General features: G+C 38.6%; 2 protein-coding genes across 5 annotated transcripts in view; one reads left to right on the forward strand and one right to left on the reverse strand.

The window, feature by feature from the left end:
• Window positions 1–21451, reverse strand: part of MIB1 (MIB E3 ubiquitin protein ligase 1) — a 140059-nt gene extending 118608 nt beyond the window's left edge. For both annotated transcript variants that reach the window (XR_013486236.1, XM_078153468.1), the window contains exon 1: window positions 21220–21451. Coding sequence is in view for 1 of the 2 variants with exons in the window: in XM_078153468.1 (XP_078009594.1) it covers window positions 21220–21448 (229 nt within the window). In the remaining variant the exon portion in view is untranslated. The remainder of the gene's footprint in view (window positions 1–21219) is intronic.
• A 39506-nt stretch (window positions 21452–60957) lies between these two features.
• ABHD3 (abhydrolase domain containing 3, phospholipase) lies at window positions 60958–97800 on the forward strand. Of its 3 annotated transcripts, XM_020970702.2 has the most exons (9): window positions 60961–61353; window positions 62061–62224; window positions 63420–63602; window positions 73541–73586; window positions 81479–81591; window positions 86478–86651; window positions 88117–88165; window positions 88248–88413; window positions 96931–97800. In XM_020970702.2, exons 1-9 carry the CDS (start codon window positions 61207–61209, stop codon window positions 97098–97100), a joined length of 1212 nt encoding a protein of 403 aa, XP_020826361.2. In that variant the 5' UTR covers window positions 60961–61206; the 3' UTR covers window positions 97101–97800. The 3 variants fall into 3 exon arrangements, with proteins under 3 accessions (XP_078009595.1, XP_020826361.2, XP_078009596.1); XM_078153470.1 differs by lacking the exon at window positions 86478–86651; XM_078153469.1 differs by lacking the exons at window positions 73541–73586; window positions 81479–81591 and having other exon boundaries at window positions 60958–61353.
• The last annotated feature ends 24096 nt before the right edge of the window (window positions 97801–121896 follow it).

Here is a 121896-nt window from a genome sequence, read left to right on the forward strand (position 1 = left end):
TTTTAAAAGTATCATACATCAAGTATCATACATCAATTTAAAAATATTCACTGCTCTGCAATCTCTTCTGTGACACTCATCTTACCTCTTATAACAAAAAAAGCACTAGACTTGGCGGTGGAATATAAGCCTTTTATTTCTACCTCTGCCACTTACTGTGGCTACTACCTTAGGAAGATGGGATGACCTCTCTGTGCCTCAGTTCTTTTTCAATTGTTTGTTGTTGTCATTTTTCAGCATGGACAACTCTTCATAACCCCATTTGGGGTTTTCTTGGCTAAGATACTGGAGTGGTTTCTCATTTCCTTCTCTAGCTCATTTTATAGATGAGGAAACTGAGACAAATAAGGTTAAGTGACCTGCCCATGGCCACACAGCCAGTAAGAGTCTGAGACCAGATTTGAACTAAGGAAGAGAAGTCTTCCTCATTCCAAGCCCAGTGATCTATGGCACAGTGCTGACTAGCTTACTCATATATAAATTATGTACTGTACCCTACCTCAAAACATCATATAACATTATATTAAGTTGAAAAACTGTATACAATCCTTCCATTTACAAGTGTAAAGCATTATTATTATCATGCCAAAATCTTTAAACCTAGTCTTAATGATACTTAAGCCTCTATCTGTACTAAGCATGAAAACTAAAATTTAAGTGGCTTGATAGCAGCTGTGCCATTATAAAGCATCTAATACTAAATTAACTGTGCCTGCCTCTGAGCTTGCCAGTTGACAGGTGAAAAGCATAAGAAAGTAAAACTTAAAAATCATTTATTCAAAAACCTTCATCCAAAAGTGTTTTCCACAAATCTATTTAAATATTTTGGTCTCCACACTTTATTCTTCGAGTTCAAACTGAAAGGATGATAAAATTCATGAACTCAAATGCCCAAACTTCCTTTAAAAGCAGCTATTTAAAAAAAACACAAAGACAACTGGTAAAATCTTCCATAATTCATGGTTTCAAAGTATACTTCAGGAAAGCAATATATATACAATCACATTCAAACCCAGTTTTGCTCCCACAACTCAAATGCCAACAAAGCTACTCAACAGCTGTGAAACTGACTAATGCTGACTACTGGAAAGAGTAACAAAGCAACCCATTCAGCTACCAAAATCAACACTACAGAATATAAAACAAGAATACAATTAATTAGCTCTTAAAAGAAAATTTGCCTATTTGATGGTATCATAAAACACAATATTAGGGAAAGGATGGTTTAAATATTTCCACTTTTTCCCCCTTTATCCCCTATCACACACATCAATTTCATTCCCATTTACTGTCTTCAGTCCCACTCTGATCCCCTGTGGCCCTGCAAGAATTGTTCCTTACAAAGTATGCCCAAAGGGCTACAAAAATGTGCATACCCTTTGATCCAGCAATAGCACTTCTAGGGCTATATCTCAAAGAGATCAAACAAATGGGAAAAGGACCCACATGTACAAAAATATTCATAGCAGCTCTTTTTGTGGTGGCAAAGAATTGGAAACTGAGAGGATGCCCATCAATTGGGGAATGGCTGAGCAAGTTGTGGTATATGAATGTAATGGAATACTATTGTGCTATAAGAAATGATGAAAAGGCTGACTTCAGAAAAACCTGGAAAGACTTATATGGTCTGATGCTGAGTGAAGTCAGCAGAACCAAGAGGGTCTTTGTGCACAATAACAGCCACGTTATGTGATGACTAACATTGTTAAACTGAACCTTTCTCAGCATTACAAGGATCTAAGACATCTCCAGAGGCCTCGGGATGGAAAATGCTGTCCACATCCAAAGAAAGAACTATGGAAGTCAAATCGCTGTCACTCATTTTTACCTTCTGTTGAGTTTTGTTTCATCTTTCTGATGCTTCCTCCTACTGGTTTTAATTTTTACTTACAACTTCACGAATGTGAAAATATGTTTAATGGGTATGTAAATGTAAAGCCTATATCAGATTGTGTGCTGTCTGGGGGGGGGGAAGAGGGAGAAAAATTTTCAACTCAAAAGCATATGGAAGTGATTGTTGATAAATCAAAATAAATTAATAAAATCTTAAAAAAAAAGAATTGTTCCTTACAAATTTTACATTTCATACTAGCTGACTGCATCCCTTCTCTTTGACCTAAATTTATCAGCTTTCCTCATTGCCAAAGCTTCCTGTAAATTCTATGATCCCTGGAGGATTTTTGTGCTCTTTCTTTTTGTTCAGTTTTATGACCACATCTGCCATCTACTTTTCATTGACAAATGAATCACCTACGACAACAGCTTTTGACTCATTCTATTACTACTCAAATCACCATCTGTCCTATACTTTTGGTGTTCTCCTAAGCTAAACAATAATTTAAAGAATCTATATATTTGAAGATGTGAGTGAAAAATTCGCAATAGATTAGTAATACATGCTAGTGAGATAACAAGCAATAAGTTCACAAATAGAATAAATTCAATAAACAAAATAATAGTTAATAAATAAATTTCTTCAATAAATAGAGAAAAAAATTTAAAGTAAAAGGGCAGAACTCAGATGGTTAGGAAGAAGAATCAATTTCTGCCTCCATGAACTAGAGAATTGTATTATTGTTATCTAACCTTTCAGCGACCTCCATGGATGTCACCATCTCAAAAGTTATAAACTTGGACAAACGATCCTAGGTAAAGATTTAAATCGTTAAAAGGACTTATTTATGTACTCTTTCTTAACTAAGGCTTTTTTTTTAAATTCTGTGTGCACTATTGTAACTGTTTCTAAGACAGTTTCAAAGTTAATTAAATTTTTTAGTAAGGGCAAGGCCTTGGTGACCTGCCAGCTGGTTAATACATTCCACATTCATTACTCTTGACTTACAAAAATATGGTGAACATCAAGACTTTTTCCTTAGCTCAGATCAAATGTGGTTGCCAGTTATGTGTTAGAGGAGTTTCATGCTAACTATTCTGGTCCTCTCAAATCTACACATTTATAAATTGTGTCAAAAATCAAATTCTCCATATAAAAAGGGGATGTGAAGTGTTATGTTTTCTTTTAAAGAACATTTCAGAGGAGAGAAGTAGAGATAAAATAAACATTCTTTTTACATAATGTTAATACTTCAGACTTTTAAAATACTTTCAAACTGCCTATCTTTACAGTACTCTGCCTCACCCCTAAATCTGTTACTTATACATAGATTTAAAATCCAAGTCACCCTGCTCTCTTATTCCATCACCCTTTTTTCTGGCTTCACTTTCTTCACTTTGCAACCTTATTTTTACAGTTAATAAACTCATCTATACACTGTTCTCTCTCCTCAAATCTCTTGCTCCCTCCCCACCCCCTTCCCACCCTGCTCCTCCTTGTTTGATATGTCAATCAAGGGTCAGACTCACCACCTGTCTCTCCTTCACTTTCACTCTCAGAGGCTGAATGCTGCTAGAGAAAGCTACATAACCCATGCCCAATTGTGTCCACTACAGATGTATTACATAATTTTTATGTGGGTTCTCACTGGCAATCCACTTGTTAGATCAAGTTGATTCTCTTTCACCCTCCTCAAGGCAGCTATTGCAAACATTCCTTTCTCTCTCAAAACATCCCCAACAACTGCCCTCCAACTTCCTTGGCTTCATTCAAGACTACTCAAATCCCACTTTCTGCAGGAGAACTTCCCAGGCACTCTCCCCACATACACAGACTTCCAGTGTTTTCTCTTTGATATTATCTTCCACTTACATTGTATTCCACTTGTATGTACATAGTTGATTGAATTTGTTATGTCTCTTAGTAGAATGTGAGCTCCTTGTGGGCAGGGACAATGTTTTGTTTGTTTGTTTGTTTTTTGGCTAGGCAATGGAGTTAAGTGACTTGCCCAGGGTCACACAGTGTCAAATGTCTGAGGCCAGATTTGAACTCAGGTCCTCCTGACTCCAGGGCCAGTGTTCTATCCACTGCACCACCTAGCTGCCCCAGGGACAATGTTTTGGCCACCTATTTTAAATTCCTATTTTGAGTCTCTCCTCTTCAAATCCATCTTCCACAGAGCTGCCAAATACAAAAAAAAAAAACTATCTAAAACACATGCCTGACCATATCACTCCCTGCTCAAGAATCTTTCATGCAGCACAAAGACATACTTGGTATTTAAAGTCTGAGGCTTCAACTTTTCTTTTTTTCATTTTTTTTCAACTTTCTAATCTTATTTTACATTAAAACCCTTCATGAACTTTATGTTCAACTAAACTTCCCACACCCGACATTTCATCTCCACCTATGTGACTTTGCACAAGGCTGTCACCAAGCCTGGAATATACTCCCTTCCCACATTCACCTCTTACAAACTTTAGCTTCTTTTAAAAGACTCATCTCAGGTGCCACATTCAAAGAGAAGCCCTTCCTGACTGACCTAGTTGTTAGTGCTCTTTTCCTCCTAAAATTATCCCGTATATACTAAACCAAGTTGTGTACCCTCCCAGTAGAATGTAATCTTCTCCAGGGTAAAGACTAGTCACCTTTTGTATATACAGAACTGAAGCATCTGAAGACTTGCACATAGGCATGAAGACTAGATCTGTGATTTTATCAGTAAAGTGAAATCTCAGATGAGGAAACTCTCTTAAAGAGTTTCTTGGAACACAAAAGGTTAAGTGAATTACAAAGGCAATTCTGTCAGAGGTAGGATTTGAAACCAGATCCTCTTGGCTTCAAGGCCAATTCTCTGTCCACTACACCACACAGCCTTGAACTTGGGAGATGACCAATAAAGGCTTGCTGAATTCAGTTCTTATTTTAAAAATGTGACAATACATTTTTTATTTTAAACTAAAAACTACAAAAATGAATGAATTATCACTTTTATAGGCTATTTTGCCTTGATGAGAGGGCTGAGTTAACATTTCATTACGAGTATTTTAGAGTTTCATATGGAGTATCAAAACAAAATTTATCAATTAAAAATGAAAACTATGTCTGCATAATTATTTTTATTTGTATGATTATTACTACCTCCCAAAGCAACCTGACAATCAATCAAGAATTTATTAACTACTTACTGTGTACTAGGCACTGGGTTAAGTGCTAGGGATGCAAAGAAAAAGCAAAAACAGACCCTACTCTTGAGAAGCTTACATTCTAATGGGTGAGATGACATATGTATGAAATATATAGAGTAATTGAAGGAAGTCATGGAGGGAAAAGCACTAGCAGCCAAAGAAACCTGGAAAGGTCTCCTGCAAAAGGTGGAATTTGAACGGAGTCTTTTTTTTTGGGGGGGTGAGGCAATCAGAGTTAAATGACTTGCCCAGGGTTACACAGCTAGTAAGTGTCAAGTGTCTGAGGCGTATTTGAACTCAGGTCCTCCTGACTCCAAGGCCAGAGCTCTATCCAAATTTGAATTGAGTCTTGAAGAAAGCCAGGGATTCTAGGTGATAGAAGTTAGGAGGAAAAACATGGGAGGAGTGCCAGTACAAAGGCACAGAGAAAGGAGATGGAAGGAGAACAGAGTATCATGTAACAGGAACAGTAAGTAGTCAAGAAAGTTCTACTTTCAGAAGAGAGTTGCAAAAACCATTAGTTTTTCCCTTACTAATATAAGAAGATGTTGATTAAGGAAGAGGTAAGATTTCTGTAATTACACAAGCAAGAAATTGTTTGGCAGCTAAGGCAGGCATTACCAAGCATAAACGGTTTAGTCAGGGGTAAAGTTAAGTAGAGCTTTCAGCAGAAGGGCTTAACACACACAGGAGGAACACTGTGAGATAAAAGAAGGTTGTCAAATAACACCTAAACAGAATTTCTGAGATAAGCAGAGACTTTAAACTTAATTTACACAGTATATATTTTGTGAAGTGTTATACAGCCATATACCAAGATAAGGTCAAAATGGGTACATGATTTAGAAATAAGGGGTAACATCATAAGCAAATATTACCAGAGCACAGAATATCTTACCTTCCAGAACACAATGCAAATTAAAATTTAATTTAAATTTTGCAAGTACAAATGAAAACTGAGTACCACCTCACACCTATCAGACTGGCTAATATGACAGAAAAAGGAAATGACAAATGTTGGAGGGGATGTGAGAAAATTGGGACACTAATGTACTGTTAATGGAATTGTGAAATGATCCAACCATTCTGGAGAACAATCTGGAACTATAACCAAAAAGCTATCAAACTGTGCATACTCTTTGACCCAGCAATACAACTACTAAGTCTGTATCCCAAAGAGATCCCTTCCCAAAAAAGGAGGACCTATACATACAAAAATATTTATAGCAGCTCTTTTTGTGGTGGCAATGAATTGGAAATTAAAGAAAAATGGCAGAACAAGTTGTAGTATGATTGTGATGAAATACTATTATGCTATAAGAAATGTCAAATAACAAGGTTTCAGAAAAAAGTTATATAAACTGATGCAAAGTAAAGTGAGCAGAATCAAGAAAACATTGTACACAGTAACAGCAATACTGTATGATAATCAAATGTTAATAACATATATTCTCAGCAATACAATGATCCATTTCTGAAGGACTTATGATGAAAAATGCTATCCATCTCCAGAGAAAGAAGTGATAAGAGTCTGAATGCAGACTGAAGCATATTTTTTTTAAATTTTATTTTACTTGGGGTTTTTTGGGGGGGGTTAGTCTGCGCTGCCTTTCACAACATGGCTAATCTGGAAATGTTTTACATGACTGCACAAGTATAGTCTATATCAAATTGTTTACCTTCTCAAAAAGGGGGGAGATGAGGAAGAGAATTTGGCACTCATAATTTTTAAAAATGAATATTAGAAATCATTTTTACAGGTAATCAAAAAATAAAATACAAAATTTTAAAAAATTAAGAAACTAAAAAAAATATAGAAAAGTGTTATAGAGCTGAAGTAAACAATACAAATAATGGTAGGGCGTGATCAAAAGGTATGGAACAAGAGCAATCTCTCTCTCTCTCTCTCTCTCTCTCTCACACACACACACATACACACAAAATTGTTTGTACTGGCCTTCCAGAAATATGCCTGAGACAGTGATTTACATCTTAAGGGGAAATCAATTTAAAAAAATTAAATCCAAATGACTTGCTACAAATATTGCTATAAATATTAACTCTTCTGGTCCTCACAATAACCCTGGGAGGTATGTACTATGATTATCCACGTTTTACAGCTGAGGAAACTGGGGCAAATGAGGTTAAGTGACTTTACCAAGGTCACACAGGTAGGAAATATCTGAGGCCAAATTTGAATTTAGGTCTTCCTGAGTCCAGTCTCAGAGCTCTATCCTTTGCACATCTATGTATTCAAGAAAGGGAGGTAGAAAAAAAAACAAAAGTCAAAGTCAAAATTTAATTCTCAGTAGTCTCCTTTGTTTCCTGGATTATCCTGCAAGAAAACAACCTAGAATGAAACAACTGAGGGGGAAATTTTTGAGGCTGAGGTCTTCTGAATCTGATATCAGTAGGCAAACAGCCTAGGATTCTTCCCCAAAACCCTAGCATATAACTAAGTCCTGAGAAACTGGTCTTACCACCACTGAAACTCACCTCCACTAAGCAGCCTAAGGAAAGACCTGAACCTTACACTTTTAACTTCTGATCTCAGAGAAATATGACTGCACTTGCACTGACCTCCTTTCTCTTCCCACCATGACAAACCTTAAGGGAAGAACTTGAAATTATTAGTGGCATTCCTTTTTCTTTCAGGGTCCCTAGCAGGTCCTATATAATAGTCTGGAAACCTGAGGTTAAGATGAAAAACTGAGAGAAAAAGAAAAGAGATCACAAAATGTGGAAAAATCACCAACACTACTGAACCACGTTTCTGAAATGCCTAAAAGGGGAAAAAAGGCATTGTGACAAAGGGGACAACTTTGAAAGTAATAAATTAAACTTATTACATACTTAAAAAAAGAAACAAGATTTTTTTTGCAAACAAAATTTGTAGCTTCATGAAAACCCTCTCTGTTATACTAGTGTAGGGTACTGAGAAAGCAAATGCTACGTAAATGTTGGTTATGAATATTATTATTATTAAGCAAGATTATCAGCTAGTTCTCATTTTCCTCCTCAAAACAAGAATTTTAAGTCAGTCAAGATCTTCTCTAGGTGAGTGAGATAACAATAAAAGGTATTTACGGAATTAAGTCTATCTTTGGTTTAAAAAGGAAAAAAAAACCCTAGCTGTGGTATGACAGAGAGAATACTGCTTTTGAAGTCAGAAGACCCTGTTACTGGGTGACTATTACAAAGATGGGGACAGAAAAAGACAATAAAAATTATAGTTCAAAAAGCAAGAAACAAGAGTCTAAAGATTTGTCCACTACTCAGAAGTCTCACATTTGTCCATCATAAATATAATATTCAGGGCGAGTCAAAAGACAGAGAGGTGGTGAACACTCAAATGCAATCACTGAAAAAAAAATGAAGTCTATTATTTTTTAAAAGATGTTTTGTTTATGCTTTTTCTTTTCTCTTTAAAATTTAACTTTTCCAATTAATAAAAATTATTTGCTCTCCCTTTCATTTTTCCCAAGGAAGGAAAAAAAACACCTTATAAGAAATAAAATATGTGGTTAAGCAAAACAAATTGCTACACTGGTCAAATCCAAAAAAAAAAGTCTCATTGAACACCCTCAACCCACTACCTCTTTGTCAACAGGTGAGTGTCATCATCAGTTCTCTGAAACATAGTAGACCACTGTTCTTGACTATATCTTAACAGACAGGAAATGACTAAGTACAGACATAGCATTCAATGACAGCATTCATTTCATATTAAGCTTTTCTATTTGAAATGAAGGATAGACTTCAGTACCAAATTAGAAGAAAAAAAGGAGGGGAGATGAAATCGCAGTAGTAAAGGCTGAAAATACAGTAGTTCAAACCTGACCTGCTTAAACAAGCTGTTGACTACTAAAAGTACAGACACAGACTATCACTGTTTCTCTGAAGTTTAACCAATGCAAAGAATGGTTGAAAAGAGCTCACAAACCACTTCATCAAGCACTTGATCTTGCCAAGGGGAAAAACATGGCAGCCAAGAGAAACATCAGTTAGGAGCACAGACTCATTTGTTGTTTTTTCTCCACAAGCTCATTTGTAAGAAGGAGGAAGGTAATCAATTAGCACTTATTAAATGATTATTATGTGCCAGGCACAGTGCTACACTGGGATACAAAGACAAAAGGAAAATGAATCTCTGACCTTGAGAAGTTTACATTCTAACAGGAGACTGCGTGAACATATAAATACATACATAATGCATACAAAATAAATATAAAGTAGGGTGAGGGTGAGATGGAAGAGCAGAAAACATTCGAGGGAAAAATGCTTTGGAGACCTTGGCGTGAGATTCAATTAAATCATATTAACCCAAGAGCATTTGTAGATGAAGCTGAAAGAGAGATAAAATAAAAATGACATGAGATGGAACAGATGTCCTAATGTTTCTATAGTCATTTATTCGCACTAACAATGTCAGTAGAATCACACAGCTGGACTCTTATCATTCCAGTACCAGAGTATCATGAGAAAAATGCCAATGAAACTTAAGATATGAAAGAGCAGTTATACCTGACCAAACACACATGAAATAAAAATCATGCTAGAAAAAAATAATTTTAAAATATTGTTATCATCTATAAATAATATTTAGTACTTTAAAGTTGTACAGCTCCTTCACATACATTATGTACGTGAACCTAACCACCCTGTAAAGTAAGTACAATGTCTATTATTATACATCTTTTCAGAAGAAACTGAGGCTCAGATTAAACAATTCATCTAAGGTCATGGCCTAGTAAGCATCAGAAGCAATATCTGAAACTGGCCTTCCTAACTCTTAGGTCTGGCACTCTGTCCATTATAACATATTGCCTCTCCTCTCCTTAATTCAAGGATCAATTTTAAGAATCTACAAATCGGAAAAAATAAACAGTATAAAAAAAATGACCAAGAAGACATCAGCCACTACTGAGATATATGCCTGCTTTTATCATCTCTCTATAAAATCTTTGTGGCAATGGTGCATTAATTCACTAAGGATCTCCTCACTCAAAACTCTGAAAAGGGAGAAAGCATGCTTTTGCAAGTCTTCATTTCTTTTCAAGGTTGCCTAGGGACTTTCTCTACCATACTCCAGAAACCTCTTCAACTTGGAAGTTCACTCCAGCCCACGAATTCACACATAGGAAGTAACCCTTGGGCCCTGCAGCATCTCCCTCTAACTAGATGGCTCTTCCTAGAACCTCCATTAAATTAAAGAGTCCAGGCCAGCCAAATTTTCATACCTCCCCAGACTCCACTCCAACTTTTTTTTTTTGGTTAAGTAATTGGACTGTTCAATGATCAACTATGACAGACTTAGCTCTTCTCAGCAATACAATGATCTGAGACAATTCCAAATGACTCATGATGAAAAATGGTATGCACATCCAATGAAAGAACTGATGGAATCTGAATGCATATTGAAGCATGTTGTTTTCACTTTTTTTGTATTTTTTTCCTTTTGTTCTGTTTCCTCTTTCACAACATAGAATTAGTATGGAAATGTTCTACATGATTGCACATATATAACCTATATTTAATTGCTTACCATCTTATGGAGGAAGGAGAGGGAGGGAGAAAATCTGGAATTCAAAATTTTGTTACAAAATGAATGTTAGGCAGAGCCAAGATGTCAGAGTAAGAGCAGTGACTTGCTTGAGCTCTCCCTCAAACTCCTCCAAGTACCTGTAAAAAATGGCTCTAAGCAAATTCTAGAGCAGCAGAACCCATAAAAAAGACCAAGTGAAACAAATATCCAGCCCAAGACAACCTGGATGGTCGATTGGAAAGGTCTGTTGCGACAGGCTGGGACAGGCTGGGAGAGGAGCACAGTTCAGCATGAGATCAGGCCTCAGCAAACCCAGAGTAGGCTTTAGGGGACTGAATCACTAGCAGCCATAGAGGTTTCCAGACTTCTCAATCCACAAAAGCCAAAGACAACTTAGAAGGTCAGTAGGAAAGATCTGTTGGACCTTGGTGAGAAAGAAGCAAGGTCCAGCCTCAGTCCTGGTGGAGCCCCGGGCCAGCTGCTTTGAAAGCTGTGGGGGAGAGGGGGGGTTGAGTGGCTGATTGTAGGGATCTCTTTGTTGGGTAGAGGCAGGATTCTCTTGCTTTTTTGCCCATGCTTGGATCTGGGTCACAGTTCTGGGTGGTAGTCCTGGGGCGAGAAGAAATGCTAGTGTGATAGAGCCAGTGGTGGTGATGCGGAGAGAATCCTCATCACAGTTCAAAGGCAGAAAAGAGTGCTTGTGGTCACTCACAGACCAGAGTACAGACCAGGAAAGGAGTAAACACCTCACCTTTGATCACACCACCTTGGAAGAACTGAAAATTTACAAGTCCCTAGAAGTATCTCTGAAAACAGCTGCACAAAACCCCTGAAGCTTGGGACAGTACACCCTCTACACTGTAAGCAGAGTCCTACCTTAACAAAGAGTTTAAAAGTCAAGTAATAGGCTGGGAACATGAACAAACAGCATAAAAAAAATCTGACAGAGTCAGGTGAGGAGGGAAAGCATTCCAGGCCTGGAAGAAAGCCTGTACAAAGGCACAAACACAGGAAATACAGTGTTGGGTGCAAGAAACAGCCAGTAGGCTAGTATACCTGGAACACAGAGTATGTGGATTAAATAGTTCCAGACCACATCTTCATAGCCACAACACTGAGGTAAGTGGTATAGAGAATATATAACCTCCTCTTGAAATTTATTATTTATTATTTAAAAAGTATTTGACACTGTGAAACAGAAATACCATCTTGAAGGCTTTCCTCAAACAGATCCTTTACTAAGGTGTCTAATATGCATATATTAAGGTCATATAAGATTTCATGACAGATATTAAAATGGTATATAACTTTCTTCAATAATCTGAATATCAATGTCAAGAAAAGCACAGTACAGGGACACTTGTTTACTTAAGGTGCATTCACCTGTATCATAGACAATGTCCAAAGCAGAATCAAAATAGAATTATCTAAATATTTTCAAAATATCTAATATATAATAGCAAGATTTTCCAAGTTCTGAGGGAATTGTGCTAATTTCACCGAGCCTGAAATGTTACAAAACATTCAGTCCTTCAAAAGTCTTTCAAAAGAGACTGACCTAACCAACTACATGTGGAAACAAAGATAAAAAATTGCAGATGGATTAATACCTGCAAATGAACAAGCAGTTGGTCTATGTATTTATCGTGGATAGATACTGCAGATGGACAATAAGCAGGGCCCAGAAACTAATAGCAGAAACAGTCTGCATTGGACTGCTTTTGAGAAAATAAGTCATACTTTCAACAACCTCAGACTACTGGCTGCAAAACCCCCCCGAATTTTTTAAACACCAATATTCCCCAAGTGATTCTATACAGATTGAAGTCACAGAAAAGTCTTAGAAAAATCAAATTGCAAGTGACACAAAACGTCAATGGGAAGATAAATTGCAAATATAGCAAGGCTGCAACTCATTACCAATGACGACATATATAAGAAGTTGTGTAAAAGACATTATCAAGGAAGTATGATGGGAAAAGGAAGTGAACTGATTACATAGCAAACATGAGAGAAAACAAATAAATAGTCCAAGTGTTGCAAAGGCAACCCAAAAAAAAGGTTAAAAGAAATTAAGGAAGGCATCTAGAATGCTGAGGAGATTCTTTATTAGCGATCATCAGAAAGACATGAACAAGAATCACATGGAATAAGAATGCCTGGAAAGGCTAACATCTGAACCAACAGAAGAAGTACTTACACAGTAAGTTTACAAATTCGGTGAAATATTAATATTTAAGAGATACACAACACTACATGTGGTCTGAAGGTTTCATGGAGAAAATGGTTTCTGAGCTGGATTTCAAAGTATCAGCAGTCTTTCAAAAGAGAGATGGAGGAAGAAGAATGCATTCCAAGCACAGGAATAAATGGGAAGAGAGTTGTAGAACCACCTCGGAAGAGAGGAGGCAGGGTAAGAATGTGAACATTCAAGAAGTATCTCCTATTTCCTGCAATTTGGGTAGCATGATGGGCAGTATCCAGAGTATACCTTAAGTCCTCAGAACCACATTCCACAAACAAAATATAGAAGAAAGAGCGTTGAATTTACAGTCCGAGAATCTGGGTTGAAATCCCAATCCTTCTCGGCTTAGTGGACACTACTAAAGTCAAACTCTTTAATAGTTCAAATCCTGCCTCAGACATTTAGTAGCTCTGTGATCTTGAACAAGTTGTTTAACCTTTCAGATCCTCAATTTCTGCATCAATAAAATTGGGATAATACCTATGAAACAGTTACTGTTTTGGGTCAGGTCTAAATCAGGCTGGTCCAGTAGTTTAAGACTGGAATTGGAAGGAAATGAGGCCCTCACAGAACATCTAACACTTAACACAAAAGAAATTTACCTAATAGCACAGAAAAAAATATTCAGAAAGCATACAGCATTGACTCAACTGGGCACAGCTCTCCAGCCTTTGAGTTAACCACAGTATTGGCATCTAGTCAGCAGTATGTGGTGACAACTGAGGAGTCCCAACTTCTCCTGCACTAGGCTTTTATATTGTTATCAACCAGGAAGCTACATACACCTTTTGGGCCTAAGTCCTCTGAACCAATTAAATCTCCAGGACAGTTTCACTGTCTTTTAGGGAAAAACTAGCTCAGTCTATATGGCAAGGACTTTTCTTTTAAAGATCTTGTTCCTACCACAGTTGTGATGAGGAAACAGCTTTCCAAACATTAAATTGTTACATAAACATGAGTTATTATTACCTTTGTGAAGTGGAGCCAATTTAGGCTTCTGGTTTTTATCTCTAAAATTTGTAAGTTGGACTATATCATTTCTGAGGTGCCTCTTGATCCTGTGACCTTTAGACACAAGAAAAAGCTGGTTTCCTGCTCTTTTGTACTGTTGGAAACAAACAGCTGTCTCCTCTTGAATTGCTTTCTGCTCTAGGGCTTCACAGTTCTGGGACCTCATCTTTTATTTCTGGATAGTTCCCCCACACTCTTCCCTACCCTTCACTGACCAGACTCAATGCTTTGGCAATTTTCTTACCTGCATATAGCCTTCATACAGTAATAAGAGTAACTGACATGTAAGGTTTATGCATATTCTCATTTGATACTCATAACAATGCTCTGATCCAGGTGCTATTATTGGCCCTATTTTGAGACAAAGAAACAGGCTTAGAAAAGTTAGAGTCTTCCTCAGAGTCAGTTAGCAAGCGTCTGAGGCAGGATTCTACCCACTAAACCAAGCAGGGCTGAAATTTTAGTGCAGGTTCTCGACTACAAATTCACCATTCTTTCACTGGTGAACACACTCTTCTACTTGCCGAATTGCAAAATTGGATAGAATCCAAGAAAACAGGAGATTTCTCTTGAAAGCTCATGTTCTCAGTCAGCTGTTCCCTAGCTCCCCCAACGCATACAAGAGAAATGAAATATTGGCAATTCTCTTTTAACTGTCCCAAGCTATCTCTCTGCTAAAGGTGCTATGTTGGTGTTGCTCAATCATTTCAGTTTTGTCCAATTCTTTGTGACCCCATTTGGGATTTTCATGGCAAAGACACTGGAGTGGTTTGTCATTTCTTTCTCCAACTCATTTTACAGATGAGGAAACTGAGACAAACAAGGTTAAATAACTTTCCCAAGACCAAACTGCTAGTAAGTGTCTGAGGCCAGATTCAACTCAGGTCTTTTAACTCCAGGTCTGGTGCTCTACTCCAGGTCTGGTGCTCTATCCATTTTGCCACCCTACCTACCCCACTAAAGGTGCCACAGAACAGCAAAATTATTAAAAGCTAAGAAGCTGGGGTGTGTGGGGGAGACAAAGGGAAAAATATCCACACAACTATCTTGTTCTAAATAATCAACTATACTTGACTTAGATTTTTGTTTTCAATATTTTCATTATCGGCAAACTCAGCGAAAGTTCTTCATGGAAAAGATTTCTTTTTTAATAATACTCATTTATACCACTAATTTGTACCTAGTGTATCCCATCTGAAAATTACATTGCCCTGAAGAGTCAACATAGTGGAGTAGCAAAAAAATGTAGAGTAGCTGGCCCACCAAACCTCCTCACATGACTGAATTCAGATAAGGAAACCCAAGAAAAAGTCACAGTGAGTCATTTTTCCAGCCCAGGGAGGCTTGGGGAGACAGAGAGTTCTGCACATACTAGGGATAAGGTGCAGCCAGAAGCATGCTTAGAAATGAAAGACCAGGAAGTGAAAGAGAGCTGAGCCTAGTCAACAGGGCAGGAAGCAATGGGGTAGAAAGCAATCTAAGGGCATTGCTAAACTAGCACAGGGAGCAGGAACAGGTGCCATTGGGCAGCTTTGTCACCCCCTAAACAGTTTCAGGTCACAGGTCCAGAGCAGAGAGACGTGATCTGGGACAGAGAGGATTAGTCCAAGGCTCTAGCAGAGTACTAAACAAGGAACAATTTCAAGAATCAAACAATAGCTGTGTGGCTCTGAAACCAGGAGCAGGAACTTGTTTCTAGCCAATACCTCAGGACAGAAGCACACAATAAAACAAGGAGGACAAAAATCTCAGACCAGAGAAGCCTGCAGTTCAATCACTCTGAACCTGCAAAGCCTCTTAGCAGGCTAATGGCTGATTCCAGAGGCAGTCTACTGAAACTCCCAAAGATTATACACTGTAACCAGGCTGGATATATACCAGGAATGCAGGGCTGGTTGAATACTAGGAAAACAATAAACATAATTGACCATATTACTAACAAAACCAACAAATAATCAAAAAAATCACATGGTTATATTAATGGGTACAGAAAAAAGCTTTTGACAAGATACAACACCCATTCCTGTTAAAAATACTAGAAAGATTAGGAATAATTTTCCTTAAAATGATAAGTAGTATCTATCTAAAACCAAGACCCACCATTATCCTTAATGGAGATAATGGAAAGGCCTTTCTAATAAGATGAGGTAAAGCAAAGATGGCCATTATCATCAATACCATTCAATATAGTGCTAGAAATGCTAGCTATAGAAATAAGAAAGAAAAATAAATTGAAAAAATAAGCATAGACAAAGAGAAAACAAAATGATCACTTTTTGCAGATATGAGTTTTTTAGTTGACTCAGGTTCTCTAAGTAAACTAACTGAAAGAGTAACTTTATCACTTAACCCCAATTGCCCTCACAAAAAAAAAGTAACTTTTGTAAAGTTACAAGATATAAAATAAGCCCCACACAAATCAGCATTTCTGTGTATTACAAACAAAATCTAGCAGAAGAGATGGAGAAATTCCATTTAAAATAATTACCAACAGCATCAAATATTTGTAAGTCTAAATGCCAAGATACACACAGGAACTATATGAACACAACAGAACACTCTTTACACAAATAAAAGCAGATCTAAATAACTGGAGAAATATCAGTTGTTTAAAAGTAAGCCTAGCAAATATAATAAAAATGACAATGCAACCTAAATTAATCTACTTATTAAGTAACATATTAATCAAACTACCAACGGATTACTTTAGAGAGCTAGAAAAATAATTTTTAAAGCAAGCAAAGGTCAAGAATATCAAGGAAATTAAGTGGGAAAAAGGGAGAAAAGCGGGGGCGGCTGGCAATACTAGATCACAAACTATACTACAAAGCCACAATCATTTAAAAAAATTGGTACTGGGTAAGAGACAGATTAATCAGCGAAACAAATTAGGTACACATTGTAGAGGCAAATCGGCATAGTAACTTAGTGTTTGAAAAACCCAAAGATGCCAGTTACTGGGGCAAGAACTATCTGACAAAAACTGCCGGGAAAACTAGAAAGCAGTATAGCAAAAACCTGGTATAGACCAACATCTCACAACATACATACCAATCTAAGCCAAATGATAACATGCTATAAACAAAAGGGTGACATCATAAACAAATCAAAGAAGCAATGAAGAAAGTGCCTGTTACATCTATGGATGAGGAAGACTTCATGACCTTCAAATGAACAATTGTGATTACATAAAATTAAAAAGGTTTTAGACAAACAAAACCAATGCAACTGAAGTTGGACAAGAAGCGGGAAATTGTGGAGTGAAAAAATCTTTGTAGCAAGTTTCTCTGATAAAGTTCTTATTTCTATTCTATAACTGATTAAAATTTATAAGAGCCATTCCCCAAGTGATAAAGGGTCAAAGGATATATAGATAGATAGATAGATAGATATAGATAGATAGATAGATAGATAGATATAGATAGATAGATAGATAGAAAGTTTTCAGATGAAAAGTCCAAGTATCAATAGTCATATTAAAAAAGTTATAAATCACCAATAATTAGAGAAATACAAATTAAAACAATTCTGAAGTACCACCTCCCACATTCACCCAGATTGGCTAAGTTGATAAAAAAGGAAAATGACTAATACTGGAAGGGCTATCAGAAAGGAGGTACATTAATGCACTATAGGTGGAGCTATTAACTGATCTAGCCATTCTAGAAAGCAATTTGGAACTACAGTATGTCCAAAAAGCTACTGAATTGTACATAGCCTTTGACCCATCAATACCACTACTAGGTCTTTACCCCAAAGAGATCAATGAAAGGTCTCATATGGACAAAAATATTTATAGAAATTCTTTTCATGGTGGTAAAGAATTGGAAACTGAGAGGGTATTGGAGAATAGCTGAACAAGTTGTAGTTTATGTACATGATGGAACTGTGCTATAAGAAATGGTAAAAACCATTTTAGAAAAACCTGAAGACTTGTATGACCTGATGCAAAGTAAAATGAGTACAGAACCAGAACAATTTATACAATACAACAAACAACTCTGAAAGACTTGGATCCTCTGATCAACAAAATGGAAGCAACCATAGTTCCCAAGGACCCATGATGAAATCTGCTAACCACCTCCACATGGAGAGGTGATATACTCAGGGTGTAAAATGAAGCAGGTTTTTTTTTTGACATATTTAATGTGGGAGCTGTTTTGTTTTGTTACATATAAGCATATGTAACTGGTTTTGTTTTACTTATCTTCTAAATAGAGGGGGGGATGAGAGAGGGAGATAATTCAGAATTAAAAATAAAATAAAACTGAATTTTTAAAAATTAAGGTAGTCCGCTTACAAATTATGGAGAAGAAATACAACTCCTAAGCAAGGAGCAAATAAGCAATTAATAAAATAGAATTCCAAAGAAGATACATAGTGGCACCTATTCATAGGAGCATCCTACAAAAATGCAAACCAGCAGTCTGAGGTTGCACAGTGGATAGAGTGATGAAGTCAAGAAGACTCATTTTCCTGAGTTCAAATCCAGCCTCAGACACTTACTAAGCTTTGTGACTCTAGGCAAGTCACTTAACCCTGTTTGCCTCAGTTCCTCATCTGTAAAAATGATCTGGAGAAATAGCAAAACACTCCAGTTTCTTTGCCGAGAAAACCCCAAAAGGGGTCTCAAAGTCAAACACGACTGAAAAATGACTAAACATACAAACAAAACATATGGAAAAATGCAAAATATGGGCAATCTTATATATAAAATTCAAAGAACACACTTCAAAGTCTACAGCTTTGTGTGAGCAAGGGAAAAATTAATGAGTCACCATAAGCAACTTTAGTTTTACATCTAGTAGATCTGTTGCCTCCCACTTCTACAGCTGAAAATGATTTCTAAAGGATCCACCACTAATGAAGAATGATTATAAGAAGAGTGGGTAATCAACATCGGGCTTTTCTATTACCTGCCTATCTTGAATCACTTTTCTGTCTTTCTCCTCATCTTATTATACTGATACAAGTATGTCTGTCTCACAAGATAAGGTAGGCATATAAAGACTGTGATCTGTAATGACAGAGGGTGTAATCACAGAAATGAAATGACAGCACAGATCCTCAAAGGATGACTGTCATAAAATACTGCAAAATATTTAAAATTATTTTGTGTGTGTTTTTGCCCCCAGAAAGAAGTATTAACATCCTCTGAAATCTTATAGCACATATGTGTAACCCTCTGACACTTACATTCTCATTTGTACATACAGTTTATCTCCCCTAGACTGTAAGATCCTGGAGCTCCAAGGATTATTTATCTTTATCTTTCACCCAACAGCCTAGGTGCCCAACAAAATTTTATTGAATCATTAATTCACCTCCAAGATATTATCATATAAATGAATGTCAAATAGGATGACAAGCTCTTTGAAGGCAGGACTGTACACCTCACGACTTACAATAAAATGTCAATAGTCTCTGATGCCAGTTTACTTTTCACAGATTTATTTCACATTACTCCCTTCCAGCACTCTCCACTGCAGTTAAAGTCTTTTACTTGCTGTTCCCCAAGACCAGCATTCTATCTCAAATCCTCAAATTATCAGGTATTTTACTTAGGTGGTTACATGTTACACACACCAGTAGAACACTTATTCCTGGAGCGCAGTGTTTTGTTACTTCTTTTTATGTTGGGGGGTAAAGAGGGGAGGTATTCCCAACACCTTGGACAGTTCCTTGCATTCAGTAGGCACTTAGTAACTTATTTTTTAAATCAAATTAAAAAGACACTATGTGTGTATAAAAAGTGCTCTGACTTGCCAAAATTCTCACATTTTCAAGCAAAACTAGGGAGTAAAGGTTTGTAATTTCTGTATTTAAAAAAGAAAAATCCCTGAACACTGATACAATAATAAAAGGAATGGATGGGGTGAATGGGATCAGTTGCAGAAAATAATACTGAATTATATGTAAAATTAGTCTGCAAATCAAATGAACCACAAAATCCAAAAAAATCAGGTAAGGTTGTATCTGAACACTTGTTTTCAGGCAGATGTAATTATAATAACCAATATATGTACAGACTACAAAATGTACTACACATAATCTTTATAGTTTAGAAAAGCACATCAATACATGATATTTTAATGATATTGCATTAAGCTGTTATTTAATTTTCCTACAAACCTACAATTATAGCTACATCCCAGTGTCTCTCCAAATGGCTGAGCTGTGGTAAGGACACAGATTTCAGCTACCCTCAAAATATAATTTCATTTTGTATTTCCTCAAAATTAGTTTATCTTAATAATTCAAAAATTTTAAAATATCTATTCCTTGCTGATCACAATCTATCACCCACTTCAAGATTCCAAACTATACCCCTACCTTCCTTGAAGTCTCAGCTAAAATCCAACCTTCTGCAGAAAAAGATGACTTTCCCAGTCCCTTTTAAGGTTGATGTTTTCCCTCTGAGATCACCTCCAATTTACCCTATATTCAGTACATCTCCTTCACACATAGTAGTTTGCTTGTTGTCTCCCCCATTAGAATGTGAGTTCCTTAATGACAATTCTATTTTATTTCTTTGGTTTAGTGCCTGGGACATAGTAAGCGCTTGTTGTATGACTTTTAATAAAACTTAAGCATTGCAATTTAGAACAATCTCATTATTTAGTAAAACTTAAACATAATTTAGAACAATCTCATTTGAAAAATAGTGGGGAAAAATTTCTCAAAATTTGAAAAAAATTTCAAATCCTTGAAAAACAAGTGTAAATTTTATTTTTTTTTTTTACTACTAGAGAACAGGCTGGCAAGGCTATAGCAGACGATGAAAAGAGAACGGCTATTAGTTTAAGTAAGCTCTCACTTTCTAAATATTATGTTAACTATTAAAATCCTGTGAGCATAATACATTCTCATATGAAAGGTGGTTGTGCTAAGTACAGAAACTCCATAACTTTTTCAATTCCCACTTCCCCACCCACCCTACCCCGTCCCAGCATCTCTTGAGATACCAAACACTGCATGTACACAATTCTACAACCTTTCAATAACTATTCATCCATGAAGCCATCCCTCGAGATGAAGCGGAAAAAACCTCTATTATCCCAACAAATTCAGGGTCTCAGCCTACTCCCTCTTCAGCAAGACTAATAGAAACTAGCCTGCCATATGGCAAAGCAACGCCCCCCCTTCCACACACTCACATATCAGTGAGTTATCACTGATTAATTTCAAAAGCTTATTTGCATTAGACTGCCTGCTCCTCACCCTCCAGCCCCTTCCCGGGGGAAGGAGGGGGAAATCACGGGCCACCTGTCTTCCCAGGAGCTTTGTGTGGTCCGAGTCTGGACGCAGCCCGGCGGACGGGGGTACTCCCGGCCCCCGTGTGGCTCCCGACCCCTCCCCCAACCTCGCAGGGCCCCGCCGCCGCTCTCGGGCTCACCTGTGGGGGCACTGTCCAGGATGCGGAGATCGTAGGCCCCGGAGCAGCGGTAGTTGGCGGCGGTGCCATTGTCCCACACCACCACCACCTCTTCGGGGCTCTCGAAGCTGCGCACTGTGCCCACATGGCCCTCGCCGCCGTCCTGCTTCCCCCACTTCCAGTCCGGGCCCCGGACCACCCGAGCCCCGACCCCTTCCACCATCACCCGGTTGTTCCGGGAGTTACTCATCGGGGCCCGGGCGGGGGGCTCCGCTGCTGCAGCCGGGGGGCCCGTGAGGGAGCCGGGCCGAGGCCGGACGCTCGGCGGCGGCGGCGCCGGCGGCGGCTGCAGCAGCGAAGCCCGGGGGAGGCGGGGGTTGCTCAGCGGGGCGGTGGCGCGGTCACCTCGGCGAACGCACCCGCTCCCCAGCCGCCGCCGCGGCCGCTGCCACCGCCGCCCCGGCCCCCGCTCGGGCCTGAGCCCAGCTCCCGGCTCGGCGGCTGGGGGCTGCGAGAGGGAAGGGGGGCGTGGGCGGAGACTCCCCCGCTTCCTCCGGGCTCCGGAGCCAGGCTACAGCGACAGCCGCCAAGAGACAACGCTATCCCCCGGCCGGGAGCGCGGGGGGCGGGCGACCGAGGGGGAGCCTTCGCCCACAGAGGAGACGGGAGCGGCGGAGGGGAAACTTTGCGGCTGGGCTCGCCTCTCCCCAGCCCCGTCGCACCAGGGCCGGCTCCTAACAGCCACAGCCGCCGCCGCCGCCGCCGCCGCCGCCGCCGCCTCCGGCTCCTCCCTCGCGAACGACGGGGGCGGTGGAACCTCCCAGCGTCGAGTGAGCGCCTGCGGCCAACGCGCCCCCGCTCCCAGCCCCCGCGCGTACGGCGCCGCGCTCCGCCCCGCCGCGGCCTCCCCGCCGTGAGCTGCAGCGGAGGGACGGCTGCTCCACATCCGGGGACTGACGCACCGAACGCAGTCGCCGCTGCTTTTCCTGAGGGGTGAAGGAAGGGGGAGGAGACGAGGGGAAGCTTCCAGCGAGGTTCAAAGAAACCGGTGGGAGGTGCGAAGAAGAAAAGAGGAATTAAATCGATCAATTAAAAAAACTCTCAGCGGAGAATGATCACACATGCGCGCTGGACCGCTGGGTTTCGCCACAGGATTTGCAGGGGGCTTGCTTCTGGCAGCGCCCGGGTTGGGGCCTTGAGAAGCACCACCGAACAGCAGGCTGGCTCTGCAGCGCCTATTGGCTGTGAGCGCAAGAGGGCGGGGCTGTAGACGTGTCCTGATTTTTTAATGGGCTCAGTGGTAGACAGTCACGAGGTGAAGGGATAGAGTGACCATTTTTCAAAACCGGGAGCAGGACGTATGGTCTGGCAGAGCCCTTGTTGAAAATACATTTTATAAAAAACAAAAAAAATACATTTTTTTTCTTGAAACCAGAAAGTTCCAGAAAACATGGGAGTACTTTGGGGCATATAACTCGAGGAAATTAAAGACAGGGTACTAGATAGATGGAGAATTCCATATATATAAACATTTATTTGTAGCAGTGTTTTTTATATCTATAGCAGAGCACTTGGCACTGTATGGTTATTTGAGTATACATAAGGTTATATGTATAAAGCACTTCGCAAACCTTAGTTTGTGCAAAAAAACCCCTAATAATAAACCAAAAGTGTTTATTTTGACCTTTTAAAAACATCTGAAATCTCATTTAAAGCATTAAGTAGGTATGCTCTGTGTCTCTCTGTTTTAATGGTATATTAATGTATCAAATCGCCATGATCTGACGTATGATAAAGTTATATTTACTCTTTGCAGTCTGGGAAAACCTCCATCACTGGCCCTATCTCTGTTTTTCAGTGCTTAGTCTTTGAAATTGAGCTCCTCACACGACGTCCTGCATTTCTCTTGGGTGCATTTATCGTTCCTGTATCCATCCAGGCCACAGCTGTAACAAGATAATTTTGCTTCTTTGCTTCTGTTTTCCTGGTGGTTATTTTGCATCAGACTGTTGTAATCTCAGTTCTCTTGATTTTTCCTCTGTACAAATAGAACTGTTTTGTTCACAGTTCCATATTTCAACAGATTCTCAGTAAATTTTTGTCCTTACATTTTTATTAATAACCTGTGTGACTAACTTGCTATGCTATAGAAGAGGCTCCTTTAGAGTTAGTCTATATTGGACATCGTTCCCATTGGGAATCCCACTCTGCAACTCTATACCTGGCATCTTAAGTACTATGCTCATCGAGTGGTAGAAATGTAGTAGTATCCACTGTATTTCAAGAACAGAAAATGCTGCTCCTGTCCTATCTGTATGCTATACATCTCTTCCTAGAAGCTAACCATATCTTCATCCTCAGGTGCCCCAGCTTCCCTGCAAATCAATCTCTGTAACCTGGCATCTGCCCAAATCACCAACTCTGTTGACTTTTCCCCTTTCCCATGAATTGTAGGATTGCTGAATATAGCATGTGTTTCCCATGGTGTCTCACCAACTTAACTCAGCTTTGCAGGCACTTACTATGTGATATCAGGCTTTTTATCCCTGTCCAGCTCATTTTCCCCTGAACATATTCCCCTTCTCCATGGTAGACACCTACCAAGTTTACAATGACTTGGTTACAGGGATGACCCAAATTTCCCATGGTGCTTTCCCAAATGGACGTGGTTTATTTAAAGGGGTGTGCAGATAAATGTTGAACAACCAGCTCTCCAAATACACACACATAAATCACTTTTAGGTTTACTTTCTATTACTGACATTTTCTCCATTTTCTTAAGCCTGGACAATCAACAGAAAAATAAATCAAAGTCTAATTTGTAGCATTTGCCCTATTTCCAAAACATAAATGCTCACATTGAAGGTTTAACGATTAGGTTCTCATAAGATAGTTTGAGCTGGCTCCATCACACCACCGATTGTTTTCCAAAAAGACTACCAAGTTGAATTTATGATATCCCTATACAAGACTATAGCTACACGTAGTCTATCCCACAGGGCACTTTCCTGTTTAACTTTGGGGTTCTAGCTCTTGCCTCACACACAGGTAGCTTATCTCTTTCTGCTTTGGGTGGCTTAGCTGTGACCCTTCTCCCAGACAAATTGTCACTTTCTGATTTAAAAATTCTTTTCAATCTCCTTATTGTCAGTCCTCCTTTTCTCATTATAGCCTCTACTCTCCTAACTAAATAATCCTTTTTCTCAGAAGGAGGGTATGTAAATCATTCTCTCCTGCTATCTCCTCACTGCATCCAGCATTTTTGCATGATGCAGTAAGTAATTAGTAATAATAATAGCTAACATTTATATAGCACCTACTATGTTCCAGGCACTTGCTAAGCACTTTACAATTATTGTCGAATTTAATCCTCAAGACAAACATGGGAGGTGGTGTTTTATTATCCTCATTTTACAAGGAAGGAAACTGAGGCAACAAGGGTAAAATGACTTGCCCTGGGTCACACTGCTAGTAAGTGTCAGGGGCTAGTTTCAAATTTAATACTCCTGAATCCAGGCCTGGCACTCTACCTACTGTGCCACCTCGCTGTCCCAAGCCTTGAGGGCTCTCCAGCCCTCACCATACTCTGAAATTCAAGACTGGAGAGTCCACTCATTAATATTCTGTGAATTATCTCAGCTACTAGATCATGCAGAAATACTGGATTGCAGACTAGACCCTGCAGTCTTCCAGTCCTTTGACCTTTCATTTCAATATTCTTTTAATGTCCTTATTTTTATTCTCTAGGAATTCCCATTTAATAATAATAACTAGGAATCTCCATTTAAAAAATAACATTTATTAAACATGGTCTCCATTTAAAAAGTAGTGATCATATAAAATTTAAATTTAGGAAACTAATAATGCTAAATTAATCATTAGACAGTCAACATATACAATAATAAGCAAAAGATACAATTAATATATATCACATATAAAACAGTAAAACAGGCAATTTAATCTTATTAACCCACAGCAGCTCTGTCTGTCACTGCATTTATTATTCTATTAGAAAATATGAGAGGCAGCTAGGTGGCACAGTGGATAGAGTGCTGGGCCTGGAGTTAGGAGGACCTGAGTTCAAATATGACCTCAGACACTTGATACTTACTAGCTGTGTGACCCTGGGTGAGTCATTTAACCCCATTCCCTGGGAGGGGGGAGAGGGGAGAAAATACTTATGAGAAAGAAAGGATTACAATATACCTTCTAAAAATCCTAAACACAAGTCTCTCACAATTAGGAAGGTTTGGGAGTTGACCACACACTTTCTGATAGCCTACATGGGATGGTTACCCTTGAGCAGGCCACTTGATTAGTTTTCATAGTAATTCTCATCATCCAGGGGTCTACAGTAATCTGGAAGTATGTTCAAATATTTCCTTATTATTACTAAAATTTTAATATGCCATTAATTAGCTCAAATCCAGTTTGCTAAATATTATTTATTTAACAAATTGGAGAAACCCCTTTTCCCAAAAGCATTTACACATCTCTATCAAACTTCCTAATCTCCCAAGCTTAAATAAAAAGGAAGATTTTATGAGCAGGAATATGACATGGTCAGAACTGTCAAGTGAAGAATATTTTGGTAGCTGTGTGGATGATCACTTGAAGAGGAGTTACTGGAAGCAGGGAAATCAATAGATTGATTTCCAATAGTCCAAGCAACAGGACTAATGTACTAGTTCTAGTTCAGAGATCCTGACCTAGGATAGTTACTTTATGAATGGAGGAAAAAAGAATAGGTGCAAGAAATGTGGGGTTATAATCATTAAGATAGGGGCAGCTGATTGGATATGGAGGATGAGGAAGATAGAAGATGTGGGAATGATTGAAGTTTGTGAATCTGGGTTATTGAAGGGATGGTGATGCCACACCAGAGACAGGGGATCTGAAGGAAGTGTAAACTGTTTTCAGTTTCTCCCCTGTCCAATCTATTCTCTGCACTCCTACTAAATTAATCTTCCTAAGACATCACTCTGAGCATGTTACTCAAGATAATAAGCTCCAAACTGGCCTTTCTGAGTTTGAGATGACAATTATCCAGGTGAAGATGGCGATCTGTCATTCATTGGACTGGTGTCCAAGATAGAAGTTAGTGCTCTATACATGAATTTGGGGAAAATCCATATAGAGATGCTCCCGTGGGAGCTAATGGGATCATCAAGAAACATATAGAGAAGCAGGCCGATCACAGAGACTTGAAGTACAACCATGTTGAAGGGTAGGAGACGGAATGATGATCTAGCAAAGGAGACTGGGAAAAGGAGTTACTTAGAAGGAGAATCAGAAGAGAATAGTGTCATGAAAGTCTAGTAAATATCTAAGGAGTGAGTGGCTGATAGTATCAAAAGCTATGAAGAAGTCAAGTAGGATGAGAACTAAAAAGAGATTGTTGGAACCAGCTGTTAAGATAACCTTAGAAAGTACAATTGCTGTAGAATTATTGGTCAGACAGAAGGGAGGGTATAACGTGCCTGAGTCAAAATGAGGGGAAAGTGATCCCTGTGGAAGAGCCAGCAGGGGAATTGGAGAGAGGGTTCCATTAACGAATGTTCCTGTGAGTCAAGAGAGATGTTCTGTGAAGGGATGGAGACCATATACTGGATGTTATCTGCTGGGATTTGGTGCTTGAAAATTTGGTACTTGCCCTGCCTTGAGAAAAGGGGAGTTGGAACTCCTAAGGGCTACTGGCACCTGAGGGGGAAGGAAGACATGGACCAATGGAGGAAAATTTGAGGCAAATGAGGAAGGAATATGACCAAGGGAGTGTATAGGTAAGAGGTGTACAGCATAACATACAAAAAGACAGAAACAAAAGACACAGGCTCAAACGGAGACTTAACAATGGAATCCTAAATAATGAGTGAGACAAAGAACAAATCATAGAAACACTAATTATGTGAGAGGAAATGATAATGATGAAATAACATACTAAAGTTTCTGAGATGCATCTAAATCAGTCCTCAGGAGAAAAAAAAATCGTATCCCTACAAGCATACATTAAGAAAATAAAAAAGGGGGGCTTAATGAACTGAAAACACATTTTCAAAATTAGAAAGCCAACAAATAAACCTAAAATGGGCACAAAGGAGATATTAAAAATTACAGCTGAGGAGCAGCTAGGTGGTGCAGTGTATAGAGCACCAGACCCGAAAGTCAGGAGGACCTGAGTTCAAATCTGACCTCAGACCAAACACTTGACACTTACTAGCTGTGTTGACCCTGGGCAAGTCACTTAACCCCAATTGCCTAAAAATTTTTTTTAAAAAATTACAGGTGAAATAGATAAACTTGAGCCCCCCCAAAAAAATAGGAAAATTAACAAAACTAAAGCTAGTTCTTTTTAGAGAACAAATACAATTGATAAATCTATAGCTAATCTGATCAAAATGAAGGCATAAAACCAAATTTAAAAAATAGCAAATGAGGAATATTAAAATCACAACAAAACCAGAAGAAATAAAAATAGCAGAATATATTATGTACATTTATATGCTAACAAAATTAAGAACATAAAAGATAAAAAGGAATACTTTCAAAAATATAAAATACTCAAACTATCAGAAGACCAGATAGAGGTCTAAAACAACCTAATCTCAGAAAATAAAATTGAACCAGCTGTAAAGGAACTACCAAAAAGGGGGGGGAAATGAACAAATAAAAACCTCTGGTCCTGACGCATTCACAGAAGAATTCTACCAAACTTTTAAAGAACAATTAGTACTCATACTTCACAAATTATTCTCAAAAATTGAGAAAGAAAGCACCCTACCAGAATCCTTTTATATGACAAGTACAGTTCTAATACTTAAACCAGGGAAGGATAAAATATAGAAGGGAAACTATATGCCAATATTATCAATGAATAGTTACTCAAAAATTTTAAACAAAATTCTGGCAAACAGACTAAAACAATTTATCCAAGAAATAATTCATAATGATCAAGTAGGTTATATGCCAGGGGTGTAAGGATGGTTGCATTAGGAAAACAATCAACACAATCATCCAAAAACCAAAACATTCAAAACCACATGATTATCTCAATAGATGCGAAGGAAGCCTTTGACAAAGTACAACACCCATTTATGCTAAGGAATTAAATTAAATTACAATAACTTTTAAAATAGGCATAGAAGGACTTAGAATTTTTTTCTTACATGTAAAAACAATTTTAACATAAGTTTTTTTAAAAATTTTGAATACCAAATTCTCTCCTTCCCTCTCCTCTCCCCTTTGAGAAGGCAAGCAATTTGATATAGATTATAAATGTGCAGTCACATAAAACATTTCCATATTAGCCATGTTGAAAAAGGAAACAACAACAAAAGAAAAATAAAGTTTTTAAAAAGTATGCTTTAATCTGCATTCAGACTCTATCAGTCTTTTCTCTGCAGGTGGAGAGAATTTTTCATCATAAGTTCTTCAGATTTGTCTTGGATCATTATTTTGCTGAGAATAGCTAAGCCATGCACAGCTGATCATTGTACAATATTGCTATTACTACATGAAACAGTCTCCTGGTTCTGCTCACTTCACTTTGCGTCAGTTCCATATAAGTCTTTTCAAGTTTTTCTAAAAGTATCCTGCTCATAATTTCTTATGCCACAATAGTATTCCATCATAATCATATACCACAATGTGTTCAGCTATTCCCCAATTGATGGGCATCCCCTCAATTTCCAATTTTTACCACTATGAAAAGCATGTTATAAATATGTTGTACATATAAGTCCTTTTCTTTTTTCTTTGATCTCTTTGGGATACAGACCTAGTAGTGGTGTTGCTGGTCAGAAGGTAGGCATAGTTTTATAGCCCTTTGGGAACAGTTGCAAATTGTTCTCCAGAATGGTTGAATCAGTTCACAACTCTACAAATAGTACATTAGTGTCCCAATTTTCTCACATCACCTCCAATATTTGTCACTTACCTTTTCTGTCATATTAGCCAAGCTGATAAGTGTGAGGAGGTACCTCAGAGATGTTTTAATTTGAATTTCTCTAATCCATAGTGATTTAGGGCATTTTTTTCATATAACTATAGATAGCTTTAATTTCTTCTTCTGCAAACTGCCTGTTTATATGTATCCCTTGGCCATTTAACAATTGGGGAATGACTTACATTCTTACAAATTTGACTCAGTTCTCTATATATTTGAGAAAGAAGGCCTTTATCAGAGAAATTTGCTATAAAATTTTTTTCCTGCTTTCCTTCTAATCTTGGCTACATTGGTTTTGTTTCTGCCAAACCTTTTTAATTTAATGTAATCAAAATTATCCATTTTACATCCCATACTCTATCTCTTGTTGGTCATAAATTCTTCCCTTACCCACAGATCTAAAAGGTAAAATATTCCATGTTCCCCTAATTTGCTTATGATATCACCCTTTAAGTCCAAATCATCTACCCCTTTTGACCTTATCTTGTTATATGATATATGGTGTAAGATATTGGTCTATACATAGTTTCTGTCAAACTGCTTTTCAGTTTTCCCAGCTATTTTTGTCAAATAGTGAATTCTTGTTGAAAAACAAGATTTTGGGTTTTATTAAACACTAGATTACTACGATCATTTGCTATTGTGTATTGTGTACCTAATCTATTCCACTGGTCCACTACTCTATTTCTTAGCCAGTACCAGATTGTTTTAACAATTACTGCATTGTGATATAGTTTGAGAAGTGATACTGCTAGGCCACCTTCCTTCAATTTTTTTTCATTGATTCCCTTGATATTCTTGATCTTCTGGTCTTCTTGATGAATTTTGTTATTATTTTTCCTAGCTCTATAGAATAATTTTTGTAGTTTGATTGGTATGGCACTGAATAAGTAAATTTATTTAGGTAGAATTGTCATTTTTATTATATTGGCTTAGTTTTAGTTGAAGGAAGTGGAAATGTTTAACTTAGAGAAAATAAGATTTCAGGGGATATAATAACTATCTTCAATTATTTGAAGGTCAATCAGTTGGAGATAGCATCAGACTTGTTCTTTTCTCTAATGGTCCAAAGGAGGACCACGGAGTAGAAGCTGCAAAACCCCTGCAAATTTAGGTTTGATGCAAGAAAAAACTTTCTAACAATTAGAGCTGTCCAGAAGTGGAATAGACTGCCTCCGGATGTAATGTGTTCTTCCTCATTGGATCTCCAAGGAAAGGCTGGATAATCACTTGTCCAGCATCCTTAAGTTGGCATGCTCCTGCACCTCTGACTTGGAACTGAAGCTACTACTGTAGGACTCAGAGTTTCTGATTGGTGAGTATTCACTCTTGTCTTGCCCTGACAATCCCCACCAGCACCACTGCCACCTGCAAAATCGGCCCTGACAGTTTCTTTCCCACCTCCTCTGCCCTTAGCCAACATGGTGTAGGCCTAGGGATGGGGTGGGAAACCTGCTGCCTCGACACCGAACATTCCCCACCCCACCACATGGTGTTTGGGTCTCTAAGACTGGGTAGATCTCTGAAGTCCAGGAGAGTGACCTTATCCTGTCCTGCTGACTAGATGCATTTCCATCTGGAGACAATAGGGACTGAGTCCAGAAGAGCTGAACGAGAGCCAAAGTGATTTGGGTTAAAGTCAAGGTCCTTAAGAAAAAAATCTAGCACATAAACCCTAAGATAGCTTGCCAGGTTTCAGCGATCAAAATTTACATTCCTTTGAGCAGAGCGCTATCAGGTAAAGGTATGATACCCTATGTGGACACAAGGAAGGGAAAGGAAGGAAGGGAGAGAGAAAGAGAGACATTGACCAACTGGCCAATTCCAGTAGGGCAGCTCCTACTACCACTCACAGAGATTTTTGTTTGTCCTTCGTTCTCAAAGAGGACCACGACATCAGGGAGGTGATGCTACAACATGCAAGTGAATTGGATTTAAGCAAGGGAGAGATGTGCAAAGTCACCAGCCTCACTTTATCCTCTGGAGCCATCTAGGTCCAGTGGCAAGATACAGATTAGGACAAGTGGAGATGGCCCCAGAGGCAGTAGGAGACCTTGGCCTCTTTAAGCTAAGGTCTTTAACAGGTCTTATTTTGACCGAGGCAAAACCCAATCCGTGATTAAGGCTAGGTAAGGAATGAGGCAGAGAATGGCTTTTGCTACTTAGTGAAAAAAAAAAAGTGCCACTGTATCCCAGTTTCCTACCCTTGCTGTGTTAGGACAAAATAAATCTCTGTGTGTTAAATGTTCAATGGGTTAGCAGTGCCTCATTTCATCCCAATATCAAACCAGAACAAAGAGATTACTGGCCTTACGGCTGCCTCTAAACAGTAGGAACTCACTTATTTGTACTTGTATCCTCCTATCATATCATCCTCCCAAGGGTACTTCTTACCATTCTGAGAAAGAAAAGCCGGGAGGGGAAAGGGAAGGCAATGCCATGATGGTACCATTGCCAGACAGAAGCCAAATAGACTTACTTCCTACTATTACTTTCCACCAACTCACCTACTTGCCTGCTTATCCATTTGTCATGAAAACAAAAGGAAGCACCCCAATCAGAGATCATAACATCTAAAATATGAAATTTATACTTAGAAAAGCTCTCTTTGAATGTAATATTACATCTAAAGGTTTCCATTAGTTTTAGAATTAGTGTAAAACATGGGGCAGCTAGGTGGTGCAGTGGATGAGTACTGGCCCTGAAGCCAGGAAGACCTGGCCTCAGACCAAATACTTGATACTTACTAGCTGTGTGACCCTGGGCAAGTCACTTAGCCCCAACTGCCTAAAAAAAAGAATTAGTGTAAAACATTATTTTTATGCTCAAGGGTTCTCAAACAAACCAGAGCAAAGGGCTAAAAAAACCTCTCAGAATGACCGAAACAAAAGATAACCAAGAATGGGGTGATTTAAAAGTTTCACAGACTAATTTTGGTTTTAGGCTGAAATTTTGGAGATAATTTCAAATAACCAGTTCTTTACTCTCTTTGCCTGTCAGACATATCCTTTAAATGCATTCTTAAAGAAAAAAGAGTTTTCATCAAAGGACTTAATATTTTTTATCTCCTCCTAGTTTTCCATGTATTACAAACATAGAAACTGATCATTAAGGAAATCTTGTTTAATGCGGTTTTCCTAATAATTGAAAACTGAGTCAGAATGGCCACTCTGAACCAAAGAAATACATGTTGTTAACTTAAATAGGTTGTCTTTATTACTGTTATGATTTTTTAATTTACTATACATTTACCTGGGGGCAGCGAGGTGGCACAGTTAAGAGAGTGCTAAGCCTTAAGTCAGGAAGGCTCATCTTCCTGAATTCAAATCTGGCTTCAGATACTTACTAGCTGTGTGACCCTGGGCAAGTCACTTAACCTTCTTTACCTCAGTTCTTCATCTGCAAAATGAGCTGGAAAAGGAAACAGCAAATTACTCTAGTTTCTTTCCCAAGAAAACCCCAAATGGGATCCTAAAGAGTCAAACATGACTGAACAACAACAACAGATATATTTACCCAGGTCTATAAGCCAACTTCATCTGGTATTTTAGGAAAGGAGACACTGCTCACACTCAGGGAATTTATCCCACTACAATTCACAGAGTCAAAGGATTAAAAACTGGGAGGAACCTTAATGATCATCTAATCCAACCTCTCATTTTACACATGAGGAAACTGAGAAGGGAAGTCACACAGGCAATATCTGGCAGAATTGAGATTTGAACCAGGTATTATGACTCCCAAACCAGTATCCTTTCCATTACACTCTGCTGCCTCCTGTCTCTATTTATTTGGATCCATATATCACAGCAAATTTTTGTGCCTTTCTAATTTTATGAATGATACATTAAAATACTGGTAAAAATTATAAAGTATAACTAAACATCTAGAAAACAGCTATTAAGGTCCTCACAAATAAAAATAGTCAAAAGAAGACAGAAACACCTTTTTTAATGATGTGGGAAAAGAAGAAAAAAAAAACTTAATGAAATTCAGAGATGATACTAAATTGAGAAGCATTAGAAACAAGAACAGAATGAACATACCAAAAAGTTGTAGATTAAAGTTAATTATGTGAAATAAGAAAATTAAACTTTGCTTTTAAAAGAGTACTAATGATCAATATGGAAAAGAAAATTAAAAGCCTAAATTGGTAAATGCAAGGAAAATGTGAAAATTACATTAAATCTAAAACTAGTTTGGAAATAACAGTGAATGGCAAATTAGGTCATGGCAGTTGTTTGAAGAAAGAAAATGTGATAAAGGGTTGCAAGACTAGGGAAAACATAGGTTAACTTAATAGGTTAATATAATCTTAACTCTGCCATTAAATAGATATGAGACCTTGGGCAAAATGCTTTTTCTACTTCTCTTTCCTCTGTTTCTCTCTTCTTTCTCCCCCACACTTAGCACAGTGCCTGGCACATAGTAAGCACTTCATAAATGCTTTTGGATTGAAAATTGACTAAATGATCTCTAAGCTCAATCACCCCTCCCCACCCCTCACCCCAGGCACTATAATGCTATGATTCCTAGTGAATGTGCCAACAAATCTTCTATCTGGTCCTTTTACTTTGGCTGCATGATAATAATATCTAAATAGCATTTATAATAATGTAGGTCTGTACATATATTATCTTATTTGATCCTCACAACAACCCTGTTTTACAGATGAGGAAACTGAAACTAAGAAAGGTTACAAGACTTTCCTAAGCCACACAGCTAGTAAGTGGCTAAGGTAGGATTTGAACTCAGGTGTAGTGCTCTTACCCTGTGAGCCACCTGGCTCCTGAGATCATCTGTTGCAGCATCTATTAATGTGTAAAAATTAGGACTTCTGAGACTATGACTGGTAAGTTTTATTTTTGAAGCAGTTACCCTTTTCAGTTGTGTTTATTTTGTTGTTGTTCAGTCATTTTAGTTGTGTCCTACTCTTTGTGAACCCATTTGGGGTTTTCTTGGCACAGATACTGGAGTGGTTTGCCATTTCCTTTTCCAGTTCATTTTACAGATGAAGAAACTGAGGCAAACAGGGTTCAGTGACTTGCCTTGGGTCACACAGCTAGTAAGTGTCTGAGGACAGACTTGAACTCAGGAAGATGAGTTTTGTTCACTCTGGGCATAGTCTACCCACGGTGCCACCTAGCTGCCTTGTGTTTACTTAGGTGGCCCCAAATTTTTTTTTCCTTTTCCTTGTTTCTTGACATGTGTTATGCTATTCATGAAAAGAAAATACAGGGTAATCAAACAACAGGTTATATCTACCTGAGGATATCCTTGAAGGTAATTTTTTTAAAGCTCCTAGTGACTTTTCAGAATAGGCTTTAAGAATTCTCTCTTTTTCATAGCATATCCTATCATTTTAATAATGTGGCATACATTTGTGACATGAGGTCACCTGAGATATTGGCTCATACATACTGTCGCATAGGTAAAAAATCCAGTCGCGGGGTTTGAATTAACTCAGCATGCTGTATCCGAGTTAGCCACCAGGAGAGACTCATATTCTATAAGATGTTTCTCCCATCAAGCGAAGGTGTTGCTTTGCCCAGGTTGCTAAAAACTCTTCAGCAAGCTGTAATATCTCTTCTTGTCACTAGAGGACCCTTGAAACCATCAACTATCTGAGCTGCTCCCCTCTCCCCTCAAATAGCAGCCGTTCAGAATGTCATTTTGCCCCTTGCTTTCTTGGGTCTGTCATGGTAAAGAGCTCAGCTTGGTATTTTTGAGAACAGATCAGCAGAAGCTTTTATTCAGGAGTACAGAAACACATACTCCTGTAGTACTAAAAGGACTCTTGGGAAAAAAATATCCTTTGAACAGAGCTTTAGGGGAACTATTTATACATTCAGAAATATATCTTCTTTCTGCCTTAGCTTTGTAGGCTGGCCTGTGTCCATCTAGAATTTATCACTTTGTGTAACATTGATACAGGATTATGATTATCTATTTATCAGCCTTGTAGGAGAAACAGATGTGGTACAAATTTGAATAAAGAGTAGAAAAAAAGGTATCTGACTTCATGTTTTGAAATGGAGGCCATTTTCCAAGGAAGGAAAGAGAGATGAAGTAGGGAGAAGGGAACAGAGAGAGAGAGAGAATATCCATGACCCCTTTCTCTTTGTCTCCCCAAGTTCTAATTTAGGTGATAAGATGCAATATTAAAATGTGAAATGTAATTATATTTTAGCTCTGTCGTCCACCCCTTGAAATGGCTCGCTCTTGCAGTATCTTACCTTTGTATCAAAATGGTTGGTTCAGACACTCAGTAAGCGCATTCACTGCAGCTTTATTAACACTAACTTTAAATGAAGAAAAAACAGGGAATACTTTACTTCACCAGAACAGATAGTAAGCACTATCTTCCCACCACACCTGCAAGTACACCTGCAGTTCATAAAGGAGAAATGGGAGAAGAGGGAGAGGGGAAATGTACTTCCTCTTCCTATTCCAGGAACAACAAAATTCAGGAGTAGCTTTTCTCAGCTAAACTGTATAATCCAAATAGAATTCATTAGTAGTTGCTGCTCCTTGCAGACTCTTGGTGGAGAAGAACTCCCCACAGCCCAAATCAACAGGCCACTCCAGGGTCCCTGGGTGACACTTGCTCAGGGTGATGATCTGGGTCTCTAAAACCCCTAGCCCTGCAATACTTCCAGAAGTCCTGACAAGTTGCTGATTCCTTTAATAATGTTATATGGCTCCAGCTCTGTTTGCACTCCTTACTAGACCCAATCCCCACTATGGGGAAGAGGGAAGACCATTTTATTCCCAGTAAGAAGTCCTCAGAATTGCTCCTGACTTCCTCTTGAACCTGCTGGCTCATGCTGGAACTGCCTCACTGGCCAGCCTTCCTCTACCTTCAACAGCCTCCTCGATGGACCACACTCCATGGAATAGTCCTCTACAAGGCCTGCCCCCCTTTCTCAAAATGTTTGAATTTCTCCTGGATTCTAGATTTTGTGAAGAGGCTAAGGCTAGCCCGCTTTCATTGTTCTGTGGGCCTTGTTTCTTACTACCTCTGGACTTCAAAACTATTTCTTCCTTCTTTCTTTCCTTCCTTCACTGAGGCCCATTCTGTGAATGACCTTGAACCAACTTTCCTTCCTTCCTTCCTTCCTTCCTTCCTTCCTTCCTTCCTTCCTTCCTACCTTCCTACCTTCCTTCCTCCCTCCCTCCCTATTCCCCTCTCTCCACTGAGCCCCATTCTAGGAATGATCTTGGACCTTTAGAATCTTTACAGAGGCAGAAAAACAAGTAAGATTCTCCAGTGCTACAATGAATTTCTTTTAAATTCAATGTGCTGTAGAGGTCAGGTAGAGGAAGGCCCTGCCAATGTGTAGAGGTGTGATTGCAACCTATTTATGCATCCCGTTCTTAGCCTTACCAAGAGCAGAGAGAAAGGATATATTCTCCAGGCAGAGTGCAAAAGAAGTTCTCTTTTCAGTCCATCCCAAAGGCAGATCCTACATAGAGAGCTGGCAGTTTTAAAGCTTCTTTTTCTGGAACTCCGGGGAGTACAGGATCCCTAATGAACATCCCTTTGCCATAGAAAGGTTATTAGAGTGCCTGTTCCTCTATTTTGGAGGTCTTCCATCCTTTAGCATTTTAGACATAAGAAAAGGGTAAATTACAAAAATAAGACTTGGGCATCTGGAGAGGTAGCCTCTTTCTTTAGTCTCCCTCTATCCCACCCCATCTATACATATTCATGATATTAAGGACTCAAAATATGAAGGGCTTAAATCTAGGCTCTGCTTGCTTCCCTGCCCCAGTGTTACCCTGTCTCCTGGACACCTCTGTCTGTCTGTGCAGCTGCATTGTTGCCCCTTGGCAAACACTACTTCTGCCATAAGTAGAAGATTTTCTAAGAGAATCCTTTTCTTTATCTTCCTACACACGCACCAGCTTTTCCCCATCCTCTTTCAGCAATAAGGGAAATGATTGTCCCAAACCTTTTGGAACTATTTAGTTCCTTTTGGTCTTGGACCTATAATATCATGGAAAGATTAGCTAAATCTTTTTGGTACCTGTCTGCCGCACTCATAAGAGCTTTCCTCCCATACTGTGGAAGCAGGTGTAGAAAATAGATAACCTTTCATCAATATATTTTATATCCCAAGTAAAAATTATTCTCAAGACTCTGAATAATTCTTTTAACTGGGAATTCTTAGTATGTTTATGGACCATACACACCATCTGCTCACCAGCAGGTTCTATCATTTCTACTTGTTTCCTAACTGCAATAAGTGGCATTGCTTCAGATCTGATTTTGGCACGTGTTTCCAATATTTCATATAACTTCCCTGGGTTTGTCTACTCTGAGTTCACAGACTACAAAACAGACCATGATTTGGGAATTCAAAGGGAGGAGTGTTTTCAGAAGATATCGAGGTAGTATATGCATCCTGGAGTTCTGATTAGTATACTTTTAGGAGCCAAAAATATCTTTCTTTCCCCTACATCCAATCAGAAAACTGCATCTTTAAATGAAGTTTTTAAAAAGTAGCAGGAGGAGGGGAAGGAAAAAAGGCAGAGGATGAGGGTAAATAGACCTAGTCTACATAATCTTAATATAAAAAGTCATGTCATAAAAAAATTGGAGAAGAAAATATCACAGATTTAGAGATTGAAGGGACCTCCACGGTCATGTAGTTCAACCCCCTCACTTTACAGATGAGCTGCCCTGCAGCCATGTGACTACATGGCTTCCAGGTCTCCTTTTGTGTTTGTTCTTTCCTGATCTTAGGTTAGTGATTATCCCAAGATGGAATGGCCAGGAGACTTAGTGAGTTCCAAGAGGTCAAAAGAGCCTGTGAGGTGGCAGCTTTGATGTTACCAGAGGGGCAGTGACTGACAAATGAAACTCTGAATTGAGAATGGAAAGACACACCAAGGACTAGTACATGTAAAGATATAGTCACTTGAGTAAAGGCAGCTTCAAGAAGTACGGCCCATCATGGCAAAAAAAAAAAAGTTCCAGCTATGTACTCAAGAAAGGTACAACACCTTGGAGACCAGTTAAAAAAGCTGTCTGCCCACCAGAAAGACCAATCAAGGGAAGCTACTTCAGGTTCTTTGAAGGAAGAAAAGGACTTCCAGGACCAGGAGTTATAAGGCACCCCTTTGCTCAATGGGCCCCCCATATGTGTGCATCATCACCATTGTAGTTATGTGTGAGCCCACTCTCCCCCATGGACCTATATCAATTCTTCTTAACATATAACTCCTTAGTAAACGCCTTTGCTAAAATCAGATTGTTGGCTATGCTTGGCCACTAAGCAGTGGGTAACCAGGTCTCTGGCGAGCCAGGAGCCAACATTGTCCTCCATGTGTGAGAGATAGCAAATAAGTGAGAGCTGAGAGGGATCGAGAGCTTCAGGTACAAAGGAGCCTGGCAAATGGCCCTGCCTTGTCCCCAGTGCCTCTCCAGGAGGGTCATGAGCTCAGTCCCATGATTGTACCCCCTGACTACAGCCATAATCATTGCTAGCTCAGGCTAAGAGTAGTTGAAGTACCAGTCAGTCCTGGGCCTCCCACCTAGCCTGGTCCAACCTAGCCTCTCCATCCTGGCCTAGGGGCTCCAATCATATTGCACGTGACAATATGCACCTTAGCCTGAGGAAAAGACACAATATCCAAATAACATTCTTAAAAAACTGTGAAGTCAAGCCCAGGAAATCATTCAGTCATCATGGCACAGGTTCTGTGACATGGAACTTCATCCCCTTCTTGCTGAAAATAAGAATTCTTCTTCTTCTTCCTCATCTTCTAAAGCTGACATGGCAGACAGGATTTGGTTCATCTGGCATAACTAAAGTATGGTCTATGGTCAGAGGTGTCAAACATGCAACCTTTGGGCCTCAACACTCCCCAGTGTGGCCAGAATCAGATTAAAATGTTGGGAAATATTTAACAAAATAAGTAAAAACACAATAGAACATAGATAATGTTCATATATAGTTTTCTAAGTCAACATGTAGCTCACAAAGATCTTTATGGACAGTGTAGTGGCCTTCATTTCTCTTTGAGTTTGATACCACTGATCTACATAGTCATGGCAGACTTTGTTGCAATCTTTGTCATGCTGCTACTTTTCAAAGATTTTTGGTACTGTAAGATTAACAACTTTGTTTTTAACTGCTTAGCAGTTTTAGTCTGTCATCTCATCTGTTGTCGTTTCAGTCATCTCTGACTCTTCATGACCCCATTTGGGTTTTTTTGGCAAAGATACTGGAGTAGTTTGCCATTTCCTTCTCCAGCTCATTTTGCAGATGAGGAAACTGAGGCAAATAAGGTTAACTGACTTGTCCAGGGTCATGCAGCTAGTACTTGACTCCAGGTCTGGCAATCTATCAACTGCCTATCATCTCATCTGAGAACTATGCAAATTCACCCTGGGTTATACTAAATGCTACTAAAGAATATGTGGACAGTTTCCAGCTAAAACCTGGTGAAGTAAGCTACAAGGTACCCCAAGTGTTGTCATATCAAGCCTGAATGTTCACACCCCTACAATATTTTTAAGTGATGTATTTGAAAAATGGATCACCACTGCCCATGGATGAACAATTGAGTGGGAGAAAAAAAAATCAGAGCATTTGTGCTCTTTCCCTCCCAACCCTGTTTCTGACTTTCTGGACTTTGAAATCATGCCTCTATTCCTGTCTCATCCTAGAACTTCCCTGAGCACCTGGGCCTCCCCTCAACCTGGAGCATCCCTTTATTCCTGCAACCTGCATGGGATACCCTTCCCCAAGGCCCAACCCCCTTTTTCCCATTGGTGAGTTCCTCCTGAAACCCCCATTACCTTCATCCTCCTCCCCCTCCTTTTCAGCTCATGTTAGTGTGTTATTCTACTAACAGGTATTCTCCTTGAGGGCAAGTCTTCTTTTTGCTTATATTTGTATACTTAACCGTGCTTAACACAGTGTCTGGCACATATGAGTACTTAATAAGTGCTTCCTTCCTTTTTTCTTTCCTTCCTTCCTTTCTCCCTTCCTTCCTTCCATAAATATATATACATATATATATGTATACATATATATATATATATAAACCCTGTCTTCAGCTCAGCTTTTATTCTATGTAGATTTATGTGTGTGTGTGTGTGTGTGTGTGTGTGTGTGTGTGTGTTTTCCTATGTCTGAGGGCAGTGGAACTGAATGCAGTGATTTTTCTCTGCTACTGTAATTCTATTGATTTTCTTATGTCTTGAGGACCTTCTGTTTCTCACTTTCACACAGTTATATTTGGCACCTAGAATCATTCACTATGCAATGAGTGGAATAGGAAATTGAAAGGCTGAAAAGTGAAAAACCCATTTCAGGAATGAAGGCTCTGATGGGAAGAGCTGAAATCCTATGGAGGAAAATTTTCATAGGATTTCAAATCAGGAGATCCCTACTGAAATCAAAGATAAGTGGTCCATTGGTCCAGTGTGTGATACCTATTTTCCCACAGTAGAATTTGCAAATGCATTCTATGATCTTTATTTGGGGTTTGAAAGCCTATCATCACAGAATCTGGACTCACGAGGAATGAACCAACTTAAAACAGTTGTTTGTATCAAGCGAATGTAAGGTTGCTGTGAGCTGTTTTGCACATCTCCTTTATTTGTGTCTATATGAGTCATCTAGATGTGGCTTGAAGGGAGGAATGAATAGATAGCTCTAAAGTTTTTTCCACCTATCCTTCTCCAAGGACAATTTTGATTCCTGCCAGGAGAGGAAGCAAGCAGTCTGAGCCAGAGGCTGGCTACTCTGTTCTCAGAGAAAGGCTACTGGGCTAGAATGATATCCATTTGTTCTCCACCACCATCACACACACAATATTATTAGTCTTTTTTTAGGTTCAGCCTGAGTTCCTTATTGCTTGGGAGTGCCCCAAGTTATGTATCCAAACTGTGACTATCTTCCCACCAAATGCCAGTTCCACCGTGAACACACATTGCAAATAGCCAATAAACCTATTTATTCACACTGAGAGAAAACAGAAATCAAATATAGATGAGAATATACCAGAAAATACACAAAGTGAATGATCCCATTGAGATAATAGCTCAACTGACAGAGAAAGAGAGAGAGAGAGAGAGAGAGAGAGAGAGAGAGAGAAGAGAGAGAGAGAGAGAGAGAGAGAGAGAGAAACCTGGATTTCACCCAAAGGGGAAATTCTCTGAAGTCTATAGAGTAGTAGGCTGAGAATAGGGACATGATTGAGATGCCAGCTCCTCTACTTCTTCACAGTCTTTCTCTCCCTTCAGGTCTTTGAAAAGAGGCTGGAACCACAAACCTTCTTTCTTGGCACTGGAAGCCAAAAGACTTCTCTCTTAAGCTCTTGCCAACTCTGACCCTGACCCAGCCACAGAGCTTGAGTAATAAATCTCCACCGACAAGGAGAGTTCCATACAAATGGACTTTCAGCAGCAGACTTTTTATTTTAAAGAAATAAATACTTGTACTATCAGTTACTTTTTTTGTGTGGCTGTTAGAAGAAAGTAGAACACATGTTTGTAACTATCCTAGTAATAAACAGAAATTAAACTGAACTACCAGAAAACCTATAGAAAAATTGATTAAAAAAACAAGAACCTTGCTGCACTATAATTTTTGCCTTTGTGCCATGACTACACAATCAATTATTATTTTAAAGGTTCTCCTGTCTTCAAAAGGGATATGAGAGATAGAATTATATCTATCACAAATTAGATATTTGAAGTCTAGAGGTATGGAGCTTTTTGGGGGTTTGGAGTAAAAGCCACCTTCCCAGGTCACTCCAGGCTGGAAGGGTAACAGCTTAATTACAGTTTAGCTCCCCTCCTACCAAACAATTATTACACACTAGACAATCACAGGTATCAAGAGAAAATATTTATCAAAGCAAGCAGCAAAATGGTAATTGGAGAAGTTATACAGATTACGCTAGGTATTGGGAAACACAAGAGTCATGGGACTATGCACTTCAGGAGCAAGGTGAAGTCTCAGCTCAACCAAGGAAAGAACACTCTCACCCAAGAAGTTTGCTCTTAGCAATCTCTGTGAGTACAGGGACTAAAAAGCAAAGGGTGCAGGCTTTCCCCCCATGCCTATGGCAACCAAGGAGGACTCCCATCTACCAAAGTCCATGCCTTGCCAACTTACCTCCTTGCATCTGTTTCATCTCCCTTAGCATCTCTCTCAAACTCTACTTCTCTTTTCTCTAAAAATTCTCCACCAATCAGGAATTATATCTCCTTCCACATATTTAACACACAGAGTTACAGGGTTAACCTTAAGGGCATCACCAAGCTTACCTAACTGTCAAAGGATCGGGGATGAGGCTACAGACTGATGAAGAGCTGAGGCCCCAAGAGGTTAAGTGATTTGTCCATGGACACATAGGTCATATGGAGCAGTACCATGATTCAAACCAGGTCCTCTAATTTCAAATCCAATGTTCTTTCCATTGTGGAGAGGGACTGTCACTGTAAGTGCCTTCTGTCACAGAGGAGATCACAGAGATGGAAGGAGGTTGGCAGAAGCAGAGTCCCTTTGGTCCCCTGCCAAATGTCATACAAGTAAAGTCTTAACATCACAACTGCATTGTCAAAAAAAAAAAGAACAAACAACATACACCAAGGTCAGGACTCACTGATTCTGAGTCATTACAAAAGACCAAAGGTCTTCCATGAATCTCAGTAATTTCTAACCCCCTCCCCCAATTATCCAACACTTGGACCAGTCTCCTTAGGAAACTTCTTTCTCCTTGACCTCAATTTTCTGCCATCTGGAACTACTCCAAGCATTAAAAACATCAGTACACCTCCGAAACTGACTAACAAACAAGAATATGCCTCCCTGTACTACTAGATAACGTAAGGAAGTATTGCATTTATATGAATTCTTCCTGCAGAAGTGGAGAAAGGTGTATTTTCAGTTTGCTATTCCCCCTTAAATCCTGGCAACCACAATTATAATCCAGAGCAGTAATCAGTGGAAGAATACGATAAATATATAAGAATTCCTATAGCTCCTCTATATTCTTAAAAATAGTGATAGCAGATGGAGCAGACCAGGACAAGGTGAGAGCAGCTGAGAGTATAAGGATAATTTTGTACTGAAAGTGAATATGCACCCTAGAATCCAAATAGGTGTTATTTTGATGTCTGATTTGGTGGGGTAGGAACTGAATGTTTTGAGGAACTGACTTAAACTCATGAAGAACAGAAGCCAAGTGGTAATTTCCCCCCCAGATTATATGTAATCTGCTTCTCCCTTGAAGCCTTATTGTGAGTACCTTATCATGTTGTGGAGATGACCCTGCATTCCCAAAGGCTACAGTAGTGGGAATCAATCAATGATCTATTATGCACCAAAGCAAAGACAAAAAATGAAATAATCCCTGCCCTAAAGGGGCTTATCTTCTATCAAGAAATAGCATGTGTACACATAAGTATATAGAAGATATTTACAAAATACATGCAAGTTAAAGCAGAAGGTAAAGGGATATAATTCAGGCCTTTAATAAACTAGAAATGTCTGAACATGGAATGGATGCTTTGTAAGATAGTGAGATCTCTGTCACTTGAAATACTTAAGCAGAAGCTGATTGACCAATTCTTAGATATACTATAAAAAGGATCCATAGAAATAATAAAGGCTTATATTTATGTAACTATCTCAGTCCTTATGGAGTATCCCAGCAATTAAGAGACTTAAATAATGGGACGGGATGGATTACAAAAGGATTGGACAGACCAATATTTCTGCCTAAAGTAATAAACCTTTTATTACAGTATACTTGAATACACATAGGGTAGGCTAAAGGCCAAAATGCCAGGGGGCAGGTAGGTGGAGAAACCAGTACAACGAGAAGGACAGTATCAGGTCAGTTGGAACCTTGAGAATGTTGGCCTTCAGACCAGTACGTGAAGAGCAAGAGGAATCTGCTGTCCATTTGTAAAATCTCCTCTTGAATTCAGCATCCTCAGCTTGGTCAAACTAGTTGTTCACTTCTCCTAGTGGGCATGCAAGCTACCTGGCTTCACTCAGGGGTCTCCCATTAAGCATAAATGATAGCCATGGGCTTATAGGGAGGGGGGCTTTTGGTTACTTATTTGACTTATTTCTCATCTCTTATATTATAAATAGAGAAACATGAAGTAATGGATAATTCAGTTAGGTGGTTCAGTGGCTAGATCGGTGGACCTGCAGTCAAGGAGGACTGAGTTCAAATCTTGCCTTTAACATTTAAAGCAATATGACTCTAGACAAGTCACTTGACCTTTTTTCAGCCTCAGTTTCCTCATCTTTAGATAGAGATAATAATAGCATGTACTTCACAGGATTGTCATGAGGCTATGATGAGAAAACATATGGAATATACTTTACAAACCTTAAAGTGCTATATAAATGCTATAGCTAGCTATTATGTGAGAGAACTCACTGAATCAAATAGGAAGTACAAGCATAGGATATGGGAAATATCCAGAAAATGACAAGGCAGGGGTGTTAGGAAGGAGGATGTAGCATATTCTGAGTATAGACAGCTTGCTACAAATGAGCCTTATGAGTCTAACACAGGCCCATAGGCTCTAGGGTTTTTTGATTTTCACTTATAATTTCCATCTGAAGAAGTTTCTGTATCAGCCAGCAACTATTATTTTTCCCTTAAATTTTTATGGGTTGCTTTGGTGCCAGGGAGGACTCTGGGCATGTAATATAAATAGAGTTGCCTAAAGACAGTCCAACTGGCATGATATATGTGGGACACTGAAAAAGAGTCACCATACTTTCAGGCCACAAGAAATATAACGGAGATGCCTAAGGTCAGCAAGAAAAAATGGCAATGGGTTGTAGGCACTTAGATTCCTGCGGGGTAGCTGATTCATCGTGTGAGGAGATGCAGAAAAAGAATCTGGCCATATTCCCTACACTGACTACCTGAGTTACCCAAGAGTTGGCTTAGCTAGTGGGTGGCTAGCCGTTGAGAGCAGTTATCATGAAACTGGGAGTCAGAAGGTTTTGCCTAGTTTGCTGGCCAGGAGTGGCACTATGAGGGTAGTAAAATAATTATTCCTTCCATTGTCACTTTGAAATGTGTGAGTAAAAAAAATACTTGAGTTCCTGCTTCCTAAGAACTTTGAGTACACCTGTGGTGTTCTCAGGCACAAAATGTGTTGAGGAAGCTGGAAAGTTTAGACTCTATAGTTTAGACACTACAGCAGTGGCTATGGCTTACTCAAGTCATAGTGGCTTTTAACATTGTACCCCTTAATTTTCTTGTCTTTTTTTCTTGCATTATGGTGTTCAGAGTTTTTTCACTTGTCATGTTCTTTTGGAACAGCTATGATCCTTAAGTTGTCTCTACAAATTCTATCATTGAGATCTCTATGTTTTATTTGTATAGAAATCACATATTCTTTATCAGTACTGTTTTTTGCTTTCCTTCCAGATTGTCCTTCATGTCTATATATTTGTATCCCTATTTGGTTGTTCTCTCTTTTGTTTCTTTGGGGAGATTTCCCACCATAGATTCAAGTTTTTCTATTCTTTGTATTATTTCTACTGTGCAGACTCTAAATTCTGCTTTCTTATCTTTCTTATCTTTCCACCAAAATCTTTCCTCTTCCTAACTATTACTATTAGGGTACCACCATTATCCTAGTCACCCAGGCTTACACATCATTCTCAACTCTGCATTCTCTTTCCACTCCCCACCCACCCCCACCCCATAGCCAATCTGTTGCCAAGGTCTGTTAATTTAAAAGATCTCTTGATGCCCTCTTCTTTCCTCTGACACTGCCACCACCCTGATGCAGCCCCTCATCACCTCATACCTGGATTGTTGCAATAGCCTACTGGCTGGCCTATTGCCACTGCATTCCATCATCCTCCTAAAACATAGATCTAACAATGTCATTCCCCTACTCAAACTCCAAAGGATTCACTTTTCACTGGCCTTAGTGCCTGCTTCAAGTGATTTCTGTGGGGACAGAACAGGTCCCAGCTGGATGCTAGTCTCCTTTCCTTCAGGACCGGTTCATCCCATACACATGCTGGTATCCTGCCCTCGTCCCCACTTTTCTTCAGGTTTCTGGCTGAGTACTGCTGCCATGCAGTATGCTGCCATCCTAGGTAGAACAGGCTACCATCCTCTATATTCCACTTTCTACTTAGTATTCTGCTGTTTATTGCTACAGAATAGTGAAATGAGGGCAAGTGCAGGATGCACTGGCAGAATGCAGCAGCAAGAGGGAATTGCTGAGTGGATTCCAAAACATAAGTCTATGTGTCAGGTTGGGCCACCCTGCCAGAGCATCTGGGTGATCAGAGGAGGGGTTTCTGAGTTAGTACATTAGGAATTAACAATTAGCCTTCTCTGGTGTTAATTCATCAGATTGTTACCTCATTAGGCTTCTTGGTTTCTTGGCTCATGGAGACAGCTGCAATTATTTTACCTCTTGCATATAATTCTTATTTTGGGAATTCTGAGAATTTGGAAGGATCAAAGAAAATTCTAGTCCTCATTCTTGTTGGCCATATGACTGACTACCCCTTGATTTTTAATTTTGCTGCAGAAAATGTACTTAAGCTATTTGTAAGTACATAATCCTTTCTGGATAATGCTGGCATAGGATAGAGATTAAACTCAATCAACAAACATTTATTAAGTACCTACTATATACCAGGCACTGTGCTAGGCACTGGGGATATAACACAAAAATGGAGTCCCTGACCTCAAGGAACTTACATTCTATGTAAGATCGTATGAGAATAAGGGATAGATCCATTTGATAAGTTATGAAGTACTGTTGGGAATTAGTCATACCCTTAGAAAAGAGAAAAACATATAAAAGGCACTAGGAGAAAAAGGCTAAAAGACACAGGGAGAGTGGTCTTGCTGATGCATGTGTACAATGAGTGAGCTTGAATACCAGGGTTTTGTCCATGCATCCAAACTTACTTAAGCTAGTAACTCAGGGCTTGGAATGCTACTTGTTGGCTTGCCCAAGTATAGCACCACAAGGAGCTAGTCTAATCACACCTCCCTTAGTGCCTACCTAGGGCAGTTGTCTTTGTGTTTGTTAGAACACACCCTTTAAATATAATCATGTTTTAGGGTTTACAAAGCATTCCCCCCCTCCCCCACAATCATTCTGTGAGGTAGGTAGTGCAGGTATTATTATCTACATTTTATAGGTAAAGAAAATGAGTTTCAGTGAGGGTAAATGACTAATTGAAGGTCCTACAACTATTAAAAATCATACCTAGGATTAAAATCCTGGTCTGACTCCAAGTTCAATGCTCCTTCCAAAAGACCACCCCTAGATGTTTTCTATGACCCCTTTGAACTCTAAGATTCAGACTTTCATCAGAGCAGTTTCATAAAAAGATTTTTCTCCAGGTTATGACTTTTCTTTTTGCTCTAGCTGCACTTACTTTATTTGTGGAAAAAGCTTGTATATTCATTTACTTGAAATAGTCTATTTTGAAGGCAGCGTGACATAGGAGATAGAGTGCTAAGCTTGAAGTTATGAAGATAAGGGCTTAAATCCTGTCCCTGACACCTACTAGCTGTATGACCTGAAGAAAGTCATTTATACTTCAAGGAGCTCCTTAGGATTTCTTTAGCAAGTCATAGATATGTTGTGAGCTGGGATTTCCCTAGAATGATGAAATTACAGATCACTCATGTACTCACATATTTTGTCTTTATAATATGTAGAGTCTACATTATGACTAATTACAAATTCAACCACTATCCATACTTATGAAAGATAAAACTTTTGGCTCTCCTTAACTTTTTGTTTTGTTTTTTGGGGTGAAGCAACCAAAGTTAAGTGACTTGCCCAGGGTCACACAGCTAGTAAGTATTATGTGTCTGAGGTTGGATTTGAACTCAGGTCCTCCTGACTTCAAGGCCAATGCTCTATCCACTGTGCCACCTAGCTGCCTCTCTTAACTTTTTAATGGTATGACTTTTAGTATTTCACTTGTTTATTAATTGGGAATTTATTGTGGTATAGAAAATAAGATTCTCTTCCAAATACACTTCCCAACAAACTGCTCTGTGGAATTTAACAAAATGTGGGAAGACATAAACTGACAAAAAGTGAAGTAAACCACACCAACAAAACAATATCTATAATAACTTCTGCTGGAAGAGGAGAAATTCATTCCATTAAGCACCAATCTTCTGCCTTCGGGGGTACAGAGAGAAAACACTATTCTATAGCACCAAATCTCCAGCCTAGTCTCCAGCTTCCCTTGGGAAGAGGAGAGAAACATAGTTACATAGTTCCAGTTCTCCTGCCTGGTGTCTGGCCTTCTCCCTCACACACTAGTCTTTTTCCGTTGTTTTAGGGGAGGGGAAGAGAAGTTGCATTTATATAGCACCTACTGTGAGCCAGGCACTGTGCCAAACACTTTTACAAATATCTCATTTGATCCTATCTGATCTGAAGTGAAGAAAACACCATTCAATTGGGCAGATCTCCTGCCTGGACTCCCTCTGAAGAGGAAAAAACTATTCTATCTTCTCCTTTCCAGGGAAAAGGAGAAAGGCTATTCCACCAAGTCTCCAGCCTTGTCTCCTGCCTTTAGAGGAGAGTAACACCATTCCTTCAGCTCCAAGCACCAGTTCCCTCCCCTGAACTGCCTAAGTCCCTGAAAAGACTGCACCCTAAAGTCAAACTCCCTGGACAATGAAGATCAACCTAAACTCATTCCTCAATAATGAACAAATTCCAACTTGATCATACCCTCCCTCCTTGGTGATTCTGAACCTTCATCAGTCATCATTTAAACCACATTCCCATCTCCTCAGTAAGATCCTTTATTCCTGTTCACCTCAACCCAATCCCCCCAATGCCCTACCCAAAAGCTACTCACTCCTTCTACTGTGCTCTCCTCCTTTAGCTGTCTTACTTGAGGATGTATCCCTTTTCCATCCCATCTTCTCCAACAGATTGCCTCTTCTGTAATCCCCTCCTCTCTTCTGTTTAATTTCTCCCTGTCTAATGACTACTGCCCTACTACCTACACATATACCCACGTCTCCCCCATCCTCAAAAAAACCCCTTACTTGATCCATTCATCCCCGCTAGCTACCATTCCTATCCTTCTCCTCTGTGGTAAAACTCCTTGAGAAGACCATCTACAAAAGGTGCCTCTATTTTCTTTCCTCATCTTTTTCTTCCTTTCCCTTCCTTTTCCACTTTCTCCTTAACTTTATAGTCTGGCTTTGGCCTTCATCATTCAATTGAAACTGCTCTCTCCAAAGTTACTAACAATCTCTTAATTAACAAATATTTTGGCCTTTGTCTCAGTCCTCATCTTTCACCTCTGGGCAGTGTTTGACACTATTGATCACTGTCTTCTCCTTGATACTCTCTTTTCTCTAGGTTTTCAACCACTCCCTCTCAGTTTCCTTGGCTGGATCTTTATCCAAGTCTTGACCACTAACTGTGGTTGTCTCTCAGGGCTCTGAGCTGGGCCCTCTTCTCTTCGCCCTCTATACTATTTCATTTGGTGATTTCATCAGTTCCTGTGGATTCAATTATCATCTCTTTGCTGATGAATCTCAGTCTCTTTATCTAGCTCTAACCTCTCTGCGGACCTCCAGTTTCATACCTCCAATTGCCTATAGGGCATCTTAAACTGTATGTCCCATAGACATCTTAAATTCAACAAGTCCAAAACTGAACGCATTATCTTTCCCCCTAACATTCCCACACTCCTTCCAAACTTGCCTACTACTGTTGAGGACACCCATCCTCCCAGTCACTAAAACTTGCTACCTTGGTGTTGTCCTGAACTTCTCACTCTCTCTTACTTCCCATATATAATCAATTTTACCTGTTATAACATCTCTCACATGTGCCTCCTTCTCTTCTCTGACACTGTCACCACCTTGGTACTGGCCTTCATCATCTCATGGCTGGACCATTGTAATAATCTGCTGGTTGGTTTCCCTGCATCAAGTTTCTCCCACTTCAGTTCATCCTCTACTCACCTGTCACAACCATCTTCCTAAAGAAAAGGTCTGGCCATGTCATCCTCCCCTACCCCCACTCAATTAACTCTAGTGGCTCCCAATCACCTCCAGGATCAAATATAAAATCCTCTATTAGTCAGTCAATAAACATATTAAGTGCCAGGCACTGTGCTAAATGCTGAGATCATAAAGAAAGACAAAAGACAATCCCTGCCCTCAAGGAGCTCACAGGCTAATGTTTCATACTCAAAGCCCTTCATAACCTGCCCCCCAACCTTTCCAGTCTTTTTACGCTTTCCCTCCCCCGACATATTCTTTGATTCAGAGACACTGCCTCCTTTCTGTTCCTCAAACAAGACACTCCGTCTGCTGACTCCAGGCATTTTCACTGGCTGACCCTCATGCCTGGAAGCCTCTCCCTCCTCCTCTCTACCTCTTGGCTTCCCTGGCTTCCTTCAAGTTCTAGCTAAAACCCCACCCTACAGGAAGTCTTTCCTTATCTCTCTTAATTCTAGTGCCTTCCCTCTGTTTAGTATTTCTGATTTATCTTATCTATAACTCTTTTTTTTTTTAGTGAGGCAGTTGGGGTTAAGTGACTTGCCCAGAGTCACACAGCTAATGACTGTTATGTATCTGAGGCCGTATTTGAACTCAGGTACTCCTGACTTCAGGGCCGGTGATCTATCCACTGTGCCACCTAGCTGCCCCTCTATAACTCATTTGTAGATAGTTATTTGCATATTGTCTCCCTCTTTAGACTGTGAGCTCCTTGAGAGCAAGGACTGTCTTTTACCTTTCTTTGTATTTCCAGCACTTAGCACAGTGCCTGGAATATATTAGGTGCTTCATAAATGTTTATTGACTGTCTGGCTGGGATTCATGGAACAGTACAGGCTCCAGAGAATTTGAAATTAATATTATTCAGAGGATAAAAGAGAGTTGTATAGTGGAGGCAAACAAGCTATAGTATATAACAAATAAGGAAATAAAAACAAAAGTAAAGAATGTCATCAAACAAATATATGATCAGAAAAGAAAATGGGTTGGTCATATCTTGAGAACCAGAGGTGCCCAGTGGACAATCTATGTGCTCTTCTTGTATCCTTGAATTGTTAGGAGAAATATAGGGGTGGGGGAAGTTGGGTGAATCCACTGTGATGAACTTTTACACAAAAGTTGCATAGAATCAGTATGGTGTGATTTGGGCTATATTTTAAATCACTGGAGATAACGCAATGAAATCACTGTTGTACCCAGATATCTGAGTAGGTCTTTTACATGAATTAGACCTTCTGGAAGCCAAGCGCTTTACCCCCTCTTTTTTCCCATTCATCTATTTGTGAAATTTCAGATCTTGCCTATTTCTTACTAATCTTTAAAAAAATGTTGTTTGTTTTTGAGAGGCCGTCTTCTGATGAGATTGGCTCCTAGAAATATTGATTGATCAATCAAGCAATCAGTATTTATTAAGCATTTACTAGTGTCAGGCATGTGCTAGGCACTGGCTGAATAAGTAGTGGTATGGTAGAAATTTCTCTAAAAAAATAGACTTTTAACTGCAACAATCTATAGGGCTTTTAATAAAGGTCAAGGAGGCAGGAGATATATATATATATATGTATGAATAGCTAAAAGTTAAGTTATGGTACAAGAAGAACATAGGAAAGAGCTTAGGGTCACACAGCTCATAAGTGTCTGAGGCCAGATTTGAACTCAGGAAGATGAGTCTTCCTGACTCCAGGCCCAGCACTCTATCCATCGAGCCAAATAATTCTATTGTTGAATTAAATAAAGAAATCTCTCCTCCACAATTGACATAAATATATCACTTTAGTTTCTTCTATTTTCTTTTAGCATTCACTTTTTTATGTTTAATTCTGGAATTCATTGAATTATGTGGCATAGGATATATATCTAGAATCTGCATTGTATTTGTACAACTTTTAAAAAATTTTTATGTAATCAGAATTGTCCTTTATATCTTCAGTGATGTTATATATCCCTTGTTTTTCTTCTTTTTAAAAAATTATTTATTTTTCATTTTCAACATTCACTTCTTTAAGATTTTGAGTTCTAAATTTTTCCCCCTTCCTCCCCCCCTCCCCAAGATGGTATGCAATCTGATATAGGCCATACATGCACATTCATATTAAACCTATTTTCGAATTAGTCATGTTGTAAAGAATTAGGACCAATGTGAGAAACCACAAGAAAGAAGAAACAGAAGAGAGAGAGAGAGAGAGAGAGAGAGATTGAGACAGCAAATAGTATGCTTCCATCTGCATTCAGACTCCATAGTTCTTTTTCTGGATGTGGATAGTATCATGAGTCTCTTGGAGGTGTCTTAGATCCTTGCATTGCTGAAAAGAGCTAAGTCTATCAAAGTTAGTGCTCAAACATTGTTGCTGTTACTGTGTACAATGTTCTTCTGGTTCTGTATATCCCTTGTTTAATCATGAACTGTTGTGAAATGTAATTTCTTCTTTGTTCCTACAATTTGTTTACAATTTGACCTTTTCTTTCTAGGTCATGCATACATTCAGAGTTATCTCAGTACGAAGTATGAAGTATGAAGTGGTGTTCTAAATCTAATTTTTGCCATGTTACTGTCCAGTTTTCCTGAGAGTTTTTGTTAAATAGTGAGTCCTTACCTCAGTAGCTGGAGTCTTTAGGTTTATTAAATACTAGTCTATTAGTTTTGGTTGCTTTTGTATGGTATATAACTAATCTGTTCCACTGATGGAGCTCTGTTTTTTTAATCAGTACCACTCTACAGTCTTGTTTGGTGTCTGGTACTGCTAAGCTCCCTTCCTTTCTACCAGCCTCCTTTTGCTGAGGGCATCTTCTGTTGCTGTGGACATCTGTTATTGTGGATATCTCCTGTCTGACCTCCAGCCTCCCACAAAGGAGATGTGCTATTTCATCAAACTAGCCACCTGCTACTGTGGCGAGAGGAGAAGGTGCCTTTCCATAAAGTCTCCAGCTTAGTCTCCTACCTGGGACAGGGAATGGAAGGTGGGGAAAGAGAATAACACCATTCCTTCTGCTCCAAGTACTTGCTCTCAGCCTGAACTAAGGTTCTGAAAGGCCTCCACACTGAGGCCAAAACCCTATTGACTTAAAAAATCTAAAATCTTCCCTTAATGATTAACTCTCTCCTGATTAAACCTTCTCATGTTAGTGATGCCAAACCCCTGTCAGTCATCACCCAAACTGCATTCCCTCTCCCCCCCTGCCAGATCCCTCAAATGCTACCCTGCCATGTCCCCTCTCAAAGTTATTACCTCTTCCACTGTGTGTTCTCTGGAATGCCTGGTCCATAGGCAACAAACTTGTTTTCACCTTTAATCTTTTCCTTTCCCATTCTCTCCATCTTCTAGTTCTCACTGAGACTTGGCTACCTCCTGATAATATACATAGCCTCCCTGGTTGCCATTTCCAGTACTGGTTGTACTATAATTCCTTCCCCCCAACTCACTGGTTGAGGTGGGAGAGTGGGGAACATTCCTTGCTCTCTGTTACTACTTCCAGGTTCTCCCTCTACCCCATCACTCACTAAACTCTCCTCCTTTGAGGTTCACTCAATCCACATCTATTGCCCAATCAAAATTCTGGTAACTGTCTTCTACTGACCTTTAGGACACTCCCTATCTTTCCTCAAAGAATTTCAGTGCTTGACTTTCATTTTTTTCTCTACTCCTCAACTCCTGTCTTCATAATAGAGGAGTTCTATATAAATGCTGATATATTTCCTCAACACCCTAACTTTATAGTTCCTTAACTTGCTCATTTCCCATGACCCACTCCATCCCACACCCAAAAATGGCCATATTCTTGATCTTTCCATAACTCACAATTGAACCATTTTCATCCTCATGAACTCTGAAATTCCTTTATTTGATAACAATCAGATACGGCATTGGCATTCTACATTTCCCCAAACACTATTTTTTGTCCACACTCTGACCTCCATGTTATGATAACTATGTCCCTTGATCTCAGTTCTCTCCCCAGACATTACCCCTGCACTAGCTATACTCTTTACCTTTCTCCATCTTGACCCTTTGGTGAACCAGTTAAACTAGATTCCTTTTTCCCTGGGTCCCTTCTGTCCTTATCATACCATTGATTTTACCCTGCCAAACCCTAGCCTCAGATCATTCCCACCATCTGCTGCTTTCACTCCTATACATGTGCTGCTGAATGAAGGTGAAGAAAATCGCAAAATGTGCTGACTGGGTCGACTACAAATTTATATTACATAACCTCAACTGAGTCCTCATTGCTGCTAGACAATCTTTTCACACCTCCCTAATTAACTCACTATCTCACCCACCACAGTGGCCCTTCCTAACCTTTTCATCTCTCCTTAAAACTCCTATAGCTCCTTGTCTCCCTCTAGCCTTCTGGGTCAAAACTCTTTGAGAACGCCATCTATAATAAGTGCCTCCATCTTTTTTTCCTCCTACTCTCTTCTTAACTCTCTCTACAATTTAGCTTCTAACCTTATCATTCAGCTGAAACTACTCTCCTGAAAGTTACTAATGATCTCACCAAAACGACTGGCCTTTACTCAGTCCTCAACCTTGTTCTCTTTGATGCCTTTGACACTGTTGATCACCCTTGTTTTGATACTCTGTTCTCTCTAGTTTTTCAGGACACTGTTCTTTCTTGGTGTCCTTCATACTTATAGGAACACTTCTTCTCAGTTGCTTTTGCTGGATCTTATTTAGGTCTTGCCCACTAACTGTGCATATCTCACAGGGCTCTGTCCTGGGCCCTCTTCTCCACCCCTCGCTGTATTATTTCACTTAGAGATCTCAGCAGCTTCAATTTCCTCTCTATGCTGATGGTTCTTAAATATACTTATCTAGTTCTAACCTTTGCTGACCTCCAGTGTTACATCTCCAACTGCCTATTAGACATCTCGAACTGCATAGCTTATAGATGTCTTAGACTCGTTGTGTCCAAAACTGAACTCATTATCCCCTCTTCCTTTTTCCAAACCCACCCCTCTTCAAAACTTAGCTGTTACTTTTGAGGGTACCATCATTCTGCCGGTCCCCCAGGCTTGCTACCTTGATGTCATCCTCAATGCCCCACTATCACCGTCCTTATCCAATCTATTGCCATGGCCTGTTGATTTTACCTTCATGTCTCTCTCTCCTCTACTGTCACCACCTTGGTATTGGTCCTTATCATCTCATGGCTGGACCACTGTAATAATCTGCTGGTTGGTTTCCCTGCATCAAGTTTCTCCCACTTCAGTTCATCCTCTACTCACCTGTCACAACCATCTTCCTAAAGAAAAGGTCTGGCCATGTCATCCTCCCCTACCCCCACTCAATTAACTCTAGTGGCTCCCAATCAACTCCAGGATCAAATATAAAATCCTCTATTAGTCAGTCAATAAAAATATTAAGTGCCAGGCACTGTGCTAAATGCTGAGATCATAAAGAAAGACAAAAGACAATCCTTGCCCTCGAGGAGCTCACAATCTAATATTTCATACTCAAAGCCCTTCATAACCTGCCCCCCAACCTTTCCAGTCTTTTTATACATTCCCCCCCCCCCCACTCTTTGATTCAGTGACACTGGCCTCCTTTCTGTTCCTCAAACAAGACACTCCGTCTGCTGACTCTAGGCATTTTTGCTGGCTGACCCTCATGCCTAGAAGCCTCTCCCTCCTCATTTCTACCTCCTGGCTTCTCTGGCTTCCTTCAAGTTCCAACTAAAACACCACCTTCTACAAGAAATCTTTCCTGATCTTCTCTCTATTTAGTATTTCTGATTTATCCTGTATATAGCTTATTTGTACATAGTTATGATAGAATCCTCGTAAAGCTGCCCCCAGTCCCAATATTCTAACTTCCTTATATGCCCCACTAAACTGCAGGCCCACTGCCCCTAACTAGCCACTGTCCCCTGCCCTCCCCCAACTCAATATCCTAACTTCTTCATATATGCCTCACTGCTCACTAGAACAACAGGTGTGTCCATGAACTCATATTTTTCACAGAAACAACAGGCATGTCCATGTGATGGGATCCCAGCCACTGCCTCTAGCTAGCCACTGCCCCCAGACCCATTCCTCATATTTCCCACAGAAACAGCAGATGTGTCCATGCACTCAACCACAACCTCATCCATCTAGTCTTAGGACCACAACACTTAGCCAATCAGAAAGCAGCACCACCAGGATGCCCAAAGAGGATGTGGACCTCAAAACAATAGAAGGCACTTTCCCTAAGTAGGCACCTTCACAGTAATAGCAAAAGCTGTCCTTTAGGTGAACTTATGGTGCAAAGAGGCTTATTATAATATTATCATACATACATACCCCCCATGGGATATCTGTATGCATTGTGGGAAATCTGAATGTGCAGTTCCACTGAGGCTGGGACCCCTCCCCCATTACCTAATCCCTTAACAAACTCTTCCTGCCTTTTTAATATTCATAATTTCTGTTACGTAATTGCATCTTTACCCTATCAAAAATCCGGTCTTGCTTTCACTAAAGTTGCTGGTTCTTCTTGCAACTTAGCCCGCTTCATGAGAAGCTTCAATCTCAATAAATTCCTTTACTTGGATTAGAGGTGGTCTGATTCTGAATTCTTTGAGACGGTTCCACCACAATACATTACGAAACCGCAACAGTTTTTTGCAAGTTATCTCCCCATTGGACTTCAAGCTCCTTGACAGCAAGAACTGTCTTTTACCTTTCTTTGTGTTCCCAGCACTTAACACAGTGCCTGGCACATATTAGGCAATTCTTGACCTTTCACTTCTCTAGATTAATTTTGTTATTTTTTTCTAGTTTTATAAATTAATCCTTTGGAAGTTTGATTGGTATTGCACTGAGTAAGAAAATTCATCTAGGCAGCTTTGTCATTTTTATTATATTAGCTCAACCTACCCATGAGCCATGAATATATCTCCAGTTATTTAGGTTAACTTTTTTTTTCCCTCTAAAGCATATTTTATTGGCAGCTGAGTAGCATAGTGGATAGAGGGCTGGGGGCTGGAGTAAGGAAAACCTGGATCAAATCTAGCCTCACATACTTACCAGCTCTGTGATCCTGAACAAGTCTCTTAACCCTGCTTGCCTCAGTTTACTTATCTGTAAAATGAACTGGAGAAGGAAATGGCAAACCCCTCCAGTATCTTTGCCAAGAAAATACCAAATGAGGTCACAAAGAGTTGGACCCACCTGAACAGCAACAACAATTCATGTAATTCTGGTATACATCTTGGTAAGTAAACTCCTAGGCATTTTATACATCCTATAGTTCAAAAGAAGTGTTTAGGAATTGCTTTTTGAGAGGAGGAGGAGAAAAGGAAACAGGAGGGACAACATTTCCATTTTCTTTTTTTTGGACAAACTTTTTTTTCTGCTTATGCTATCATTCATAGATTCCACCACTTGAAAAGTAAAGTCAAACAATATCTATTTGCTCTAGCTCTGAACCTCTTGCTTCTCCTATATTTGCGTAATATTCTACTTTGTGTTTTGACCATGTAGTTTTGCTTATGACTAGGCTGCAACCTTTGACCTTTGGCTTCCAACTCTACCCTCACATTTCTTGGACTCTTAACTGAACACCTTTTGGTTTCTTTTGTCTCTGCGTCTGACTTTCTGGACTGAAATCTCATCCTGCAGCTTCCTTCAGACCTGGGGCCTCCTCACCCTGAAATATTCTTTGGTCTTTGTTATCTTCTCACCTTGGATCATCCCTCTACTAGCCCCACCTACTCCCAATGGTAAATTCCCTCCAGGTACTTCCATTTTGGCAGCTAGGTGGTGAAGTGGATAGAGTACTAGGCCTGATGTCAGGAAGACTCAACTTTCTGAGTTCAAATCTGGCCTCAAACATTACTAGCTGTGTGACCCTGGGCATGTCACTTAACCCTGTTTGCCTCAGTTTCTCATCTGTAAAAAATGAGAAGAAAATGGTAAACCACTACAATATCTTTGCCAAGAAAATCCCAAATGGGGTCAGTCAGACATGAGTAAACAAAAAGAACAAAACTTCCATTTTGGGGGGCCCAGGCCAGCCAACTTTTATTTCCCAATAGGTTCTGCTTCTGACCCTGACTTTTGTCTCCTACTCACAGCTTTTTAGCCTCCTTTATTGTGTTGTATTCCCCCATTAGAATGCAAACCCCTTGATGGCAGGCACTGTCTTACTTTTCCTCATAATGCTTAATGAATTCTAGTCAATTTGCCTTACCTTTTTTCCTGGCAGATCTCATTCTCATGACCTCATTTTTTCCCCCTTCACTCATTTGACTTCTTGACCGCCAGTCTTATGAATGATATTGTTCTTGATTTACCCTAGATCTTATCTCTGCTTTGGCCTCAAAGTTAACATGCTTATATGTATCTACTTTTTTCTACCCACCACATCATTTTCATCCCCAAACTAGGAACATAGGTGGTTAGAAGGTAAAGGGGAACATTATTGGATCATATTAGTTCTGGAACTTTACTAGGTTTTTTTTTGGGGGGAAAACTTTTAAGTAGGAGACATAATTGAAGCACCAGTGCAGGTATGCCAATATACTTGTGAAATTGACACAGGAAGAAATGGAGAGGGATCAGATGTCCAGATGATTTGCAAGAATAGCCAATTAGGTAAGTAGTATTGCACAAAGCAGAGAGAGGTCATAGCCAAGTATTGAACAGAATGGTGTCAGTTAATTTTCTTCTCGATGGCCAAGGTTTAGCCAGCCAAGCACCTAACTTTTTCCTCTTTTCTCCTGTTCACCATTAAGTCGTTTCATTACTTGTTACCAGAGTTAGGACAAAGCATTTGTATGCCTTAGGTAAGCTTTCAAAATTCATTAAGTATCACTGTGCTCTGGAGGCCTCAAGTCTTCATTAGGCTAGGACATATGTCTTAGCATCATCAAATACATACCTATGTACTATGCAAAATTTGATTTTCTGAAATTAAAAATGTGTGTTTAAATAAAGTAGCATTAAAAAAAACCAGCCCTCATTGTTACCCCTTTGTATACCCCTAGTCCCAGCCCTGCTTGTTCTCATTAGACTGGAGAACAGAGTTTTTATAACTGAAATATAGCATAAGTAGTAATGAGGGGAGGGAGAGGTAAGGAGACATTAAATTGATGCTTAAGTTCACAATATATGTGTGTGTACATATACATATATATCCATACAGATATGTATTGTCTGTCTATATCTTTAATCTAGACTCTCTAACCTTACACTGATATGAATGATTAAGGGTGGATATTCTTAAGATCTTTTTCCCTTTACAAATGGAAGAATACATTAAGGAACATCTCTATCATCCCCGAGGCCTGAAGGTGAAGTTTTTGCTCTACTGTGTTCACTTTTAAAACTGGGCTAGGAAGCAGCTAGGTGGAAGCTAAGTGGCAGCTAGGTGGCAGCTAGGTGGCTCAGTGGATCGAGCACTGGCCCTGGATGCAGGAGGACATGAGTTCAAATGTGACCTCAGACACATAACACTTACTAGCTGTGTGACTCTGGGCAAGTCACTTAACCCCATCGCCTAGCCCCCCAAAAAAAACTGAGCTAGGATGTTTATCACAGATATTTTGGTACTTATCTGATACAAAATACACTATAAATATTCTTTCCCTTAAAGAATATGTTAATTAGTTAAGTTTATACTGACATTTGAGATTGGGACTAAAAGTGACACATTAAAAAGAAAATACCTGAACTCAAAAAACTGTTTAGACAAACTAAAAATGCTCATACCTAAAGCAAACATCCTGCCATTTTCAAGAGTTATCTGTTGTTTCATCTAACCCAGATTTTTAAAAAAATTTCATGTTTTTTCGTTTAAAAATTGTCTAAGGATTATTTTACAAGGTGTTATAAAATGTAAGTGCAGTTTTAGGCTTTGATAGCTTTTGGTACAGCCCGTACAGAATTTTCCTCAGAACAACTACAGATTTACAGGTAGATTTACATATAGTCCAGCATATCTGGTTAATCACCTAAATATGGAGACAATTCATAATGCAGAATTCTAATCCCTCCCTCTGAGCCTTTTGAAATGCCTAATCAAATTTCCTGGCTTTTTTCTTGTTGCTATAAATAAACTTAGGAAAATCTACATCCTAAACCTTTTCCTGTGTCCTGGTATCAGATGACCAGCCTCATTACAAAACGACGACGATATACTCAGTTTCGATACCGAACCCTGAGTGCCCAAGAGACTTAGATTTTGGAGGCCGTTTTCGTTTTGACCCATTTCATCTATTTAGGGGAACATGTCAGGAACTAACTTCTGATCCATGCGTGTGATGTAGAACATGTAAGCGTTTAAACACGGCTGTGTGCTCATTTTTCTATTGAGAGGACCATTTCTTGCCTCTTCCTCCGCTCCCTCCCTGCCCCCCTCCGCTTTTGTTGTTCTTTGCAGGCCACAGCGTGAGTGTCTTTCTCTTCACTTTGCGCATCGGCTTTCCTAACACTTTCTTCCCCTCACCCCCTCACCCCTGCTCGGTCCTGGACCTGCCCCCTAGGCTCCTTAAGCCTTTCCCGGGCAGGGTTAACCCACTCCCGGCAGGAGGTGCTCAAGGTCACAGCCCCGTATCATTGTCCAGAGGCCGGCGGGGGGGGGGGCTGTCGCCGGACTTTTTTTATTATTGAGCAGTGACCCCAAGTTGACTCCCTTCTCAGGAGGGTTTTAAATAGGGTCGTTTTGTGCTGTTCCCTGCCTCCTTTCTCCAGGCCACTCCTCCCGCCGCTCAGGTCAGCCCTAGGCTCCGGCCGGCGCCTCTGGAACGTTCCTTAGTGGCAGGCGGGGGCGGCTCCCCGTAAAGCCGGGGAGGAGCCGGCGGCGCCTGCAGCCCGGGCGGGCGGTGACGGGTGGCCCCAGTTACGTCTCGTCCTGGGCTCTGCCCGCCCCGCTTCTGGAGGCGGAAACGGCCCCTCTCCTCGGTAGGAGCCTCTAGAGAGGAGCGCCGGCCGCCGGCCCCGTTGCTGCTCCGCGCCTTCCTGCTTCAGCGGCGAGGGGCTCCGATCCTCTCCATCCTCCCGGGGCCGGCGCACCCTTGGCAGGCGGCGCACCGTGCAGCCGCGGCTGGCCATGGACCTGGAGATGCTGTCCCGGGAGTTTTCCCTCTATCTGGAACACCAAGTCCGGGTCGGGTTCCTGGGCTCGGGCGTGGGCTTGTCTTTGGTCCTGGGCTTCAGCGTTGCCTACGCCTGCTACTACCTGAGCAGCATTGCCAAGGTGAGGTGGGGGTGGGGGACGGAGAAGCCCCAGCGCGCCGGGGCGGGGGGAGGGGGAAACGGAGGGAGAGGGACCGGGGCTGGGAGGGAAACGAGGTGCATTTGTACTTAGCGAGGCCGAGGAAACTTGAACGTTGCCACGCCGGGCTGCAGGTGACTCTAGCGGGAGGCACCTGGTTTGAAAAAGAATGGAAGGATGACTGCTTTCTGCAAACTGCCGGCATGCAAGCTGTGCCCAAAGTAAATGTTTTTAGCAGGAAGACGCAGGAAACCCACCCTTCTCCCCGTGCCGCATCTCCTAAGCTGCCCGTATTCTTTCCCTTCTGGCGCTAAGGAGCAGCAACCCAGGTCTCTTCCCCAAGAAATGCCCTAGACCCCGGCTGACCGCAGAGCACACCCAGCCAGTGTGCGTGTCGTGCTGCCACTGCGTTCCTTTATTATTGATGGAATATGACCCAGTTCTGTGTGTGTCTGCGAAACTTTTGGGAGTTTTTGGTGTGGCTTCCGTAGCTCATCCTACACTACCCCCGGGCCGTTTCAGAAATAAAACTTGCAAGCGTTAGTGCCAATTCATTTTGAGTTTTTTGCCATAGGCCTCATAGCAAATGTAGAAAAAGAGAATGAACGTGTGTGAGCACTTACTGGAATACTAACACTGGGTTGGTTTTGGTTTTTTTTCAACCTTTAACCGATATCGGCCTTTCCCAGAAACCCCAACTGGTGACAGGGGGTGAGAGTCTGAGCCGCTTCCTTCAGGACCATTGTCCTGTAGTGACAGAAACCTACTATCCCACCATTTGGTGCTGGGAGAGCCGGGGGCAGACTTTACTGAGACCTTTCATCACTTCTAAGCCCCAGGTGCAGTACAGAAAGTAAGTACATTTACTGTTGTTTTTTTTCCTCCATAGCCATCCTTCCTGCTTTTCAGGAAGGGAACTCACCACCATCCAATGCCAGGGCATTAGTACTTCTGTTTAGTAAATATAGTATGTGCACTAAATATAGTATGTGCACTAAAGGTGTGTGAATGAAAGGCATCCAGGCCCAGAAATAGGTAAAGTAATTCAAGTGGAATAGTGATGTTCTCAATTATTGCCGTGCTATTAAAATTTTGACTTTATACTTAAAAACTATTTCTAGAATTAAAGCAGTGTTTTTGTACCTGTTTTCCAAGAAGTGATTCAGCTGTCCCAGAGTCTAAGTCCTTTTGTGATGTGCACCAAAGAAGCAGAAAGATAGTTAATGGTGCAAAAAAAAAATGCGAAAGATGCTATTCTCTGTGAGCTTTGACATATGAACTTAAGTACTGAGATCAGTTTATATTGGTGAATGAATTGATTCTGATAGTAATGACCTTCAGGCACTAAAGACAGTCCACAATGTAGCAGTAACTAGGAGACAGAGATGGTGCCCATTATTAATTTCCCTGAGTCATCTAGTCCTTCTGGAGTTCCTTTTGTTGACTGGAACTTGAACTGTTTGGGAACATAGAGTGAATGAATTGATGCTTTCTGATGGATACTTTAAAATATTTTAAAAGTGGCATCTGTTTACTTGATACTGATAGGAGATAACAAGGTTTAGCTGGAAGCATAAGGTTGAATTATATTTATTTCTAATTCACTGATCTCCTGCATGAACTTAAGCAACTTGGAAATAATACTGGCTATTCATCCATTTCATAATGATGGGAAAATATGAAAGAATTTGGACTTCTTTCAGGCACTGGGAAAATGTTAGTTATTATAATAATCATTACATAGCATCTTTTTTATTCAGGCTGCTGAAGATAACTCAAACCCAAATGTTATTAATAATCATAATAACCTTGTATTGAAAGAAAGTGGTTTTTATATGGCTTCTCAGAAGCATGAAGAAATGTAGAAAAGCATAACCATTTTTAAATGAACTTGTAATGTAGATCTTATGATTCATAAAATTAAGATTAACAATAATAATAAAATTAAGATTCATCAAAGAGGTGATAGTTATCCAGTTATAGTTATTAAGATAGTTATCAAGGCTACAAAAGAGAATCATTTTTGTGTTTTGAATTTTTTTTTAAAGTGAGCTTATTAAAACAACAGATGGAGGACAGATATCACTGGACTGGTTTGATAATAATGAGAGTACGTGTTATCTGGATGCTAGCACCCGACCTACTGTCTTACTGCTACCTGGCCTCACAGGAACAAGCAAAGAATCTTACATCCTTCATATGGTCCAATTCAGTGAAGAATTGGGATACAGGTATCATTGAGTGTTTTATTCTAGCTAAATTAAATAGATGAAATACATGATTATGATGATGATGATAGATGCATTTTTCATATACTGGCATAATTAAAACATCCCTTTATACAGGATGCTTTACTCCCTGCCTCTAATGCTATTTACTTTAGAGTTGATTGACAGAGCAGCAGGAGTAGATGGTGACCTAGTTGACACTATGGGGAACCTCACTTCAACCCTTTAAGAGCACAGTTGCATTCCTAATGTTTCACTAAGTGCTTGATTTAGGAAGGCCATATCCCAAGTATGTAAAAACACTTAAAACCTGAGAGTTTGTTCCAAGGTCATTCTTATCATTTCAGAGATGATTCACCTCTCTTATGTCTGACCAAAGGTTGTGGCCTTATGATAGGCAAGTGCTATTGTTTTTGGTGGCTATGCTTAGCCCAGTTTCCAGGCATGATTTTATTTTGCACAGGTACCTTAGCAACAGTAAATTTTAAGTCCTGTTTCTATTTATCTCTGCATCCTAAAGCAAAAATATTGGTGGAATTAAGTTGAAAGGGACTTTTGCATGTGTGGTTAAGTCATTTCAACACATTCAGACTCATAAATAGTAATCCCTGTTAAGGCTAACTTTGAAGAGGAAGGACATGGACATTTTGTATGAGGAGCATTTAAAGTTGAGTAATGCTTTTATCCAACTCAGAACAATTATATTAGGGGAAGTGGAGGATGAACTTGTCAATAAAAATCCCCATACATCTTTATTCATATACTAGGGAAAGGAAATTTTCACTAAAGTTGTATCAACTGGTTGACTGACCTTTTTGTATAGAGATAGGGACTAAACCTGTGATTTCATTGATTTAGAGTACTCCTGGGTAAGGAAACCCCCCTCTGCCAATGCAGGTTAGTCCTTTCTCTGCTACTCATAGTATTAGAGCATTGCCTGGAAAACTAAGACGTTAAATGAGTTGCCAAGGGTTATGTAGCCAGTGTGTAAGGGGGTTAGGGGCAGGAAGGTGGTAAAATGGATAGAGTGCTGGGCCTTGGAGTCAGGAAAACTCATTTTCCTGAGTTCAAATCTGGCCTCAGACTTACTAGCTGTATGACCCTGGGCAAGTCACTTAACCCTGCTTGCCTCAGTTTCCTCATCTGTAAAATGAGCTGGAGAAGGAAATGGCAAACCACTCCAGTATTTTTGCCAAGAAAACCTCAAAAAGGGGTCATAAAGAGACAAGACTGAACAACAGCAACAACAGTGGGGCTTAGAAGAAGCGCTTAACCCAGCTTTCTGGCTCCAAGATCAGCTTTGTGTTCACTATGCTTATGCTACCTTGTACCTTTTTGATATATAAAATGTATCTTGTGCACCAGATAACACTCTTAGAATTTGTATTAGTTTTAAATACCAGAACTGTAGTGGAAGGGAAATCTTTAGGCATGATTTCAGCATCCATTTATGTTTAAAGTCTTTAGTCAGTCAGGCTGAGCTGTAATGGCAGATTTAAGTCTTTGTTAAACATTAGACTTGGACAGAAAGCATTAATAAGGCTTTTTGTAAATGATGAAATTGTTACCTCTAGGCTTGGCCTGAATCATTTTCAAAGCTATTTTTAAAAAAGTGTCTTCGGACTGGACATAAGCCCTAAGTTACCCATAGGCAAAGCTTCCTTCTGTCACCTGAAAAGACTAAAAATTTTGCCCTGGGTTTCCAAGGAGTAGGAAAGAGCCTAGCTTGCTTATATCTCCAGTGTTAATGCTATGATCCAGTCACCAAATATTTATTGAGCACTTTAGTATATGCAGCTCTCTGTGCTAGGTACTGGGGGAAATTGAAATATACAAATATATAAGAAATAGCCCCAGGTCTTAAGAAGCTTATACTTTGGCATATGGAATAGGAGGGATTAGACTAGACCAGACTCTATTGCCTCCAGATCCAGCCTATCTAGAAGCTATTTTTGCATTGAGACTTTGGATCCAAGACCAAGCTTGAAAGTAGCAGAATGAGCGAATAGACCTGGATCATCATGTCTACTCACTAGTCTTTAGTTGTAACCTCACCTATTATCTCTGAGGAGTCTTAGAATCCATGTCAAGGCCAGGTAAATAATAGAAAGAAATGCTACCTGGGTTTCAAAGGTCACTGAGTTAAAAATAGCCTGGAGGTTTGGGAGATGGTAAACTCAGGCTCTTAAATAATAATAATAATAATAATAATAATAATAATAATAATAATAATAATAATAGTGCTTTAAATTTTTAAACCATTTCATTTGATCCTCACGACAACCATGTAATATAGGTGCTGTTATTATCCACATTTTACTGATGAGGAACCTGAGGCTGAGAGACGTTAAGTGATTTACCTAGGATCATAGAACTAATAAATGTCTCAAGCAGAATTTGAACTCAGGTCTTCCTGATCCCCAGTCCAGCACTTGACATACTACACTGACCTAGGGGGACAAACCAGTTCTAGGCCTCTGACTTGTTGAAATTTCAGGACTAGGGACTGTTGTTAGACATGTGGGGAACTCTCTCTACTGGTGCAAATAGGCAACTGTTCTGTAATTTGTGATCTTAGCGAGCTGCCTGGGGTACTAAGAGGTCACGTCATTTGTCCAGGATCACACAGTCTGTGGAGATCAGAGGTAATCCTGATTCTGGGACTAGCTTTCTGTTTTCTATACTCCTGACAGTTCATCTCATTACGAGGTGTTACTGGGCTTTATTCTGTATATTCGAGTACAGTTAAGCCCCCATCTGACATTAAGTTCAGCATTTAAGGAAATTTATGAACTTGGTTGTCTTTATGGCACCATTTATTTCATTACTGTTTAGATGTAATTTAGGTACTAGAGATAGTTTGGCTCAGCTTGTGGAGTAAAATACTAGATTTTTTAAAAATAAAGTTTTTCTTTGTTTAGTTAACAAATTCTCTATAGTTTAACTAAAACACATGAAAGCTAATGCCTATTATTTTCAAGCATATTATACTTGAAGACTCTTTAACTTCGACTTCTAATGCTAAATTTCTATGATCCTATGACCTCTATAATTTGAAACTTAAAACAATTAAATGAACTTGGCTTGAGTTTTTCACACTGATAATAAAAACAAGGGTTTATTAAGCATTGATTTTAAGATTATAGGTAGAATGTCTGGCCTACATCAGAGAATAACTGTAATAAATTAGATTATAAATAATTGATAGATATGTTAGTTATAAATCAAGCTTCGCTACTCATGCTATCATCAATGTAAATACTCTTTTGCCAGCGTAGACTGCAGTCCATCTACCTCTACAAATTGTACGTGGTGGCTTTTCATAGCCTCTCGTAAATACTCCAGAGAGGATATACTAGAAGCCGATTTTAAGGCTTTTAACTTTCTGCAGGTAGTGGAGCTGAGCCTTCTCTGAGATCTTTTAACATCAAAAGGATGCCAGTTAAGTACTTTCATTTGTTATTTCGTGATGGTTCTTATGCCACTCTTTGTACACAGGTTATTCTTATTGTTGTTCAGTTGTGTCTGACTGTTTGTGACCCCATGGACCATACTATCCATGGGGTTTTCTTGGCAAAAATGCTGCCTTTTCCAGACAAGGTTATTCTTAGAAAATCATGAAAACAGATTTCCCAAGAAACTATATTGAGTTCTCTTAATCTAACTCATATTATCATGTATACTTTGAAGTAATATAGTTACTTTAAACATTTTGCTGACATTTTCACTCCAAAATAGGGAAGAAAGGAAATTGTTATAGCATCTGGATGCTAGGCTGCTGTTGTTCTTAATTTAGCTATTCATTTAACTACTTAGACACATGATCTCAGGAGTGCAGGTACTACCACTTGTATAAGTCACAGTCTCTTCACACTTTATCATCCTGTGTGATTCTTATCTACATCTTTCTCTAAATCATCCTTAGAATATCTAGCAAATGTGCTATAGGCCTTTCTCTGGTTCTTTAATATCTTGATGGTACCAGTGTATCACTCAAACTCTGTCTGTTGTTTTTCATTCTTGTTACATCACCAGTCCACCTCCTTTGTCTTAGATGCCTTCTTAATTATTTATTTTTTAGTTTTCAACATTTACTTTTATAAGATTTTGAGTTCTAAATTTTTCTTCCTCCTTCCCCTCCTCCTCCCAAGACAGCATTCAATCTGATATAGGCTATATGTGTACAATCATATTAAACATATTTCTATATTGGTCATGTTGTAAAAGAAGAATCAGAACAAAAAGGAAAAAACATGAGAAAGAAAAAAAAAGAGAGAAAATAGTAAGCATCGATCTGCATTCAGACTCCATAGTTTTTCTCTTGATATAGATAGATAGCATTTTCCATCATGAGTGTTTTGGAATCGTCTTACATAATTGCATTGCTGAAAAGAGCTAAGTCTTTCAAAGTTGGTCATCGCACGATGTTGCTGGTACTATGTACAATATTCTCCTGGTTCAGCTCACTTCACTCAGCATCAGTTTATGTAAGCCTTCCAGGTTTTTCTGAAATATGCCTGCTCATCATTTCTTATGGCACAGTAGTATTTCATTACATTCATATACCACAACTTGTTTAGTCATTCCCCAGTTGATGGGCATCCCCTCAGTTTCTTATTCTTTGCCACCATGAAAAGAGCAGCTGTAAATATTTTTGTACATGTGGGTCCTTTTCCTTTTTTTATGATCTTTTTGGGATATAGACCTAGTAGTGTTGTTGCTGGATCGAAGGGTATGCACAGTTTGATAGCTCTTTGGGCATAGTTCCAAATTGCTCTCCAGAATAGTTGGATCAGTTCACAACTCCACTAACAATGCATTAGCATCTTCTCCAGCATTTATCTTTTTCCTGTTTTGTCATGTTAGTCAATCTGATAGGTGTGATGTGGTACCTCAGAGATGTTTTAATTTGCATTTCTTTAGTCAGTAGTGATTTAGATCATTTTTTTCCATATGATTATAGATAACTTTAATTTCTTCTTCTGAAAACTGCCTGTTCATATGCTTTGACCATTTATCAATTGAGGAATGGCTTGTATTCTTATAAATTTGACTCAGTTCTTTATATATTTTAGAAGAGAGGCCTTTATTTGATGGTGTCTTACATCACACTGTGAGTGTAAATATGCTGCTACTCATGTTTACCTTGCTTCTTTCCATCACTGTTAAGCACATTCAGTAATCTTTAAGAATCTAACCCTCAGTTATTTCAAGGACTCTCATAGGAAAGAGAGATTAAGTTTGTTCTGTTATGCCCCAGAGAGAAAAACAAAAACAATAGGTGTAAGTTTCAGAAACGTAGATTTAGGCTCCATGTAAAGAAAAGCTTTCTGATTTTTAGAGATGTTGCAAAGTGGAATGGAATGGGCTGTCACAGGAAGTGGTGAGTTAAAAAAAAAAAAGGAAGTGGTGAGTTTTAAGATAGCCTGAGGGTAGTGAATAGAGCACTGGACTTGGCTTAAGGAAGACCTGGGTTTAAATTCCACCTCATACTTACTAGTTTTTTGCCCTGGGACAAACCATTTAGTTTCCCTGCACCTCAGATTCCTCATCTGTAAAATGAGAGGATTGGACACTATGACCTTTTAGGTCCCTTCCAACTCTAAATCTATGCTTTTGTTATCCGTCACTGAAATTCTTCAGGTAAGGCTGGATAGCCACTTGTTTAGGATGTTGTAGAAGGGATTCTTTTGCTTAGTTTGCCCAAGATTCTTGTTGAATTGGGCCTTCCCTGGTAACCTTTAAAACCGGTTTCAGTAAATTGTTGAGAATGGAAGCTAGGTTGCAGGGATTGGGTGCAATGGATAGTATTACTGGAGATACTGGGGATACAAAGAAAGGTAAAAATATGGTACTTCCCATCAAGGAGCTCACATTCTAACAAGAGAGACAATAGTTAGGTAATAGACATGCAAACAACTAGGTATATACAAGATATATACAGTGTATAGATTCTCAGAAGCTAAGCGAATACAGTTAAAACCCTGGCAGCTTCAACCAAGCTGGAAAGGCTTTGAATATAGTACCAATGACAAACTATGTCTGCTGTCTCTTTAGCCATAGCAGCCCATCAGACAGATTAAAAATGAATAATGGCCCACAGCCTTATGCACTTCCACAGTAATAGAGGCAGAATGGAGGATGCTGAGATTTATACAGTGTAGATGATCTACGAAGATTGGTATTACATGACTGAAATATTTGTCTTAACCAACATGCTGTTAGACTACTGGAGAAACTAAACAACATCCATGTTGGCATCACTATTAACCAGAAAACAAAGAATTTGGAGTAAATGGAAGAATGGCTTATAGGCTGCAGAGCCCCTTCCTTGTCCTGTCACTGTTCATGCTTTGCCAAACTCCAGCTCTGTATTGGTGTCACCATCTGCCTTCTCTGTTCCTACTCACATGCTGCTGAACATAGCTAGAGAAAGACACCCAGCCATACTGACTGAATCCACTGTAAATTTGTTATCTAATCTCAACTGGGCCTTTAGTGTAGCAAGGCAATACTTCTACTTTTCCCTTATTAATTCTCTCCTCAAGTCTCCCATACCACCTTCTTTTCATGAGCTGAGAATCTCACCTCATACTTTATTGAGAAAATAGAGACTATTCGCCATTACCACCCTTATCTTTTCTACATCTCACAAGCAGTTCCTTCCACCGTTATATGGACAAGAATCCCACAAAATGAAAAGGAATGGGTGGGTTAAGATCCATGCAGATCAAGCAGAGTGAGTGCCCATTCTTGATGAAACAATGGATCTGTTATATACCAGCCTCCTTCAGGTCTTAAATTGAATCAATCTAAATAATTGCTAAAGTACTTAGAAAGTACTTGAGGCAGCACCTGCTCTATCTTGGAATTTAGTAATCCCAGTGCCTAGTGAGCATTTAATACATGTTTGTTGAAGTGAATTGCAAAGAAAGGGTTAAAACTACTGTCATTCTAACCAAACTGTAGATGATTAAGAAGGAATGTAAATTTTTTTAGGAATTGTCTGAAGCAATATGAGGTAAAGTGAGTCCTATATAGGGATGCCATGCCACAGAAAGTCAATCTGCTGTCTGGCCTAGGTACTATAATCAATCCCAGAAAAAACAAGTAGTTGACTGTAAAACGTATAGTTTATCTGAGTCTTTTACTTCTTCTGATTCTTTCCTTTTGGCCTTTTTGTGGTGGACAGAAGAATTATAGATGGATTCAAATCAGTTGAGATTCCTGCACTGAAAACGGAGTTGGTAGAGAAAAAGGTTGAAGCTAGTGGAGGAATTGAAGTTTGAGGTATTGTGAAGGTCAGTGATAAATTCTGTCACTCTCCCCCAATACCATAGACTTACTGTTACTACGGGCAGGCTATTTGACTAATCTGTCTTTGTTTCTTCAACTGGAATGATGGAAAGTGGTATTAGAGAATCTCTATGGTCCCTTTGAACTCTAAGACAACGTGAGTGTATGAATCTGCAGGACAGATAGTCAAGAGTTGACTGTATTAAAGTTTGTGACATGCTTATCTCAAACATGGTGTTAGATGTCTTGGCTCTCATGTTTTGGGAAAAGCTACATACGGTTATGTTTATTTTAATTCTCCTGCTTTATGACAGAATAAAATAGGAAATGTTCACCTGTTGTCATGACTGGTAATCAGGCCTTCCATAATTTGGCTCCAACCTACCTTCCTAAATTTATCTGCCATTGCTACCCTTTTTGTAGTCTTACTTTAGGGAGACTGGTCTGCTCACTATTCCTCTACCATGCCTTATACATTCCTACCTTTCTGCTTGTTTGTTTTTTTCCCCCACACTCTTCTCTGCAGCCTGGAAGATCATCCATATTCTTCTTGTCTTTGTCTTCATCATCCTTCGTGTCCTACTTCAGGTCTCCCTTGTTTCATATATCCTCCTTTGATCACTTCAGCTCACAAAAATCTCTTCATCCTTTAAACTCACATTACTTCTTATCAGTAAGACCTTTCCAGGTTTGGAGTAAGCGAGGCTCCAGCCTTGGAGTCAGGAAGACCTGAGTTCAAATTTGGCCTTAGACACTTGACACTTACTAGCTGTGTGACCCTGGGCAAGTTACTTAACCCCAATTGCCTCACCAAAAAAACAAACAAAAGCCCACCGACAAGTAGAAAGTGTACCTCAAAAGGTCATGGGTTTCCCGTAGCTAGGGTTTTAGTATGGTCTCAGGTCCCTTCTAAGTCTCAGATGTGAATTTTAATGGATTTGTGTCAGTTTTTGTATTGTTACTTTGTAGGCCTTAAAGTTGTGTAAGGATTAGTTTTTGTTATTTTTGCTTTGTATTTGTTAATTTAAATTTTTTTTCTCATGCATATATCTTGTCCCCGCCAAATATACTATGATCTCCTTGAACATTGGGACTAAGTACTAAATTTTTTGTATTCCCATGTGGAAGTCTTTTGGTGAAGGGAGGGGTCATTGTGTTTCCAACCCTGGAAGAAATGATGAAGCATTCAGCTAGTTTGGTAGCAGTTCCCTGGTTCTTCTTCCCATGTAAGAAATTTTAACCCATTCATGAAACGTGAAAGAAAATCTTTTTTGTAACTATTACTGTAGTAAAATCCTTTTTTCCAGTCGTCTTTTGTCTTGTCCCATTTTTAGATAGTGGTATTGACACCATGGCAGGTTCAGTGGGTATTTCTTTATTTAAAGCTTTTTCACTGTAAGAGTCTTTTCAAAGACTATGCTTATGACAAATAGCATTTCATAGTTATGTAGGCTTTACCATTTATAATATTCTTTCATCACAACAGCACTTTGAAGTGGTTGTTGCCTTGATTTTACAGGTGGGAAAACTGAACTCCAGAGAGGTTCAGGGACTTGTCCAAAGCCACACTGGTAGTAAGTGACAGTGCCAGGTTCTTTGACTTCAAGTCCGTCATCCTTTCCACTGTATCTTACTTTCCTTCCTATTAGCAAAGTGTCATCTGCTGTAAAATGCCTACAGCTGTAGAGAGAGGTGTTGGCTAGTATGTAGAGACAATTGCCGTGAAACTTTTAGACTAGGTTGTAGGTTTGGGCAGACTGTCCAGGTGAATCATCATTAAACCTCATCCTCACATGCCATCCCACCAATCTGCTTCTATTTTGTTTGTAAAATGAATTTTTGTTTTTAAAAAAATAATGGTTTGATTATCTGTAATTTTAAAAGTATGTGCCTAGGTGGAATATTTTTGACTTTAAGCAAAAATATTTGTAGCTAAAAGGTCCCTTACTAATAGGGGAAAAAAAATTCTACCCTGAGTTATGTCAGAATGCAGAGAAGTGTCAGGCCCCACTTCATCTGTGCCAATGTGAAGCTGGAAAATAGTGAGATGGCCAGAGAAATACACAGTAAATAAAAGCTGACAACACATGGGAAACCCATCTCTGACAAAAGGCAGAAGAAAGAGGGAGTATTCCCTTGTTTTGTTTTAGCTTGCAGAATTGCTGGGTTTGTCCTGGTTCTTCCCCCTTCATGGAAAACTTGGGAGAAAACCATTACATGCATACCCAGAAGCAGGAGGTATTTTTTAGAGCAGGCAAGCATATTTATTGTTCTCATAATAAGTACTTTTTTGTTACTTGAAACTGAAACTTAAATCTCTTATTCATAATGGTTTTTAACAAGTATACATACATACACACATGCTCTATGTAATAAATATAGGAAGAAATTAGTAAAAGTTATATTCTTTTATTAGGAATACTAAACACATTTAAGTGCCTATTCTATAAATTTGGTGGTATACCTTATATGCACACAAGTTCAATTAGATGAGAATTGCAGAGAGTTACATAAGGTAAAAAAGAAATTACTTTCAATTTGTTTCACTATACCTTTAATGGCTTTAAAAATACAGATTAAGATTTTCATACGCTTTGTAACCAAAAAAAGTTTGGAATAATGAAAATTACTTTCTTGATTTTTAGATGTGTGGTTTTTAACAACAGAGGAGTGTCGGGTGAGAATCTTCTGGTAAGAATGACTTTAAATAAAAAGGTCGAATTTTGTATAAGTAGCATTTCAGTTTTTGAAGCTAAGAACTTTCTTAAAAGCATGTCCTATTTTGAGATGCATAGCTATTTTTCAGAAGTATGGTTCAATAGTACCTCTTCTAACCTTTGAATAGAAAATGACTTTGTATCAAGGTTGATTGAGTGTTAAAAACACCTATGTAAGCCCACGTTTCTATAGAAGAACTTACTATTTAGAACATATTTAAATACCCAGATCTAAATGTGAAATAACCTTTCTTCCGCTAAGTGAAAAGAATACTTGATGAGTTAGGAGACCTATATTTTAGTACCAGATTTGCCACGCCTCACTGTGACTTTGAACAAAACAGGTAACTTCTCAGGACCTCACTTTCCTCATCTATAGAATAAAAGAGTTGGACTAGATGATGTCTAAAATGTTTTGGGAATTTTTTCCTGCCTCATCTTTCACCTGTGGCCCTGAATGAGTAGTTTTGTATTCAAAATCATGCACCTGTTTGTGGCAAATTTGGACTGGAACCCAGGTCTCCTGATTAATGGCTCCCTTTTTTTTCCCTTTTTTTTTTTTTAGGCAATTGGGGTTAAGTGACTTGCCCAGGGTTACGCTAGTAAGTGTCAAGTGTTTGGTCTGAGGCCAGATTTGAACTCAGATCCTCCTGACTTCAGGGCCAGTGCTCTATCCGCTGCACCACCTAGCTGCCCCCCCTTTTTTTTAGATTGGGACTGTCTGGCTTTACTATACCTGTGAGGAACCTCCCCAACTAATGCAGAGATGGCACTTTGTCTGTCATTTATAGTGTTAGAAAGTTGCCTGGGGTATTTAGAGGTTAAGGGGCATGTCCAAAGTAATTTTGTTTTGTTTTGTTTTTAAACCCCTAATGTTTTTCCTGTACATCACACTACTACTCTGAAGAGAAGAATGTTTTTTTGGAATGGAAAAGCCTCATCAGAGGTCGTGTCAAACTCATAACTTGGAAACAGCCTGCAAAACTCCCCAGGTGTAGCTGGAATCAGATCAAAATGTAATCAGGAAATGGTTCACAAAATAAATATATAGTGCAACATAGTTAATTAAATTTGTGGTTTTCTAAGTCAGTATGTGGCTTACAGTCATTCATTTCTATTGGACACCACTAGTAGTTGGATGCTTGTCCAGAATATGAATGTCCTCTCCAACATCCTTGGTAAATGATTGTCCAGTCTCTGTTTAAACACCATCGGTAAAGGAGAGAGAGCCCATTACCTCATGAGGCAGCCTGTTCTATTTCTGGACCACTCTGATTGTCAGGAAGTCCTTCCTTATACTCTGATACTCAGATGTACATGTGATTTAAGCAATATAGGTATTTCCTGCAGGAGAAGAGAGATCCCAACCCATCCAAACTCATCATTCTGTTTGACTCTTCAGTCATTCAGCAAGAATTGATCAAGTGCGTATGGTATTCTAAGCCCTATGCTAGGTAATGGGAATAAACATACAAAGAAGGAAATAGCCTTTACTTTTAATGAGCTTATTGTCCTGTAAATCTTCTAACCATAATTTGGGGGGTCCATACTCAGGGTCAAGGGTTCTTAACCTAGGGTCTTGGAACTTCTTAACCTGGGGTCATAGAACTTCATTTTCTTAATTATAACTGTGTTTCATTGTAATTGGTTTCCATCATAATCTCATGTTATTTTATCTTATGCATTTGAAGACATTATTCTGGGAAGGGATCTAGACTGCCAAATGGCTCCGTGAAACAAAAGGGTCCATGACAGACACAAAAAGGGTTGAGAACCCTAGCCCTGGATCTCTTGACATTGCATGGATTCTAGTGGAGCCAACAGGAGGCAACATCAGTTACCCCTTGCTCTTCCTTCATTTGTAGTTCCCTCCTCTTCCAGTCAGACAGCCCTCTAATCAGATATACATTCATTCTGCTCAGTTCTTTGTTGGTAATATGCTGTAGCTAACTCATCTGCCATATTTTTCTTCTTTACCCGTTGGGTGACTTTCATCTTTAATTCTTCTGAGACTGCATCACATCCTGTAGACTGCCACCATCAATAATGATGATGATAATAATATATAGCCCTATACATTCATTGTCTCATTTTATCCTCACAACAATCCTGGGGGAGAGGAGCTATGATTATTTTCATTTCACAGATGAGGAAACTAAGGCAGACAGAGGTTAAGTGACTTGCCCAGGATCACACATCTACTAAGTATGTGAGGCTGGATTAACACTCAGGTCTTCCTGATTCCAAATCTAATGTCCTATTAGATACTGTGTCATGTACCTGCCTTCAGGCATTAGATTGCTTGTTACAAAAATCTATTATGAGTTTGTCCAAGTTTCTTGATATATATAGGTAGAAGATCTAGAACCTGTTTCCTTACTATGGTTAGATATTACATTATATGTATTGAAGTTTGTGCCTCCTAAAGAACAATTTGAGCAAAACAGCTTTGTGGAACAAAACCGAAACCTATTCATATATCTTTTGCTTATGACAAAGGAAAAAGTAGATAAGGTTAAACTTTTCCATTTGATGCAAGGCTTTTATACCATTTTCAGTCAGTGATTTTAGGCTCAAACTAAAATGAATCATTTCTGTTTTCTACATAAAGAGTTTTACTTATATGTGGGAAAGGTACTGCCCCTTTCTTATGTGGATATTGTAGTTGCTGAAAGGGACAGAAAAAAAAAGTGTTTGTATAAGGAACATTGACAAAATCAGCTTGAGAAGGAAACAGTCCCTCAGATAAAAGTGGTTAGGGAGAGACAGTCTGTTGTGAGGACCTGAGAGAACACTGCCCTTCAGTTACTACCTATTTGAAGGCAGAGCACTGGCTAATTTAAAGATGGCTACATTGCATTAGGAGCCATCAGCTCAATGGTATGTAACTATTTTCTGTGGTTGGAAGGTTATGACTGAGAAATGATAAATAAGTTACTTTTCAGGAAATATCGGATGATTACATAAAGACTGATGGAGTCCTACCTGACAGAAAAGTAGACTTTTTGACCTTCATATCATAAGTTAGAGCAAGGTCACATCCTGATCTGAGGCATTAGAAGCCAGCAGAGGAGATAAGAGATGACCAGATGAAGGTGGAAGCAAGAGAGCACAGAAGTTGGAGGTGGAAAAAAATAAGAGTACAGAAGCTGAACTGAACAGGCAGGCTCTGCAGCTGTTTTCATTGAGAACTATATGGATGGAAAGAGAAGCATTACTTTGCTAGTTGACTAGAGAAAGGCTGTGTAAGCTAAGAGAACTAACTGAAGCCAGATAGGTGCTACAGTTGCTGGGAAATGACTGGAGAAGAGTTGAATCCTATTGCTATGTGTAGATATATCTGGGCTTACTGAACTAGTCTGAGAGTGGTGAAAATTCTCAGGGGGTACTGGTATTGCCTTTTCCTACCCTATATAATTGAAGGTAGGGAGAAGGAGAAAGACAGACTTTGCAGCTGTTTTGAGCAATTCTGATAGATTTTGCTGAAAGAATGTAACTTTTCTCTATGCCTTGCAAAGGGTGGTTGTGTGCTAAAAGAAGCTGATACTGCTTCAGTAGCTTTGCCCTGTGGTAGAGCTGAGAGGAGGAGAACGGCGAGCAGATAAGCAGAGAAGCAGTTTTGCCCAGAAGTTGACAGATGGTACAGACCGTTCTCAAAAGAGATCAAGGCTTTCAAGGCCTGCCATACAGAATTACAGCTTGCCCTTGGCACATACATTTCCCTGATCATATGCCTCCCTGCTTGGTTTCCCTAAGTCCAATCTTCTCCATGGACTCTGTGTGCATTGGTGGCAGAGTGTAAACCAGGTTTATAGGTAGATTTTAATTGTGATTATTGCTGGTTTTGCCTTCTGATTTAGTAAATGTTTCGTGATTAAGAGTCAGTGCTGTTGATGTGACTCATTTTGTATAAATGGGAAGCACACCAATGGGAACTCGGGACATACAGAGTCCTGAGTAGAGTAGTAGGAGTGTGGCATCCTTCTCCCTTCTCCTTCCCCCCTTCCCCACTAAAGTTGAGTTGTCATTTGATAGTGGGAGAATTGGTATGTCCCTTTGGAAACTCCAGACCTGTCAATTGTGAATGCAGGCTGAGCAAGCCAACCCAGAAAAAGAGAAGGATGTGGGCCTCAGGACAGACGCTGGTGGCCAGAGTACATACGTATATGTTGTTTTCCCAAGTAGAATGTAAGCTCCTTGAGAGCAAGGAATGTTTTATTTTGGCACTTAACATGCTTGAATTGAATTCCATATGGCATAATCTCAGGGCTTTTCATCATCTTGGTTGGATGCTCTCTAATTTATGAATGCCCTTTCTAAAATGTGGCTGAACACATTACTTCAGATAGGTTCTGAATGGTGCTGAGTACAACAGGACTCCTACTTAGTCTTGACGGCCATGACTCTTTTAATAGAGCCTAAGAAAGAACACATTACTTTTTTGGCTGCCATATCTTGTTGATTCATGACTAGCAGTCCCATTTAAATCCCTAAATCTATTTCAGATGAATTGCTCTCTAGCCATATGGCTTCCATCTTCTACTTGTTAAGTTTCTTGAAGCCAAGCAAGAGTTTACATTTCTCCCTGTTGAATTTCATCTTTTTAGATTGGGCCTATGTTCCAACCTATCTCAACCTTTTTGGATTCCGACTCTGTCATTGGTGATGTTAGCTTATCCTTTCTAGGTTTATGTCATTTGGACCTTTATCTAAGGCACTGATAAAAATGTTAAATAGCAAGAGTTGAGACTCTCTTCCAATCTGAGATTAATCCATTAATGATCACTCTTTGGATCTAGCCCAAAGGTTTCCTCTTTCACTTTCTATCATCAGCTTAATGGTGATAGAACCTTAACCTTAATTGAACTTTAACCATCCCCCTCTGACCAAGCCATTGGTAAACCTACCTTCCCTTAATTCCTGAGGTAAGGTCACAGCTAAAAAGTTTGGTTTAGTAGGATATCAATGGCCTAAAATCTAATCTATCTTACAAGGTATTAAAATACTTTTCTTGTGATTCTGTTATGCCTTTAAACCATCAACCTAACTGTATCTGTGGTTCTTCTCTTCTACTGCCAAATTCTTAGAAAGAATAATCTATACTCCTTGCCTCACACTTCAGTGTGGCTTCCATTCCCACCATGGTGGTGAAACAGCTCTCTCCAAAGTGACTAGTGACCTTCCTGTCACTAAATCTAATGCTCTTCATTACATGCACATCTTGCTTGACTTTTGTGGTGGTTGTCAATGGAGACTACCATCTTTATTGCTGTCTCTCCTGCATGGTTCCTGTGATGTTGCACTTTTGAAGCTCTCCTCTTATTTCCTTGTCTCTCTTGCTAACTCTACAGTTTTTAGTGCTTTTTCTTTCTCAAATTATCATGTATTTGCTTGTATTATACATGTCACAGAATGTAATCTCTTTGATGTTAGGGACTGTTTAATTTTTATCTTTGTATCCCCAGTGCCTAGCATATGACAGATACTTAATAAATGGAAGGTGAAAAATCACTGAATTTAGAGCCAGAAGAGCTGGGTTCAGAACCCAGATGTGGCATTTATTATGACCCTGGGCACATCACTTAGCTTCCTCCTTAGCCTCAGTTTCCTTATGTGTAAAATTAATGGGGTTAAACTAGATGGCTTCTAAGGTCCTTTCTGGTATTTATTTATGATCTTAAATTTGGATCTTGTTTGTTGAATTGAATTTATCTCATTCCTAGTCCTTATGCAGACTAGGCTCCGCAAGGTTTTGCCCTTCTTTTCTTTCTCTTGACTTTGGCTTTCTGTGATGTCATCACCTTTCCTGGCTTCATTTTTCCCTTTTTTATGCACCTGATTCCCAAATCTATTTTTACTCTCCAACTTTTCCGCAGACTTCCACTTTCCTATTTCTAATTTACCTTCTCTAACTCTGTCAGGATCCAACTCAGTATTTTTTAAATGGAGCTTGCCTAATAAAACCTGCCTCTCTCACAATAGCTCTCTGTTAATGGCACCATCATCTCTCCAGGCTTCCAGGTTTGTAACAGTTACAGCCGTCTTTGACTCTTCCCTCCTCCTTATACCACACATCCAATCAATTGCCAGGTTTTATCTATTTCCACATTATTTCTCACATCTAGTTTTTTCTTTCTCTTTAATCACTCTCAGTAACTGAATGTGGTAGTAGCTCAATCTTCTGCTAGTTCATGGAGAATAAAACATTTTGAGGTAGTAAAATATATATCTAGAATGAACTGACTCATGTACCATCTAATTTACTTAGTTTTTCTGCCATGCCAAATATCAAATATGCTATTACTTTAAAGAGGTATGTAATAATTTTTGTCTATTAGTTTAGGGTTTTATGTATACAAAATCTGTGTAGCAGTAAGAGATATTAGGGGTTACCCATAAATAACTCAAAATTTTAAAACTAAGTTGTTGCTTTTTTTAACAAATAGACCTACATGAGCAAAAAAAATGCTGAATAAGTTGTCCTTTTTTTTTTACATAAATCCTGCTGACAAATTCAGTGGCTGTTATGAATGAGCATAAAAGGAGATATTGTTCTGTTTGCATTTTCCCCCTGACTTCAAGCCAAAAATGCTCTAGCTGGTTTTTATCTTAAATCATTTGGATTGTATTATATACAGACTATCAAGCTGGTATCTGTCCTTCAAGGAACTCTCCCCCCTCTATCCCCCACTTAGATTCTTATAAAGGTGACAGTGGAACCATTGTGTGGTTGAACTTGAATTGGAGCCATCCCCACGGACTTTTACCTCACTAAACTGCAGGGAAGTGGCTTGTGAAGCCTTGCCTATCTTTTTGGTCAGTAGCAGAGTGATAGTTTGCCTTCTGTTTAAAAAAAAAAAAGACATACCACTGGCACTAATGGATGTACTCTACAAAGTTAGTTTCAGAGACTTAAGTGAAAGTCTTATAACTATTGTTTTCTTTTGGGATGGGTTGGTGAATCTGTAAACCAAAGATCTACTCCATTCACACAGTAATTTTTTGCATATCTCGAGAGAGCTTTCAATGAAGCCCTTTTGCTATGAACAGAGTCGTTAAGTTCAAATTCAGCATAAGAAAAGATTACTTGTTTTAGTGTATTGTATGTGAAAATAATCAGCTTTACATGTTTTAGCATTATAAGAATCTACTGTGATGTAAAGCAGAGAGGGTTTTAATATTTCTGAAGAACAAAAGAAATTATCAGTTGGTGGGTGCTAGGATTATTTTAACAAAAGAACTGTCCCAGAATACCACTTTTCTTTCAGGATTTAATGCCAGAAGGAAATTAAAAGATTTATAAGAAATTCTTATTTTAAAACTTCCTAATAATAAAAGTTTGTTGTGGCACCCATTTTGTATTTATGGAATGCTTTTCATAAGGAAGTATTTTATGCTTATTTTTATGTAATTTTTATGAAAGTGTAGTTTGCTTTCTAATTCCTAGGCTGAAACTGTTATCACAGATGACTGAAAAGAAATTTAAGGGTGAGTCTATGGTCAAGTGTACAAGCATTTATCAGGTGCCTACTATGTGCTAAATACTGAGTCTCATTTTACTGAAGTTTTTAAACTATATTATCCTCATAGACAAAAAAAAAATAGGTCACTGTTGAAAATAGTCTTGTTAAAAAACAACCACTATTATTTTTACCTTTGCAGACTCTGTTTCATATGTACACAAACGAAAAATTACCATAATCAACAGCCAGCATGTTGAAACACAAAGAAATGGTTATTTCTATTTTGTAATACATTTCTGTTTTAAAATTTTATATATTTTATGCTGTGAAACTAATTATTATTTATATTCAAGTTTATAGTGCAAATCTTTTGTTTGTTTGTTTTATCTATGACTGCTTATAGACACCAAGGACTTATTGTTGTGCTAATACTGAAGATTTGGAAACTGTTATTCACCATGTACACAGCCTATACCCATCAGCCCCATTTCTGGCAGCAGGGGTATCTATGGGAGGGTAAGATTTTTTTTATAAGTTCTTTTATTGAACTGTAATATGAATTATGCCTCATGTTCAGAGTAACATAGATACATAGGCGTTTTTCAAAGTTTGATTTTCCTTAACTGCTTTTGATTAATTCACTCCTTCATTCAGTCCATTTCCATTGGTCCCTGCAGTAAAATGGACATATGGATTATATAGGCCTGACTTGCAGCCCTTTTTCATTTCCCATGGGATTGATTTCTGTTACTCAGCTGCTACCCCTTTTGGGACTTAGCATTTAGCCCAGTGCTCTTCCCTTGATAAACATTTGTCAGTGGCTGAAATCAAAAGGCTCCACTCTTGGGTTTAAGGTTTACTCTGGAGCTGGATGCCAGAAGTACATAGTGGAAGTGAGAACAAGAATAGAGCTTCTCTAATCTTGGGCTTAGATTCACTCACAGCCTTCTCCTGGTGGCCTCCTCCTCAACTGCACTTTTCCGTTCCGTTGGTTAGTGCTCTTGTTTGTTGGTTTTACATTCTTTGATCTCTAAACTCCAAATTTTGGCTGTTTTGCACTGTTTTATTTTTAAAAGCTGTCATGCATGGTGTTTGAAATTGCACTTGGATTTAGTACGAGCATTTGTGTTTATATTTTTATATTACTGATCGTTCTGTTTTTCATTTTCCCAGGGGAGAGCTAAGGAAAACTAAAAATTGCTCTTGTTTCATGTGTTTATATCTTCATAATATTGCTATTGCCACTTAATCTATTTTTAAAATTTATTAGAGGAGAGCTTAGGAAAACTTAAAGTGTTTCCCAGTGTTGATTGTGGTTCAGAATTAAAGGTCATAACCTAGTTTTATTGGTGAATTTCTGAGATTGAATGCATATTTTTCTTAATTTTGCAATTCCCTGTTTATGTAGTTGTTTCGATTTTTAAAACACCCAAGTGCTGTATTTATTTACAAATGCATAATCTTTATGAATTACAGATCCATGCAAGCGTATAATAGATAGATTCTTTAGCTAGTATCCTGATAGCTATAATAATACTCAGAATTCAATTCACCATCTGTTTATCTTAAAGAATAAAACATTTCCCTCCTCAGAAAAGAAAAAAAGGGAGGAAAGTCTTGCATTAACATGGAAGGTCTGCCTTGACCTACAAAAAGAAGAGGCCTGAATCAAAGATGAAAAGTTGGGCAAAGTCTCTGAATTGTGCTTAACCAACAGTGTTCAGCTTGTTTTTTTTTTTCTTCCTTACCTCAAAATATGAACTTTAACGGAAATGATGCCAGCTGAAAGTTGTTCCCTTAATCATATAAGTGTCTAACTTATTATTGTAGACAGATCCTTATATAAACAGGACTAGATTCTCTATTCATATGCTCAAGAGAAATGTCTATTCATGTCACAATGAATCTGCAATGCCTGAAGGCAGGACTTGACCATTAGCCTTTGCAGCTGGTTGAATATTAATGTTTTATAATGGGTTTGAAGAAAGTGCCCTTTCTTGTTGCCTAGCATTGCGACACATTCCCGTGTGGGTTCACCAAATAGGGTTACACTTTTTCATTTGAATGCTTCAGTCAAAAGCACTACACTATTGAGCATCTCCAGGCTGAATACAGATACTAGTTGTTGCCAACAGCTTGGGATATTATCTAAGTCTGCAATTACCAATACCTTACGTGAATCATAGAACCTGTGGGATCAGTGCAGGAACTGGGAAACCTGACCAGCTTCTACTAATAACATTAGGTTGGTCAACAAGCATTTACTGAGTACTTGCTCTGTGCATAGTACTACTCTCCAATGTGTGGTATGACCTAAAACCTTGTGACACGCATGGGATTTGGTCTGTTGATCTGTTAAAGAACGGGGTTAGACTAGATGACCTCTGAGTTCCCTTCCAGCTCTTAAATCTACAATCCTATATAAAGGACCAGCTTGTGGCTAGATTGAACCACTTCAGCTATGGCTAGCTGAGTATCTGGGTTTTTGAGTTCTTTCCCAGAAAGCAATGTTATCAAAATCTACTCCCTCAAGAACTGATGAAACACTGGCCTATTGCCTCCCTCTGTGTCAAGGAAGCAACAAATTATGTAAACCTGCTGCTTCTTGATTGCATATAACACAGGACTGTAGTATTGAGTCATAAATCATCCTGGACTTCAGTATCGAGGCTCCATTTTTTTCAGTGTGTTTGCACCAAAGCTTGAATTTCACCTGACTTAGTACCACCAGACCTAGGCTCCCTAGGACCAACCCCAGTGAAGAGCCTTGCAGTAACCATACTAATCAATAATATTACATAAAAACATTTTTTTTATAAATGCGTATTGTTGGTGTTTGCTGAGAAAGGCCATATCTACTCTAGGCACTTAGTTCCTATAGGACCAAGCCCTCTTCCTAGATAAATCAGTCTTAGTGGCAGCCATTATTCGTTACTCCCTGTGCCACACCAACCTCTCTCCCCAAGAAAATGAGGATTATCTTGATGCTCTGTCCTGCCAACAGACACACAGTTCCTTTGAGACTATGCTGCTTAATAAATCTTCGTTTATGTATTAGCAGTTATAATCCTCATTCCTTACTCAGCCAATTCCCTAGGACATTTCATTCAGCAACAGGACACAGAATTCTGTCCAGATTAGGAGGGTACCTGGCCTTTCATCTTTGTTCTATTGGTCATTCTGCCTTTTCTGCTGAGGCTAATAGAAACTTGCCTTCCTTTTGAATTCTTCATGGAAGGATGCCCAAGAACATGGAGTGGGGCGTATATGATGCATTGTTTTCCCTCACTAATTTCACACAGAGAGTGAGATTCTAATACCATCTACATTCCCCTCTTATACTTGGAACCCACAAAATCAGCATCAGTGTCATAGAGCTTATGCTTGAAATGCTATCTTGGCAATCATTATGTATGTGTATATCCCCTATTAATTTCTGGATGTGGCGAAGAATCGCATGCCCTTATAAATCTTTACATTAACAGGCACAGATTCTTCATTAATATATTCCAGAAGAAGGATGTACACAGGGAAAACAACATTGAAAGAAATTAGAATCCTGATCAATCCACTGATCAGTGAAAACCGATTGTGAAGCGCACCTCCCTCTTTTTGGAAGAGGGGGTGAACTACTGGTGCAGACTGCAGCATATGTTCCCAGATGTGGCCAATATGTTGATTTTTATTCCCTTAACTATACTTCTATTACTAAGCGGAAGGGAAGGGAAAGAAATAAGCATTTACATAGTACCTACTACATTCTAGGCACTGTACTAAGCACTTTACAAATATCATCTCATTTCTCACAAGGGAGGGGAGGAACTCATTGAGAAGTGACAGTGATAATTTTTTAATTAATAAAACATTTTTAAAGAGAAAAGAAAATAAATGCTACAGAGAAATACAATGTCTATATTGTCATAGTGCACCTATAGTACCTTTAGTCAGTGAATTTATAGGTGAATCCCTTAATTAGATTATGAATATAGCCTTTTTCTCAGGACCTCTTTTTCCAAACCGCCTTTTCACTTCAAACATACAAGATAAGAATATGTATTTAAATACGCCATTTAGCTTTGTCATCATCATCCTAATGATCCCAGATCAGTGATCATGACGTACTCAGCATCCTGGACACATCGTGGGTGTTCATATCAGTAGCTCATCATGTACTGTACCGTTCCTCTCATCTAGCGTGTTTACACCAGGCTTACCATGCCCTTTTCTGTCATTAGCCTCTATAGATCAGTTATGAACATTCTCACTGGCATCCCCATAGTAAGAAGTTCTTTCTTTGCCCTAGGCCTGACCCATAGCATATTGGGTACCCTAAGCACTAAGCCAGATTGCTGTACCTCTCTCTCCAAAGCAGAATTATGGAGTTAAGAAATGAAAAAGCAAAGGGGAAAGAAAAAAGATATTTTTAAATAGAAAATAAAGACAGAATTTGAAAGGAAGTACAAGTAAAAGTATGTAGCAGTAATCACAGAGTCTCAGAGTTAAGGTCCCAGAAGCCACTTAATCCAAACTATTCTTGACACTCCCCACACATGTATCTACCACAAATGGACATCTTATCTTTGCTGTAAGACTGCTAGTCAGGGAAACCCATTACCTCCTGAGGCAGCACATTCTTGTTTGGAATAGCTAGTTGTTAGGGAATATCGTGAGTTCAAAGATAGAAGAGGCTACTGTGGACTGGAGTAGTCAAAGAAGATTTCATGAAGTGAAGCATGTAGGAATTTAACAGAGTCTTGAAGGATGGAGTAGGATTCAAATAGGGTAGTAGGAATGACATATCAGACTGGAGGGATAGCATATGCAAGGAAACAGGTAGGAATGTACAGGCATGGTAGAGAAACAGTGAAAAGATCTGTCTGACAGTATATGTAATACAGCAGTAGGTTAAGTTTACAAAGGTCTACTTAGGGGCAGCTAGGTGGCGCAGTGGATAAGAGCTTGGGGCCTGGAGTCAGGAGGACCTGAGTTCAGATGTGGCCTCAGACCAGACACTTGACACTTACTAGCTGTGTGACCCTGGGCAAGTAACGTAACCCCAACTGCCAAAACAAAAACAAACATACAAAGGTCTGCCATTCAGTGTACTATATGATATTGCCTCCTTGTGCAATTAGTGCATTCCTTATCCCATTTGCTCTGTGCAAGATTTGTGATTATATGCATGCAAGGAAATAGGATATTTGCTAAGTGATGATTCTTCTTTTCCAATAGAAAATTTCAGAATTTGCTTTTATATTTCTTAACCCCCAAAGATTTTCCTAAAATTGCTATGATGTCTTCAGTCATGTAGGGTCAAGAAGTAGTTCACTGTGCTAAAATTTAATTTCAATTTAAGTGAGTTACTTATTTTTATTTGTGTGCCACTTATCCTTTGATTTTAGTATGCTACTTTTAAATTATCTGGGCAAAATTGGCACCAAAACCCCTTTGATGGCAGCTGCGACATTTTCTGTTGGCTGGAATACTTTTGCTTGTTCAGAGTCATTGGAGAAACCACTTAACTGGCTGCTTTTTAACTACTATTTGACAACCTGTCTACAGTCATCTGTTAACAAGTGAGTCATCACTTCAAAGTCTTTCAGAAAGCAAAAAAAAATGTTCTGATGTGATATTGTAAGTCTTCTGATTTTCAATTTAAAGTGTCTTAAGTCACTTCCTGTTAATAAGTTAGGGTTTAGGTATTTATATAGGCTTGATAATTATCCTCCCTGTGCACTTAAATAGTACACCAGACTCTGAAACATCACTCCAACATTGTAGTGAATTTCGAGTCATTTACTTTTAAGAATTTTTAGTCCTTGTATTTTTTACAGTACTCAAATATTGTTTTTGTCATTCTGTATACATTTATATATGTATATTTTTTCTACTAAGTTTAACTTTGATTTATATTTTAAGCCAAATGAGCACAATTTGTTTTTCTAAAGGATCAAAGTTTTGCTCTTTAAATCACAGAATGTTAGAACCACAGGGACCTTAGAAACTATTATGTTGGGGGGCAGCTAGGTGGCACCAGTGGATAGAGCACTGGCCCTGGAGTCAGGAGGACCTGAGTTCAGACCAGACACTTGACACTTAGTAGCTGTGTGACCCTGGGCAAGTCACTTAACCCCAATTGCCTTTAAAAAAAAAAGAAGAAGAAGAAAGGAAAAAGAACTATTATGTCCAGATTTTTAAATTTTACAGATAGAGAAAACAAGGCTCAGAGAGTTATCTTCAGTCACAAAATAAAGCCAGTTCTTATCTTTATTAAGAGAAGTACCTGCTGAAAACTATAACTACCTAAAAACTTGATCTTAACTATTAAAATAAGCTTATCTCACTGAAAGGCTGGCAAAAAGTTCTTTTGCAGTTAGTACTAATGGCTGATTAAATAACCAAGATATAGAACACAGCTAGCCAGAAATAATTTGAAAGTTGATTGGTTAAGGAAAAAACAAATGTATTTATTTTAGTACTTATTCTCCAGTGAGGCTATCATCATGTTGATGTGAGTACTCACTCCCGTTACCCAAATTACAGTCTATCCATGCCTTGCGTTACTGTGAGACTTTTGTCCAAATGAGTGTCCTTTAAAGGGGATCTCTGCCACATGGTGGAGGCTTTCCTGTACGTCTTTTATCAGTCTGGATGGTGTTATTCCTGCCTTTTGTTACTTGACAGGCCCACTTCTTTTCTGGCCTTAATTTCTCAGATATCTTTTATATCAGTTTTTGCATGTAGTTTATTGTTGGTAACATTCTGCAGTTTGCCTATGCCCATTGTACATACTTAGCGCTTTAAATTATTTAAGTTTTTCAGATTCATAATATAAATGTTCTTAGCTCATAATTATATAATTAAATAGAATGTATGCAAAGAGTTGAATTCTGTTTTCATCTTTGGTAATTCTTTGACATATTCTGTAGGTTTAAAATGTTAACATTTTCTTGCTCAGCCAGTTATAAATAATAATAGTATTTTAGTTGAGGTGCAAGATGGGAATGGTCTTAATTTTTTTTTTCAATTATTTGTTTCTAGGCATCGACATATGTTTGTGAAACAAGTTGATATGGATCTTGTCATGAAGGTATGAGAAACCTTATGTCAATTTTATTTAATGTTTTGATTTTAAAAATTAGGTGTCATTTATTTGATTTCTATTTCTTCAGGCAAAATCTGTCAGAGAGTTTGATAAACGATTCACATCAGTTATGTTTGGATACCGTTCCATTGATGATTATTACACTGATGCCAGTCCATATCGTAGGTTGAAGTCAGTAGGAATTCCTGTGCTTTGCCTAAATTCTGTGGATGATGTATTCTCTCCCCATCATGGTGAGTTTAATTTCTTTTTTTCTTTTTTTTGGGGGGGGGTTGAGGCAATCAGGGTTAAGTGACTTGCCCAAGGTCACACAGCTATTAAGTGTGAAGTGTCTGAGGCTATATTTGAACTCAGGTCTTCCTGACTCCAAGGCCAGAGCCTCTATTCACTGTGCCACCTAGGTGCCCCATGTGAGTTTAATTTCTTTTAAGATATGTCTAGGTATAAGTGAACTATCTTCAAAATATTCTTAGTTTTAAGAAAATAAGTAAATGATGACATCACAATAATTCTAAAACATTTTGGTGTTTTGAATGTATTATACATAAGAACATTATGGTAAATAGGAACCAGATAGATCCAATAAAGCATATCAGTGTTGACTGCTCCGTTTTTCTTTTAGATGTTATCATTTTGTTAAACCTCTGTTGTGTTCAGTATGAGTGGTCAAGGGAAAGATATAGCCTTTGATGTTTTTGCCTATTTGCATTTTATTGCAATTTCTTCCTTGAAAAATACACTGTTCTTTGAGCTGATTATATTGCACTTGTATAGTATCTTGGCACAGAGTGTCTCTTGTCATAATGGATCTTTTCTATACAAGATTCCTTTCTGTAAGTTTTTTTGCCCTTTCTGTTTAACTAAGGAAGGAATCTTAAGGCATCCGAAGCAGGATAACATTAAATACCTTTTAAATATTAGAAGGTCATGCATTTGAACTATAAAAATAAGATTAGAAGGAAACATTCCTAGGTTTATGGGGGGTTTTTTGTATGAGAACAGCGTAAGAAGGAATTCTGCCAAAAAACTAATTCTTCTGTAGATGAAAAAGCTTAAAAAGTTATGTAACTGAGAGGAAAATTTATTTAAATATTTTGTACAAGAAACAAAAATCCATTTTCTCTTTCTCATCTCTCTTTGCTCTTATCTCTGTCTTTTAAATCAAGGAGCTTAGAAATCAGATGCAAAATTTAAACATGTGTAGAACACATAGAATGTCCCCAAAGTTTTAGTGCAGTTTTAAGCTATTAAAACTTAAAGCTTTATATATGATTGTATTTATAGATTGAAGCACTATAGACTATGTGTACCATAAAGTGATTTGGAGTAATTATAGTGCCATAATAGTTACTATCTAAAATAATTTCTTGAGTGTTTCAAGTTCCACAAAACACTTTCCCCTTAGCAATTGACACCAAAAATTTAAAACTCTCTCAAAATTCAGATATTTGTATTTATTATTAGTTTATAATTATAAAATAGAATTTTTGTTGGGAAGATCTGATCCTTTGTCACAAATTGGAAAAGCAGGACTGGAAACTTTAAGCTATTGAGTATTCTTTTACTCCCTGTGATTCAGTCAAACAAAACCATGTCCTTCAAATGTTTGTCCAAATTAATTTGTTTTTCATAGCAATAAAGAGATTAAGCAACCTTCTTAGTATTTCCTCCACTGTTTCAATGTTTTGCTAATGCTCTTATCAATATAAATTTATCAGTATTTAGCCTAAACTTAATTTAGTTTAGAAGTTTGAAACTATTAACCCTCTTATTCCAATAGGCCTTGTAAATAGTCTTTGTCAGCCTGTTTTTCTTGGGCAGAAGTAAGGAGAACTGAAGTTTCAGTGTGGTCATTTTGAGTATGATGAACAGAAGAACTTTGGAATGATTAGAGATATCCAGAAGTGGAATGGGTTGCCTTGAGAGATTATAGGTTCCTCTTACCTGGAAATGTTCAAGCAAAAGCAGGATGACATGACTACTTTTAGGGTATATTAGAATGGAGATTTTTTTTTTCTAATAGACTACTGATGTCCCTTCTACCTTTGAAAGGTTGTGATTCTGTGATTTTCCTGATATTGTTGCAATTAGTTGCTTAAGAATTTTCTGCACATATCCTATCTTTGTGATCCTTACATCTCAGGATTTTTGAAATTATCTGTCTTCTTATCTGGATTTCTAACTTGTTTTCTCAAACATTAGGCATAGTTCACAAAATGTGGCCCTCCCCTTAGCTTCAAATATTGATGTAAAAGGCCTCTTCTCAGAAATGTAAAGCAGAAAAAAGTAGTGTTAGTAAATTGAAATTTGTTTGAAAAGTTAAGACATTCACATAGCTTGGTGCAGAGCCAAGACAATGGAGCAGCATGGAGGAAGTACAGTGAGCTCCACCTCCAAACTCCTCCAAACAAATCTAGAAAATGCAAGAGACTGAATCCTGATCAAGATATCCAAGAAAATTATCAGAGTAGGAAGACAGACAGAAAGTTCTGCAAACCCCAGGTCTGGCCAGGAGTGTAATACCCCACAAAATATTGCAGAGCAAGGAGAGGTTGTGTATGTAGACAAGAAGGGGTCTCAGAGGGCCTTGAATCTCTAAAGCATAGGTTTCCAAAATGGCCTCTGGGGGGTGCTGGAATGATCTGGGGGGGTAGTAGGGTGCAATTGCAGGGCACTGAATAAAAATAAGGATGTAGTGGAAGCACAAGGAAAGAAGAGAAGAAAAGAAAATTTTGAAAAACTGTTCCTACGTGTTTCATCTGTTGTGTAACAGTGATTACATTATTTTCCAAATAAACACACAAAATGCAAGTTATAACCAATCAGTGGTCAAGTCCGCCTACAGGTCTTAACAAGCAAGTGTTGGCAGGCGAGTGTATTGCACATCGTTGAGAAATCCAGCATGCATTAGTGTGTGTAATATACGTGTAATGACTTGTTTACAATATAATACTATACAGCTACATGACACAATATTGCATCATTAGAATTTCAATGCAGGAAAAATCCACAAATTTATAATAAATTATTAAATTTAAGATGCCTCTCATTTTAAAAATTATATCTTATATTTTTTTTGAAATGGTACAAATTTATAAAATATATTAAAGGGTTAAACAAAGTAGATTTCCAAGGGGACACTGGGTAAATTTCTTTTAAAGGGGGTGGTAGGCCAAGTAAGTTTGGGAACCTCTGCTGTGTAGGATGCAGGAACAGGTACCAACCAGCATCTTTGTTACTCACTGTCCAGTTATGAGTCATAGATCTGGGGCAGATGGAGGAGGAGATATGCATCTAGAGGTGGACTCCAGTGTGAGGAGAGAATGTGGGCCCTAACCTGTATACTGAGCAAGGAGCAAGTTCATCAGCTGTGTGGCTTGGACCCCCAGCAGCAGAACAAAGTCTTAGTCCAGCTTCTAACTCAATTTCATCTGAACTGGTTGAAGGACAAAAGAATACACCCACAGAGTTAAGTATAGAAATATATTTCTTTCAATAGGGAAATAGAGGAGAAAGGAGTGAAGGGAAAGGAGGAATTAGAAGGAGACGTAGGTTGCCTAGTGGATAGAGTACTAAACCTGGAGTCAGGAAGACTCATCTTCTGAGTTCAAATCTAGCATGAGACTGTGTGACCCTAGGCAAGTCACTTAACCATGTTTGCCTTAGTTCCTCATCTGTAAAATAAATTGGAAAAGGAAATGACAAACCACTCCAGTATCTTTGCCAAGAAAATCTGAAATGGGGTTACAAAGAGTCAGATGTGACTGAAAAATTACAGAACAAAAGAAAGAGAGTAGATCAAGGGAAGGATTAGTTCTAGGCAATACAAGCTCTAAGAATGTGCAAAAATATTTTTAGCTTTTTTTGAGGTGGCAAAGAATTAGAATTTGAGAAAATGCCCATCAAATGGGGAATGAATGGTTGGACAAGTTATGGTATATAAGTATGATGGCATACTGTTGTGCTCTAAGAAATGATGAAGGAGGCAATGCTGATGAAGTGAACAGAACCAGGAGAATAATTTATACAATTTTTACAGTATTGCAAAGACAAACAACTTTGAAAGAATTAGAAACTCTAATCAGTGTAATGACCTACCACAATTCTGGAGGACCAATGATGAAACGTGCTACTTATATCCTGAGAGGTAAAGGACAAAGAGTGCAGAATGAGACATTTGCAGGAGGACCTAAGTTCCAGTCTGGCCTCAGACACTTACTTGCTGTGTGACCCTGGGCAAGTCACTTAACCCCAACTGCCTTGCCAAAAACAAAACAAAAAGCAGAATGAGACATGTATATGTGTACATAAATGACACACACATATATGTGTGTATATACACACATTTACATATTATATGTCTGTGAATTTTTTTTGCTTGACTATACATGTTAATTTTTTCTTTCTTTACCTGTTGGGGGGAGAAGACAAATTTTTGCTGATTGAAAAAAGTTAATTAAAAAAGATTTAAAAGTTAATATACTGCTCAGCTTTCTTTAAGTCCCCTTCCACCTCCTCCAGGTACATTTCTCCACATAACTATTTGGAATTAGCCTGTTGATTCCAAGAAACTTTAGTTTTTTCAACAGGAAAATGTGCTATGCATGCTTTACTATTAATAATGTATGTAGAACCATTTAATTAGCTTGAACTTTAACTCTCAATGAAGTCAGATTTTTAAAGAATAGTAAAATAATATGTATGTAGTTAAATTATATTAATTATTTAGCCTTAAGAATATAATTTATGCTGGGCTAATCAAATTTGTAGTAGCCAGTTAATACATATATCCTTGGGGCAGCTGGGTGGCACAGTGGATAGAGCACCAGCCCTGGGGTCAGGAGGATCTGAGTTCAAATTTGGCCTCAGCACTTGACACTTACTAGCTGTATGACTCTGGGCAAGTCACTTAACCTCATTGTCCCCCAGAACAAAACAAAACAAAAATACATGTATCCTTAACTATATGATTTATGTTAAGAATAATTGACTAGAAACTAGTACAAGCCAACAATGGAGTTAGTAACAGGTTACGTTTATGTAAGACTTGAAGGTTTTCAAAGCCTTTTACTCACAACCACAGTGTGAGGGAGTCGTAGAACAAACTTAGTATAATTACCTGAAGTAATGTCAAAGTGTCAAGAACAATAGGTTTTAAAAAAAGAACAATCTGTTTAGAGTTTGAGTTCCTGAATTTAAGTATGGGCTGTGCTAACTTATTAATAATTAGGGGTGGGGGGTAGAAAGAGGAGTGTTGGAATTGGTCACATTGCTAGTAAGGAGCAGAGTTTTGTACTTACTTTCCCCAGTTGTAAAATATGAGATGATTTCTAAGTTTCCTTCTACTTGAAATCCTATTAGGCCCTGAGGAGTAAGTGACTTACCCCTGGCTGTATAATGAGCCAGTGCTAGAAATGACATTCAGATGTAGGCCTCTGCCTCCCTGTTTAGTGCTCTTGGTGCACTGTACCACATGCCAAAGGAAGAGTTGACAGTTACCTTACTCAGATTCCTCAGAGGTCACAAGGTAGCATGTTTCATTTAGTCCTTTGGAATTACAGTTGCTCATTATGCTCATCATTTTAAGTCTTTCAGAGTTGCATATCTTTAATATATATGTGTGTGTATATATATATATACATATATATGTATATGTATATGTGTGTATATATGTGTGTGTATGTATGTATATATGTATGTGTGTGTGTGTGTGTGTGTGTGTGTGTGTGTATATGTATATATATGTGTGTATATATATGTGTGTGTGTGTATATATATATATATATATATATATTGAACTCAGGCCCTCCTGCTTCCAGGGCTGGTGCTCTATCCACTGTGCCACCAAACTGCCCCTGTCTTTACAATATTGTATAAATTGTTTGCTTCACTCTGTGTTAGGTCATACAAGACTTTCCAGGTTTCTCTGAAACTATCCCCTTCATCATTTCTTACAGCACAACAGTTTTCTATCACATCAGTATACCATAACTTATTCAACCATTCATTTCCCAATTGATAGACAACCCCTCAGATTCTAATTCTTTGCTACCCCAAAAAAAGCTGTGAATATTTTTAGATATCTTTAAGAGTTTATTTTGCCTGAGCTAATAGTACCTTTAATCTACCCTCCCTCTAATTCCCCCTTCTCCCTTCACTTCTTTTCCTCCTGTTGAAATAAATTACCAAACTCAGTTCTGTCTGTAATTCTTTCCTCCTTTGACTTGTTAAGATGAGAGTGAGGTTCAAGTGTCAGCTACCCCTCTCCTTTCCATCCTTGTTTGTATAGACTTCTACTTGTGTGCCCCAATTATGTGAGTTAATTTTCCCTAATTTTCCTTTCCCTTCTAAACCCCAAATATTCCTCTTCCTTTCCCTTTCCATTTCTGTTTTTTAAAATCATCATGACATTTACAGACATAATAGAACTACTCTCTGGTCTTCTATCTAACTAGATTCTCTATGTGACTTCTGTGATAGTGTTTTAAAGGGGACACAAGTATCATCTCCCTGATATCAGAATGTAAAGTAGTATATCCTTGTTTAGTCCCTTATAATTATTTGCTTGTTTACTTTATGTGTTTACACTTCAGAGTTTCTACATAGCTCTGATCTTTTCATCAGAAATGCTGGATCAGCCCCAGTCTAGGAGCCAGGAGCTCAGAGCTAGGAAGCTCTGCTGGTTCAGAGTGATAGACCTATAAGTTTTCCATTAGCCCGGATTCCTGTTCTCATTATTCTCTTGCAGACTTTACACTGGACTAGAAACTAGAAATGAGAGCCTGCTGTGCTCCTGAAGTCAAAGCCATACAGCTCTTACTTGGTTTAGACTCACTCCTTTATTACATAGGTTAGCGCCCATGACTGCTCTTTACTCTGGAATTCCCCCCTATGCAAATGGCTCTTCCTCCTATCACCCTAGATCTGTGACCTGGAACTGGGGAGTAGGCAGCAAAGCTGCCAGTTGGCACCTGTTATGGCATCTCATATGAGGTGCCCTGTTAAGGGTCTAGGGACCTGGTGCTCTGAGCAGCATGTTCCTGGCCAGACCTGCCCCTGCTGCCCATAACTCCCACCTTGTAAACAGATCTCTCTGTCTGTCTCTCTCTGCTGACCTGGGCTGAAAAGTGACTCACTGGATTTTTTTTTGAGGTCCCAATTTAGTCAGGTACATTTTCTAGATCTATTTGGGGGAGTTTTTTGTTTTGTTTTGTTTGTTTAAGGGGAAAGCTTGCTATACTTTTTCCTGCTACCCCACCATCTTGCCTTTGTTTCTCTCTTTCTAGTAAGTTTCATCCGGTTAGATTGGGTTCAGCATTCTGTCCTACAAGATATTTTTTAATCCAGCTTGTAAATTCTTTCTCCTAACTTTATATCGTCTGTACATTCAATAGCTAACTCATACATTCCTTACTCCAAGTGATGCACAAAAATGGCAAACAGCAGAGGACCAAGTGAACTCCTTAGATTCCTAAGATGACAGCTTTTTTGGGGGGAGGGGGCAAGGCAGTGGGGTTAAGTGACTTGCTCAGGGTCACACAGCTAGTAAGTGTCAAGTGTCTGAGGCCGCATTTGAACTCGGATCCTCTTGACTCCAGGACCGTTGCTTTATCCACTGCGCCACCTAGCTGCCCCCTAAGACATCTTCTTAAGCTGACATCAAACCACTGATGAATACTCTCTGAGTCTGTCCATTAAACCAGTTCCAAATCCATTATAACAATATTAATGCCTAGTCCACATCTCTCTAATCTTTTATGGAGAAAAATAGTACGAGATTGATAAATGTTTTGCTGAAATCTAGGCAAACTATCCTGATCCCCAGGTCCAGTGACTGTCAAAAAAGGAAATGAAGTTATAGAAGTTTGCCAGGAAACATAATCAAGCTGATTTAACACTCATCCCTTTTTTAAAAATTGAGACATTTGCCCTATTCTTCCCTTCTTCATCTGTCACATTCTTCCACTGTACACAGGTCAGGATACCCCTTTACCACTTTGTATCCTCCTTTGTTTTCACATTGAAACCCTTAAAAAATTAAAAAAAATTTTTTTAAAGAACTTCATTTTCCTTGGTAAGCCAGAGAATTAAGAGGCATTTCTTGAGCTCCTTTCCCCTGTCTTCTAGGTGGGACATCATTCCTCACTTTGAGGATAAATAATAGTCTCTTGATCAAGGCAAAAATACCTCTCTCATACATTATATGTAGGTCACTGCAGAATTCTCTCTGTTTTCTATAACTCCTGCAGGTGAGGCTGTGAGTCCTTTTTATTTCTGGCTGGTAGTTTCCTTAGAAAATTGCTACATCAAATTGTTTGGAGATTGTCCGTCTTCTCAACTCTTTAACACCTAGACAACTATACCCAACTTCTTTTTCCATTTGAGCTCTAATCAGAGACAATGTGACTTGGAAATCAGGAAACCTAAATTTGAAACCCATTTCAGACCCTCTTGGCTGTGTGATGATCATGGGCAAGTCATTGAACTCCTCTTTTCCTCAATTTCCTCATGCTATATGCAGATGATAATATTTATACTTCCTACCTCACAGCATTGTGGTAAGGAAAGCACTTTATGAACTTTAAAGCATCGTATAAGTGCGTGTTATTACTGTGTTTTGATGATATATTTTAATGGTAATGTATAATAATTATATTGAGTAAAAATGATAAAGGTACAGATTTTTCTAGGTATATGTGACCAGTTGGGAAAAGTTGGTAATGATACATTTTTTTTCTCTTTCTCTTTAGCTATCCCAATAGAAACAGCTAAACAAAATCCAAATGTTGCTTTGGTCCTTACATCTTATGGAGGCCATATTGGCTTTCTGGAGGGAATATGGCCAAGACAGTCCACTTACATGGATCGAGTCTTCAAGCAGTTTGTACAAGCCATAGTTGAGCACGGACATGAACTCTAGCTTGTAGGTGTATCTTGTCTAGACCACCATTTTAGCACAGTGGCAAGTTCTGACAAAGGCAGCTCAGCTTAGTGCACAAATTTTAACTACTGTATATAAAGCAAATATGCCAGCAAGAGGATAAAGAGATTTAGAATTATGTGCAAAAACTACTTTTTGAGGAAAAACTACTTTGTAGCAGGAAATGAAGTATATTAGATTCACTTATGTAGATCTTATTTTTAATATGCCTTACCAAGAATGACCTTAAATAAAGTAGCACTCTACATTCATTAAATTGCACTTAACCAAAACCATTGTGTAAGCAGATTTTAATTCCTCAGGGTTTTAATTTAGGTTAGCACTTTTTTTTAGGTTACCCAATTTAAATGATTTATTTCATAATATTCCAATAATTACTAAGATATTTTCAATGCTATTTGAGGTATGTTACATGTTGACACATTCCTAAGGGTACTTATATCTAATAATAAATGTGAAAATGAATTAAGAAGAAATGAAATACAGTATATTGTCTTACCTTTAAAAACAGATTACGACAGTATTAAACTGACTTCTGTACTTGTTACTTTATTCTGTGAGAGTTACTAAATTAGGGCTGGCTTCAGTTTTATAATGATTATTATTTTTATTTACATGATTATTTTTAAATAGTGTATGTACATATGTCTATTAAAATAAATTCTTCCATTTTGAACTATTTACTATGTGGGTTTCCTAATTATCTGACAACAATAAAGGAAAAATAAAGTGTTTTAGTGAGAACTATGATATATATAGATATAGATATAGATAGATAGATATATGAGAACTTAATTTGAGTGGAAATCAGTATGAAAGTCCAAAAGATTTTTCTTTTTAGTTTTCCTACTCCCAGAATACTTTGCCCCTTATTCAGATATTTCTTCCTCTTACCTTCTTTTTCACCTGTTTGCATGTGTATTCTGTACTTTACATTTATCTTTATCACTAACTTTCCTCCTAAAACCTCCCTACCCCCTACCTTCCCTATTATTATAGAGGGTAGCACCCATCATCCAGTTCCTCAGACTTACAATCTAGGAGTCATCCTGACCTCCTCACTATCTCTCACCCCACCCCACTCCCCAATGTCTAAGCTGTTGTCAAAGCCCATCCATTTCACCTTTGCAACTTCTCTTGAATCTGGCCCCCTTCTCTCTTCTGACCCTGTCACCACTGGTGTAGGTCCTCATCACCTCATGCCTTGGACTATTGTCATTAACTCCAGTGACTTCCTGTTGCCTCCAGGATCAAGTTCAAAATGCTCTGTTTGGCATTCATAGCCCTTCATAACCTAGTCAGGTTGTCATGGGAAGGTAAGAAGATGGAGTTGAGCTGATTAAGACCATTTTTAAAAATTAAAAAATATATATAATAAAATAAAGCAACACATTGATCACATCTTAAATTGCATGCCTCATTCTACCCTTTATAGTCTGTCATTTCTCTGATAGATTTTCTTCTTTCTTTTTTTCTTCTTTTTCCTTCCCCTCCACCTCCCCTTCCTTCTCCACTTTATCCTTCTTCCCCTTTCTTCTCCTTTTCCTCCTTTTCCACTTCTGTCCATTTGGGGAGTCATACCCTCACATGTGGGTGGGTGCTTTGTCCAAAGGAATACAAATTTTGACTGCTTACACTGGGATTAGATTTTTTTTTCTATCACTGTTTTTGTTTTTTCCCGTGAAACTAGGACAGTAACCCTTTTGTTCTTGTAGTTTTCATTTAGGATTTCTTGAAACATAACTCTAGAAAACCAGGCTTTGTTAAAGTCCATTATTATTCAAATGAGGCTGCTTGACTATTCCTTAGACCCAAATCACTCTGGCTTTCACTGACTGGCCAATAACAGGTACCAGCCCAAATCTCACTCACTGAGTTTTCAGGGCTCAGAGTGAAGGTAAACAGCAACTGTTCCTGTTCTGTCCAGAAACTGAGATCTTCCCCTCCCAGACTGATTCTTTTGTGGAGGCAAACTAGGCCATCTTTTGCCTCTATTCTCACCTTGCCTTTAATTATTACTGAATGGGCATTGCCTCAGACAAACTGAGACCTGGAAAAGACCTTAGCTTAAAAGAGCCACTGCATCTGGGGCCATAGCTAGTAGCCTTGACCTAGTCTTGCCACTGGACTCCAAGCTGACTCTGGAGGAGAAAGTGAGGCTGATGACTTTGCACAGTTCTGCGTCACTTAACTCCAATTCACTTGCAAGTCAAGACTTCACCCTCCTGATGTCCTCTTCAAGAATGAAGGGCAAACAACAGTAATAGGTCTCTGATACTTCTCTGACATGCCAAAGAGATCTCTCCTGTTCATTGTCTTACTTTTAGCAGCATGTACATGGATGGTTACAGGATAAGCATTAACACCACATCACTAAAAAGTGGAAGGAGGGACGAGTGTATATGTATGTTATATTTCTAAGTAGTTTATTGAAGGGCATATTTGGAAAGATATGTTGAAGCCAGGTTGCAAAAGACTTTAAAATTTAAATACAGGGTAATAAGGAGCCACTAGAATTTACTCAGTAGAGGAGTAGCTTGGTCAGCCTTGCACTTACGGAAAATCATTTTGGCAGCAGTATGTAGGATGTGCTGAATTGAGGAAACACATGAGGCAGGAAGACTAATTAGGAGGTTGTCAAGAAAATCTAGGTGAGAAGTAATGAAGTCCTGAACTAAGGTGGTAGCTATGTAAGTAAACAAGTCTGATGCAAGACAGAATATAGAGATAGAAATGGCAAGATTTAGCAATGAGGAGTCAAAGATACTGTGGAGGTTACAAACTGGGAGAACTAGAAAAATAGTGGTGCCTTTGACAGAAATAGGAAAATGGGAGGGTTTAGGGATAAAAAGAATGGGTTCTGCTTTGGACATGTTGAGTTTGAGATATCTCAGGACCTTCAATTTGAAATATTCTATGGGCTCTGAATGGTGGGATTGAAGCAAGCTCAGGACAGACACTCAGGCTAGATATGCAAATCTAGGGGTCTCTGGCATCTACTTGATAGTTAAATTCATGGAAGCTGATGAGGTTACTGAGAGTATAGAGGTAGAGAAAAAGAGGGCCTAGAAGAGAACCTTACTTAATCCTCCAGTTCGAGGGTGTGATAAGGATGATGAGCCAGCAAAAGTCATAGAGTAAAAGGAGCAGTTGCATAGGAAGAGAACCAGGAGACAGAAGTGTCATGAAAATGGAGGGTAGAGCATCTGGGAGAAGAAGATGGTCAAATACAGTTAAGTGGGTTGAGAAGGATGAAGAAAAGGCCATCAGATTTGGCAATATAAGAGACTTGGTAACTTTGGAAAGAGTAGATCCAATTGAGTGACAGATTTGGAAGTCAGATACAAAAAGCTGAGGAGAGGAAGTGGGGACATTATGTTGATAGCTTTTCCTAGGAGTTTGCTAAGAAAAGGAGAGACAGAGGATGATAAATTGAGGAGATGGTTAGGATGGAGGTTTTTAAGGGTGAAAACCTAGACATGTTTGAAAGCTATAGGCAGGAAAAGGCTGGAGATCTAAGATGGGAGATAATTGCAGTTGCAATATACCAGAGAAGGTGGGAAGGGAATAGGATACCCTTCACACAGAGGGGCTGACCTTGGCTTGAAGAAGGCCCCCTTTTTGGCAGAAACTGGAAGAAAGAATGAGAGAATGGGAGCTATCAAGTTTTGAGGTGAAGAGAATGGTAGAAAATGTTTAATGAATAGTAATAAATGATTATTGCTCAAGAAAAAGAGAGTTCACATCAAATATACTTAATTTTCCCTGTAAAGTTAAGAGGCAAGTTCCTTAGTTAATAGGGGTAAGAGGAAGGTGTGGGAAAATTAAAGGAGGGAGTGAAATAGGGAATCAATTGGGGGAAATAAAAGGACTACCTTCCTACAGTGAGGGCCCAGTTGTCAGCATAGTTGTGAGATTTCCTCTAGCTTTGTTAGCAGACAGTGAGGAGTGGAAAAGGAAGACAATGGGAGTAATCAAAGGCTGAGGTTTCACAAGAGATGACTGGCAATAGGACACCAGAAGATGAGCAGTTCATAGCTAGACAACAATTCATATCTGAAAAATATGAAGCTCTTTGTGGGCTGTAACCTCCACAATGTCAACAGTTAATGAGTGCCAAAGCTAATATGAGTCTAGGTATTTAAAGAGACACAGTGGGAGGTAATAGACTTGCTGTTACCTTGGTTAGACCACATTTGGAGTATTATGTTCACTATGGGGTGTATATTGTAAGAAGGACATTAATAAGGAGAATGTCTATAGCAGGTAAGATGCAGAACTTGAAAAGTTAAGTTATATAAGGATTTGGTTGCAGGAATTATGGATGTTTAGCCTAAAAAAGAGAAGGCTTATAGGGGACATAATACCTATCTTCAAATACTCAAAAGGATGTCATGTTGAAAAGGGATGAAAGGATATTTGGGCCCCTAGGGCAGCATCAATAGAAGTTGCAGAAAGGTAGTTTTTGGTTCCATCTGAGGAAGGATATCCTAGAAGTCAGATGTCCCCAAGTACAAGAGGCTGCTTCTTCAAAAAAGAGGCGGGATGATCACTTCTCTGGTAAGCTGAGGAGGGGTTTCTTTTCTCTGACATTACCATACAACTCTCAGATCTTAAGAGCAGTTTAAAACAAAAATCTTCAAAACAGTGTGAAGCCTTGCTAAAGATACCAAATCTTTTAAAACTTTTCATATTTTAGAGAGAAATCTGGTTAGAATCTTTTCTTCTATAAATATATTTTTCTACCCTATGCAGAATGTTACTGCATTATCTTTTTATTAAAGCTTTTACTTCTTAATTTTACTTTTACTTTTAAGCAAATATCTTGCTTGTTAGGTGTTCACTGGAGCTTGTGTTTCTTCTTTTTCAACATATAAAGCTGTGAATTACTCAATAGTGTAATTCATCTCTATCTCCGACCTTGTGCCTTGGGAGACCTACTTCAAGCCATGTTTCTTGAATGTGGAAACTGCTTTGAAGATTATGTTATGGAAACTATATTTGAAATATTTTAAAAATCAAATTTAATAATCTTTATAGGAATTACCATTAAAAAACAAGTATCAACTGAATATTTATGGTAGTTTAATATTATAATTGCCTTATTTTTTGACTCAACATTAAGTAATTTGTTACTCAAGTTCTGTATACCTTAACCCTCTGAGAAACTATAAACCATCCTCGCACTTAGTTACAACTTTCTTTTGTCTTCCAGTTTAGTTTATAGAGCGAATATCAAGATTGATGTGATTCAGTTCCTCTAGTACTTAGTTCTCTTGCTGGTCAATGGACAAGGATCTCACATTTAGATGAACAACTAAGTTAAAGTTTATAGAATATTTAAAACAATGTAATGTCTCTACCCTCTGCCAACATTTCTAATACTCTACCACCACCACTGCAGAAGTAGAAGGGGGTAGCCAAAGAATTCATCACCTGTGGCCAGCCTGCTGCTGCTGAGCTTTTCAGTATTTAGCTGGGCTTTTGGGCTACTGCTAGGACCATACTTTCTGGACTTTCTGGTATAGGAGACCCTGTCTGAGCTTGCAGTCTGCTAGCAAAACCTTTGAGAATCCACAGTTACCTTCACACCATATTGCAGCATCAAGAATAGTACTTGGTAGCCATTATATAGAATGTCCCAAAAGTCTTGGTGGAGTTTTAAGCTACTAAAGTTATTGATATCTATATACATACATATATAGATACAGATGTAAATATGTGTTATTGAACTATATGTGTATACAGAAGTATCTGAGCTATATATACACATACATCTGTGTGTTGATATAAATATATATATCAGATGTTTCTAATCTATATGTGTGTATGTAGATAGATAACACATATAATAGAACAAATTATTTAATATTTGTTTTATAAGAGTATGAAAAGCTTTGGATAAAAAAAAAGTCTGAGCACACCTAGAATACTGTTACCAGCTCTAAGCTAGAAAATTTTGGGCCACACTATTAGCCCATTCTGTGCTTCACAGAGCATACAGATAAATTTGCCATTAGCTACACAGATAAGCCACATTTTGGATTTCCTTCCATCTGGTTCTTAGACCAAGTTATGGCCTTCTGAATTCATGGGACCCTAAGTGGTTTTTTTTTTCTGTCCATGCCTGTCTCAGTGGAGGCACTACAACCTAGCCTGTAAGAAAGGGATCAGGTCATTTTTCTAAACCATCAAGTTCCTTTCAAAAAGTTGTGAGACTACTATTGGGAATATAATTGAGACTCGGCAGTTAGTTTATATCCTCTAAGGGGAATATTCTTCAATTGCATCGCCTTTTTATAATTTAGAAATTAATACTAATACTCTCTGCAAAAAATTCTCCATTCCATTTGTATTGCTAAATAATTTGCTGATGGGCACTCACTTTGGTCAATGTCATGTTCCTAATCAAAATTTTGGAATCATTGTTAATATAGCTTATTCCATTTCTTTACAAAATGATATTTAGGGTAGGAAAAAATCTTTTCCCTTAATTTCACACTTTTGTGTTTCTGAAAGGAATAAAATTAAGAGCTGTTAAAGAAGCTACTTCAAAAATCATATGATCAAATGATTTGTTTTCGAAGTCTGAAGGTTAGGTGAAACTTTCTAAGAGGCATGTAGACTCCCATAAAGAAAACAGAGAAAAGATATGAGTTGATATTTATTAAATTCAAAATAACTAGAGAGATAGCTCTTCTCATTAATTCAGAAGGCTGAATCCTATACGGCTTTGCTCAATGGACCTTTAATAAGAAACACATTTCTGAAGGAGTATAATTGAAAATTACTGCTAAGATAATTTAATTCCTAGAATAACATTCAAACTTAATGGATATTAAAGCAAACACACAAACCAGTAGGCATTCAAGAAATGATTCAGATAGACATTCTGAGAATTTAACCTAACATGAATGATCTGAAAACAATAATTCCCAAAGCTATTTTGATTTAATATAAATGTGTCACCAATCATTAATTTTAATAGGAGAAAAGAACATTTTAAATTGCTACCAACATTTTCTTTAAAACTAAGAGCTTGTAGCCTCTGACAAAGAAAGGGAAGTCACAGCAAGTGTAAGGTTCTGTCATGCAGTATTGATACATTTTAGGACTGGACTCAATTGTTCACACCATTGGAACATTAATGTTTTTCAGAAAAAAATCTAAATATTTAGAGAAGCAGGAAGCTAAGGAGAATATTTTGTAGAACACAGAGGTAGGGTTAAATAAACAGAATTCTGGAATGCAAAACATGAGATAAATCTCTAGAAAAAAATGAGATAAACTCCTATAGAAAGACCAAAGGACCACAGGAATTGGGCGTGGTGAGCAGGCAGCCTACGAAGCAACAATAGTCATGTTTTATCTATTATTAATTTACTGTTGCACATATGAAAATAGCAAGGTTATTAAAAACTTAACTGTGATATAGACAACATTTTTCTACCTGTATATTTATTTAAAATTTCATAAATAAAATTTTTTTAAATCCCCAAATCCCAATACTCATCATTATGTTCTAAGGAAAGTTACCTACATGGACCTGCCCTTCCTCGTCCTCGTCGTCATCCTCGTCCTCGACCTCTTCCTGCAACTACAAATTCAAACCACAAATTAAATGTGCTTCTTTTGAATAAATCATTTAGAAAAGAACATACATACATACTGAGAAGATCTAAGGTATTTTAAAGTAATTAATTAAAAATATGATGAAATATTTTTGACAATGCTCTCTAGAGAACACAGTACATCACAAACAAATATACAGTATCCCAGACATCATAGTTCAGTGGATTAGAAGTAGAAATGCCTGTCTCTAGTCCTAGCTGCAAATAAATTAACTTCTCTTTGGGCCTTCATAGATTTCCTTAGCTGCAAAATGGTATTGATAATTTGTTCATTTCAAGGTGTTGCATGGATCCAGTGTAATCAGCAAAGGAGAAAATGCTTTGTAAATTATAAAAGTCCTGTACAAAGGTAAGGTATGATTTACTTTTCAGAAATTTTGTGGAACAAAATGTTGCCTCTGAAAATCACTGCACTCTTGCCAAGTAATAATGTTTAAAGGTGAATGGGATTCCAAACACAATAATATAAAGTCATTCTTAAAATATACTGTAGGTAGAAAATGTTAAGAGCAACAGGCCTGGAGTCAGGACAACCTGAGTTCAAATTCAGCTTTACACATTTGATCCTTTTATCAATTAATTGCTTTCTGCCTCAATTTCCTCATCTGTAAAACTGGGATAACAATAGCACTGGTCTCCCAGAGTTGTGAGAATAAAATGAGATAATAAACCTTTATTAAATGGCTATATAAATGCTAACTACTATTGCTATTATCATTGCACAAGGCAGCTCACTCTTTCTAGTTAGTTCTAATTGATGGAGAGTTCCTCCTTACATAGTATAAAATTTACTTCTCTGTAACTTAAAATTACTGGTCCTTGTTCTATCCTGGAATAGACATAGTAAGTCAAGTTCTTCTACATTCCAGTCTTTCAGATATTTGAAGGGAGCTACCATTTTCTTTCCTTCCCCTACTCCTCATCTCACCCCATATCTTCTGTTTTCTGGACTAAACATTTCTAATTCCTCTAACATTCTTAAAATAATGTGGTCTCCAGATCTTTCAACATTTTGGTCACCTTTCTCTGGAAATGATGCAATTTATCAGTGTCTTATTTTTAAAAGAGATGTCCAGAACTAAATGTAATACTCTAGCAAAGATTATACACCCTTAATCCCTGATTTCAAATCTGCTCTTATCTTGAGTTAATTCCACAGTCCTTCACCTTAATATCCCCTTGTTAGTTGTTTTTTTTTTCCCAAACTGACACTCACTGTTATAATATACAGTAGTTCCTATTTAAAATAACAACATTTACGTTTTGCTACATATTTTAATGTCATCTCCTTGCCCATCCCTCACAAAGAAAAATATGAGTTGTTATTGTTTTATTCACAGCATAAAATGTAATGCTACTGCAGTTAAATAATGTAGAATGTGAACTCCTTTTAGGGACGGTATCACTTTTGTATTTGTATCCCAGTCACACATGGGGTCAGAGATTAACAGCTGGATGAGATTCTTTTTACAAGCGAGGAAACTGAAGCCAAACCAGTCCACCCCAGTAGTAAACAACCATTGGAGGTGAAATCTGAATCCAAGTGCTTGGGTTGTGGAGTCAATATTATTTCCACTCCACCAACAGCAGCTACTTATAATCAATGCTGTTGAAAGATTAATCATAATGCAACAAGTGCAAAGTTCCTCTCATTGCCTGTCTTGATTAGCTTCTGGCTGCTGTCATGGGGGAACATTTCCCTTCAAAGACTCTTTCCCTATTTTCACAGGTAGTTCCTTTTCCTCACTGCATCTCAGACGATGCTAGTGCATAACTAATCTTTATTACAATCTGAGGCAATTTCTGAGTACAAACTACATCCAGCTCAGTTAGGTTACAAGTATGTAAAGCTTCCACTTCATCTTTCTTGGCAAACACTTAAAGCATTAAATAATCTTTTCCAGGCGTTTCTTGATTACATTTTTTTTTCATCATTGAATCCTGCCTTACTCTCATTGCCCTTCTCTGAAAGGCTATCCTGTTTTCACAACCATGCCAACAGGTACTCCCGCCCTCTGTGGGGTACCTGAGTTCTTTCCTGTCTGGGCTCCAATTCGAAAATGCTCTCCTTAAAATGGGGTACAGAAGTCTATCCTGCCCTACAGGAAAATAGAAGGGGAAGGGGATAAGAGAAGGGGAGAGAGATAGAAAAAAGGACAGACTAGGGGAAGGGACGTTCAGAATGCAAGCCATCTTGGGGTGGGGGGAGGGGGGAGATGGGGTGAAAATTTGGAACTCAAAAATTTGTGGAAGTGAATGTTGAAAACTAAAAAATAAATAAATTTATATTAAAAAAAAAAAAGAAAATGCTCTCCTTATTTATCATTTAACCAGGTCCCTTAATTGGTGTCACCTGGACTCTGATTAACCTTTCTACTGACACTCTTACTTCATTTAGTAGGGATAGGAAGAAAAATACCAACAGGTAAAGTAGCAAGGTGGAATGAAACAGGTATGTAGATGGAATCAAGTTACCCTCTCGTGGATATGAATATCCCCAGCTTCTCTCTTCTCTTTTATCCTTTACATAGCTAAGCAGTGTGGTGAACTGAGTACAGTACTGGATTTGAACTCAATTCAAAGCCTCCTTCAGACATTGACTAGCTGTGTGACCCTGGGCGCCTCAACTTCAGCTTCCTCATTTATAAAGTGGAGATGACAACAGCACCTGTCTCCCATAGTTGTGAGGATCAAATGAAACAACATGTATCATACATTATGTAAATACTTTTAAATTAATTTTTAACTAATGCTTTCATGTCTGGCTAGTTACCGTAGCCCCTTCTTCTACTCCTCTTTATTCTAAATTCTCTTATTTTTCCAGACTCCTAGTTTTGTTTTGTTGTTTTTTTTTTCTTGGAGGCATTTGAGGTTAAGTGACTTGCCCAGGGTCACACAGCTAGTGTCTGAGGCTATATTTGAACTCAGGTCCTCCTGACTCCAGGGCTGGTGCTCTAGCCACTGTGCCACCCACCTACCCCCAAACTCTTACTTTTTATCAAGGTTTTCAACCGCCTTTCTAAAAACTCTTTTAATTCTTTGCAACTCCAGCTCTATCACCATAAATTATTAGCTTATTTAAAAAAAACAACCTTTATTTATATTTTATTTTCTCAATTACATCTTAACAAAAATTTTTAATATTCGCTTGAAAAAAATTTGAGTTCTATATTCTTTTCCTCTCTTCCTCCCACCTTGAGAAGGCAAGCGATTTAATATAGATTATACATATACAATCATGCAAAATATTTCCACATTCACCGTGTTGCAAAAGAATACTTGGACTTAAAAAAAAATCAAGAATAATACAGATGATTCTGGAAAGATGGCAGAGTAGGTCAGAAAATTCCAAGCTCTCAAGATTTTCCCCCAGGAAAGAGATAAAATAGCACCTCAGGATGAACAAAATGAGGGTAAAAATAAATAAGAATGGGGCACAACAGGGGTCCTCCTGGGACAATCTGAGAAGATCGTGAGGAAAATCCCAGGACAAGGTTTGGTCCCAGTGAAGAGTAAACACCTCCAGGCTAGGGTCTCTTAAACAAGTGGCAAGCCCTGGGGTTGGCTGGGTTGGGGAGCCACCTCTGCCCCAGCCACAGGATTTTTTACCCCTGGGACAGTGAGGGGAGTTGGGCGTTTGAGTTGGGGAAGATGGAGGGAACCTCTGCTGACAATTAATGCCAGACCCAGTTGTGCTGGTGAATGGCTGGGGTGAGAAGGAACCAGCGCAGGCACTGTAAGCAGAAGCCGTGGGGTAGAATGCCCCGGCTGTGGCCCCTGGCCCCTCACAAGAGGCTGGGGGTTTGGCTTTGGTTCCAGGCTAATGGGCAGAACTGAAGATCTGGGGCAAGAGGCACCATCTGCCATGCCCCAGGACTGGAGATGATTGCAAAAATTAAGCTATTATTACAAAAGAAAAGAAGAGAAAAGAAAAGAAAAGAAAAGAAAAGAAAAGAAAAGAAAAGGAAAGAAAAGAAGAGAAGAGAAAAGAAAGGAAAAGAAAAGAAAAGAAAAGAAAAGAAAAGAAAAGAAAAGAAAAGAAAAGAAAAGAAAAGAAAAGAAAAGAAAAAGAGCACAGGCAAAGGAGAAAGAATCCAACCATAGAAAGTTACTATGGGAATAGAGAATACTGGGGTTCATCTTCAGAGGAAACTATTGAAGCAAAGAAACCCTCTCCTAACCCCAAAGAGTAACATCAAATGGTCACCTGTCCAAACAGAATTTATGGAAGAACTTAAAAAAGACTTTAAAAATCAAATGAGAAAGACTGAGGAAAAACTTAAAAAAAAAAAGAACAATCCAAGAAAAACAAGAAGATTATGAAAAGAAAGTGAACCAATTAGAAAAGGAGATTCAGAATCTAATGGAAGAACATGACACCTTGACAATCAGAACTGGGCAAGGGGAAGGCAGTTAAGTTATAAAAGATCAAGAAGTAATAAAACAAAATATAAAGAATGAAAAAATAGAAGAGAAAGTGAAACATCTTATAATAAAAACAACTGATCTGGAGAACAGATCAAGATGAGAAAACATAAGAATAATCAGACTACCTGAAAGCTATGATCAAAAAAAGAATATTGATACAATAATACAAGAAATAATTAAAGAAAACTGTCCTTAAACATTAGAAGAAAGTGGGAAAGTAGAAATAGAAAAAATCCATTGATCACCACTTGAATAGATCCTATGAGGAAAACACAACAAGAAAAAAACAATTTAAATATGACAGTGCCACAATTAGAATCATACAAGACCTTGCAGGGGAGACACTAAAGGACTGCAGGTCTTGGAACACTATATATTGAAGAGCAAAAGAACTGGGGTTCCAGCAGAAAATATCATACTCAGCAAGTTAAGCATAATCTGAATGAAAAAAAAAATGGGGAGGCAGCTAGGTGGCCCAGTGGATAGAACACTGGCCTTGGATTGAGGAGGACCTGAGTTCAAATCCAGCCTCAGACACATAACACTTACTAGCTATGTGACCCTGGGCAAATCACTTAACCCGATTGCTTATCCTTAAAAAAAAAAATGGACAACTGATCAACTGTCAGACTTTCCAGGACTTTGTTAAAAAACAAAAACAAAAAACAAAACAAAAAGGAACTTAATAAAAGATTTGACATATAAAAGCCAAGAGAAACATAAAGTACATACCAAAGACGGATTATAATAAGGACAGACCATTTACCTTTTATGTAAAATGTATGTTTAAGATTGTCATTAGCAACTGGGTAGTTTGTAAGAAAGACTGGGGTAGACCTTGAGTAGATGACTTCAAAAAGAGTAAAACTATCTAGGAACAGTAAAAAAAACCCCAGTTTTCTTATACAAACAAACAGTTATACAAATGAGGAGCAAGAGGAAGAACTGACATAGAGGAATTAGATGGGGGAGGGCTCTTAGTTCTGGTAACCTATTTTCATTGGGAATGGGTTCAAGAGGGAACTATATCTGTATCTATCTATCTATCTATCTATCTATCTATCTATCTATCTATCTATCTATCTATCTGTCTGTCTATCTATCTATATCTAGAAGAGTATAAACGTCTTCTACATTCAGAAGAAATACAACGGTAAGGATAAGGAAGGGATATTCAGAGGGGAGGGTTGTTAGGGATCTGTAAGGATGTAGAGGGCCACAGGCTGTTCATGAGGTCTCACTGATGAGCCAAGGCCCCTCTCGGGTGCTGATCTATGAGCAAAGGTCGCCTGGTTCGGTGCTCCATTATATGGATCTTTAACAATCTTTAACTCCCTTAGTTACTGTATGGTCATTAGCAGTTTATCTGTGATTGGAGTCAGATAAGTGCACAGGATGTGCATGCACTGTCCTTAGCACAGCATGAGCTCTACATCATTGTAACTTGATAAGAAGTTCCTGTTACTTTACTACTTAAGTGAATGCTTTGTTAAAATTAAACGGAGTTGCTTCCATCCTGCCTCCTGCCTCATCAATGCACATCGAGATAGAAGATCAAGCTGGTCTTGATTCATCGGGTGATTGGGAAATCCTAGGCCCTAGGTAGGCTCTGTAGCCGAGTGAACTAGTTGTGCACAACAGAGGGTGAGGTAATAGGTTAAAGGAGGGTACAGAAGGATGTTTAGATTTATGGGAATGAGAGGATGGGGAGGGATCCTTGGAGGGGCAGTAGGCCAAGTAATAGGAGGACAAGGTAGTGGGTAGAAGTAAAGTAGAGGAGTTAGGAGGGATAGGAAATGAGAGATATGCACAAATATAAAAACAAAAATCAGTGTAGAATTTGTTAGGGAAAGTGTATGTCTATATATGTATGCATGTATGTAGGTGTATATATGTACATGTATATGGATATATCTATATCTATCTATCTATATATATGGATATATCTATCTATCTCTAGTTAAAAAGAAGGAATGACAGAATGCTTGTGTCAGCAAGATAACCTTGAACAAGGCATGCATTTTAAAGGTAAAATAGGTGTGCCAACAGTAGGATATCTTTTTTTTTCATTCTAAGGGACTGACTTCCAATACACAGAATAAGGATTATAACAGAGTTGGCTATGTTAGGGGCATTGATCTGTGGGGACCTGTGTGCAGATATGGTTTGGGATCCTTTTCTCAGGTGTGAGTCATCCTTTAGTGGTATATCCATATAGATATAGATATAGATATAGATATAGATATAGATATAGATATAGATAGATATAGATATAGATATAGATATAGATATAGATAGATATAGACATAGATATCTATGTCTATATCTATATCAAAAATATACTTAACTGTAGCCTTCTGGGGGTAGGGAGAGGAAGGGGGAAAAAAAGAACAAAGTAAAAAGTGCACAGTAGAGAACAAAAGAAAACTTACAAGGAAGCAAAGAAAAGATGGATAGCTCTCAACACAATATGTAGTATTTATCATATGGGCTTTCTTGAAATGAAAATTTATTGCTATATATTTTGAATCCTCTCCTATGTTCTGCTGAGCTGATGACATGCTTTTTTCCCCCCTTTTCTTACTTTGTATTTAAGTTTCAATATTTAAGTTTATGATATGTTTCTTTTTCTTTTCTGTATTCTTCATGTGAGTTCTGGTGTTTGAGTCTAAAATTAAAAAAAAGAATAATAAAGAAAGTTTTAAAAAGTATGCTTTCATCTGCACTCAGATTCCATTAGTTCTTTCTCCGCAGGTGGAGAGCATTTTTCATTAGAAGTCCTTCAGAATTGAAAGAATCTTATCTAAATAATCTGTATTTGATAAGTGGGAAACTATGAGGATAGAATGTTCTTTATAGTTTGTTTTTGTTTAAATTATTTTTTTCTTTGTTACAAGAAAAGGTTTCAAGGTGAATTGAGGGAACTAGATCTGGAAATGACTGTGATGTAAAAATAAAAGGCATAAAATAAACACTTTTAAAATAAATTTATTTCCTGTCCCCACTCCTACCCCCCAAAAAAAACCTTACAAAGCTGAATTTGATGAATATTTACCTAGATCTAGTCAAGTAAATCACTCCAAATTTACCAGGATTATTGAATGTTTTCACCACAAACATGTAACAAGATGATGAAGAAAAGTACTCCTAGAAAAACACTCAAGTGAATTTTTTTTTCTCAATAGACATTCTACAGAGAGGTATAGATGCTGCATTATTCCTCAAAGCAGTACACAAAAGGGATCTGTAAACCCAGATGAGGTCCTAACAAGAAATTAGGGGAATCAATTAACTTCTTCTGAGGTAAGATACCATTTTGTTTATCAGTTACCTTTTTGTTCAGTTGTTTCAATGTGTCCAAACTTTTCATAACCCATTTGGGGTTTTCTTGGAAGAGGTACTGGAGTGGTTTGTCATTTCCTTCTCCAGCTCATTTTTACAAATGAGGAAACTGAGGCAAACATGATTAAGTGAATTTTTGAGGGTCACACAGCTAGTAAGTATCTGAGGCCCAATTTGAACTCAGCTCCTGCTGACTCCAGGTCTGGTACCCTATCCACTGTGTTTCTTAGCTGCCCCTTATGCCTTCCAATATTATTAAAATGCAGAGAATAATTTGCACAAAAAATCTTTAATGGCTATCAACAATACCTGTCAAATTTTAATCATTAACTTTAAACTTTTAGCCTACATCCTCTGTTGTCCTTATATCTGGGCTTGATCTAGAGCCTCTAACCAGAGGGAATTAAAAAAGATTTCTTTATCCACAACATATCTGCACAGGAGCACACATAGACTTGGAAGCCAAAGGAAAGATTTCTTAATACTTTTTAATGGAGCATGCTTTGATAATGTGAATCTGTGACCTCACCAATGTGGGTCCTTCTTCCAGTGGTATACCAAGCAACTCGTTCATGCTTTCTAGTACTGTGCTACTACCCTATCTTTCCCCATAAATCCTCCATAGGATGTCTACTCAGTGCACTTGGGGCCTTCCTCCAAATCTCTTAACATTGCCTGGATAGCAAACATAAATTATCCATCAGTTATCATTCACTCTACAACATGATTGGCCTATCTTGTCTTCTGAGCTCTCTGATGACATTTTTAATGTTGCTTTTCCTGAAAAATTGTTTGCTGGTAGCATGTTATAATTTGGTCATGCCTACCACATGCCTTTCCACTGTCTTTTGTGTGACCTGTAATTTTAATTCTAAAGACACTATGGTGTTCCATGACTTTGACATAGTAACAACATAAAAATACCAATGTTAAAAAGGTGACCCTTTGTTTCAGAAAGTTTGAGGTCATTAAAAACATTGTAGAGTTCATCAAAGCAAGACAACCCACTTTCCTCTTCCTTTCAATTCCAAGGCCAGCTGACTGTCCATCAAAGATTAAAAATATCTGTGTGTGTGTGTGTGTGTGTGTGTGTGTATATACACACACATATATATGTATGTATGTATGTATCTATGTATGTATATAACATATTAATAAAAGGGATCTAAGGATTGGCTAGGGAAGCTAAATGACACAGTAGATATAGCGCTAGGCCTGGAGTCAGGAAGACTCACCTTCCTAAGTTCAAATCAAGACTGACACTTACTACTAGCTGGGAGACTCTGACCAAATCACTTAATCTTGTTTGACTCAGTTTTCTCATCTGTAAAATGATCTTGAGAAGGAAATGGCAACTACTCCAGTATCTTTGCCAAGAAATCCCCAAATGGGGTCATAGAGAGTCAGACATGACTAAAACAAGTGAACAACAAAAAGGACTGGCTATTCATCAAAGATGAGACAAGAGGCATACTTCACTTGTTTTGTTTTATTTTTCTCTTGTGTTGATTGGATGTTTTTGGAATAATTATGGTTCTAATGAGGAACCTCTGCAACATTCCAAGGTATAAGGCAATCAGCACAACATAGGCAGTAATAACTAGCATTTATTTAGTACTTTTTGCAAAGTGCTTTCCAAAAATTAACTCATTTTATCCTTATAACAACCTTCATTATCCCCATTTTACCGTATTTTTTAGGCAGCTGGGGTTAAGTGACTTGCCCAGGGTCACAGCTAGTGTCAGGTGTTTGGTCTGAGGCCACATTTGAACTCAGGTCCTCCTGACTTCAGGGCTGGTGCTCTATCCACTACGCCACCTAGCTGCCCCTATTATCCCCATTTTAAAGATGAGGAAACTGAGGCTGGCTGACTTGCTCAGGGTCACATTGCTAGTTAGCCTTGGAAACTGAATTTGAATTCATCTTCCTCACTCCAAATCCAGTGCTTTACCCACAGTGCCATCTAGCCGCCAAAATGGGAATAGAAACATCTTGAGTACACACGGAATCCCTCTGCCATGTAAGATTCTGTGCTAGACAAAATGTTTAAGTACCTTTGAGCACATTTCTCCCTGTTTTACTATTTGTTTCACACCAGTAATCAGAGGATCATAAAAACAAAGTTGTCTCTGTTAACATCTTTCCAGGTATTTTGTGTGATTCTGATATATATAAGAAACACCTTGATGGAGGAGGGGCCTTAGAGTCTTTACAAATCAAATGCTTTTTAAAATAGTCAACAAATAATAATCACCATAGGATACTGAATTTCCTACATTTTAGTTCATTATGTGACAAAAGCTGTGATTTCCTATAGAATATCATTTGTAAAAGTCTTATTCCTTTCTCATACCTTTAACAAGGATGTGCCCTATGAAGAGAAGGGGAAAAAGAATAATCATTTATATAGTGCCTACTATGTGTCAGACACTGCTAAGTGCTAGGGATACAAAAGGAGACAAAAGACAGTCCCTGTCCTCAAGGAGCTTGAGCTCTAATGGGAGAGACAAAACATAAACAAGTTATATACAGGAATATTATTTCATTTGATCCTTAAAACATCCCTAGGAGATAGGTGCTATTATTATCCCTATTTTACAGATGAGGAAACTGAAACAAATAATGTGCTCAGGGCCACATAGCTGGTAAGTGTATGAGGCTACAATTGAACTCTGATTTTCCTGACTCCAGAACCAGTAATCTATTTACTGTACCACCAGCTGTCTCATAAAAATCTAGGAGCAGACTACCCTCATAAACATTTTAACTGGAAAAGTTGGTATTTATATTAATCAAGTTTTCATAACTGCCTGACTTAAGAAATATCAGTATTTATTCCACACCTTTCAACCCCTCAAGCACTTGGTGTTCTCCCCTCTTTCAAGTGTCCCTTTCAGCTTAGGCTTCTTCTGGGTCTGATTCAGCCATTCTTATCAGCACTGATTTCTTTAGTACCATTTCTTTTTTCTTATATAATACAATGAAATTTGTGATGGTAGAGTACAAATATGTTGATTACACTATTACTGATGGAGAATATAATTTCTAATAAAAAATTTGTCCAATCTTTTCTTGTTTTTCAACTTTCCAGTTTCATCTTTAAAAACCTTCAGGATGATAGGGCTTAAATAAGTCCTTGCCACATACTCTGAAAACCTGTTTTCCCTCCTAGTCCCTGGTTCTCATTGTTTAGAAAATTCTACTTTCCTCAATTCAATTCAACAAACAATGATTAAGAGTCAAATACTGAGATGGATGCTAGGAAGACAGAAGCAAAACAGTACCTGCCCTCAAGAAGAGTTCACACCTCCATACCTATGATTGTTGCATGCACCTGGGTTCCATTCTTCAATTCAATAGTTACTGTTTCATGACTCAATTTCCTCAAAAACCTGAAAATCTTAATACATAAAATGTAATCAAAGCACTACTCCACAACTGCAATGCACCAAGATAAGTCAACTATGGCCTATTTTTCTCCTCTACAAAACAATGATTGAAAAACTTTTCTTTGAATTGAGTGGCCTGAAAAAATCACTATTTGCATATGGAAGGCTCCGGGGAGTGGGAGGGATGCATGAGATCTATGTCAGAAACAGAAACTATCAAATTTTTTTTAAAGTGTGGCCTGTGAAGCAATTGATATCACAAACAGAAAACACAATTTTTTTTTAAAGAGTGGCTTATGACTAGTGTGAAAATAAATATGTTTAATAGGAATATGTACGTAAAGCCTACATCAGATTGCATGTGGTCTTGGGGGCAGGGGAAGAGGAGTGGGAGAAAATTTAAAACTCAAACGCTAAAAATAAATTAATTTAAAAAAGTAAAAAAAATACAAATTGTGGCTTGTGAAGCAACTGATGCCAGAAATAGAAACTATCAATAAGAACTTTTTTTTTAAAAAGAGTGGCTTTAGAAGCAAAAACCATAGTTGGAAGCAGCTTTGGTCTCGACGTCACTGTCCGCACGCGAACCTGCTGGGGGCGCTCGCTAGTAGCTGCGGGCTACTATAAAAACAGAGTAGAAGCACGGAAGGGTCACAGCACGAGGAGGTGTGATAGGACCACTGAATCCGCGAGCGGCGCTCCACAAACCGAGCCTTCAGTCGGCCTCCGGAAAGAGGCGAAGTCGGGAGAGGGGAGGGATCTAGTGATGCGAGCGCGAGCGCGAGCCCGGGGGAGGAAAGGCGCGGGCGCGAGCGCGAGCTCGGGGCGGGGATGGGGCGCGAGCCCACGGCTGCAGGACGGACCGTTGATTGAGACCCTGCAAGGCGGGTTTTTTCTAAGCTGGACCATATTGTGTGTCCACAGTCCGGGGACCTCTATTTACTTCACTTTGGTACTGGTTTTCACCTCACGACCTTCATCCACGCGGCGGCTTAGTCTTTATAAGCAACCCACTAAGTGAGGCGAAAGTGAACGACATGCCCCCAAACGCCCAGCCCACTGACCCGGAAGTAAATATCACGCGACCCTGGGCCCAAGCGGGACCTGTCTACCCCCGCCCGAGGGCAACGACTCAACTTATGGACTCTGAATCCTGGAAGAGGGAGTTTTACTTAAAACTTTTTTAAAAAAACTGATAGATTTTATTTAGACGCAGCTGAATCTTATCAACCCAGATACTCCAACAGCACCAGTTGAAATCAATTTAGAGACATTTTTAAGGCTTACTTTTAAATTTTAACTGACCTTGGAAAAAAAAGTTAAAACCAAAACCACCTCACCAAAATGGCAGACTAAGTGATTTGCCCAGAGTCACAGAGCGTGTATCAGAGCTGAGACTGGAATCCAAGTCTTCCTGGCTTCCAGGCCAAGTTTCTATCTAGTAGACCACATGAAACGAAATAATGAACAATCTCTCAAGTCATTAAATCACTCAAAACCCCAGTTTACTGATCGGTAACACAGGGACAAAAATAATTGTACCACCTACTTCACAGGGCTGTTGTGAAGAAAATGCTTTGCAAAACATAAGACTATATGTGTGTTGTAGTTCAGCTGAAATAACAGTATGGAGGCAGAAAAAAGCCAATGAGTTTACCTTCTAATGGGAGAGAGAATGTGTACATACATAGGTATATAAAAGATATATACAGAGTAGAAGAAAAGTACCTTAGAATAAGGAGTTCTTAATGTTGTTTGTTATAGATCTATTTTGTCAGTTTGGTAAAGACTCTGGGCCACCTTATCAGAATGTTTTAAAATGCATCAAATAAATACGTAAAATAGCAAAGGAAACCAAAGACTAGTGAAAAGAAAGATAATTTTTTCCCATCCAAATTAATGATGCCCCCTGAAATCTATAGGCCCTGGATTAAATAAATAGTCCTGCCTCAGAACATAGAGTAGGAGCAATATTCTAAGGCCCTACTCCACCCTGGTGAGGCTACTTTTCCCTAAAAGGTATTGAAAGTATTCTTGACACTTAATTGGCCCAGGGGACCAAAGTTTGAAAGCCAAGGGATGAGGAGTCAGGAACTCCTCACTTAGGCTTCTGAACTGTGGATCAGCAAGGCCAACTAAGGCAGAGAAGTTGTGTCCAACCTAATAAATGGATTTGGCAGAAAGGAGACCATGAATTCTGTTTTGGACATATTGAGTTTTGGACATATTCTGGGATATCTAGTTTGAAATATCCAGTAGGAAGTTAGTGATTCAGGACCAGAACCTGGGAGAAACTAGAGGTGGATGTGTACATCTGGGAAACATCCATATAATGGTAATAATTGAAATGATGAAGTAACCAAGTGACAAAATATATCAAGAAAATAGAAAAGGACCCAAGATGGAGCCTTGGGAGACTCTCAGTGGTTGTGATGTGGATGAAGATCCAATAAAGGGGACCACAGAGTAGACAGGGAAAGAATCAAGAGAACCGTTTCATAAAAACCCAGATAGGAGAATATCAAGGAAGAAAGGAAAGTATCCAAAAGTTTTAAATGCTGTAGAGAGGTCAAGAAGGAGGAGGCTTGGACAGGCCACTAGCATTTATGAGATCATTGGTAACTATTGTCTCCAAAAGAGAATAGTTTCAGTTGAGTGATGTCAGGAGCCAGATTACAGTGAGATTAGAAGAGTTGAGAGGGAGTAGAGTCACTAAATGTAGATGGGTTTTTTTTTTTAGTTTCGCTAAGGAGAGACACAGAATATTAACTGGTGAAGATGGTGGGATGGAGGATTTTTTGAGGATAGGGGAGACACGTATGTTTACAGATAACAGGGAAGAATATGGATATGGAGAGACTATAGATTTGGGAGAAAGTCACAGTGGGAACAATCTGCTGGGAAAGAAGAGAAGGGATGAGATCAAGGGTGCATGCTGAGGCTGTGTCAAGAAGGGCCAGCTCTTCATTAGACTGGAATGAGACAGGGTAAGAGGGTTGTGAGATAAGATGAGAAAAGAAGTGGAAGCTGTTGGTGAATGTCAGCGTTAAGGAAAGCTCCTTAGTTGTGAAGGCAGGGGGAGCAGAAATGTGGGGATCTTGAGAAGTTTTGGAAGTCATTGTTGGAAATGGGATAATCAGTTTAATAATAAATTAATTTTATATGATAAATAATATAAAATAAATAATATAATGAAACAAATAATAAAAAAATAAAAATGTTAGATAACAAATTTGTAGTAGACCCAGTAAGCAGTTTGTTGACTTCCTCCAACACCAATTAGCATATGAATAGGAATGGGTGCAGATGGTGGGAACAATTCAAGGCTGGAGTAGCAAAGTATGCTTGGCAACAGGACAAGGGAATAAAGTATAATAGAGAATAATTTGGAATTTAACCAGTTCACCGAGGAATTGGAATGGAGGAATCAGGTGCAGCAAGATGGGAGGGGTGATATAAATGCAGAAGTAAAGGGACTGAAGTTGATGAAAATAAAGAATAGAGTTAAGGGTAGTAATGAACAAGGAGAGATGGAATAATAAAAGATGACCAGATAAAGGAATTTCAAGATTTTGAACATGGAAGCATAACACTTGTGGAAGATGATGAGATGAAAGCTATGACCAACCCTCGTGTGTCGTTGGGAGTGGAGGGAATTGAAATAGCAAACTGGAAAGCTACAGTATTCGAGGGCACATCCTGTTTTTCAGAGCTAAGGCCCAGTAAGCAAGTTGTGCCCTGCGCTTTGTGTAACAATTCTTTTCACCCTCTGGATGAACTGTGCCACAGAAAAATTCCAGAATTGTTTTACACTAGCACCAGGTGACCCCCGAGCTTGGACAAGCACCCACAGGACCAATTTCCATTCATGAAGCCCTGCTATGAATCTTGTCTCATTGTTGCTGTTATCCCTCATTGTCAGGGCTATGAGCTCACTGCATAACCATTGCTACATGTATTGAGCTTTGCCCACACTAAAGTGGGTCTCCTTCTTCCAGTCTAGTTTCCATCCTCCAACAGAATAAAACAATTTTTGCTTATGACTGCTGTTGGCCCTATTTCTAAAATTTGTTTTTATTTCTTAGTTAACAGTGGTTGTGATAATCTGTGTGAGCTCTCTGGTATTTTTTTTTTTTGAGTTGCTAGCAGTTGCATAACTTGTGTGAGTCTTTGGTCATTTATTTTCAGAATTGACACATTAAAACCCTGTAATGTGAGGGAAGAATTATGAATGGAAAGGAAGACTGAGATAGGCATTGCACTCATTGTGAATGGAGGGAAAATGTCCTGGGGGGTCAGTAGATAAAGGTTACCAGTTTTTGGATTGGGTGATAAATTTGGATAGTGTGAAACTCAAAGAAGTTTCTGAAGGATAGCACTAGAGGGAGAGTGTGAAAGTAGCAATGGGTAGCAAGGACTGACTCCTGCTTGGACCAGAATTCTGGGTGTGAGAGAAAGTCCAACTAGCACTAGAAATGACTGCCAGGGATGCAATGTTACCCAGAGGTAACCAGGTGTGTCGGAAGATGGAAGGAATAAGTTTAAAATTAAAGAATGTTTGTTAAATATGGTGTAGGAATTCCAGAAGGTATATGGGCAGGGGCTAGCAGCTTTGGAATGGATATTGGGGGAGGAGTATGGTTGGGGTGTAGAGGAATAAGGGAGCAGACATCAAGGGTTGGGGAGGGGAATCAGTAACGTGGATTCAGCATTAGTGGGCCTGGTAGAATAAAAGGGAATGGGAGTATGCTAACCACTGGAGAACGAGTCTAGGCAGACAAATGGGATTGGAAGAGGTCCTCAGATAAAGGCATGTTATTTGCAGATTCTGCTGAGCCTCCTGGTAAATGGTGTTGATGTATACTGAGGGGACCTCCAAAAGCTTTTCACAACAGGCATGAGTAGGAAGTGATGTGTTCTAGGGTGTCCAGGAGCAAGTAACAAGGAACTAGAGAATATTGAGTAGGAAAGTGACAAGGTCAGACCTGGGCTTTAGAAAAATCATTTTGGTAGCTATGTGGAAGATGGATTAGAATGGATGGGGCTAGGTGTTAAAAGTCCAAAAAGTAGTTCACAATGCACGGATTACAATAAACTTTTTAACCACTAAGTTCCATATTGCCAACCTTTTCACAAAATATACACACATATATTTGTGTGTATATATGTATGTGTGTGTGTATATAAATATAAAAAACATTGCCCTCTAGTGGGATGATTCAGTAATACTACTGTGGTTTAATACAGTATCACACTTATTTACTCTATTAAATATTCATTACACTACATTTATGGTGTAGGATAAAATATTCATCTAAATTTTGAAAGAATTAATGGCCTATCACCCAACATGACTTCTAAAGGACCCACTGTGTATATTTTTCATTGTATAGCCTGTGAATTTTGTCTCCTTGGCTAATTTTTCTAATAAGAAATTAGTAAATTACTGAAAAGCAAAATACTCCTTTAAGTCAATGGTACAAACTCAAAGTGTTAATGAAGACCTGCACAACCAAAGGATTTTTCAGCAGCCCGCTAAAGATGTAGAGGATGTTTTCTTCTATATTTTTGGTGAGCAGCCTGAAATCCTTTGGTGGGCCACAGGCTGTGTAGGCCTGTCTTGAAGGCTAATAGTTTTCAACAGATAAGACTTTTCAAATGATAAGCTAACAGGAAAATACATAAACTTTCTAAAATCAAATTACAGTCACCTTCATCTTAGGTCAACTTTCATATAACATTCATTGTTAATAAAGAGTAAACAGAAAAGTTTGTCTTGATGGTTTTCTACTTTGAAGGAGAATCTATAAATTATATAGTGGATACTTGGATTGCTTCAGTCACTTTTGAACACATTTAAGGAACATGCTAATTGTGGCTTAATTATTAACTCATTAAAATCCATTTTTAAAAATAGAATTGTTTGAGTGTACAGTCCTATACTTTCACATTCCCAAATTATAGTACCTTCTCTAGGAAACTCTT

The sequence above is a fragment of the Phascolarctos cinereus genome, unplaced genomic scaffold (genome assembly GCF_003287225.1).
Source record: "Phascolarctos cinereus isolate Bilbo 61053 unplaced genomic scaffold, phaCin_HiC Scaffold_4;HRSCAF=312, whole genome shotgun sequence".
NCBI lineage: Eukaryota > Metazoa > Chordata > Mammalia > Diprotodontia > Phascolarctidae > Phascolarctos > Phascolarctos cinereus.

Coding starts and splice junctions, on each gene's coding strand:
- ABHD3 (XM_020970702.2), top strand. CDS start 61,207: ATGGACCTGGAGATGCTGTCCCGGGAGTTTTCCCTCTATCTGGAACAC. Junction 63,603..73,540: donor AGTGAAGAATTGGGATACAG/GTATCATTGAGT, acceptor CTTGATTTTTAG/ATGTGTGGTTTTTAACAACA. Junction 88,414..96,930: donor TGTATTCTCTCCCCATCATG/GTGAGTTTAATT, acceptor CTTTCTCTTTAG/CTATCCCAATAGAAACAGCT.